Consider the following 111,250-nt stretch of genomic DNA (forward strand, 5'->3'; position numbering starts at 1 on the left):
TGGTCCTACGCTCTTTTTGATGTGTTTTCTGAGTTCCTGGGGGTCGAATTACTCTAGAGATGGTCATACAAATCGATTCCGGAACAAAAGATTTTTCGGCCAAAAAAAATCCAAGGCTAACCCCTTTGCATTTTTGGTGAAAATTTCGACGACTTTGAAAAGTGCTGCAATTAATTCTTTAGGGCACTATTCCGACGTAATTTTGCGAGAGGAATCGATTGATCGCAGTCCCAATGCGCTGCGAGCAACACCTGTAAAGTTACAGCCGAAAAACTGCAGATTTTCATCGTCATTTCTCTGCTGATGGTCCTACGCTCTTTTTGATGTGTTTTCTGAGTTCCTGGGGGTCGAATTACTCTAGAGATGGTCATACAAATCGATTCCGGAACAAAAGATTTTTCGGCCAAAAAAAATCCAAGGCTAACCCCTTTGCATTTTTGGTGAAAATTTCGACGACTTTGAAAAGTGCTGCAATTAATTCTTTAGGGCACTATTCCGACGTAATTTTGCGAGAGGAATCGATTGATCGCAGTCCCAATGCGCTGCGAGCAACACCTGTAAAGTTACAGCCGAAAAACTGCAGATTTTCATCGTCATTTCTCTGCTGATGGTCCTACGCTCTTTTTGATGTGTTTTCTGAGTTCCTGGGGGTCGAATTACTCTAGAGATGGTCATACAAATCGATTCCGGAACAAAAGATTTTTCGGCCAAAAAAAATCCAAGGCTAACCCCTTTGCATTTTTGGTGAAAATTTCGACGACTTTGAAAAGTGCTGCAAATAATTCTTTAGGGCACTATTCCGACGTAATTTTGCGAGAGGAATCGATTGATCGCAGTCCCAATGCGCTGCGAGCAACACCTGTAAAGTTACAGCCGAAAAACTGCAGATTTTCATCGTCATTTCTCTGCTGATGGTCCTACGCTCTTTTTGATGTGTTTTCTGAGTTCCTGGGGGTCGAATTACTCTAGAGATGGTCATACAAATCGATTCCGGAACAAAAGATTTTTCGGCCAAAAAAAATCCAAGGCTAACCCCTTTGCATTTTTGGTGAAAATTTCGAGGACTTTGAAAAGTGCTGCAATTAATTCTTTAGGGCACTATTCCGACGTAATTTTGCGAGAGGAATCGATTGATCGCAGTCCCAATGCGCTGCGAGCAACACCTGTAAAGTTACAGCCGAAAAACTGCAGATTTTCATCGTCATTTCTCTGCTGATGGTCCTACGCTCTTTTTGATGTGTTTTCTGAGTTCCTGGGGGTCGAATTACTCTAGAGATGGTCATACAAATCGATTCCGGAACAAAAGATTTTTCGGCCAAAAAAAATCCAAGGCTAACCCCTTTGCATTTTTGGTGAAAATTTCGACGACTTTGAAAAGTGCTGCAATTAATTCTTTAGGGCACTATTCCGACGTAATTTTGCGAGAGGAATCGATTGATCGCAGTCCCAATGCGCTGCGAGCAACACCTGTAAAGTTACAGCCGAAAAACTGCAGATTTTCATCGTCATTTCTCTGCTGATGGTCCTACGCTCTTTTTGATGTGTTTTCTGAGTTCCTGGGGGTCGAATTACTCTAGAGATGGTCATACAAATCGATTCCGGAACAAAAGATTTTTCGGCCCAAAAAAATCCAAGGCTAACCCCTTTGCATTTTTGGTGAAAATTTCGACGACTTTGAAAAGTGCTGCAATTAATTCTTTAGGGCACTATTCCGACGTAATTTTGCGAGAGGAATCGATTGATCGCAGTCCCAATGCGCTGCGAGCAACACCTGTAAAGTTACAGCCGAAAAACTGCAGATTTTCATCGTCATTTCTCTGCTGATGGTCCTACGCTCTTTTTGATGTGTTTTCTGAGTTCCTGGGGGTCGAATTACTCTAGAGATGGTCATACAAATCGATTCCGGAACAAAAGATTTTTCGGCCCAAAAAAATCCAAGGCTAACCCCTTTGCATTTTTGGTGAAAATTTCGACGACTTTGAAAAGTGCTGCAATTAATTCTTTAGGGCACTATTCCGACGTAATTTTGCGAGAGGAATCGATTGATCGCAGTCCCAATGCGCTGCGAGCAACACCTGTAAAGTTACAGCCGAAAAACTGCAGATTTTCATCGTCATTTCTCTGCTGATGGTCCTACGCTCTTTTTGATGTGTTTTCTGAGTTCCTGGGGGTCGAATTACTCTAGAGATGGTCATACAAATCGATTCCGGAACAAAAGATTTTTCGGCCCAAAAAAATCCAAGGCTAACCCCTTTGCATTTTTGGTGAAAATTTCGACGACTTTGAAAAGTGCTGCAATTAATTCTTTAGGGCACTATTCCGACGTAATTTTGCGAGAGGAATCGATTGATCGCAGTCCCAATGCGCTGCGAGCAACACCTGTAAAGTTACAGCCGAAAAACTGCAGATTTTCATCGTCATTTCTCTGCTGATGGTCCTACGCTCTTTTTGATGTGTTTTCTGAGTTCCTGGGGGTCGAATTACTCTGGAGATGGTCATACAAATCGATTCCGGAACAAAAGATTTTTCGGCCAAAAAAAATCCAAGGCTAACCCCTTTGCATTTTTGGTGAAAATTTCGACGACTTTGAAAAGTGCTGCAATTAATTCTTTAGGGCACTATTCCGACGTAATTTTGCGAGAGGAATCGATTGATCGCAGTCCCAATGCGCTGCGAGCAACACCTGTAAAGTTACAGCCGAAAAACTGCAGATTTTCATCGTCATTTCTCTGCTGATGGTCCTACGCTCTTTTTGATGTGTTTTCTGAGTTCCTGGGGGTCAAATTACTCTAGAGATGGTCATACAAATCGATTCCGGAACAAAAGATTTTTCGGCCAAAAAAAATCCAAGGCTAACCCCTTTGCATTTCTGGTGAAAATTTCGACGACTTTGAAAAGTGCTGCAAATAATTCTTTAGGGCACTATTCCGACGTAATTTTGCGAGAGGAATCGATTGATCGCAGTCCCAATGCGCTGCGAGCAACACCTGTAAAGTTACAGCCGAAAAACTGCAGATTTTCATCGTCATTTCTCTGCTGATGGTCCTACGCTCTTTTTGATGTGTTTTCTGAGTTCCTGGGGGTCGAATTACTCTAGAGATGGTCATACAAATCGATTCCGGAACAAAAGATTTTTCGGCCAAAAAAAATCCAAGGCTAACCCCTTTGCATTTTTGGTGAAAATTTCGACGACTTTGAAAAGTGCTGCAATTAATTCTTTAGGGCACTATTCCGACGTAATTTTGCGAGAGGAATCGATTGATCGCAGTCCCAATGCGCTGCGAGCAACACCTGTAAAGTTACAGCCGAAAAACTGCAGATTTTCATCGTCATTTCTCTGCTGATGGTCCTACGCTCTTTTTGATGTGTTTTCTGAGTTCCTGGGGGTCGAATTACTCTAGTGATGGTCATACAAATTGATTCCGGAACAAAAGATTTTTCGGCCAAAAAAAATCCAAGGCTAACCCCTTTGCATTTTTGGCGAAAATTTCGACGACTTTGAAAAGTGCTGCAATTAATTCTTTAGGGCACTATTCCGACGTAATTTTGCGAGAGGAATCGATTGATCGCAGTCCCAATGCGCTGCGAGCAACACCTGTAAAGTTACAGCCGAAAAACTGCAGATTTTCATCGTCATTTCTCTGCTGATGGTCCTACGCTCTTTTTGATGTGTTTTCTGAGTTCCTGGGGGTCGAATTACTCTAGAGATGGTCATACAAATCGATTCCGGAACAAAAGATTCTTCGGCCAAAAAAAATCCAAGGCTAACCCCTTTGCATTTTTGGTGAAAATTTCGACGACTTTGAAAAGTGCTGCAATTAATTCTTTAGGGCACTATTCCGACGTAATTTTGCGAGAGGAATCGATTGATCGCAGTCCCAATGCGCTGCGAGCAACACCTGTAAAGTTACAGCCGAAAAACTGCAGATTTTCATCGTCATTTCTCTGCTGATGGTCCTACGCTCTTTTTGATGTGTTTTCTGAGTTCCTGGGGGTCGAATTACTCTAGAGATGGTCATACAAATCGATTCCGGAACAAAAGATTTTTCGGCCAAAAAAAATCCAAGGCTAACCCCTTTGCATTTTTGGTGAAAATTTCGACGACTTTGAAAAGTGCTGCAATTAATTCTTTAGGGCACTATTCCGACGTAATTTTGCGAGAGGAATCGATTGATCGCAGTCCCAATGCGCTGCGAGCAACACCTGTAAAGTTACAGCCGAAAAACTGCAGATTTTCATCGTCATTTCTCTGCTGATGGTCCTACGCTCTTTTTGATGTGTTTTCTGAGTTCCTGGGGGTCGAATTACTCTAGAGATGGTCATACAAATCGATTCCGGAACAAAAGATTTTTCGGCCAAAAAAAATCCAAGGCTAACCCCTTTGCATTTTTAGTGAAAATTTCGACGACTTTGAAAAGTGCTGCAAATAATTCTTTGGGGCACTATTCCGACGTAATTTTGCGAGAGGAATCGATTGATCGCAGTCCCAATGCGCTGCGAGCAACACCTGTAAAGTTACAGCCGAAAAACTGCAGATTTTCATCGTCATTTCTCTGCTGATGGTCCTACGCTCTTTTTGATGTGTTTTCTGAGTTCCTGGGGGTCGAATTACTCTAGAGATGGTCATACAAATCGATTCCGGAACAAAAGATTTTTCGGCCAAAAAAAATCCAAGGCTAACCCCTTTGCATTTTTGGTGAAAATTTCGACGACTTTGAAAAGTGCTGCAATTAATTCTTTAGGGCACTATTCCGACGTAATTTTGCGAGAGGAATCGATTGATCGCAGTCCCAATGCGCTGCGAGCAACACCTGTAAAGTTACAGCCGAAAAACTGCAGATTTTCATCGTCATTTCTCTGCTGATGGTCCTACGCTCTTTTTGATGTGTTTTCTGAGTTCCTGGGGGTCGAATTACTCTAGAGATGGTCATACAAATCGATTCCGGAACAAAAGATTTTTCGGCCAAAAAAAATCCAAGGCTAACCCCTTTGCATTTTTGGTGAAAATTTCGACGACTTTGAAAAGTGCTGCAATTAATTCTTTAGGGCACTATTCCGACGTAATTTTGCGAGAGGAATCGATTGATCGCAGTCCCAATGCGCTGCGAGCAACACCTGTAAAGTTACAGCCGAAAAACTGCAGATTTTCATCGTCATTTCTCTGCTGATGGTCCTACGCTCTTTTTGATGTGTTTTCTGAGTTCCTGGGGGTCGAATTACTCTAGAGATGGTCATACAAATCGATTCCGGAACAAAAGATTTTTCGGCCAAAAAAAATCCAAGGCTAACCCCTTTGCATTTTTGGTGAAAATTTCGACGACTTTGAAAAGTGCTGCAATTAATTCTTTAGGGCACTATTCCGACGTAATTTTGCGAGAGGAATCGATTGATCGCAGTCCCGATGCGCTGCGAGCAACACCTGTAAAGTTACAGCCGAAAAACTGCAGATTTTCATCGTCATTTCTCTGCTGATGGTCCTACGCTCTTTTTGATGTGTTTTCTGAGTTCCTGGGGGTCGAATTACTCTAGAGATGGTCATACAAATCGATTCCGGAACAAAAGATTTTTCGGCCAAAAAAAATCCAAGGCTAACCCCTTTGCATTTTTGGTGAAAATTTCGACGACTTTGAAAAGTGCTGCAATTAATTCTTTAGGGCACTATTCCGACGTAATTTTGCGAGAGGAATCGATTGATCGCAGTCCCGATGCGCTGCGAGCAACACCTGTAAAGTTACAGCCGAAAAACTGCAGATTTTCATCGTCATTTCTCTGCTGATGAACCTACGCTCTTTTTGATGTGTTTTCTGAGTTCCTGGGGGTCGAATTACTCTAGAGATGGTCATACAAATCGATTCCGGAACAAAAGATTTTTCGGCCAAAAAAAATCCAAGGCTAACCCCTTTGCATTTTTGGTGAAAATTTCGACGACTTTGAAAAGTGCTGCAAATAATTCTTTAGGGCACTATTCCGACGTAATTTTGCGAGAGGAATCGATTGATCGCAGTCCCAATGCGCTGCGAGCAACACCTGTAAAGTTACAGCCGAAAAACTGCAGATTTTCATCGTCATTTCTCTGCTGATGGTCCTACGCTCTTTTTGATGTGTTTTCTGAGTTCCTGGGGGTCGAATTACTCTAGAGATGGTCATACAAATCGATTCCGGAACAAAAGATTTTTCGGCCAAAAAAAATCCAAGGCTAACCCCTTTGCATTTTTGGTGAAAATTTCGACGACTTTGAAAAGTGCTGCAAATAATTCTTTAGGGCACTATTCCGACGTAATTTTGCGAGAGGAATCGATTGATCGCAGTCCCAATGCGCTGCGAGCAACACCTGTAAAGTTACAGCCGAAAAACTGCAGATTTTCATCGTCATTTCTCTGCTGATGGTCCTACGCTCTTTTTGATGTGTTTTCTGAGTTCCTGGGGGTCGAATTACTCTAGAGATGGTCATACAAATCGATTCCGGAACAAAAGATTTTTCGGCCAAAAAAAATCCAAGGCTAACCCCTTTGCATTTTTGGTGAAAATTTCGACGACTTTGAAAAGTGCTGCAATTAATTCTTTAGGGCACTATTCCGACGTAATTTTGCGAGAGGAATCGATTGATCGCAGTCCCAATGCGCTGCGAGCAACACCTGTAAAGTTACAGCCGAAAAACTGCAGATTTTCATCGTCATTTCTCTGCTGATGGTCCTACGCTCTTTTTGATGTGTTTTCTGAGTTCCTGGGGGTCGAATTACTCTAGAGATGGTCATACAAATCGATTCCGGAACAAAAGATTTTTCGGCCAAAAAAAATCCAAGGCTAACCCCTTTGCATTTTTGGTGAAAATTTCGACGACTTTGAAAAGTGCTGCAATTAATTCTTTAGGGCACTATTCCGACGTAATTTTGCGAGAGAAATCGATTGATCGCAGTCCCAATGCGCTGCGAGCAACACCTGTAAAGTTACAGCCGAAAAACTGCAGATTTTCATCGTCATTTCTCTGCTGATGGTCCTACGCTCTTTTTGATGTGTTTTCTGAGTTCCTGGGGGTCAAATTACTCTAGAGATGGTCATACAAATCGATTCCGGAACAAAAGATTTTTCGGCCAAAAAAAATCCAAGGCTAACCCCTTTGCATTTTTGGTGAAAATTTCGACGACTTTGAAAAGTGCTGCAAATAATTCTTTAGGGCACTATTCCGACGTAATTTTGCGAGAGGAATCGATTGATCGCAGTCCCAATGCGCTGCGAGCAACACCTGTAAAGTTACAGCCGAAAAACTGCAGATTTTCATCGTCATTTCTCTGCTGATGGTCCTACGCTCTTTTTGATGTGTTTTCTGAGTTCCTGGGGGTCGAATTACTCTAGAGATGGTCATACAAATCGATTCCGGAACAAAAGATTTTTCGGCCAAAAAAAATCCAAGGCTAACCCCTTTGCATTTTTGGTGAAAATTTCGACGACTTTGAAAAGTGCTGCAATTAATTCTTCAGGGCACTATTCCGACGTAATTTTGCGAGAGGAATCGATTGATCGCAGTCCCAATGCGCTGCGAGCAACACCTGTAAAGTTACAGCCGAAAAACTGCAGATTTTCATCGTCATTTCTCTGCTGATGGTCCTACGCTCTTTTTGATGTGTTTTCTGAGTTCCTGAGGGTCGAATTACTCTAGAGATGGTCATACAAATCGATTCCGGAACAAAAGATTTTTCGGCCAAAAAAAATCCAAGGCTAACCCCTTTGCATTTTTGGTGAAAATTTCGACGACTTTGAAAAGTGCTGCAATTAATTCTTTAGGGCACTATTCCGACGTAATTTTGCGAGAGGAATCGATTGATCGCAGTCCCAATGCGCTGCGAGCAACACCTGTAAAGTTACAGCCGAAAAACTGCAGATTTTCATCGTCATTTCTCTGCTGATGGTCCTACGCTCTTCTTGATGTGTTTTCTGAGTTCCTGGGGGTCGAATTACTCTAGAGATGGTCATACAAATCGATTCCGGAACAAAAGATTTTTCGGCCAAAAAAAATCCAAGGCTAACCCCTTTGCATTTTTGGTGAAAATTTCGACGACTTTGAAAAGTGCTGCAATTAATTCTTTAGGGCACTATTCCGACGTAATTTTGCGAGAGGAATCGATTGATCGCAGTCCCAATGCGCTGCGAGCAACACCTGTAAAGTTACAGCCGAAAAACTGCAGATTTTCATCGTCATTTCTCTGCTGATGGTCCTACGCTCTTTTTGATGTGTTTTCTGAGTTCCTGGGGGTCGAATTACTCTAGAGATGGTCATACAAATCGATTCCGGAACAAAAGATTTTTCGGCCAAAAAAAATCCAAGGCTAACCCCTTTGCATTTTTGGTGAAAATTTCGACGACTTTGAAAAGTGCTGCAATTAATTCTTTAGGGCACTATTCCGACGTAATTTTGCGAGAGAAATCGATTGATCGCAGTCCCAATGCGCTGCGAGCAACACCTGTAAAGTTACAGCCGAAAAACTGCAGATTTTCATCGTCATTTCTCTGCTGATGGTCCTACGCTCTTTTTGATGTGTTTTCTGAGTTCCTGGGGGTCAAATTACTCTAGAGATGGTCATACAAATCGATTCCGGAACAAAAGATTTTTCGGCCAAAAAAAATCCAAGGCTAACCCCTTTGCATTTTTGGTGAAAATTTCGACGACTTTGAAAAGTGCTGCAAATAATTCTTTAGGGCACTATTCCGACGTAATTTTGCGAGAGGAATCGATTGATCGCAGTCCCAATGCGCTGCGAGCAACACCTGTAAAGTTACAGCCGAAAAACTGCAGATTTTCATCGTCATTTCTCTGCTGATGGTCCTACGCTCTTTTTGATGTGTTTTCTGAGTTCCTGGGGGTCGAATTACTCTAGAGATGGTCATACAAATCGATTCCGGAACAAAAGATTTTTCGGCCAAAAAAAATCCAAGGCTAACCCCTTTGCATTTTTGGTGAAAATTTTGACGACTTTGAAAAGTGCTGCAAATAATTCTTTAGGGCACTATTCCGACGTAATTTTGCGAGAGGAATCGATTGATCGCAGTCCCAATGCGCTGCGAGCAACACCTGTAAAGTTACAGCCGAAAAACTGCAGATTTTCATCGTCATTTCTCTGCTGATGGTCCTACGCTCTTTTTGATGTGTTTTCTGAGTTCCTGGGGGTCGAATTACTCTAGAGATGGTCATACAAATCGATTCCGGAACAAAAGATTTTTCGGCCAAAAAAAATCCAAGGCTAACCCCTTTGCATTTTTGGTGAAAATTTCGACGACTTTGAAAAGTGCTGCAATTAATTCTTTAGGGCACTATTCCGACGTAATTTTGCGAGAGGAATCGATTGATCGCAGTCCCAATGCGCTGCGAGCAACACCTGTAAAGTTACAGCCGAAAAACTGCAGATTTTCATCGTCATTTCTCTGCTGATGGTCCTACGCTCTTTTTGATGTGTTTTCTGAGTTCCTGGGGGTCGAATTACTCTAGAGATGGTCATACAAATCGATTCCGGAACAAAAGATTTTTCGGCCAAAAAAAATCCAAGGCTAACCCCTTTGCATTTTTGGTGAAAATTTCGACGACTTTGAAAAGTGCTGCAATTAATTCTTTAGGGCACTATTCCGACGTAATTTTGCGAGAGGAATCGATTGATCGCAGTCCCAATGCGCTGCGAGCAACACCTGTAAAGTTACAGCCGAAAAACTGCAGATTTTCATCGTCATTTCTCTGCTGATGGTCCTACGCTCTTTTTGATGTGTTTTCTGAGTTCCTGGGGGTCGAATTACTCTAGAGATGGTCATACAAATCGATTCCGGAACAAAAGATTTTTCGGCCAAAAAAAATCCAAGGCTAACCCCTTTGCATTTTTGGTGAAAATTTCGACGACTTTGAAAAGTGCTGCAAATAATTCTTTAGGGCACTATTCCGACGTAATTTTGCGAGAGGAATCGATTGATCGCAGTCCCAATGCGCTGCGAGCAACACCTGTAAAGTTACAGCCGAAAAACTGCAGATTTTCATCGTCATTTCTCTGCTGATGGTCCTACGCTCTTTTTGATGTGTTTTCTGAGTTCCTGGGGGTCGAATTACTCTAGAGATGGTCATACAAATCGATTCCGGAACAAAAGATTTTTCGGCCAAAAAAAATCCAAGGCTAACCCCTTTGCATTTTTGGTGAAAATTTCGACGACTTTGAAAAGTGCTGCAATTAATTCTTTAGGGCACTATTCCGACGTAATTTTGCGAGAGGAATCGATTGATCGCAGTCCCAATGCGCTGCGAGCAACACCTGTAAAGTTACAGCCGAAAAGCTGCAGAGTTTCATTGTCATTTCTCTGCTGCTGGTCCTACGCTCTTTTAGCTGTGTTTTTTGAATTTTTGGGCATCCAACTAATTCAGAATGGGTCATACGAATTGATTCTGGGACGGAAAATTTTTGGCTTTAAAAAAGACGAAACAGTCAGGCTAACCTCTGCGGATTTATGGTGAACATTTCAACCACCTTGTCAAGTTCTGGAAGAAATCTCTTGATTCATCATATCGACGTTAATTTGCCAGAGGAATTGATTGCGTAAATTTTGAATACACCGCAAGCAACCGATACAGAGTTCTTACCAACAATCGAAAGTATTTTCCCGTATCTTTTCAATAGCTTCTTCAGCGGGCTTTAGGGTCCCATCAGTTTAGAAACCCATTCAAAGCTATTCACAGACAAGAGAATCCTTGCTTACAGATAATTGGTTATACAGCCAACAAACCATGTATCGATAATCAAAATTCAGACCACCAAAAGCCTCCACGGGCACAATGCAGAAGGACCAGAATCCTGAACCAACAACTTACGGAATTCCTGAAATACCGAATTTTCCGAGAATTTTGAACCCTCGAATTTCGTCAACCTACTGCTAGGTTTATCACGATAATCTCATTGTATTAGGAAATCGCATATGTCATTCAAGAAAAAAAGACTGAAGGACCAAGCAACATTTTATCTTTTTAATCATCATCTTTATCAGTTGTATCTAAAATATACGTCAAAATGCTGTGTTTCACGGAGGTATATGCAACATCTCTTTGTTAAAGGCAGTATGAGAAAATAGTTAAGATAAAATATGTACAAAAGCTTCAAAATAATGCATCCAAAAATACATAATAGAAAATAAGCTCAAGACTTAGATCCTGAATTAAGTAACTAAAGTAGATTCTATCACTTAGAGCAGCTGATAAGGGACAGTGGTGGAATCGTTCACCATCTATCTAAAGCTCGAAAACTTGCACTGATATTCAGTTTGAAGTCACTTAGTAATTTTATTCTTTTTAATAGTTTAATGGTTACTTTCAATGATTTCACTGCGTCCGGTTTACAATCGAAAATTTGTCAAGTTGTATATATTGCACTCATTTCAATCAGAGACTTATCAATAACATTCTCGAACAATATTCCTAATAATATTCAAACAGTTTTTTCCTTCCACGTACGTACAATTTATCCAGAACATTATGTGATTATCGTATCACTTCGCAAGCGTAACGCCATCCATTAGCTGCAACTGATTACTCTGGAAAGAATAAACGTGTTTACTACGTCTTGCAATCTTTCGGTATTTTGTCTATTTTGTCTCAGTGCATTTCGTAATTTTGATCTTTTGAGTCTGTGATCAGTAGTTATTGATAAATTCGGAACCGCAAATTTTCGAAAAATCTGACTTTTTTTGATTTTCCAGTCTTTTCGCAGTGCAATATTTTGCCCTCCGTAATCTCGCCCAGTTGCAAAAAAGAAAAAAAGAAAATCGGTATACATTCATTCACACATTTTTGCGTTCTCAATTTCCAATTTTCTACAAGACAATTTTACGTATTTTCAGTCTTTCTACGTCTCTCCCTGTCGATAATCTGACTTCCGAGATTTCGTTCCGTCAACTTTTTAGTCTTCCGCATTTTTGAACCCCGCGCGAAATTCGGAACGATATTAAGCTGAGTAATTGATTAAAAAGTAATGCAATTTCCGGAAAAATTGGCTTCATAAAGCATAAGTATCTCTGGTATTTTATCTGCTCTCCTTCCCGCCTTTTAGCCCCTCTCTCGTTTTTCCTGCCTCTTTAATCCTCCTAAAACCCGGGAAATATTCCGGAAGAACGCCTCTCAGAATTGACCATGAAAATGGCTTCACACTTTCACAAGGGGCGGAGTATAAGCGTCGATTTAAAAGATTTGACCCGTTCATTTTCACGTCCTACACTCGCAATCTGCAGAACCCTTCGTTTCTATCGCTGATTAATACTCGTGAAATTAATTGTTGATTTACAAAAATTACTTTTATTGCTTTCTGCAATTAATCATCCTAAAACAATTATTATCTCGAGGGGATGAAAGATCAACGGTGAAAATTCAATTGAAATTCATTCAAATCAGGCGAACTTACGATATTGATTATTATTATTCAGGCGTAATTCAATGCAAAGATCCAAAGCGTTACGATGCAGTCAAAATACCTCCGGCTTTTCCCTAAGCCTCAATATCTCGTCTTTCTCAGTCTATTACGAATTTCCCGCAATTATGCCGATTACCCAGAATCCCGGTATTCCCCAAAAGGGAATGGGACTGAGCGAATGAAACACGGTTGTGAAGAAGAGAGCGAGAGTTGAAGAAAGTAAACTAAATTCCTCCCGAAATTTCCTGACTGAAGAAGAAAATCACTCGATTTTATTTCTTCCAGTTTCTCCTCTTCCGTTCAGTTTGACAGTTTTGTACAAATGTTGATTAATTATTAAATTGAATTGAATTTCCCGTCGGAAGTCGTGAGCAAGTAAAACTTTCAAACTATAGAAATCTTGTAGCTTCGACAGGTTGATCTCCAATGTAAGCGTAAAACTTGTATTAGTTTAGTCGACAGATTTAAAATTTTCTTTTATAGTTATTTTTCTATTGTACTATTTAGCTCTTCTGTCACATTTTTGATTGAAAAATTTAGACCGAATCAAATTATTCGTTTGGTATCTGACGACACGTTGAGTTAATTTGATAAACCTGGAACAGGATCAAGTAGTCACAGCAAGTGTCTGCAATACTGAGTCATCCGTGTCCCACGAATTTTGTTTGTGGGTTCCCAAGTCTGAATCTAGAAAGATTATTTATCAATTTTTATTCTGTATCAACTTAAATCGTTTTAATCAGAGCGAGAGACCAGCCAAATAGACAGTTTCTGTCCTAAGTTGCGTTAGCGACACAAAACCCTATACAATAATAGCTTTCATCGTGTTTGGTTATGAACCCGCCTGCGCCATTATCGTTGTGTTATTTTACTAATGTTATTGTTGCATCAAAGCTTGAATGGGGAAAACGGGACGTAACCGCAACGCAACTAGAAATAATGCAATTAATAACGTTATTCGGAAAACCGGACCCTGATTGAATGGCGATTTAATTATCCTCCCTCCATCCACCCTCTTCTTTGCGTATCATCGCGTCACGTTCCTCGAGCTTTTCCCCCCTCTCTCTATCTCTCTCTCTCTCTCTCTTTCACGAGTCTCTGTTGACGATTATTAACCGTTGATAGCCGGCGAGGCCGAAGGGCGAAGGGTAAATTCATTTCCACCCTCCTTCCTTGCCGCGTAACGCGAGTTGAATTTCACCGTCCAGAAACACCCGGCGGCCTGCACGTAAGGTGACCTATAAACCAGCCTTAACGTGGGCTTAGGCGAGCTGCGGAGCTTTATAGGTTTACACGTTTTACCGCGGTCGCGTTTCGACTCACCGAGAGATTCGCGATAGGATGCGACGCCGCCTTCTTCTTGTCCTCGAGGTATAACGTGCCTGCAGCAACGACGTCGAGACGTCCTTTGTCCTGTCAACGCGAAAAACCTACATTATGCAGTTCGATGCATAATCTGCGCCGCTATTTCCCTCCGCGATTCCTGCATCCGACGGAAACGGATATCTGGACCACTGTCGTGTCGCCTTTTCCATCCCCGTGTATTTCCAATTCCTTCCTTCCTTCCTTATTTCCTTGATCCTGAAACTCGCAGTTCACGGTAAACTCGATTTCATTTCACTTTTGACAGTTCTTGCATTTGCTCTATTCGTTTACCCTACATTTCTTTTTTCTAATTTTAGTCAATATTTAAACAATCATTGGTTCGTTTCTCCGTTAACCGAAGTTGTTTTCGCTTCTGTAACGACTAAGCGATCATATTTATAAACACTGGAAAAATAATTTCCATGAAATTTTTTTTCATAGAAATGTAAAATCAATTGGCAAATTTTGTCATTGTAAAATAAAATCAAACTTACCAGTAACTGTCTTATTTGTTTATTTATTTAAGGAAAAAATACCCAACAGGCGAACCCAGCAAGAGCGACAGCGATTACATCGAGTCCAATCTTAATATAGTAAAATATATATACACAAAGTATAAACAGTTTAAAGCAATAAAAGTAATTTAAAAAAAACCTACTACAAAATAAAACAAAACTAAATCAAGATAAACGAGAATAAACTGAAAGTACACATAAAAGAATACAAGTCAAGCCTGAAAAAACACACGTGCCAAACTCACATGATTACATATCCAAGAAAGTAATTTCGTTCTTACAAAAAAGCTAAAACAAACCTTTTTATATTTTCCTCATGAAAATTCTAGTGAATCATTATAAACGCTGTCAAATCATTTATTGTCAAACGTGCCTTCATTTATACAGATTTTAACTGATTCTACGTTGATCTCTATACAGATTTGCTCGATGATTTGGCAAAGTTGAAACCTCAACAACGTTTCCTATTATTATTAAATTCATAAAATTATAATAAATAAAAATATAAAATACTTTTCTCAGCGTGCATATTACTTAGCGAGGAGAGTGCGAGTATATCCGGTTCGACAGTATACACCTGGAGTACCCATAGAGCATCGCGGCTACACTGGCTGTTCTCGGAGATTTCGAGCGTTGCGGGCATTTGTATCGACTTGCGGATCAGATAGAAGCCGGAGATTGTTGTTTGTTTGACGCTGGGCAAAGTTTATCGGATCTTGGATGATGCCTTCTAAAGTTGGACCCAAGTCTCGGCAAACAGCGGCAGCCCGCCCCGTCAACCCCTCGGGGGTTGCCACCCCCGATCCGAGACGCCGGCTAGCCTCAGCTCTCGCTCTCTGATCCTCGGAATTCCTTTGGAAACTTTCCGATATTCATATCTGCTTGCTGTTACATCAAAAATTCCAACCTCGCCTCGCCTCAACCCCCAATCCGCGTCCAACCCACCCCCCGATCCTCTTGAGGGCCGCGCGCGGCGTCTCAGTTATAAAGGATTCGCAGCCACTTACAATATCAGTGGCTTCCATCCCCTCCTCACCCCCATCGCATCCTTACGAAGACCCTGTTATATAACATTCCTGCATCGCCCAGGATTACGATATTGCCCGGAAATAGGGGATGGGACGAGAGGCTGCTCCGCCTATACCCAAAGCTTCTGTATTACGTTTCGGTGCCTTTAACCACCCCAATACGAACCCCCAAATAGCGTTGACCACAGCGATGCGTCTGCGGCTTTGCCTCGTATTTCGGGGTAATCGTTCTTTGACAAGTTAAAAAATGTTCACTCTTCTTGTCGTTTTATTTTTCTCTTTGTTTTCGATTTTTTTTTTCAACCTCCACCCCCGTTTTCGTTCGGAAAAAGAAACAACGCGAGAACCGAAATTTCTGCCCTCGGAATATCTGGTGACATTCTATTGTTTTTACCTTTCCTTTTTTTACTTTTTGTTTCGTTTCAGGCCTGATCATTGCTACGAGCTAATCTTACCCTCTTTTTATCCCTCCTCATCCTCTTCGCCGATCTGGCGCTCCTTCACTGATCGCTTCGAGATTCGACGGTCCATTCTTCTCCGGATTCGTTCTTTTCGCCTTGCTTTTACCTTGACGGGTCTCTTTGATCGCTTTGACGATGATGACGCGTTCTTTCTGTCTTACCCCTCTTTTTACTTTACCACTATCATCTTTTTCAACCTCGTACTTCTCCCCTCCCCCCTCCCACCCACCCTCTTCTCACTCTCTGGATAGTGTGTCGTTGTAACTTCTCTTCGATACGGAGATAAATATGCGATGTAAAATGAGAAAGGAAAAAAATTAATTAGGAAACGATATGAAAATCGATGTCGGCCGATTGAGCAGAGAGAAAACTTTGAATAACGAAAAATTTGCTAAATATAATACTAAAGAAATTCTGCAAACTGTTGTATAAAACTCAATTAATTATAATCGAGACAAATGACGAGTCGAAAGGCTCCAACGACTCATTGAATGGAACGATCGTCCCGATTTTGAGCCTCATGCTGAACGACTTGACTCGATGGAATAGGTGGGGGGGATGTAATTACTTCGTTACGTATACTCAGCTCTGAATTCTGATTGAATGATCATCAAATCATTTGCCGTTTATAACAAGGAGTATATAATTATGAGGGGAGGCTTGCCGAGGGAATGATGAAATGACATAAAACCACCATTAGAATTACATTGATCATTGTATTTATTCAACTAAATGGTTTTCCTTTCGTTTCTTCTTAATTCTAGATATGCGTTTACGTGATGTGTGTCTGTGTGTGTGTGTTTGTTTCTTTTTCATTTACATGGTGGTTTCCTTCCATCGTCGTAAATCCATTATACCATAAAATTATAGTATCATGTGTGTAAATAGATACAGTATCGATTAAACGTGTGTCATATTCATTTATGCGATGATTATTACACGGGACATTATTTCTTACAGTTACAGTTACAGTTACATGATGACATGGTTATTGTACAGTGCGCGCGAATTGTTAATCATTTCGGTACATTTGTTTATACGTTATAAACTCAAAGTGTATAAATATAACGTAATTCATGACGGAGGCAATTTTGCTCTTCGCATACAACAAATAAATGGGTTCGATACCCTTTGATTCATCCCCCATAAATCCTCTCCGTTTTTGATTTTGTTATTACTCATTCCCCTTATTCTAAATAAAATATTATTCGCTGGCTTATGTATATCGCCATGACCAAGTTTGATATAAATTAATTTGTTAATTAGCATTCAACGAGGCGAGCCAGATGGCGGTTCCTCACTTTCCCCTCATTTGGCGTGAAACTGTTTTAAATTCAAATAGGGCAGGTGCCTCTATAATAATGCTCAGCTACGGCAAAATTTCTGGAACGTTGTATACCTTCACCACTTCTATCAAGACGTACCATAACTCCGTTTTTCAATATTTCAAATTATACTTTTTTCGACTTTTTTCACCTTTTTTTCGAAAAACAAAACAAAAAAATTGGTGAACAAAAAAGTGCGATCAATATACACTGAATAATTAATATACGTTACTTAGTCCTCCTTCTCACCACTCTGCAAAAAAAAAGAAAAGACTTTTCGTTATTTATACCTGTAAAATTCATCCCACTCCAAGTTTTATCGTGTCGTTTAAATATATTATAATCCGTATCCCATCGACAAACGGGGTTTTCAATTGTTTCCTGTGTTTACTTTTAATTTTCCCACCCCTACTGTTGCTGTTGCTGACGAGTTATCTAATAAAGCTACGTCGACCTCTCGCGCAAAGCTTTACCCTCTTTCGTTAAACAAGAAACAGTTTTTCCTACTTGAAACTTATTTTTAATTTTATACATAAAACTTTTCGTTTTCATTGATTTTTTTTTTCTTTTTTTTTTTTTTTTTTTGTTTTATTTATTGATATTTTCTTCTTCTTCTTCTTACCTTTTCTCTTTACTTCCACCTTTCTTTCTCAAGCGGATAACATTTTTTGACTTGTGTTTTTCTTTTTGATTCTATTTCTGCAACGCCCGTTCACGTTACACATATTTCAACAGGGGATTTGATATTTTCTTCACGTCGTGAAAGAAAAAGAAAAACTAAACTATTTCGAAGGGTGAAAAATGATTGAAATCATTTCAACTTAAATATTGTATCGTCTTATCGAATATCGTAACAATGTTTAAAATGTTGATACAGCTGCATATGTCAGTATATATATATATATATATATATATATATATATATATATATATATATATATATGTATGTATAAATTTGTCCGAAAAAAATCATATGCATGACGTATAATATATTAATTATATTCCTAAAGTTGTTCTACAGCACAAAATATTCAATATATAAACACTTCCATCGCTTATCTCATACGTATATGTATATACATATACATATATGTATATAATATACGCATATGAATAACTGTATTGTATTTATAAAATTCATATGACAGGTTTTCAACCATCGTAAACACCTACATTAACAACTTCATAACTTCAATAATATTGTTATTAAATTCTATTTAATATGTAAGTATATATAATATATATGTATATATATATATTTGTCAATTTTATTTTTTCATATGTCCGTTCATGCAATATATATTTATATTCACATTGTACACAGAGTTTTGCAGAATTATAACTATTCATTTACGTGCTTACCTGTGTATATATATATATATATGGTACTGCAGGATTCGGATCAGTCATCGTCCCCGAAATGAAAACTCAAAATTGTATTTCTTCTATGAGTTTGAATATCGATGAAACATCGCCAGGTCAAAAAAAAAAACGTATTAAAGATGAATTTTTTAATAAGAATTTTGCATTAACTCTGAAAGACTCTGCATAATGTGCAATATGTAATAATGCATAAAACTCAGTTGTCTCGAGTTTTTATTAATTTCTATTTAATTCTATTCGTCACAAAATAAAATTTTGGCGATATGTTTATTAGTGTTTTTGCGAAAAATAAAATTCACATTTTTTTTTAACGTTTGTAAGTGTATCAGAGTAGATACAAAAAAAAAATAACAAAAAATCGATTCAACGAAAAATATATGAATACCTATATTGTGAATATAAATTGGTGAGAAATGTATTTGATCATCGTAATACGTAATAATATGACGATAAATGATTCTCTCACCATTTTTAATACATACCTATATATTTTATTACTTTATATATAATATCTATAATTATAAGTTATCAGTTTAGTTTATATGTACAATTTGAGGGTTGACTAAGATTCCCTCTTTTTTTTTTTTCTCTTTTGTATCGTACTCGCCGTATTATACCTGGTGGTATTATCAGTTTTCTCATACATTGAAGAAAACTCTTTCTTTCTCTTTCTTTTCCGTTTTCTATGTCAACAGAAAATATAAATAATAATAATAATGATAATAATCGTGACAATAAAAAGTAAAAGAATTTTAGAATCAACACTGAAAATTGCGGGTATACTGTAGAAAAAAAGAGGTAAAACAAAACGAAATAACTTTGAAACGAGATCTGAGCGCCTCCCTCACTCTGGAATGTTTTGTGTTTAAAATGTTTTTGCTTCTCATCTTTTTTCGAATTTTTTTTCTCATCTTTGGCACGACAATATGTGCAGGAACGTTAATTATTTCAACACAGGCGTTGCAGTAACTTTTGAGTTATTTTTTGCTAGAGGTAAATATATATGTTATATATATTTATATATACAGCAAACAGTTTATAAAAAAAAAGGGGAGGAATCGCATCGAATAACGAAATGGATTACGATTATTGTTTATATTGGAATGAGACTAGATTTCAATCAAGATAACTCGAATTAACGCTGAGTTAAGGAGAACCCAGAAAAGTTGGCGAAGTAAATGAAAGTTATAAATGAATGTAAAATTCAGTCGAACATTTGTCCCAAGCTTTCATTGTACAATCTCTGAAACATACTGTTGATAATTGAATTTACAACACCTGTGCAAATATGAAGTTTAATTTTGAATAAGAATGAAATTTTGATTCAATATTACGTAGATATGAATATAGGTACTTTACTAATTCGTTAAGACGCTTGTCACGTGTTGTCGAATAATCATCTTTTTAACTTCCCGTTTGATTTCATTCTGGACTGATTAAAAAAAAAAACACTTGTGCGTGCTCCGCGGCGTTTTCGCGGTTCTTCTGGACTTTTTCAGAACGCCTTTACAGAATGGTTGGGGTGAAATAAAGTGGAGAAAAGTAAAAGTCCACCTTCTGCGCAACCTTTTCGCCATACTCTCATCCCCGTTTTCCGTTTTCTCTCCTGTTGCGATAGGCACACTCCAAACCCCAACGGTCCGGCCGCCATTATATTCTTCCGCGTCTCTAACTATATCCACTTTCGCCTTAGCTTCCATTGTCAACCATCGCGCCCCTTCCCTTTCATCCCTTCTATTGCCCTCTTGTGCTTTTCATCATCGCACGTTTTGGGTACTCGTTATAGGCATATCTACGTGGATCGCACGCACTCGCATGAGATGTTACGATTTTTTACCTCTCTTCTATTATTTTCAGATACCAAGAAAAGATGCTGGAAGTTGAAGAGGCTAAAAATCAAAGTGGAGCAAAGACGAGAAGACACAAAAGAAAGAAAAGAAACGTCAGGAGAGAATAAAAATCGGTAATTTTCTTTCGGAAAAGAGAGAAAGAAAGAAGTGATCGTTCGCTTCTCTTGCTATAATTTTCTGCAATCCAATAAAGTCGGACCCTTATTGCCGTAAAAATGTGTATAAATGAAAAATTGCCGCATTAAAAATAACCGAAGGACACTGACACCCAATTTTCTAATCCTTATTCGCATACATACATTATTACATCACGCAAGCGCGCCTCGGGAATAACATTATTATTATTATTATTATTATTATTACTATTCTTGTTGTTCTTGTTATTATTAAATATTTACAGTATTTTAAGCGGAAGCAACAGTTACTAGTTATTAGGCTTACGAGCCTCGTAGAATCATTCAATTCATTTTCTAGCCTCAGTACGATCACATTCTATGAATGAGTACCAAAGAAAAAACAAAAAACAAAACATACACACACAACAAAAAACGAAAAAAAAAAAACAACAACAACAACGAACAAGCAATATTTTCGCACGTAGGTATCTATACATAACAAACAACACAGTAATTAATCGTTATAAATTTGATATCTGATAAACCGTTAAAAAGAAATAATTTTTCTCGCTGTCTCTCTCCTTCGCGAATTCACTTATTAACCATCGATTATACTTAGACAGTAATATACCGATAGAAACTAAATTCAACGAGTGAAAAAAGATTGCTTTGCTATATCGATTAGACCCGCTGGCACATCAGGATCGAGGATAGTAACGAGGACACTAATAAAATGCTGACGATTACTGGAGGTCCTAGCCTTTCTCTCACGGCTCCTGCCCCCGTCGTGTAATCCTCGTCCTCGGGCGACTCCATCGTCGAGCCAGTTTCCCTCAACGAACCCTGGAAGACGTGATTCAGTCTGTGATCCCGCTCGTTGCTGAGGTCCGAGGCGTCCTCCATTTCTCCCCGGTCTCCGTGCTTTTTAGGGTGCTTCGGCAGCTCCATGTCTGGAATATTTTTAACAGGTCGAAGAGGAACGAAAAATACCTAAAGTTGTCTAAAGAAGTTCGTCATTTTCGCAAGGCTACGTAACGCGTGAAGACTTTGTGACGGGGTGGAGGAGACAAAAACAGAGAAAAATACATCGCCGAGGGTGGAAGAAGGGAGAGAGAAAAATTCTTATAACTTTTTGGGGGAAGAAGAGCAAGCGCGTCACGTGGCCGAGCACCCTGTGCACGCCCGGCTCGCAGAACTAGCAGTTTAGCGCTGATAACACTTGGCGGACTTTTATCGATCATGTCTGGCAACATATGGCTCACCCAATTCTCGGCTTTTTGGCGTTTTGTCCGGAGGTTCGGGCCGGCTACGCTTGATAAACGATAACTAATACCCTGGGATAACGGAGGGGGTGGGGGGGTGAAAAGAGGGTGAGGGAAGGGGGTCAGGAGATATTGTTTCGCCTCTTCTCGGACCTCGGGGAAGGTGAGCCACGTAGGAAAATACTCGGGAATCCATCTTGCGTCTGATCGATATATCCTTGGTATATGGCTTCAGATTTTTGATGTCTAGTCAAGGGTTCTTTTTTTTTTTTTTTTTTTTTTTTTTTCTTTTACACTGCCTTGGAATCTCCTATTTTACCCACTCGTTCTAGATCACTCAGCCATTTATATTCCCCACCGTGATGATGTGCGATTATAATCGATTAATCGATTTATCAACGAATTTCGGTTCAACATTTTTTCGATTAATTGATTAATCAAATCTCTGAACGACGTATAGAAAAGCTGATTGATATTATACAGAATCGGAAAAAGGATTAATCGAAAAACTCATTAGCATTAATATAAGTGGTGGGCGTGGTTGTGAACGCCGAGATACGATGCGAAGACGAGAACCGGACGTCGGGGGTGAAAATATTGTAATGAAAAGCGCTACTCACCGTAGAGACGAATACTGTTTTCTGCATCCCCTATAGAATTTTTTGAGATGCATTTGTAACCGCCTAAATCCTGCTTGTTCAGATTTCTTATCACAAGACTCATCCGCACGCTGTAAACCGACGTTGAACTCTCCGTCATCGTGTATTTACTGTTGCTGATTATCATCTCGCCTGAAACAACCGGTGGCACAAAAAACGGTGTCAAGTGTTTATTAGAGCGATTCACTTTTTACCTTTTTTTTTAAGGTGCCACTCGAAAAATTTGTGACAAACGCTGAAAAAAAAAATTATCGTAAAACCTGGAGGAGATAGAAAAATATTTAGAACTCGCTACCAATTACTGAAATATTTATTATTAATTTTTATGTGTACACTTTACGGACTTACATATTTATATGTATATATTAGTTCATTTTTTTCGTATCGTGGTCCGTAAGGTGTACACATAAAAATAAATAAAAACTACTACAATAATTAATAGCGACATCTAAATATTTTCCTACCTCCTCCAGGTTTTACGACAATTTTTTTTTTTCATAATTTGTCAAAAATTTTCAAGGTGGCACTTGGCAAGAAATAAAAAAAATTAAATAAACCAGCCTAGTGTTTATCGATTTCGAGACTTAAAATCCTCGAATTGCCCATTTTATCGATGAAATTCATTCGATTCTTAATCTTACGAGATCGGATCAATTTGAAAACCACATTTTTTTGTTACTGACTTCGTAACTTGTAGGAGAATTTATAATTAACTATTGTAACTAATTTTGCAGCTGAATTTTTTCCAGTTTTAACAAATACCATAGTTCTTGGTCCTGTTAACGTATAGGACGGTATTTTTAGAGACTCACTTTTGATTTCATTTTTCACATCATTATTGTTCACGTGAAAGAGGTCAAAAGATTTTGCGAATATTAGCACAGGGTCGTAAATAACGCGGTTGAAATTCGGAGGAAATGGTGAATTTTTGCAACTCGGGATAATTCACCTGTTACAACTAACTCCTAGAATCATCCATCCGGTTTTCATTCTTACCGCTTTCTCTTGTCCAGTAGTTTATCGCCTTCGGCGAGGCTTCGACTTGACACAAGAGGGTGACATCAGTTCCTGGCGGAGCCCCGACCAATTGATTTGGGACTTGGACCATCGGATGAACTGAAATGCAGAATAAAAACGGATGACTTTCTGCGGAAAAAAAATACACCGTTCGACAATGTGATTGGTGGGAGTACAGTGATCGGGTAGAGGTGATCGAGCGAAAAAATAACAGTAAAAAAAAAATATCATCCATGCAATTAAAACTTTCACCGTTTGTGATGTTCGGAATCGAAATTGCAAAGGGGGACGTTAATCGACCGGCTCTCATCCTCAACGTGTTTATTTTTATGTAATCTGTAAACAGGGATGGAAGGGAAAACAAAAACGAGGCAACAACACTTGGCCTTAATTTTATAATATCAGTCCCGAAAACGAGCAGCGCAGAATTAGTTTTTTTTCACGGAAGTCGAGATTCCGGAAGGTGATTGGTTCGGAAGAACCTTCTCGTGTGCTGGATTCCTCGCGGAATGCCTGAAGGATTCAGCATCTGAACAAGACGAGTCATTGACTCTGACAAGACCGAGAAGTAAAAGCGGGGTGAGAGAAAAGAGGATGTAGGTACAGAAGCCGTGGCTAATAGCCTGGGATTCCGTTGAGTTGATGCGATTGCGGTGTGAAATAAGCCCCGGAGGGCCAAAATTCGTCGACATCGTCTCCTTGTGGTTGGAGGAATAACCGAGGGAGGTCAACCGCCAAACGAAAGGATTCAGCTGCGGCTTCAAGATAACGCGTGAACTTCGATTCACCCGGTGCAAAATGACCAGCCTAGTGAGAAGGAAACTGGCATTGGCTTCTTCCTACACCGAAGAAATAGTAATGAAATTGGACGAATTGGTGAAAACAGGGATAATGTTTTTAGGGTTTGAATTTCGGGAGATCGAATGAAGCTACTGTATCGTTATTTGGCGACTAAATTTGGCGAATGATGAAATTTTTACGTAAGTTATTGCCACTGATCTTGGTTCCTAAGGATACACTAGGTGGTGATTAGACTTGTATGAATTGATTCTGAAATGCATAGATTTTGAAATTGAAATTGAAAATGAATTGAAATTTGTTGGTAAGATTTTGATAAAATTTGAAAAACACCGGCATCGATGTGCCGGAAGCAAAAATTACTCTCGAAAAACGATAAATTTTAGTATATTTTCTTCGTTATCTTCAGCTTTTGGTTATACGACATTTTAGGATTTAGAATAATTGACATGCGATTTGACGAGGAATTTTACTGCTGAAATTGTCTCCTCAATGCAGCTGATCGTTACGCGTTGCAATACAATTGTAACATGCATTGCAAGAGACCATTTTCGATATCACTTGTTAGAATATTATATACGCAGTTAATATAGTTTGAATAGCAAATATGAAACAGCTGCAACGACACTATGCGAGCTGACAATTGTAGTTACAACATTCTTATCGTTGACTTAAATGTTGCAGAAAATCTTTACGATCCTACACATTGAGACAGTCTGCAATTACCATATTCTGATGATGCAATATAACGACATATGTATAGCAGAGTAATTCGTTGTATGAAAAGATAAATATTTAGCTCTACAATGTACACCTGTTTTTGACTAAAAAAACATTGCAAATACTGGACACCACAATACAGAGTGGTCCGGAGCTTTCACTGAACTGAGAAAAGTGATGCTGCGTCAGTCAAAGCAGCGTTTCAAAGGCGGTAAGTCCAAAGTGTGAATATCGGGAACCCGGGTGAAAAGCAGCTCCACAGGAGAGGTATAGATTTTTTTAAACAGTGGTGGAAAATAATGAAAAATCAACAAATCACTAACAATGACGTCGTGCAGCATCTTAAGACTGAATGTGCAGAGGAGAACGAGGAGACCGTGAGTGGCAGTCCGTTCAAAGTCCGGGTTTTCAAAAGACGGTGGCTTCAGCTTTTCTTATTTGTTTTATGCGGCATATGCAGCAGCTATCAATCGCCTCAATTCACGATCATCAGCCATATTATAAGTCGGTAAGATGATTGTTAAACACGAGTAACTGTATTCTTGTTCTTGGTACAAATATTGATGAACCTTCGAAATTCTAAACGAGAGCAAAATCAGTACCCAAGACCTTGACTCGTGCTGCTTGTACAGAAAAAATGATTCCTCAGGTACTACGACGTCTCGGTCTTAGCAGTCGCATCGACCAACATCATGTTGATGGTGGGCTACTCAGTTTTCCTCTTCCCTGGCTTGTTTTTAATGGAACGGATAGGCATGAAATGGACAGTCGTCATAGGAGCCGCACTCACGTGTCTTGGAGCTTGGATTAAGGTTTTGGCAACAGCACCAGATCGGTTTCCGGTTCTTCTGACAGGCCAGGCGATAGTTGCGGTCAGTCAGGTTTTCATTTCTCCAGTTCCGGGAAAATTGGCAGCATTCTGGTTCGGAAAAAACGAACTTGCCCTTGCTACCGCCATCGGCTGCTACGCGGTTCAGATCGGCGTGTTAACCTGCTGCTTGTCCGTTCCAATTTTCGTCAAAAACCACGATGACGTCGAAAAAATTGGGCAGGAATTGTCCGCTATTTACTGGATACTCGCGATTGCATGTTCAGTCGTGACGGTGGGCGTATTTTTTCGTGAGTCTTCGCAATTCTCCGCCTACGAAGACGACGAATATGTTCCTCAACCGATCCTCTTTTTCCAAAAGTTTTTCAGGATGAACCTTCCATTCCACCGAGCGAGTCACGTGCGCTTCAAAAATCCACGCACGAGAATTTTGGTGAAGGGGTTTTGGTGTCCTTAAAAAAAATAGTAATAGAGAACAAAAACTTCGTCATTCTTTGGAACTCTTATGGTTTGATTGTTGGCATGTTTCTCTCAATGGGGATAGCTTCTAATCCGTTGTTCTTAACTCGCTTCAAGGTAATGCTACTGCGCACTCTGTATCTTCTTGCGATCCCCGTAATTGTGTTCAACCCTCTTTCAGGACAGCGAAGTTGATCTAGGAATAATAGGGGTGTTGATGTTCTCTCTGGGTACCATAGGTTCGGTAATCATCGCATCAATTCTCGACAAAACGAAGAAATTCAGGTCAGTTGACCAAGGCTGTGACGTATAACGACTTTAACGGTTGTAACTATAGCGTTCAACAATTGCAGAGTCATCAGCATCGCCGTGACCAGTTCCTCCGTACTTTGTCAAATACTTTTCGCCGTTACCTTGATCATGGAAATTAAATGGACGGTGTTTCTGTCAGCTTCGCTTTTCGGGTAAATATATGACTGGATCGTTGAACTACAGTTTCATCGATCATTGAAGTTATACTCACATTTCTCAATGTGACTACATTAAACCCTTTCTATTTCAGCATTTCTCTCATCAGTTACAGCGCGATTGGATTTGAATTATGTGCCGAAGCGACTTACCCCGAGTCTCAGGCACTGTCATCGGGGATTTTGAGCATCGCAGGACAATTGTATGGCGCTATCCTAACTCCACTTACCCTCAAGGTGATAGGCGTGTACGGAGACATAGCTGGACACGTGGTCATTGCCGTCATTCTTATCCTAGGAACTTTTTTGACGATAACGAATAAAATTGATCTGCGTAGGCAAAGAGCTGAAGAACATGCTGCACAATATAATGCGCTGAGTCAAGGAGCGTCACATCAAATTGACAAGTGATATTGATTTTGTTAGTCCTTGTCCACGATTTCAGTTTACTCTCGTTAATAATATATAACAACCCACAAAAGTAATTGTTTAAAATGTCTCGCCGAAAATATATTATTTTTACCGACCGCAGTTTAGTCAGTAAGAATGGAACGTCGTAGAGATCAACCTTGAGGCTGAGAGAAACTAAAGATTAGCCAGCAAAGTAAGAATCAACTGGACCTTGTAAAAACTAGGTCCTGGTTTAGAAGCACTTAAATAAGATAGTATCAGCTTATCAGTGATAACCGTTGAACGCACTGTACCCCGTTACAATGAATCAATCGAACGAAGATAGTGTGTCGATGAGAAATAGCTAATTTGACTCCTCAGACTCGCGAACGATACACGAGCTGCTTTCGATCCGGTTGTTGCTCTTTCAAAATCTGATCGAGAACTGAACAGAGCGAGAGGAACGTCTTAAATATACTCGAAGCAGAGTCTCCGCCGGTGTGGATCGGTAACAGAGATAAAGCAGTCGGTAAAACAGAGAATAATCTAGGAAAGGGAAAACTGAAGACTGCTTATAAGTATGAGAAACAATCGCACATAGTTTGGAGTCTTTTTTTCATTTCCTCAGTAATTTGAAACGTTTCAACAATCTTTTCAGTATTCCTTGAAATAAATTCTGCCTCAAAAACATCGTCCAAATGAATTTTGAGACGAAAAGTTTCTTGCTCTAAAAAAAAACGAAATCGGGAAGGCTGACTCGTCAAAATTTCTTTTTTTTTTTGCCCATTTCTGGTATGTTTAAAAAAATGCTGGAATCATCTTACCTACAATCTATATCGACGCACTGTTGCAAGAGAAAATGAATCAGCTGCACCGTCCCAAATCGCTACGATCAACTGTTCAAATCTCACAGCAGAAAAATGTCTCAATGAGTGATTCCTCTGACGTTGAGACAGAAAACAAACGTCAGGCGCATATCGTTTTAGGACAGAGTCGCAAACGCGACCTAACGCTGAAAGGCGAGGGGTGGTTTTCTAAGAGTAAGTCGGTTCAGGGAACTCGTCAAGTCTTCGACCCAACCTCACTTCGCATCGAGGTATATCGTCTCAAGTGTAATTTTATTATCTCGCGTTTCAACGCTTTCTCCGTTCCGCTCTCTACTGCGTCCCCCCCTCCTCCAACCGTACCGTTATTTAAGCAGTATTTCAGTTTAATTTTTTCCGTTCCCTCTCTTTTCGCCCGACGCAACTTCTCTCCGCGTTCCACCCCCGATGTCCCATCCTTGCCATCCCTTCCCGCAATATTCCCTTCCTTTTCTCTACCTTATTTTGTCGATCGTCCTTCTCCATCGCTCTTCTGCACGCCCGCAAGCTTAGTTACACCCTCAAAGCTTCTGTGCGCCTCATCCCCTTTCTTCTTTTTCTCTTCACCTTCTCTCACAACGACCGCAAAATTATGCAGAGGAAGGAAGGAAGGAAGGAAGGAAGGAAGGAAGCCTTCTCTATGTAGGTAGAGATATACGTACTACATGGTATACTATATTCATCCGAACTATTTTTTTCCCGATCCCGATACATCGCCTCGCAATTGCTGGATTTCTTCGATCCGGGTTTTCCGGTCCAGCCCAAGAGGCCTCAAAGATCGTACAAGATTTGAAATTGATAAATTGATAAATCGCGGGTGTAACGGAGCTCGAAGCAAGTCGCTTTGAGTCGCTTTTCCAGCCCAACGAATGGCCGTTTCCACTTCGTCGTGGCGACGGCAAAAAGGTCCCCAATTTCCGGCTTCGGCTTTTCATCAGGAACTTGACGAAGGTCGAACTTCACGATTATCACGGCATCAGAATTGCAAAATACGAAGTGCAGGGACGTAGATAAGAGAATAAAGAGCAGTGAGAACAAAGAAATTTATGCAGGAACAGAGAAAGAGAGAGAGAGAGAGAGAGCATCCACAAGTCTTCTTTTTCTCCTCCTTATTCTTTTCCCTCTATCTCTACCCTAGTTAAATATCCTCTCGTTGTATACGCGGTTACGACTTGCAGTCGTCCCCAAAGGCTGCATGCAGACTACGTTGTGGCAACGAGTCGAGTGCCGCTCGTTTCCCCCCTCTTTTTCACCCCACCCACCCCCACCACTACTTCTACTACTCAAGTTTCATGAAAATTTAATATACAGAAAAGAGAAGTTTTTCTTTTCCTACCCCTGCTGACTACCCCGCCGGAGAATAGCGGTATTTTCTCTTTTCTTTCTCTCTTTCCTTTCTGTCCGTACTTTCGTATCTCGTTTTCGTGTACCTACCTCCACTCTCTCCTATTTTTAATTTCAATTCCACGTTTGTTTCGCTATCTTTTCTTTTTCACCTTAATTTGCAGCAAACCTGACTCTCTCTGTTTCTTTCTGTTCCGTTCTATATTTTATTACCTACTTCTTTTTCATTACAATTTGTATTCTATGTAATAAAACTCTTAACTATACGTTAATTCGATCCTGACAATTTTTTTTCACTCTTGATAGTAAATGAAGAATAGAGTAAGAGAAAAAGGGAAAATTCAGGTTGAGAATTTGGCCAATATACATATATTAACTGTATTACTACGTAAAATAGAATTTCAAATCAGCTTTTACGAAAAGGGAGGGGAATAAAGTGGCCAATTGTTTTCCACACCTCCCTTCTCTCTTTCTCTCTTCCACCGTAGGATGAGTATGGCGCGCTAATTTCGCTCGCCGTTATCGCGACATGTTTTATTTATTTATTTATTTATTTTCTTTTTTTCTGCTTTTTCTACAGACGTTATTATTTCACCTCACCGTCTCTCTTTTCTCTTAAAACTGTTTGCCATCCGCGTCTGTTAATGTCGGTGCGACATTTTGTTGATTTTAAGATATTAACAAGAGACTATAAAAACCGCCGCCAAGCGTGGATTAATTAAATAAAAATAAAACTACGAGGTTCCACGTTTCAACGATAAACTCAAATTATAATAAATTAACGGCAGACTTTCCGCTGTTCTCTCTTCTCTGCGAATTTCCACTACCATCAGGAATAAAGTACCTACTCTGTCGTACGGCAGAGAAGGATTCAAAGTTTAAATAACTAAACAAATAAAAATTGTACACAGCTGGCAACGATTTCTTTTCAAATGAATACCGTTCACCGTCTACCCCTCGTGATTACAATAATTATTGCAGAAGTATTAAATATGTGAAACCAAAAAACTCGGCATTTGTCAACAAAAAATTAGTCCAATAAATAAAAAGCTGTAAAAGAAGGGTTACAGGGTTAACTTCTAAGGATTATTAGTACGTATCAATAGTTTACCTACAATGAACGTGCAGCATGATGCGTTTGCTGACGGAGGGTGGAACCCCGTTTGCAGCTATGCAGAGATAAGCGCCCATTTCACTCCGAGTCACCTTGGTCAGGGTGAGGACTTCGCCTTCGGCCGATTGCACTGTAAACAGTAGTAAAAAAAGGATGTGAATAAGTAGAAAGAAACGGTAGAAGAACCTGTTCCACCTCCGAAGGTTAGTTTCGAAAATGAAACGTCATTTCCACTCTTCCGCATCATCGGAACGATTCTCACTTCTCGTTTTCCCCGACGCACCACTCCTCGTTATAATCTCAGTCTCGTCCTCCCGTTTCCAGGTGATTTTGGGCTTCGGGTAACCCCGAGCCTTGCATATCAGTTTAGCCGATCCACCCTCGGGCACCATCAGGTCGCCGCTTGTCTCCTCGTAGACGATGTCCGGCGGAATGACGACCTCGAGGTAGGCGCTCTGATGGAACGGAAGTCCAAGGAAAGAATGAGAAAAAAGGGGAAATCAGATGACCTTCGAGGTGAAAGAGAGGGGTGGAGAAGGATAAACTAAACTCCGGAAGACAAAGACACTTGCCTGACTCTTCATTGGGTTCGTGTTGACCTGACACATGTAGACGCCTCTGTCCTCTCTTCGAGCACCTCGGATGTTCAGGGTCCAGGTGTTGTAGTCGTTGTGGGTCACCGAGAGTCTCGCGTTGTTCGTTATAACGTGTTCGTGAATGGCCAGGATCGCCTTGGTGTCGGCCTTTATCCACGCCACCTGACCTCACAGACCCTTTACTTAGTAAACCAAGCACCTCGAGGTCTTCCTTCAGCTCGTAGCAGAGCAACACGTGCACGATTCTTTCTATCCGCGTAGGAACCAACCGATATGGTTCCGTAACGAAGAACGAACCACCCCTTTTCCAATTTTGATTTTACGAAGTACGTTCTCTCGTTCCTGGATCTCGCGATCCATTTTTTTTTTTTTTTTTTTTTTTTTTTGCTTTTCCTTTTCCATTTCCACCGAGGGATGGTTCGCTCCACGTGGTTATGTACATCGTATCTTATTGGCATCGAATTGAACCTTTGCCTTGTCGAATATTTGACCTTTTGTCAGGACTGAGAGGAGGGTATCTATCAACTAACAAAGAGGTCGCGGTGTGCGCGGGGCTCTATATGGGCGGTTCTTATCGATATCTCGAAAGCGGCAAGAGCGCGTAGAATACGATCAACGACGACGGTGAAGCTGCTGCCGCTTTACCTCCCCTAGCTGCCATGATCGCCAAAAGGGAGAAGAGGGCCGAATGGCTTTGGATCCTACACCCCGATTCGGAAGATCGTGTGTGTTTGGTACTGACGGCCCCACGAGTGCTTCCACTTATAATACATTACGGGATCCCGTAACCCCTTCTCCATTTCCACCCCTGCTTAGCCAGCTATCCCTCGCGACCCGAACTCAACCCCCACGTCTCTGAGTAACAGGGGTGAGCGTCCGGCGAAGAATCGAATGAATGAAAAGCTCGATTTTTTTATACAAGCAATTATACAAGAAGACCGGCGACACCTTTTTATTTCTGCTGCACTGATAGAAAAATTTTACTCGTTATGGTAAATGGAAAATTATTGTTAAACGGGTATTGTTACTGTAACGTGGTTTATATGTCTTGTTGAAACTACGCGAAAATCTGGTACAAATAATAATATTTAGTCTATAAATCGAGTTTTTAATACTAAAGAATAGTCACGTATACTCGCTTTTCTAGTTACAGCTACAAAACTTGTTTTCTCTTTGTATCGGTTATCGTAAATAATGAAAATAGTTAAGGACTTTGCAGTAACTATAACTAGAAAATTTTCTCTCGACGTACTTTTGTTCACTACGAAAAATCTCTACGAAAGGGTGATCCACCACTTTTCAAAAAACCGACTACAAAGTATAAACCATTCTACAAAACTGTTCTATAATTTGAATTCCATTACAATATTTAATTCTCTGCAATGCAAAATTTTTCGCTATACAATTTAATTGAAACGATTTTCGATTCAATAACTCTCTCTCTCTCTCTCTCTGACAGTTAAGAAGAAAAATGGATAAATTTATAAACCTTTTGCGAAATTTTTGACCTCAAAGAAAAATCAGACGGATCGATTTTTCTTTTCTCTTTATCCTTCGACGGCTTAAAATTTGAAAAATGTACGTTCTTAGCCAAGATCCGAAGATGTGGTTCCTCGGAGATACAACGCTCCAGACACCCTACGCGTATCTCTAGCTGCTTCATTCGCGACCTCTTTCATATGCAAACCATCTCGACCGCGCTATTGTGGTGCATTGTGGGATCTCCATGTTGAAAATCGCGATACTGGATCAGCGCGCGAGGCTCTCAGTCTTTTCCTGCATCGTATCGCGGCGTTTTATACACCTACCTTTCGTCTACTTTGCATAGGACGCGGGCAAATTTTTCTACCACACCTCTCAGGTTAATTCAAAGATTGATAAATAAGTACCGACGATGGTAGAAATCTTGCGAAAACTCGGCTTGAGTGTCTGTAATTGAAATTCCATTCCGTAATACTCTCGAGGCATTTTACTACCCACGATTATATTCCCTGATCTCCGTCCATTCACACAACCAGATTCAACATCTTCTCTGTTATTATTATTATAGTATGCATATTCAGAAGTAGACGCGATTAACTGACAATGGCGTGTGAATTATACGTCTACGTTTATATGCGAACGAATTAGCAAGGTTTATACTATATAAAGTATATGCATTTGAATTAATACAAGGATCAATATTGAACTCGCGATTTTCCGCCCTCAGAGAGAGAGAGAGAGAGAAATAGAAAAAAAAGAATAATTATTTCTCCCTTTATTTCTACTTGTTATACCAATCAAACGATAGCAGCGGAACGTTTCCTGTCTGTGTTATTTCACGGTATTTTTAATTACTACTTTCCGGCTCGCGTGTACGGTGATAATAATCGCAGGAAACTTGCTAGCTCGACGTTTTTTCATAGACAAGTAACTCAGAGGGATTAATCGCGGCGTAGAAACGTGGCCAAAGTTTTTTACCCGTCACCGACAGTAAAGTTAAGATGATAGCGTGAATAATACGAGAACAGATTTACAAATACCGTTACACTTTTTTATTCTCTCTCTCTCTCTCTCTCTCTCTCTCTCTCTCGCTCTCTCATGTATCGTTAAATTTTTTATCGTTGCGATAAAGGTTTTATTAATATTTCATATTGTGTGTGCAAGGCGCGTATGTATATAGTTTCTAGTTCGAGATTATATTTTCCTGTATTACATATAGGTATGTAATACTGCATGTATGCATATAGTACGTACATAATGCAAGAAGTTACAGGTGGTGGTAAGTTATACTTACGTACAAACATGCTCATGCAATCTTCATAATTTCATCAATCATTTATGTATGTATATAATACATATTCATGCTTGATTGGCATGCCTATAGACGGGGTTTTCAAGACTCCATTATCGATTAGTGTGCAGTCTCCATTTCCGTTTTTCAAATTTTTCTAATTTTTCTTCCCATTTCTTCCATTTCTCCCTTGATTCTCCGCTCGAGCGATCCAAACGCCGGAGCTTCGTTATCGCACTTATTCGTCATTTTCATTTGGCAAAATTTTCATCGGGACACCACCCAAATGTATTTCAAATCGTTAGAAAAAAATCTGTGTAAAGTTTCAAGCCTCTACGTCAACTGGAACACCTGCCTCGAAGCTTCGAAAGTCTTAAATGTAAAGTACATGGATTTTTTATAATCAGTTAGGTATTTCGTTTCACATGACTTTGGTATAAATCGAGGAACCGATTTGAAACTTGGCAGAGATGTTGCTTATAATGATAGGAACAAACGGTGAAAATTTCAAAATTTTATCATAATTTTATAACGTATTTCTTTTTTTATATAAGCTCAATAGCATCACTTTTTATCAGGCTTATAATAAGGAAACAATAATTATAAAGTTTTTAAATTTTCGGGGTCTGTCTCTATCATCACAAGTAACAACTCTGCTAAGTTTCAAATCGTTCCCTTGATTTATACCAAAGTCATGCAAAACGAAGCAACTGATCATAAAAACTGCACGTTCTTTACATTTAAGACTTTCAGAGCTTAGAAGCACATGTTCCAGTTGACGTAGAGGCTTGAAACTTTACACAGATTTTTTTCTAACGATTTGAAACACATCTGGGGGAGGGGGGTCTCAATGAAAATTTTTCGACCCCCAAATAAGGGCCACCTTAAGGTATACATGTATGTCCCCTCTTATCATATAAGTTACAGTCGCATTCATAGTACTGCATGCCCTAATTCGTTTAATCCTCAATTCCATACAAGCCAATTGAACGATCGCTCTCGATCGTCGATCTGCATACACGCAATTGTGCACTTCTTACTTTTTATATAATATATAAACACTCTGCAACTACTGGGGATGAAATACTATAGTAGGTAGGTATAATTCAACTCTATCATAGCGTAGGTATCGAGTTTCCTCGTCAAAGCTTCAAAGGCGTTTACGATCCCCTCTCGCTATATGGCCGCTGTTCCCACGTTAGTATTACGACTTCGAAAAAATTTCTTGACTCTAAATTTCTCGCTCGAATAACCGGCGGATCGCGTTTCCAATACTCCTCCACCCCTATAACCCGCTTTATAACGAGAGGCGATGTGATTTCTATTTATAATCGGATAATCAGCACTCGGGTTATGAAATTACGAGAAACAGGAGTAAGTGCGTCCCCCCCCCCCCCCCCCTAGATTTACCATTTTTTCGTACCACTACCAATATTCCAGGCATTATTCCCAAGTGCTCAACGATCGAAACCGCCGAGCGTGAAATCCTCCGAGCGCGGTCTTTGAGTTTACGGTTGTGTTTAGAGCGACGGGTTATAGTAGGCGGCAATACCGGCTATGAATAAGGTATTTAGAAGCTATAACATCGTAAGTCTGGCCATTAACTCGACCAGATGTGTTCAAAACCCGTATAACAGGCATTGAGACCGCGTCTCTTTCGGTATTGGAAACCAACCAATTAGCCCGAGAGGTATATATATATATATATATATGTGTGTATATATATGTATGTATGTGTGTATGTATGTATATCACATATATATATATTCTAGTCTATTCTATATCAATCCCCCAGCAGATGCTGCAGCAGGCATTTCACTCGCATACTTAACTTGCATTTATTTATTTTATTATTAACGTGCACGTCTCAAAGCGTTTCGAAGCTTGCAAAATAGAGCCTTTATTTTTTGCTAAATTTTTTTTTTTTTTAATTTTTAGACGAGTATTTCAAATTTCTCTATTTCATATTTACGTAGAAATAGGAATAAAAAAAAAACGCGTGTTTTGTACGACGATGTTTATAAAAAACCGCTTTTAAATATAATTTTGTAATGAAATAAAATAGGAAAGGAGAAAAATAAAATACAAGAAAGCAAGAGTAAGTACTAAAGTTGAAAACGTTCATCGAAATGTTCCGGTTCGTATCGGTCAGTGTACGATAGTACAAAGAAAAAAGTGTGAAATTTTTTTGCTACCGAAAAAATTCGCGTTCGCCTTTCTGGCGCGGTATATTTTACAGGGCAGCCAACCACCTGCGTCCACATTTTATCATGATGAAGATTTACAATAGCGGCTGGCTAAACATTTATTATATGTATACATACGTACATAACGTATGATATTATAATATACAGGGTCGTATAAAATGTGCATAGCATGGAAGGCATAAACGCGTCAAGAATTGGTCATAAGTATCAATTAATATTTGTGTATAATATAATATGTACGCGCGAGCACTAAACGAGAGGAGAAATAACGAGCCAAGTGGAAAACGTGTGTAAAACGTATCACTGCTGAGGCGGGTGGGAGTGGGAATCCCGGAAGGCCGAAAAGTCGATTGATCGAAAAGCCGCGACTTTCGAGATGCGGATTTTAAAGTAAGGAATGATCAGTGTATCGAAATTGGGATTTTCGATAGATCACTCGGTGGAATAACTGTTTTCCCGAAAGATCATTTAACCGAACGCTCTTTTATGAGAACAAGGATTTTCAGAATAGTCGGTATTCCGAATGAACAAAGCACGGAATGTGAAGGTATAGAAAAACGAAAGTTACGAAATTGAAAATTGAGAGCGGCTGGTACTTCGAACAGCCAAAAAATGAAAAAAATTATTTGTCGAATATCAAAGTTCAGAAGGAACGGAATATCAATTCGCAAAATGCAGAAAGACCGGAATACCGAATCTCCTGAGAGTTGGGAATTTGTGAAATTGGTCAACTCGATGCTAGCTTTATCAAAATGATCTTAATGTTTGAGACAATCGTCCGTGTCGTCAAAGAAATAAGAACGTGAAGGAATAGGCAAGATATTTTTAATAACATTTAAACGTTACATCTTTTCTCCCGTACGTTCAATTCATTCGAGACATTCTTGCATTAAATCGTCTTCCAGATTCACGTCAGCGCCCTCGTGTCACTTCAAAAGCGTAACGCCATCTACTAGCCGCATCTGGTCACGTTGGAAAGAATAAACGTGTTTCCGACGTCTTGCAACCTTCCGGTATTTTGTCTATTTTGTCTCAGTGGGTTTCGGGATTTTGACCTTTCGAGTCTTTGGTCAGTCGTTATCGATAAATTCGAAATCGTAAATATTCGAAAAACACACGAGACCGACATTTGAAAAGTGGATTGTTTGAGTGTTCGGTATCTTTGCAAATCAATATTTTGCGATTCGTAATCTTGCCCATTCAAAAAAAAAAAAAAAAAAAAAAAAAAAAAACAGAATTTCGGTACGAATTTATTTATACACTTTCGCATTCTCAACTTTTATTTCTCTACAGGATAACTTTTCGTATTCACGATCTTTCTACGTTTTTAACTCCGGTTAATTTGACTTTTGGGATTTCGTACCGTCGAATTTCCGGTCCTTCGTTTTTTTGAATCCCACCCGCTGCAGCAACGTAGCTGCATTTTCTACGTGCAGCAAGGACCCCACTGTATCGGTCGTAATTGCAGTCACCGCATCGCGAAAACTCTAGGTAGGTAAAAGTCCGCGAAGCGACGCGGTAAGTAACGATTAAGCCGCTTTTGCCCGAAGCCAGCATCAGACGAAGCTCGACTATATAACACCTACTATAGACTTATACATATACACTATTCTCTGAGGAACTTACCGCGACAGTGTAAAACTTTGTTCCGCGAGGTAGGTAAAGTGGATTTTTTTTTTTATTCTTTCTTTCTATCTTGAGAAAAAATGAAAAATAAAAACAGAGCAGAGAATCGATCAAAGTTAGAACCCGCGATTTCCCGCCTTAACATTTTTATGACCCCCGTCACTTCTTCGATCGTTTTTTTCTTACACACGATAATTATTCACCCTCGTATCGTTCACGATGAAAAATTATAAGCGGTCTTTGCTTTTAAATATTTTTACATATAGGTATGTGCTTATTGTTAGTTGCAGGTTACTTATACAGTAATATATATGTGTAATCAAATTCGACTAAGTCCGGGTGCGTGCAATCATACGGTATGTGCAGTGCTTCGATTCGAGGATATAATACATTACTTGTGTCAAACACGCCGATACGCGACAATTGTCAGTATAGCTGCCTGTCAAAAGTTCCCACCTCGTGAAATTAGAAAAAAAGAAACAAGATTTCCCCGAAGATTAAGCTTCCGGTAAGCAAAGTCTGAATATTGTGAAAAAAGTTGAATATAAGATAAGAGAAAAAGAAAACTAATATCCAGCGATAAAGTAGCAATTATTGTATTTTAAAAAACACTTGACCTGATTTATCAAGACTCTGGAGATTTTATGAAACCGGAAACCAATTTTCACTCTAGAACCATTCAAACAGTTTCGTAAAATTTTTATTAGTCGAGAACGGAAGTTTGCAAGCCATCTATAAAGTCAATTTCGTAATTTATTTTAACGAGATAAAATGAGGCGGGAACTTTCGTCGATGCTTATAAAATTATACGGATTACGAATGAATGTATTATTTTGAGAAATTTGTCTCTATCTCGAACAATTAATCGTTTTACATAATTATTAATTCATAACAATTATGTCTACTAAAGACATCGCGAAATATCGGCGAGGTTTGATGATTTTCTTGCGCTCGAAGAATACAAGTGCGAGGTTCAGATAGGAGGACATGAATGAAGACAGGAATCGGCAAACTGATCGCGAGATACACGCAAGTATATTTGGGGGGGGGGGGGGGGGGGGGGCAAAGCGGGGTACTTAAGGAAATACTTAGTTTTCGAGTACTGAAATACACTGAATTTTTTTTTGTCAATTGAAACCAAAGAAAATAAAATTAATTTCAGATCTAGGAGGGAAAATTTTTTTTTTAAATTCTAAATAATGCTCAATAATGTTTATAGAAATGATTTTTGACTATTTGAAAAACATATCGAAGAAATTTTTTTTTTTTTATAACGTTTAAGGGTACCCCATTCCCCCCCCCCCCCTGCTCTGTTTTGCCCACCCATCCTATATATATAAATAATGAAATTCTTATTTTTCTACGAAAAAGGAAATATTATATGCATATACGAGTATCTCGCGATCATGCGACGTGATAATCCTACGTAATTAACAGTAGCGTCGATACATCAGTCGATAGTTCAAAAAGTATAAAGACCATGCTCAGTTCGGAGCGGGCTGCGATGATGATGGTGCTGTTTTTATAAATATATTTTTTGCAATATATATATATATATATATATTATAATTTTTTTTTCTTTGGTTTGGTCTGGTTTGGTTTTCAAATGCAGTGCTGAAGATGCAGGCGGGCGCGCGTAGAATGCAGTGAGTAGAGAAGTGCAGGTGGATGTTGGAGTCCTTAGTGGACGTTATTTGGTAAGATATTTACCCGGGCCTTGGCGCCTGCACCGTGATCGCCACCCGCAGAAGCGGAAGAACTCACCCGGTTTCCACCCAGGTTATTAACCACACAGGTGAAGGTCGCGTCCCGTCCCTGCGAGATCGTCACGTTCTCCAAGGGGTGAAGAAAGTCCGGCACGAACCCCGTGGCTGAAACATTTCGACATAAACGTTTCTCTTATTATTTACTTCGTCGTTATATGTAGGTACAGATAAGAGTTTGTAGAACTAATTTTTAACCTTATCGATTATAATGGCAATTTGTTTGTTCTTTGACCTAAGACTCGTTCAAATTTCCCGCCGAATTTCAGTAACACTTTAATCATTTACACAGTCGCACAAATTATTCAAGTAACTCGTGCCACCCTTAAAATACTTCTATGTGCTTGGAATTAGCGATTCTAGCATCTTTGGATGTTTTACTTTCTGTTACGCAGACGACTTTTCTAATTGGTTAGAGCTCCCGTGACGCGATGGACGAGGCGGGAAATTCAAACGTAAAAAGAAGGAAAAGTTGTAAATTCTTTACGCTGCGAATCTCCGAAAGATCCAAATGTTCAAGAAAATTCCAACGAAATTGGTAATTCTCGTAAAAACTTTATCTCTTAGCTGAGTTTTTCTATGTTTCTTCATTCCTTCTGTCTCCCCGAGACGAGGGACCGAGGATCTCGCCAGTGTCTTTTTGGCAGACGACAATGAGATTGACGTTTTGATACCGTCCATGGCACGTGTCATTCGGAAAGACGTTTGTATATAGCTACTATTCCTCTGGGTATATTCCTCTGCCGGTGGTCTGGACTGTCTGTTTCAGAAGAAGTGGAAAGAAGAGAAATAGAGAGAGAGAGAAAGAGAGAGAAAGACGTGGAAAAAGAGAGAGATAAATACATTCTTCGTTCGCCTTGTGGACTCGGGTAAAACACGCGTATATCGCCAGGAATTCCGTGATAAAAAGAGAAAAGGATAGAAGAAGAAAAAAAAAACGGTGTGGAAAGAAGGTAAGAAAAAATGGCGATAAGGTTTCGCATTGCAAAGAAACAAAAGAAGGGACTCGGTAACCGCAACTGTGAATTATAATTGGAAACAAGAAACAGGTGAGAAAAGTTTTCTGCTTTTAAATTCAGGAGTGAAAAATTTGAAATTAATACCCGGCAAGAGGCGACGAGCAAGAAAACTAGAAAAATGGCTGAGAATCTGGTTTCGAATATCACGCGAAGTGATGGGCATGGAAAATTGTTTGTTTACGCATTGAGATCAGGGAAAATCGGGGCGTATATCGGATTGAATTTACATCGTTTGGCGGATCGCTTCGCGGATATCTTGGATGGCGGTTTCAGGATTCTCCTGGAGGCGCGAGCGACGGCGACGCCTGCGTCGCGCGTCGCGTCGGCTGAATTTTACGAGGGTATTTGCACGGTGGCAATATTTTACGCGCCACTTAATGCCGGGTCACGTTTCGGCTCGCCCAACAGCCATCTATGAATCAAACTACATTCTAAAGATTTCCGTTCCCCTCCTCTTCTGCGCCCCGCGAGATAAAGAGCGTAGTCCTCGCAAATCGTCGCGCGCGTGAAGTAGGCTACGCATTATAAATATAAGAGATAATTTATAAAAAAAAATGAACAAATTTTTGTCTCCCGTATTTTAAAATCTTCAGACGCTTTAAAATTTTCGATATTTCTCAAAAGAGTGGATGTTTACCACGAGCAGGGTAAAAGTTTTTTCTTCGAAACCCTCTTTCACGCGGTCCACGTAGTGCAAACTGGGAACGGATTTCGGTAGGTGGTTATAAGAGTTTTTCGGATCCGTAAAGTCGTCGATAACTATAGGTATAAGTACCAGAAGCCAGAGGAGGTCGCCTAAAGTAGGCTTAGCGTTGGCCGTCTGCCGACATCAAGCGAACAAATTCAATTTCCCCGCCTTGCCTCATCCCCTTTTCCACCACCACTTACGAATTTCTTATCTTTTGCCAAGGGGGTTGCGTTGGTGTTGGTGTTGGTGTTGGTGTGTGAGTTATAGATGCTGCGCCGCATCTGCAGCTGCGGCAAGTTATTAAAGTCTGGTAATGCAGGAGACGTGTATGACGTGTGTGTATCGAAGATGCTGGATAATGTACTCCGCGTATCGTGCCTATGCTAATTTCCGCGACTGTCATATCCAGCCCTTAAAAATCTCTTCTCTTTTCGATAATTCAATTTCCGCTGTTGGCTAATCGATGCTGTCGAAAACGTTGCTCATTCTTTTCATCAGATTTCAAATAATCCCGCCTTTTTCTCAAAGATACTTTAAGGCAAATGTGTCTCTCTACGTTAAAAACAATTGTTAAACATTTATGAAAACGCATTGCATATATATAATTTTGAAAAAATAAGTCATTTTCAACCTGTTGAGAAAATTCTGAATATTAGATAATCGTAGTAACGATGAAGAAATAAATGTCCCGATGAAAAATATGAGTCCTCAGTTTCACAATAAACATTTGTATATAAATAAACAGAGTAAATTGCTAACGACTAAATAATTTAATGAGCATACGCTAAAATTTCAGATCAAGGAGCAATTGTTTTGTCAGGGCTACCAACGTTTTTGAGGTTATATACATATGCGGCGGCTTGTCATCTAAATCTACGAATGTTGGTAGCCCTGACAAAACAATTGCTCCTTGCTCTGGAATCTTAGCGTATGCGCATTAAATTATTTAGTCGTTACAAAGTTCACTCTGTACATTTTTTACCTAGGTTTTTTACGTTTTGTAAAATACATATTTTCTCGAATTCTCCTCCTAATTACCTAATCATTTTGTCACGATTTCATCCAAGTTAAAAAAAAAAAAAAAAGAAATCCATACATTTCGTTACACGCTAAAATTCGTTCGGTATTTTCAAACAGAAGAACAGCGATGTAATTCCTCGATGTCAAGATTCCCGAGCAGCAGCAATCCCCCCTCGATTCCGCCCTTTTGTTTTTCGTTTTTCCCATACCTACCTACTTTCCTGTCGGATTAACTTTGGTATCAAGCGTGACAGGCGGAGTGATATCAGGGTCGAGTATCGCAGCACGGACTCGGTGGTATCGCGTTTGGTGGCCGATGGACGTTTTTCCCCCCGTTCAATTTGCGGCGATATTCCGTTGCGGCGGATGCACGAGTTCTTGGAAAAGTGCCTCGCACAGTTTCGGAGTTTGTTTTAGTCGCGAGAGGCGAGAGACGAGCTGATCGACGCCGGTTTCTCCTCCTCTTCCTCCCACCTCGAGGTTCGCAACCCCCGGGGTCTCTGGGGGTGGCGGCGGGAATCAGAGAGAGAAAAAGAGCCGATGGCGGGGGACTCTCGCATCCCGTGGGAGACGTCAGATAGCGCGTTATACCTTCGCGCCGACGACCCTCTTGACCCAGCCTGACCCCCGTCACCCCCGACGCAACCCGACGCCCTCGACTAGTCGGTCACGGATATCAGCGACGGACTCGAACCGCCCTGGAGTTTGTCCTGGAGGGAGAGAATCCTTCGTTTGGGAAGAGTGGCCGAAAATAATCGATTACTTTTTATTACTCGTGATCGGTTTTTGGTTATTTACTCCCACGAACGACGAAATGCAATTTTAATTTATGTGATTAAATTATCAATTATTATCGTCGTCTTACTCACTAAATACCTAAGTGAAAGATAAATGAATATTTTCACCTGAAATTAAAAAATATTTTCAATAAAACTATAAATTGTAAAAAAAAAATTTCAGCTATTAAGACTACATGCTAAAATTTAAATGAAATTTTGGTTTTATATGCATCGTTTAAAAAAAAAATATGAAATAATCGATTATATTCTACCGATTCAATCAAGTCGTGTCCGATTATTTTTTTATGCATTGATTGTTTTCGGCTTCGTGGCCATGGCTATGACGTTTAGGGTGAAAGTAAAAATGTAGAAGGGTCAGAGAATGAGAGGATCGTAGTATAAGAATTCACAGAAATTATGGGAAATTCTGTTTTAGGAAATTTTCAACATTTCAAAAGGTAGAATGTAAAATCATCGGAATGAATGAGTACACAGCAGAATTCTGCCATTTGATTCTTCAAGTCTGACACCCTCTTCAGTGGAAGAGAAATGCTTTTCCTACTTCGTCAACCGCGAATTATTTCTCAGGGTGAAAAACTGGGAAAAATTATGTTGAATAATTTGGTTTTGCAATTTTTGTTAACAAAAAAAGGTTATTCTACACGTTGCGCGATTGTTAATTTTTCAGAAATCAAACTACATCAACATTGTCAAAATTTCATGAAAACTGATCAACACTTCAAGCAACAACAATTTGAAAGTTGAGGAAAATGAGACGAAAAAAATTACCCCAAATCTGACAAACAGACGTTTTGATAATGTGCCGTTTTTTTTTTTGTTTTTTTTTCTTGAGTAAAACCGTAACCGATGTTCGTATATTTCTTCTCTAATCTACGCGATGAAAAAAGTCAGAGTTTTTACTCAAAGACGTAGCGACGTCTTGTCGCTTCTTGACTCATGCCGAGGGAGAATTTGAAAAACAAGAAGAAAGAAAATAAAGAAAGAGGGGAAAAGAAAGAAAGAAAGAAAAAAGCAAAAAGTGGGCGAGTCTTGGAGGGGTGACTTGTTCGATTTTGATCTTTTACTACGAGCGGGGCATATTTTCGTTTCGTTTTTCTATACACCGCGGGGTGGATGTCTCCGCGTCTGACAGGTGCGACAGTCATCCCCCAGATCCCAATGTAATCGCACAAATACCTCGGTGATCTCTGGAACAGACGTCACGCACTGCAGACGCCCCTCCGCCCCTTCTGCCTTCCCTTCTTCTTTCTCCTTTTCCTTTTCCTCAATCTCTTCGTCGCTCATCCTCAACCCGATCAACCCCCGGTATGCCCGACAATTTTCTCGCCACGCTTTTCTTCTCTTCTCTTCTCTTCTCTTTCGGCTCGGTGAAACTTTTCGTTCAGCAAATCGAGTTAAGAGTTCTACTCAACGAGGAATTAAGGCAGGGCCTTTGAACACCTTGGCTAATTCCATTTCATTAAACCGTAACGATTAAACGTTCGGCACCTCTCGTGCTCTCCGGCTGCTATAGAATATAACACACCCAACCATCCCAACCCAATCCTCGAGGCGCGAGAAAATAATAACAATAACAGTTACAGTTTTAGTTAAGAACAGCAACAATAATTCTCGTCGATACACTCGACTAGATACTCCTTAAGTATTGTATACATATATGTATGTATGTACATACAGAGTAGCTAACAGTCGAATGGTTTAACGCGCATGCGCTAAAATTCTAGAGGAAAAGCAGTTGTTTTATCAGGTTTACCAATAGTCGTGAAGGGTAGAAAGGTAGAAAGAAAAATTAGTCTTATTTTTCAATCCCTGAAAAAAAATATTTACGGCATCGGTATTGACGGTTAAGACATTTTGACAAATTGCAAACGTTTTTAGTCGTGGAAATTATTAATCGGGGAATCGGGACCGAAGTTGAGCACAACTGCCACTGACAGATGTCAAAATTTTTGAGGTTACATACATCGCGGTGACCGCCTGTCGTCTGAACTTATGACGGTTGTCCAACCTGACAAACTGACAACTGAGGGCGGGGTCGAAGTTCGGAAAGCGCCTAATTCCGAGTTATTTGATGGCGAAGCTTGAAGTAAAGAAATCAAAGTTTTATAGAGCAAAATTCGGAAAAATAAAGTTTCAATGGAGTAAAATTTGGAAAATTAAAATACACTCACACGGCGTAGTTTACTCAACGAGTGGGAGTAAAAAATGAGAAAAAAGCTAAAATCAGAATGACCATGATTTCGAACATAAAAATATGGAAAATCAAAAACAGAGAAAGATCAAAGTGGTGAAATTTCACCGAGCCAAAAATTCTGAGAACTGAAAGTCTTGGGTCATTCGGAATTTTTATGTTTCAGATTTTTTAATTTTCTCACTTTTGCACTTTCGAAACTTTGACTTTTCGAATTATTCTCTACTTTGATGTTTCGTCGAACTTTAATTCCTTCACTTCAAGTTTCGCCACCAAATAATTCGACAACAAGAATTAGACGCTTTCGAAACTTTCCAAATTCGGAATTTCAACCTCGCATTTCTTGCAGAATTTTAGCGTTAAACCATTCGACCGTTAGATACTGACTCTGTATATACTGCACACAAAATGCAGCGTAAGTCGAGTAACAATCTTTCACTCTGATAGGTACTATCATCAACAACTTGCCTAATTTCATCATACTTATAATTATTTACTCATAGATACTACAACAGTCTTGGTCGGATGAGAACTTCTCCCAAAGTTTCTCCCGCTGTGCTGTAACCTCCACTGTCTACCCACTAACGTCGGCACAAAGTGGTAATTTTACCTACACTGAAAACTTAAAGCTTCTTCAGCGAATATTAAGTTCAGCGGAGGCTCTAAACATAATCGCCCGCTACTTTATACTTTTCAAAAATTCACCACATCTACAATTAGGATACTTAAAATTGTGATTTTGATATCGTAAAAACGGTAAATAAAAATTTGAAAAATCAAACAAATGGTCACATCTGCTAAAGCAAAAAATGGAAACAAATCGCTATAATAATCGCTGATATCTGACCCATCCACAAGTATTCTCCCTACAAGAACGGAATCAAAGACCTTCTGATCCTTAAAGTTTAGCAGTAAAGGGCAAGAGGAACCCTCGTGGCTCTTTTGAAGGAGAAAGTAGACTATGGAGAGAGTACATAACTGATACACGAGGTTGCCTTGTACACAAAGTACTCACCCACACCCACACACAACAAAAAACAGACGTCGAAACAGGGAGAACCAGTTTGGCCCGCGGGGGAATCAGTCGGCAGGACAGCGGAAATTTCGTTGAAAACAAACCCTTCTGATCCTTCAGCCTGCCGAGCATCGTGCGAAATTTTCAATCGATTCCTATCGCAGCTGATTTTCAGCTGCAGTAAAAGAGATCGAAAGGTTGAAAAGCAAAAAATCTCGAGTCCAGTGAGTCCCAGATTATCGGGGCCCACCCCTTTGATTGGACACGAGTAAACACTGGTCTTCGCTGTGATCCTGCCGGGACATTAACTCCTGACCTAAATCCTCCTCTCGGAAATCCTGGTTGTCTCAGTACCGGTTTTACTTCCGCTCTGGAGATTTTCCTTAATTTTATTTGATTTTTTTTCTATTTTATGCAATGATTTTACATTTTTTTCTTTACAAAAAAAAAAAAAAAAAACTTGCCTGCATTACAAATCGTTTAAAAGAAACGAGTGAATATTATTCTTCGATAAAACATTCGCACGGTGTAAAAAGTAAGAAAAGAAGAAGAAGAAGAAGAAGAAAGAAAAAGGAAAAAAAAACACCGTTTTAAATGCAATTTAAATACATCCTTCCCCCCCCCCCCAGAGTTCGTCGCGTTGTTAGTTGTCAGCAGGTACTATTTTTTTTTTTTTTTTTTTTTGTTTTTCTCCTTTCTTCTTTTCCTTTTCCTCTGATTATATGTACCTACATATATGTATACGCGTTTAGTTACACAAGTGCGAACTCACGTATAGACAGTGGAAAAACTCTCGTCAAACTTTATATGAACACACAAACACGCGCCCACAAATGTAACTACAACGATTGTTTATTGTTCGGATAAGTTATACCTACCGATATAATATCCCCTGAAGGAGGGGGGGGGGGAGGTTTTCAGTCCGTGTATCCAAGTCTTGTTCCCAGCGTCTTACATACGTATCTTATCCGTCATCATCTATACAATTGTACCAAGTTCTTATACACCAACGTATTTTCCAGCTCCATCGGTATATTGTATAGAAGAAACTTCTCCACCGATAATAAACGACCGTCTTTCTTTGTTCCAGCGATTTTCTCTACGTCACGATTGTCACGTACAGCATTACAAGTTTCGTCTTTGATAAGATAGAATCTCTTTATGGAAAAACGATTATCACTTTTTTATCAGGCCACAATCAAAACGGTCACAAAAAAACATTATAACACGACCCAGAATCATAACTTGATTGGAGTGAAAATGAAAAAAAAGAGGTCACTCCACGTTTTTTAAAACGTCAGAAATCGTCAAAAATCGATTTTTTTTTTTTCAATTTATTTTCTCGTTACGGTATAATTTTATAGACAAAAAAGAAATAAGTTTCCGAAAGTTTCAGTTCAAAATTTAAATTTTGAAAGGTTGCTCATAATTTTTTTTCAATTTTTTGGTGCTTTTCTTTACATTTTTTCGAGCGACCTTTTTTCTTTAATTTAGTAAGAAAGAATCGATAACAATACACCACGACATAAATTAAAAATCAAACAAAATACTGAAAATACAATTTTTTTAATTTAATTTCTTGACGATTTTTGACATTTTTTTAAATTCGGAGCGACCTCCAAATTTTTTTTTCGAGCTGTCCTTTCGAGTGGGCTCTTAAAACATCAAAAACTAACATTTTGTCACACGAGACTCAAAAAAAAAAATAGTCGGTTTTTCAGTGCCACCCTAATATATATATATACATATATGAAATTTCTCTATAAATAGTCATATTATCATAGTTCAAAGGGTTGGTAAATCAGGCGTAGATTGGCAGGCGGATACGCACCTGCGCGTTGCGTTATACCTATCTACTATAGGCATATATGTATAACAAGTTTTCTCGCTGACGTTGCTGTAGTGGGTTTATTATAGGCGAAATGGTCGCAACGCACGCGTGAAAGTAGCCTCACCGATATCCGAGAAGTCGCGTTGCTCTCGTGTGCGTAGCTATCAGGGCAGCCGTGTTCGGTTGCGATAACAGTAAAATTGTCCGGACTTACCGTAGAATCCGACAAAATTTCCCACCGCGTGCACCCCCCGATCCGTTATACCTATTATACAGCTATACCCATGCAATCGGCGTGACGAGGGGCGAAGGGGATGAAATAGGCCTTCGAAAGGCGAACGCAAATGCAAAAACGTGAATTTTTATCGAAAAATAATAGTAATAATAATAATAATAATGTCTATAGGATATAAGAGTGATTCGAAATTTCCCGACTTCTTTATTTCGTGAAAAATATTAGCCAGATGTAAGAAGTGTTGATTAATTACGTTTTTCAAGGGTAAACTGCAGGGTGGCCAGAAATTTTTGAGAAAAAATTTTCCTGACATTTTCCCAGTTCTAGTAAAGTTGCTAAAACCTGAATCGTTCAACTTATTAACTCTATATTCGGTTAAAATTCAATTCGAATTAAGGAAGAATGTAATATAGAAAAAAGTCAGTTTAAACCAATTACTCTTCCCGACAAAAAAAAGGTAAACTTGTTACCTCAAAAAATGATTTCTAATTCCCATGACAGGAAACTGATATCCCCAGTTTAAATAAAAATCCCCTGACAATTCGAGGTTTTCCAGATTTTCCAGGTGTATGGCCACCCTGTAAAGGAGGTGCGACAAGATTTGTTTATTCGGAATTCGAAGAGGAAAATGGAAGTAAGATAATATGAAAATTTCATGCACCGAAACGAATTCTAGGAACATCGTTAAACCCATTCGAACTGGGAAGATCAGCCTTTGCTGAATATTGGCAGGCACGCGAATGTGAGCGATGATACATGCAGCAAAAGACGTCGAGGGTGCGCTCATGCACACACCGAGATAATATAAAGTAACGTGAAACAGGTCTACATTATTCACAGCATGAATTATTGATGAGCATCTCGTAAAATATGAACGGCGCTGGTCGTTATCAACGGAACGCAGGTTCTCCCGTTCCGTTCTGTTCCGTTCCGTTCCGTCCCGTTCCGTCGCGACGCTGACGACAGACGACACTCCGCATATTGCATTACGTACGTCATTTCCTCCTCGCCCCAAGCCCTGGACCCGAATGCCACATTACTCTCATCTCACCGACACCAACGGTCACTCAAAGAGGCATTCCGGAACTTCTGCTGCTCCCTGACGTCCTCGGCTTACACCTTATTATCAACCGTCCACGTGCCGAGGGTATAAGACGTATCGTCTTTGGCCAACGCGTGAAAAATGGGACAAGTCGATTATCAGAAATTGCACCTCTTTCCGGTAAACCAGCGAGTTCATGAATGGAATATATGCATCGATGGAATCGATCACAGCTTCCTGTCTAACCCTTAACTGACGTTTACTGTTCGAAAATTGAAAACCACATTTTACGTAACTGTTTCATGGACAGGACAAAGTTCCATTTTTCAGCAAAACCAATTTCTTGTCGTAGAGCATTGAAGGTACTGCACCGTTAATTGAATCTCACTTCGTAAGGCATTGACCTCTTCAAAGCTGACATGCCACTTCCGCTTGAATCGAGGGATTCTCTTTCTCTTCTTCCAGTTCAACCAAAAATCCAGTTATCCTCTAGAAAGAATTTCCATAAAACCCAGCTAACGTAAGATTAGCTGAAGATATACGGTATCGCAGAGTCTGCGTAGGTATTCCATGGATCGTGAAATCTTATAATAGCACTATCGACATTAAGGGTGCACTTTGGTGCGCCACAGTAGTAGTAGGAACCGTACGTACCTACCTGCGTAGGTACGTGCACTGCTCGACAAAAGTTGATGCGAGACATTGGGGCAAAAGGGAACCTGGAGTAGTCAAAGTTAGCCCGGACTGCAGACGGGAGCTTAGCTTCTAACGCAGACTCGAATTCAAAGCCGTCTGACTGAGTCAAAGCCAAAGCGGAAACCACCGCACCATCACTCTTCTCCGGTAAACACACGGCGTGCGTTCCACATGTGCAGGCATAGCTACAAAACAATCTCTATGCAGAGCTGAGTGTCGAGAGGCAACACGGTTCCATTGATCCTCTTTTGGATTTCGGGGGTGGCTTCCTGAGTAGAGTAGTAAGAAGAGTTTTACAGATCCCGATACCGACGTCTTACCGACATTTTACCCGCATCACAGCTCAGACACAAACCCTTTTTGCCGATGATCGATAAAGTCGACCACGGTTGGGATTACATTCACCCGAAAAAAGGGTTTGTTTCTGAGCTATGATGCGGGTAAAATGTCGGTAAGACGCCGGTATCGGGATCTGTAACTTTCCCAATTTGCTCTCCCTTACCTTCCTCCAAAATTTTTTCCCGTAAATCTTGTAACTGTTCTCTCTTCGAGGCTTGTTTATAAAACTCCTGCTGGTGTCACGCTGCATGGCAGACATCTCGCGCATTGCCTTCGGGAACAACAAGCATGATTGTATAAGCTCTGCTGTCTGCCGCAGGTTCGCGCGCTTCTCTCCAGCTGTATCTACTCCCAGCAGATCTATCTTGGGTGTATATTTTTACGAGAGTAAGGGGTTCGAACGTCGCTTGAAACTTTCCTGGCTGATTCAGGTAGCGGGTGAAGTTCGAACGAGCGAGTTGTTCGTGCGGGACATGATTTCCCGCTTTCCTACTTCACTTTACCTTTCGCATCCTTTGCTATTTGCAAACCGATATCGTCCCTGGTAGTCGAGGAATACTGTAGATATAGACGATATACCTATAGTGACTCTGTTCGCTACTATCCTTCCGGTTCCAAGCTCTCGCCTATAATAAGTAAGTAAGTCTCACCCTGCGGAGTAAATACCACCCCCGTTAAAACCGCGGCACAACCACCCCCGTCCGCACCTTCGTTCCTCGGCTTTTGCGAGCCAAGCTCCCCCGTTTCGTTTCGTTTCGTTTTATTCCGAAGCGAGAACGAACCGCCCGCATCAACCATCCGCGAACTCGGTTTTAATGCACATTGCACCCCGCTAGTTGATAAATTCTCAACGCTGTTCTACCGCAACTGAAGAATAGATTAGATTTGTTTTCTTGAATAAAGAAATAAAGAGAATACATTTTTTTTTGTTTTTTTTTCTGATTTTATAAATCACCGCATCACTTCAGAATTACACTGTAGCTTGCGGCGTCGACTTCTTGATTGAAAAGTAAACTAGCTCAAGTAAACGGTGTTTCTTCTTTCTGTACCCTGAGGCTTTTCCCGAAATCTTTTTGTTTATTTTCACGTGTTGTCAAAAGTAAACCAAAGTAATTCAGAAAAATTTTCAACATAATTTGCCGTGTTACGTTACGGGATAGATAAAAAGTGACTCAATTTTTTTTGTATAAAGTAGCAAATACTGCGAGGAGGATGAATTCCGTTCATGAATATCAAAGTCTGGCGTTGAAGTATCTCCAGTAAATTAATCTTGTACCGTATTCTCGCCCCTAACCAAATCCACGAAATTACCTAATGAGTGATTAGTATCAATCACCGTTTGGATACCTTCTGCAGAAGCTACGATGTTAACTGATAACAATAATAATAATGATCCCGAAAAACATTTACTCGGGCTTGTTATCTTCTCTTAAAGCAATACGCATCGGAAAAGGAATGATTGTTTTGACTAGAGAAGAGTTGATCGAGTGTTTCATCGTCTTACGCATTTACTGGCTTAACGATGATCAATTAAATTCATGTAGCAATAGGTAAACAAAACAAGACATCCGGTGTAACAAAAGTTAAACAAAGACTTATAAACAAGGAGGATTGATTAAAGCCTCGAGGTATATTTCCAAGTATTTCCGTTTCCCCTTATTTTCCATTTGACATCAGTCCCGCCGTCTCAAGTTTTAATTAACCTAACGAAGCACGACAGGTATTTATACACTTATATACATACATACACGTGTAAGCGCAGTATGCCTGTTTAATTACACGCAATTACTCTAATTAGCGTATCACCGTCTACGTGTCACCCAGCATGTATGCATACATTTACCTAGACGGGAATCGGGCCTCTGGGTGCACTTGACAAATCGATCTCTACCGCGAAAATTGATATATATATATATATATATATACGGGGTGGTGGACGACGCGTGTGTACGCGACACATTGCGTATATCCATGGCAGTATGCCTCGGGTTGTTCCTTGATGAGGCGCCAGGTGCCCTCGAGGGCTAATGCACCCCATTGCCAGTCAAAGTAAGCCGAAGGTTGACGACTGACGCGTGATATGCAAGCTGCGATCCGATCAAAGGATTGGAGAACTTAACGGAATTATGAGGTACCCGGAAGGTCCTCCGTACGAGTCCTTTTTGATTTTCAAACAAAAAGAAGAAGAACTCAACCAGACGCCCCGCAGGATCCAAGAGCGGAAAGTTCGTCCTCGCTCTTTCTGTATCCAGTAATTTTATGTAAATTGAATATATATACATGCACCGTGGAAAAAATGTGGATATAAAAAATAGGGGGTAAGGGAAGGGGAACGTGGAGGCGAAATAACAACAGAAGAGGAAAATACGTGTACAGGAGAGTTGATTAAGAGGAAAATGAAACAATGTTAGGTACATTGTGTATGAATTGAGACACACCTATCCGATGAACAAAGGAACGGACGGAATTCATAAACAGACCAAAGATAAAATGAAAAAAAAAAAAAAAGAAAAGAAATAAGAGGAAAACGAGAAAGTGAAGAAATTCTGGGAAGAAACAATAATAATAATAATAATAAGTGTATAAGAATAAAAATAATGAAAAAGGAACGATAGCCAAGGGAAAAGATTGAGGTTCCGCATCACCGTTGTGGGATTTTATCCGATTATTACCTTGTCTTACCATTGAAGAAAGTTAGGTACAAATCCGCGAAGAAGTCAAGTAAATTATCGCATTTTCCGCAGCGTATATAAATGTGTGTGTGTGTGTGTGTGTGTGTGTGTGGGTGTATACATGTATAAATGTATAGGTAGAAGAATGAAGGAAGATGTGGCGATGAAGAAAACTAAGAGAGTCGCGAAAAGCGGCGAATAACTGGTAACAATTAGCCCGGAAACTCCCGTTGTGTTCAAGATAAGATTAGGAAAGAATCGTGTCAAACTGTGTATACAGGTACAGATGATGATATCAGGTCCCATCTTTCTTCGTCCTGTAACAATTGTTACCTCGAAAATACACGGACGCGACGGCATGGCATAGCGTATCTACATCGTATCTCTGTGGAAGAAATGCCGAAATCCATAATCCCGTGACGATAGAATTGCCGAGGATAATTTCTGCCGCTTTCTTCGGACTCAGAGCTTCAGGTTTCGAGATCTGGGTGGCGGAAGCAGCGAGTGACTTGAAAAAGATCGAAAAACCATGCATCGCCAATTTACGATCTTTAGAGAAGGAGAACCTTGCAGTCCTCGTTGAGGTCGTTGATTAAATCTCTTCATGAAAAGGAGACGAAAGTCTCTCATCCTCCAAAAAAAAAACCAATCAATATGAGTCAAAATTACCCTTCCTGTTACCTCTTTGTGTCCTCAAACAGAACTGGCATCAGATTGACACCAATTATCCACATCAAACACGTCACGAATTGGAAACTTTGTAAATTTTACACTGAATTTGGAGATTCGTTAAGCATCTAAACATCAAGAACCAATTGTGCTAATATAAATGTTAAAATATCTGTGAATTATAACCATTAATTGGTACAACGTGGTCTTAAATTTCTGAAAAACCAGTAAGCTCGACACACTTGCACAAGCAAATGAGAGAAGAACATCTTCGTCGTAACAGTTTGGCGGACTATACAACGTCGGTGAAACAGATAAGAGGGTGAGTTTCTGTTCACCCTAAGAGTCATCAACCCACCGATGAATGCACTGGCTCGAGCGAGCGGATAAACATCGGATGCAGAAGTTGGTCAGGCCTGTCGAGACGTAGGCATTTGGCATGTTTCGCCGAAGCCAAGTGTCTGCCGATGACATCGTGATATCGGATGTAGGTATGTATCCACACCGTGGATGAGAATGGACCCGCGAACTTAAACGCGCGAGAGTCGATGCTGAAGACTGGATCTGGGAGCTCCCGCTTCTTCATGGTTGCACGTCAAACTTCGGCTAAGCCGGGCGGGATAATTGATGGACGGGATAATGCTTACCAATGGGCGCGTACAGAACGTGGAGAAGAAATACAGCTGCGAGTCGGTTAGGCATCGTGGGCCCCTTAACCATTGAGCTCTTCTATCTGCTCGGCAGCCTCATCTTCCTTGAGTGTCTCGTCGTCTGATGGCTGTAAAATAAACGAGAAAACGGCGTGTACACTTTGAGGGATGCTTTTGGTGTGTATGGTAGACGCTACATACATATACATATACACAAGTATAATACCCTGCAACGTTTTCCTGACAAATGTCGAGGGTAACGGAGGGTGTCGATTATTATTCCTATCTTTTGTTTCACGTCAGGGCTGACAAAAAGCTGGCTAAAAGTTATATTGTATACCATTACCCGAAGCAGTCCTCACTCCGAACTGACAAACACTCAAAACCAATAAACACGCTTCGTTGTCAGATGGAAGAAGTATGTGCGTACCTCCCCCTCCACCCCATAAGTAGGTACAGGCGTCGCCTTGACTCTTGAGTCAAGTTTGTCACTTTTTCCTTTGTCTCTTTCGTCTCTTTTCTCTTCACGGAAAAGTTTCTTCTTCCGGTGAGTTTTTTCACTCCCCCCCCCCCCTTCTCTCCCTGGCCGTTACCTTTGTCTTAAAAAAAAAGTTTGGTGTAACCTTTGGTGTAAAGTGAATTCATCCACACTGACTGGTATTTCGTTTGAAAAAAGTCCCGGTTCGAAGTAAAATATGTGAAGGGAGGAAAAAAAAGTTATCGTTTTCTTTCTACGATTTGATTAACAGCGAAAAACTCTTGATATTGGTATTTCAGTCGATACCACAGACACCTGATTTATTCTTTCATGTGAATAAAAATGACACGGGTCATACGACCGTTGGGAAATCTGAATTCCTGATTATTGGATCGGATAAAGTTTAGTAAAAATTCCAATTTTCGATCGATCAAAAATGTGACCCAGATTCGTTTTAAATGACTGACGAAGTCATGTTAACAATAAGTTTTAAGACGTGATACTTGTATTCGGTTGTTTAGTTTTTTATAACGTGAAAACTGTACCGTATATATCTAATATCAACAAATCACAACTCTTTATTGTTTGCAAAAATAAATTGTACAATTCCCCTGAAGTCGAATAATTTTCTACCAAACTTTTTAACATCAACTTGTCAAAAATCCAGGTCAAATATGGTATCTATGAAGTGGATCGTCGTTCGTTGATGATGAAAATGAGTGACTATTGATTAAAATTATCTCTACGATGATTATCAGAGTATCAACGACTCGACAAGATTAATCATAACTCGAATCAATTTTTCTCCACTTTTTCACCATAACGCGTTTCGAACCTCACCATAAACTCGAGGGATCTTCGGAACGCATCGGTATTCAACTATCGAGTACAATGCAGTTCGAACGGGGCGCGAAGAGGGCAGAACCAAGTGTAGGTACATAACCGCGCCTTTAAACCGCGAAGCAAAAGCGATCCATCCCTCTCCGAGCCCGGACAGGAGAACAAAAAGAGGCTGATGGGGTTAACTGTAATTTGCATTCGCGTATCCGTTATCTGCCCCATCCCCGCAGCCTGCCAACCAACCACCCTACCCACCTACCTGCCTACCGAACTCGAGACCACCTCCAGGTCGCTCCGTTCGCCACCCATTTGCCACCCGTTCGCAGAATGCAAAACAGATAGTCGAGCGTCAGCAGAGACTCACCCTCCTCCATTCGAGCGCACACACACACACCAGCCACTTGCCACCCTGCATATCGTATATTGTAGGTATAAATAGCTAGTTACGTAGAAACAGGGGAGATATAGGCTCGAGAATATACCGACCCCAGCCTTTATTCCATCTCTCGTTTGTTGTCTTCTCTTTTCCTCCATCTCATCTTTTCCCCCTGATGGTTACCCCCTTCCACTACCCCTCCTAGGCTAGTTGGACGAGGGGGGAAATTCATTGGGATCGAACTGCTGGCAGTGATAGGATTTCTTTCTTTCTTTCTTTCTTTCTTTCTTTCTTTCTTTCTTTCTTTCTTACCCCTCCACCGATCAACGATGGGACGACGACCATAGACGGTGGGTTCGATTATATACACGTATACGTATATATAGTAATACCAACGATCCGGAGAATCGAAGGAGATGGTAATGGTTTTATCCTGCAAGCGTTTGATTTTGTGGCACGCGTTAAACTCGATCGACCTCCGCTCACCCCGAGAAGGACTACTGCGGGATCGAAAATCGAGGTTAGGATGGGGACCTGAAGAGAAACTGCAAGACGTAACTGATGGATTTGCCTATTTATACCAACGTATCTACCGTCAATGACGTATCAAATTCTCTGACGATTCCCGGTTTTTCAAAGAAAATAGACGGTTTCAGGACTCGTTTCAACCTAACTCCGCTAACTCGATCACTTTTTTCAAAATTTTCTCCCACCTTGTTTAGCGGCGAGAATTACATATAGATATAATACATTCCGATACCCGGCCAATGATCGAGTCTCTATATTTCCAACTAAGACGGCAATAATTTATTCCTCAAGAAGACTACATCATCGAAGTAATATTGCTCTCGCAATATTGTCGAAGCACTGAAGAGTAGAGATCTGATGCATGAGAGTGGATGGTGGTGGTAGAGAGTAACATCGTTACTATTACTTTCTTGTTACGGCAAAAGATTCAATAAACTCTGAACATCGTCGTCATCGACGAAGTGGTTTTCACCTTCAACAAAAAAACACCAAGAGCCATCGTGCCTTGGCGAAAAATTGTATTAAAAAATACGGGACGGTTATAATATAGAAAAAGCTGTCGCGGAGAAAAAAAAAGCAAGTAAAAAGAAGAAGAAAAAAAAATAATAAGTTGAAGAAGAAGTGATGCGAGGAGGATGAGAACAGGAGGAGGGAGTTCTTCGGATACGGTGGGACATTTTTCTGACGTCTGAAAAGAGCAAACTAGATTATTGGTGTACATAATGTAGGCTCACCCATATAACTTTGCACCTATACAATATTATACATATATATATATATGTATATATATATATATATATAAGGCGAGGCCGGTGTCGTCAGAGAAGACGGCGATGGTTACGGAGAGGAATCTCCACTTCTCGAAGAAGGGCACATGGGTAGGTAGGTAAGGTAGGTACCTACATATACTTGGTGAGTCGAGCTGTCGATACCGTGACGTGACGTTCAACTTTTTACAGCTTCTCCATTAACATCTCATTATGAACGGTTCGACGAGCCAGGACCCGTCCCCACCTTCGTCCCTGGCTTGACGAACGCGCCCAACAAAATATCTCAAGTTCAAACTTCCATTAAAATATCTGCTCTCCATCGTCCTCGTCGTCGTTTCAACGTTTAATTCCAAACTCTTGACTCGCGATATAATTGTCTGCTAATAAGAAAAGGCATTCTGCATAATCTCACCATTCTATCCCGAATAAGTAGGAAATACACTTTTTTCACCATAACTATTTTTGAAGCCCCGTGAAAATAGGCAAAACTCTGTCGTGGTATGTCCGAAAAACTTTAGCGATGATCTCGAAAATGACTGAGAGTGAATAATTTAAACTTGCAGAACTTGACGGTCAAGTGAAAGAGTTTTTACGGATAAATTGGAAGAAACAAATTTCTGAAAGACAGTAAATGTAACGAATCGAGTTAAATTTCCAACCTAAAATAATCAGTATTCGCGACACACGGGTTCCCTCGAACCGCTGACAAGGCAAAGAAAACAGAGTATCCCAATAAATTTTCCAGGGAATGATAACAAGCCGCGAATTACAATCAGTCGAAACCTCGAAAATATGTACATACTGAGGGTAACTCGATACATCCGCGTTAATTAGCATCGCAGGGATGGAGAAGGGAGAGGGGGTGGAAATGGTCAGACAACAAGGCGGGCTAAAATTGAGGGAAACGAATCGAGCGCTCGATCAAGTACGCGGACGAATTCAAACACTCCAAAATTTCATCAGGCCGCCGGTTTATCAATTGAAAACCCTGTGGAGTCCGCGTGTATGTATGAGAGATTCGTCGAAATGATCGGTTGGCCGGTAGACATTACTGTAACACTTCCGTGAATAAATTTATTCCACAAACGGGATGAATTATCTATGTATGTATAGTTATGACGTTTGAAAGAAAAAAAGTGATAGAGAAAGACAGAGAGAAGGGGCGGGGGAGGGGCTTATAGAATGCAGGAAATGATCAAACGATCTGTACTCCATGCATAACGCGAACTGAAGCTTGAAGCTTTTTCGAAAGGAATTGGGTATGTATAAAAGTATGAAAATGAGGAGAGATTTTTGAAGAGAAATTTAAAATCTGAGTGAGCAGGTACGTGAGAGTCAGGTTACGTTTTTTGGGATGAGATACTCGCTCTGGGACCGAAGGTAAAGACACCCTCGATTCTAAGGTTCCTGCCTGCCTGCCTGCCTGCCGCAGTGTCGTGGAAAATAACGTTTTACGGCCGAGTCGCAGTAGAGGAGCCGGCGAATCGAGGACTGTGACTAAACAGGATCGATATAATAAAAGGAAAATTACGTCGCCGTTTGGGAAATGGCTCTTTTAAATATTGAGGTTGCGACAAGAACACCTGCGCAAATTGAATGCCTTCTCCCTCGGCCCTCCGTCGCGTTGTCCCATTTCTACGGTAGAACGGGACGCGTTTCCCTTGGATTCCATCCGCATCCCGTTCTTTCTACGTACGTCTCTCATTCCCAGTTAGCCGAATTTCTTTTCCGATATCTTGTCTTGCACGACACGCGCGTGTTCATACATACGGTCAACGAGGGCGAGTTCGGGGACGTTCGAAAATACGAAAGACCAAAATGTCGACGGGATGAAATTCCGGAAGTCAAATTACAAGGAGTTAAGAACGTAGGAAAATCGTAAATACGAAAAGTTATCCTGTAGAGAGATAAAAGTTGAGAATGCAAAAGTGTATAAATAAATTCGTACCGAAGTTCTTTTTTTTTTTTTTGAGAATGGGCAAAATTACGAAGCGCAAAATATTGATTTGCAAAAATACCAAATTTACGATTCCGAATTCATCAATAACGACTGACCAAAGACTCGAAAGGTCAAAATCCCGAAACCCACTGAGACAAAATAGACAAAATACCGGAAGGTTGCAAGACGTCGGAAACACGTTTATTCTTTCCAACGTGACCAGATGCGGCTAGTAGATGGCGTTACGCTTTTGAAGTGACACGAGGGCGCTGACGTGAATCTGGAAGACGATTTAATGCAAGAATGTCTCGAATGAATTGAACGTACGGGAGAAAAGATGTAACGTTTAAATGTTATTAAAAATATCTCGCCTATTCCTTCACGTTCTTTTTTCTTTGACGACACGGACGATTGTCTGAAACATTAAGATAATTTTGATAAAGCTAGCATCGAGTTGACCAATTTCACAAATTCCCAATTCTCAGGAGATTCGGTATTCCGGTCCTTCTGCATTTTGCGAATTGATATTTCGTTCCTTCTGAACTTTGATTTTCGACAAATAATTTTTTTCATTTTTTGGCTGTTCGAAGTACCAGCCGCTCTCAATTTTCAATTTCGTAACTTTCGTTTTTCTATATCTTTACACCCCGTGCTTTGTTCATTCGGAACGCCGACTGTTCTGAAAATACTTTTTCGGGTAAAAGAGCGTTCGGTTAAACAAACTTTCAGGAAAACAGTTACTCTTCTGGGTGATTTATCAAAAATCCTAATGTCGGGTTTTCGACCCGAGGCTACTTTTTGGTCTTTCGGGAATTTGAACCTCACTCGGCGAATTTTTTTTTTTTTTTACCCATGTTCAGCCAGCGATCCACAGACTAATTAATCCCGAATTAACGCAGCCTCGAGTGCACAACCACCCTACACTTCTATTTGGAATTCACCCTAGACGTAGAAACACTAACGAAGGCCTTCGGGCATCTTTTCCCACTAAATTACGTACCTCTTACTCCCTGCACCTTGAGGCTGTCGACGTGTTCTGACCACAGGTATACAAAATCAACCGGAAATGAAAGAGGATCTAGCAATAAGACATGGTTTCCTTTTCTGATGTTTGAAACTATCGCTGTGATGCAGTGAAAACTCGATTAATATTTACCAAAGACAAATAAGCAATGTATAAACAAAATTTGAATTTGCTTTTTCAAATTCTTTTACTGAGAATGAATATCATAAATTCTTACAATTCGCAAGTCGAAAATAAATACTCACATCAGTGACATATACGTTTGAGGGAAAAGAAGCATCGCAAATAATTTTTAGGAAAGTATGGCGTGATGGAGAGAGATTGAAGAGAAAAACCGAGAACGAGAGAGTGCTCGATCGAAGGAGATGCTGCCTGCCTATTTCCATATACCATACTTGCCTGAAAATTGAATCTTACTTTATAGAATTGACTACACACATCAATATTGATTCAGCGAGTACCTAATATACTTATAATAACATAAAGGAAGAAGCAAGAGAAAGAAGTAGGCACGCAAAATACACACATACACACACGCAAAAGGACGAGATATAAAACGTCGAGTCTGAAATTCTGTGGCTTTTTTACGACTACATCTGAGAGGGCCGCGTTCTGTATCGCGGTTCTAAGTGCACGAAGGGGAAAATTGCGGAGAAAACTGGATTAGAAACACGCGGAATAATACAAAGGTAACGTGGAATCCCACCACGTACGGCAAACCCCGTTTAAACGTTGAGACTTGTTGTGTAAATCGGTTCTTTCTATAATCCAACGGCGAGCATTTAATTTCTGGTACATGGGTCGATGTGAATGAGGAAAAAGAAAAGGTTCAGCTTAACGTTAGTTTATTTTTCCTCTCTAGTTTCCGTTTTTTCCACGTTGATATAAATTTTTTACTTGTTCTTTTTTTTTTTCTTCTCGTGTTTTTTTCGTACGTCACCGTAAAGGAAAAAAGACAGCTGCCGCGGTACGAGGGAAAGGAAAAAATTCAACTCCGGAACAAAACGAACGAGAGGTGAGGAAAAAAAATTCTTTTTCACCTCTTTGTTATCGCAAAATACGCGAATAATGCTTCGGTCGGACTTTGTGCAGGATGTTTGTACCTGTTGAGCGAGGAAACGTTTAATTCCTGTATTCATGGGTGCCAGACTCGCAGTAGGCGTGTTTTCTGCTTCGGTCAATATACGTATATGTATACATTTACAGATATAGAGACGTGTACACACGTACGTGTATTCACGCTAATCCCAGATTAGGTTAATCGTCCGTTTAACACGTAGTCAAGATACTTTTTTTGTCCGTTCTTCTCTGGACGCGTTGCGTGCATTTTTGTAACGAAATTCAAACGTTCACAATCCGTTTCCGTGAGGAATTTTTTTCGAGCCAAAGCCGGCGCAGAATCGGTTTCTAAAAAATTTGATACTCGTAACGTGACTGGTTGGAATAATAAAGAGTGACAGATTTTTTTACTTTTATTTTCCTTAGCGGTTTGAACCTAATTTAAAGCTTTTTGCAGGTGATTTTAGAATTTTATACAGAATTTGAGATCAACGAATAAACATGCAATTGGTTTTGGAAAACTTTTGGAAAATACTTGAGACGGTGTTCAAATTCCGATTTATTTGGTGACGAGAGTTGGAGTGAGGAAATCAAACTTTGACGAAACATCAAAGTTTCGGATGGTCCGAAACCCGACGCTCAAAGTTCCGAAAGAGGGAAAATGAGAAAGTTTGAAAATTTGGAATTTTACTTTATCAGAACTTTGCTCTGTCGTAACTTGAGTTTGATTTCTTGACTTGAAGTTTCTCCACCAAATAATAATTCGGAATTTCAACCCCGCCCGAAATACTTAAGAATTTTTTTCAAATTCTGCATATTTCTGCAAAAGACCGACATAACAGCGAGGGAGGTTGAAAAACCAGGATTAGGATAGAAAGCGCGTCCTTGTATCTGCGCACTCGTGATAGGGGGTAGGTGCAGAAGAGAGAGAAAAGACACGAGTATAACGGATAAACCGTGAAGCCGAGAGTGTGTAAGAGAGTCGAACAAAGGGCGACGGGAAGAGCTCGTCGGCTTTTCCCTCCTTGCGGTAACTGCCTAGAGGCAACCCTTGTTATAAACCCGAGGAACGTAGCGACATGTTTATAAATTTCCACTCGAGGCTAAAAGTGGAGTTCCTTGGTAGGTGGCTGCTGGCTGTTGCACAAGGGTTTCTCATCGTAACGGCTCTTCGTTAACTACCGTAATATAACCTCGCGGTTCAAAATGTCTTATAGATCTCCGTCGGCACCAGATCGAGTCGTTAAGGATGTGGGTATCGGATGTACCCTCCATTCCAGAAGAAAGCAATCCCAATGCGAAAAAACTCAGGAACAGAGATTCAGAATCAATAATTGAATCAAGTTTTCCAAGATGAACCATTTCAAGAAAGAAAAAAAGATACATAATTATAAGTAAGTCTTAAAATTTTATATCAGCATACTAAGGGGACCTCATTTTGATCCATTCACCTTGATACATTTCTGATAATACCCTCGTTCGACATTGACTTGACGACTTTTTCGATTGGACATTGTCTTGACTGAACTGTACACTCGATAGACCCTTAAGCTCGAGACGGTGAAGCTTTTGCACCGTCGACATGCGGTAAAAAAAGGATCATTTACGGCTTGACCGAGTCTTGGCAGCGGGCTTAGCTGACCGCTGAGAGGCTTGACAGATACGACCGGGCGATGTGACAGAAATGATCCATCGCGACCTGTTGAGTCGAGGCTGGAAATCCTGGTCGAGGATGGTGTAAACGGCCCCTGTAGGTGTGTATTTTGCCCGATTCCGCCGTCGGGGTTTCAGGTGCCCGACGATAAGAGCCGGGGCCAAGCGGCGGCGTGATATCGGAGGAAAGTTATTCAGTCTCGAGAGTTATTTAACCCCCTTTGAGGATAAATGGTGGGATGAGAGAGCTTGCAGCGGAGCTCTCCAGGGGTGGTGATCCGGATTCCCCGAACGAGTTCCCGCTTAAGGTTAACGACGTCAGAGACTGGCAATAAGTAGCGAAACCGAGCGCTGCTCGTCAAATCAACATTATCGAGAGAGGAGGGGAGGGAGGGAGGGAAGGGGGGAGATCAATTCGTTCGATTCTCAAGACCCGTGCTTAGCTCCGAGCTTTGAGCTTTGAACCTCCTCCTCCTTGAGCACGAGAAGGGGAGAAGAAGAAGAGGAAGAAGAAGAAGAGGAAGAAGAAGAAGAGGAAGAAGGAGGTGTTGAGGGAGAAATTTGTAGGGGAGGATGGAGAGTAGCTTCTTGAGAGGGTTGGAAAAGCGTGCAGAGAGTCTGAGAGGCGAGAAGGCAGCTTTGTTCCCCCTGACGTTGTGATGGAATGTGTCCCGTAACTTCTGCCCAGGAAATTGGAGAAGTATTGTGATGCAGGATGGAGCCTGTCAGACCAAGACCCCTTTGCCAGGACACGCCGTCGCCGTCGACCTCCACTTCCACTTCGAAACCTCGCCATCATCCTCCCGACAGATCGCATCTTGCCAAGTTACTTCCAACGATTGACAGAAATGTCTCCACTCGACCATCGGACAGTCCAGAACTCGATCACCTCTACTTGAGTATCGCTTCCGGAAAGATGATTCATTCATCTACTATACACCGATAACATTGAAAGTTTTTTTGTTATTTTGTTTGTTTGTTTTCTAAATGGCACTGAAAAAACGTCAATCCAATGTCTGTTATTTAATTAAACATCCTGCAACATGAGCAAACAGGAAACATAGTTGACGCAAGGTTTCGGGATAAGGTAACTGACCAAATTATTGATCCTTTTACCACCTCACTCTCGAAGGAAAATTATCAACTTCTCGACGACTAGAACCAATTGCTAGAGGTTTGGACACTGCTAACCAAGAATCAAAAAGATACAAACACAATAATTGGGAGAGGTTTAAAAACTGGTACCTACACTTGCCTCAGTTAGTCTTCACATGTCGTGGAGAGGGTGCCGACCTCCGCGTTTAGGAGACTCCACCAGGACGGGTCGTGTAGGGTAACATTTGGAAGTAGCTAGTTCGGCAAAGCTAGTCTCTGTACGTCGAATCGGGGTATAAGGTACATAGCTACTCTCCTCTTAGCAGTATAGGAGGCTAGTATCCTACGTGCAGATACTCCAGATTAGAAGAGACCCGGAGAGTTCTCTTCCTTTTCTCCGGTGTAGGTAGGTACCCACCAACCCCCACCCATCCAACGCCGTTCGAGACCCCTCCTGCAAGTTCAGCACGTGTATTCATACGTATTCGCTATGTGAGGAACCACCGGCGTGGTTGTCTCTCGGGGGAGTGCAGATGACGTCAATACTGGTACATCACTGGTACGCGGGAGCCATACGGAAGACGGTGTTACACAGTGTCTGAAATCGGGCCGATCTCGTCGATCCCCGGGGTCATTTATCCTGTATTTTCATATCACGTCTTTTGTCCTCTTCCTCTTCCTCTTCTTCTTCTTCATCATAGTCGGACCGAGTTTTCACCGTCAGCGGAAAAGGGCGAGAATCTCGAGGGCCGGGACTCGAATTAATCGGATAAAACGTGACGAGCCTCTTTACTTCCTTCCCCCCTACAGGTGGTTTGTTGGTTGGTTGGCTGGTTCGTGAAGAGTAAAGGAGAAAGGAGAAAGCCACCGCGTTGTACACTCTCTTGCCTTTCCTGACGGCATGCGGCAGGCAGCGTTTCGAGCTAACGCAGTAACGCCTTACTGAATTGAATATTCAATCTCGTTGTTATTCAAGATGTCTGTCAGAGTCGACGTGCTACTTCAACGCGTGCATCCCCCATAACGCACCATCCTCGCCTTGCCATTGCTATATACCCTATACATGATATAATGTGACTCTCGTCTGCCAGGTGAGCCGATACATACCCGATTACCATCGGTGTTTATTTTGCCGTCCTCATTTTTTCTTCTTCCTCTTGTTTTCTTTCTTTTTTATTATTTTTTTTAAAACCCAGGACTTTTGTGTCCCGGTTTTTCGGTTTTCACCCTCCCCTTCTGAAACCCTTTGATAACGGTGACGTATTCGGGTTATACGTTGAATTACAGCCATTCACACATCCCCAGGGTATATTACATATACCTGGTACCCAGGTTTTTATCAAACATTACTCCAACCTCCACCATCACGTATCGCACGATTTTCAAACCGATAATTTGAACCGCGTTATTTACCGTTGTAACAAAACTTTTCAAACGATCTTTAACGTTGATCCGTTCTATATTTGCCACCGATGAAGAATGATGAGAGAATAATTATTTCTCTCAAATTGAACGATCGTTTTAAATCTATACCGAAATAGTTTGGACGAAAAAAAAAAAAAAAAAAAAATTGTTTAAGTCTAAAGATAACATATCAATGAACGATTTGCCGATCCGATTTTTTTTCCAAAGTCGTTGTCTTCATCCCGTCTCAAGTTTTCAGCTTCATCCTCTTGAATATATGAAAGTATAAAATCGTGAGACTGTATGGATAGGGGGTTAAAGCGGCGTGATATGAAGCAAAGTATGAGGTTGAAGTAAGTGGAGAAGGGGAAGAAAGGGGAGGGGGTTGGATCGACGGCGTGGATTTCTGTGGTTTTACTTTTAAATCGAGTTGAGCAAACACACGCGTCAGGAGTGAGAGACGTAAAAAGAGAGAAGGAAAACCTGACGTTATACATATAGCTGGGGGGGAGGGCGAAAAAAATTTTTATACCCCGTAGCAAAACGCGTCCCATCCGTCCTCAACAGCGATCAAAAAGTTCTCGTATACCTGCTTAGGAAGAAAATTTACGAGCTCTGCATACGGAGGCCTGAAGGAGGAGGAAAGAAGAGGAGTGCGGATATTTCGAATCAATATAGCGGCGAAGTTCAGATAGAGGTAGGATGAAAAACCGAAAAATTGGGGCTCCAACCCTTCTCCGCAGCTCCCTTTCACTCCCATTCACCTCCGCTCTCTCTCTCTCTCTCTCTCTCTCTGTCCCTTTGAAAGGCTCCTCCTTCATCCAGCATCCAGCGCCAAATTCACCTGCAGGATCGTTCTAGTTTCTGATCACGCGATGCTGCCGGTGTGCCTAGGCGATCCTGCAAGGCATCCGAGATCCGTTCGTGCGTCAAAAAAGTGAAATAAAGAATACAGAGAGAGGAGGAAGAAGAAGAAGAAAAAGAAAAAGATCAGGGAAAAAATCTCGAGAGTCAAGAGATGGATCGCCAAGGTATACCTACCTCTGGCTGCTCCACGTTCGTGCAGAAAAGAGGAATTCAGATGGAACTTTCTCTCTGCTAGAGACATACACGATATGTATAACAAAACCTTGACTATAAACTTACTTCCCATTCCGTTATAATGTACTATATATATGTATACATACTGCATACACGTGTATCTGCGAATAATTCTGTATGCATGTATCTGCGTTCCAAATTCTTGAGAAAAATAAATTTACCTTTCGTTCTCCCGGATCTAACGAAGTATGCACGTATCTTTAGGTTAAGGTAAGCACGTGTATCCAATGTTTAAGGTAAAAGGAAAAAACATACCAAAGAAGGTCGGTGGATCAGTTTACCGACGTCGAGCCTAGATATTTAATATTCAAAAGCGATATTTTGAAGAAAAACAAACTCTGATTCAACTGATTTTTGTCTTCTTTCTAACAATTGCCAATTTTATTTACTGTCCTTACCCTTTGCTCTCTCATTCAATTGTACGTAGGTTAAAAAAACAGAGAAAACGTAGTCCATGATGGAGATTTTATTGGTGAACTTGACATATTCATACCCCAAATTTGTCGCGAAATAAAATAAGAAAAAAAAGTTTCGTGTGTTTTTTATTTCATTTTCGAACATTCAAATTCATCAAAGCAACTCTGGGAAGTTTTTTTTTTCTCTTTTACAATATAACAATCTTCCGAGAAAGGTTAAATTCTCAAACAGGAGCGGAAAAAAATGGCTGAAAATCTAGAAATCCGCGAAACTTGGAAACGTTGAAAAAATTTGTAAGGTAGCTCGAAGGATTTGTGATGTTTTTTGACACAAAAATTATCAAAGTTAAAAATTCCGCGAACATTATTTCCATTGTATTTAAAAATCCGCAAATATTGTTAGTCGAAGTTTCAATGACAAGTAAAAAAACAAAAAAAGAAAGAAGAAGAAGAAAAAAAGGTGAAGTTTCGTTAGGCGAAAGAGCAGAAGAGATCCGCAAGAGAAAGTATATAACGTAGCATATTTCATTTCCTATCACGCAATCGCGAAGATTGTGCACATCGTAGAATTTCGGATCGTGATGATCTCTGCCACCCGAGGCAAAATAGCGGCGTGAAATAAGAAAGGTGTCAATATGAGCAGGTATATAACCGTACGAACGCTGACTACCGGCAGCCTCGACTATCGGGGTCTTTAGGTTGGGGTTGGGGTTGGGGTTGGGGTTGGGGGCAACAATTGCAAGGCTGGCCACGTAGCCGGGAGGGTGGGGGTGGGGGTGGCAGTGTCGGGTACGGGGCTGCAGTGGTCAGCAGAATCAAAATGCTTAGAACCCCATATAACGGCCACTCAACCTGGCTAAAACTACCCTGAACACCAAGCGCCTCTGAAGGGGAGGGAAAGAGAGCGAAGCAAAGCTTTGCAGGATCCGTCGTCTAGTCAATTTTTGTTTGATTTATTTTTTCAATTTAAATCTGCTTCTTCTTATTATTAATATTATTATTGTTATTATTATTATTACAATAGCCCGTGACTATTTTTATTATAGAATTAACTAGCGGGAATATTGCCGGAAAACGGGGTGAAAGTTGAATCACCCTTTTGTTACAAAACGTAATTAGGGGTGGCCACCCGCTGGCTAGTTTTGTTCGGTGATAAAACTGCGCCTACCCTCCGACGATAAATACTCGCAGATATATGTATATGTGGTTCGGCTAAATTCGTGTGTTGGATACCCAAACACTCGTACGCTCAAAATGAACATTTTCAAATTTATACCCAATTTTCTCCCGTGTTTCGGACACCGATATTCCAATGGGAAATTTACTTCGAGCAGCTGTAGTTCAACAAAATTCAAAATTAAGCCCCCAAGCTTTTTACTGCGGACAGTCGGGACTCAAGATTTATCCATTTTACAAATTTTCCTTGTGAACAATTAATAGCGATAGTTGCAAAACTTATTTCTGTTTCTTTTTTTCTTTATTCACTATTGGTCAAAGTTTTGGGAAAAACCAAAATGATATAGCTTCGGTATTTCTGCAATTTCTTTAGGAAATGTCTTTTTATATGTGTGTATGCCAAAAAACATTTCTTATTATTTTCATGAAAAAAAATTAAAAATCGATCAATGAATTCCTCCACTCATCACTCAGGTAACCAAATACATGATGCAAAATATTAAATATAAAAAATTTCTATTTTGTTCTCTCATTGTGTTCAATCCGTTCAAAGAACTATGAGATTTCAATTTACCACTTTTTCATCTAATCATCTTTCCACTTGTTAATTCGTTTCCTTTTATCCTGGAACGTATCCCGCTGCGAAACAGGCTGCAGTAGGTACCGCATAAGGGTGAAAAGGAGGCGTCGTCCGTTGGCCACATAGTTTTAAAATTAACGGCTGACTGGGTGAACGGAGAAGAATGTAATATACGATATATATATATATATATATATCTATCTATGTATATATGTATATATAGAGAGAGCATACGCCGGTCGGTGGCAGGAGCTCGGGAACTGGTGGCAGCGCGGTGGGATGCCGGAAGCCGTTGGCAAAGAGGGCAGCGTTCCGAAGGACGCGGCAGAGGACTGAGTGCAATTATAGCAGACATATAACCGAGCGCTCACTTTGATGTCGATGCATTAACCCTGGGTTTGGGGTAGGTGGCGCCCTTTGACCCCTTCGACGCATCAAGCGCCGTCAGTCCGGATCAGTCAGTCTGGTCCAGAGGCGGATGTTACGCACGTGACCGCAACCCCCGGCCTCCTAGGGGTGATTTTTGATTTGAGATTGAAAATACCAGCTGGGCTATTAGTTAGGAGCCACACAGAGTGCCCTCTGCATGGTATTAGCTTGATGCGTTGAAACGACGTCATTGTTTCTACTACACGTAACGTGCAAACTGTTTTAACAGTGTGTATATCAGGCGGGCTTTCGGGGTTAATGGAAGTTCGCTTCGTGGAGCCTGTAATACGGATCCACCAAGAGAAGCGGAGAAATTAACGTGAAACTTGCGATTTATCCACAGCTGAACAATTACCAAATAGGTAGATCCGAATCTCTCGTTGCAGAGAGTGCAGAGTATACGGAGTGATGTTTTCTTTTCTTTTTTTCTTCTTCTTCTTCTTTTTACCTTATTTCATTGTCGTCGTCACGTGAAGTCGATTTTTCAAACGTTGGAGTGAAAACCACTCGCAATTAATCGAAACAAAGCCACGAAGGTAAGTTGTTTCAAGAATTTTATTCAATTTCTGATTGAGAGAATTCTTGGATGCTGTTGGAAAACTTTCACCAAGAAAACTTGCCTCCTACTGACTTTGGTTAAGAGATACGTTTTCAACTTTTCCACCCGTGTCTGTACATGAAAGTATCTAATCCCTGAATGTGCCTGCAAAATACACGGATCAAATATCTTCATCTGTCTCAAATTGCAAGAAACAAGTGTTCAAAGATTATTCGTGTAAATAGTCAACGCGTGCTTGGAACAGATATCGATAATAATAGTTAGACTATTATCATTATACAATTAGACAAGGAAATAGTTTACAATAAATCAATACCGAGTCCTCGAGATTGAAACTTGGATAGTTGTCGTTGGTGGAAAGGTTTAAGGACATGCAAGAGGACCTTTACCATCATACGATGAAGAGTAAACGCAAACGCAAAGAGCAGGAGATGAATAGATAAGGATAGAGAGAGCGAGAGAGGAGAAACAGAGAGCAAAATAGCCGATGGTTTGATCCTTCGGAGTCCTTTGGGTCCACGGAGGTCGCTCTCAACTGTGACACGACATACCTGCGGCGTTCGTGTTCGCAGGCGAGCTTACACAGGGGCAATTTTGTGGTAACGTCAATCATTGTTTGAGGACCGAGTTGTTGGTAGAACGTTGCTGCGGAGAGAACGGAGGGAGAGAGAGAGAGAGGGAGAGAGAGAGAGACAGAATCATCCTCTATGTACACAAGCGATGGCGTACAGGGACGTGTGGTTGAAGGTAAAGGTGAAAGCAGCAAAGGTTTTGGAGGGTGCACGAGTCCAAAGAGAGCGAGAGAGAGAGAGAGAAGGGGGGGGGGGGGGGGGGGAGCACAGTGAAAATAGGGGGTGATATTTTGGCCACTGTTGAACGCTGTAGCGAGCGGTTAAGTGTCACCGGTTGTTCGATCGAACAATCAACCAATCAATCAATCAATCAATCAATCAATCAATTGGTCCGTCAACTGGTCCGGGTCGCGTGTCATCCCCGTGTCCAGGTCGGGTTCGAGGTCGAGGGAGTCCTGCTGACAGTCGGCCGAGAGCTTTACCGTTATTGAGGGCGAACGAGTGCGGCCAGCCAACAAACTCCTGCAACAGCCGACCTTTCAACCCTCTCGTTCTCTTCCTCTTTTCCGAATTTCCTCTCTCTTTCTGTCTTTCTCTCTTTATCTCTCTCTCTCTCTCTCTGAGCAAAAGCCAGACTCGACCGGCATGCTTCGCATAGTTTTACCCGCTTTACCAATCAACGTGGTGGCTACAGACGCGAAAAGCTTCTCTATATGCGAATTCTTGAACAGCTATGAACGTTGCTTCTCTGACCGAAATTAAAATCCGCGAAAGTCACAGAGATGCACGGACCTGCACGTTATCTACTTTGGTGCACTACCTTCTTTTTTTTTTCCTCTTTGTTTTGAATCACCAAATACATTCGAACCTACCGATCAATAAGTCAGATTAAATCGAAAACTATTTATAAAAACCATTGACGAATTCGAAAGAAATTGACGTTTCAAATCGTTTATTCGACATTGATATTGGAAAACTCGAAAATTCTCTCCATCAAAGCTTATCGCTCCGAGATTTCAACTGCGTTATATGCACTAGCTAAATTCTGGCAAAGCATATCCAGAAGAAAATCGAACAACACTAGCGCGTCAAGAGTGAGGAAAACGACGAGCGCGTGTTTGCTAGAATAAAAAGTGTCCAAATAACCAGCAGGATGAAAACCCTGTTGTAGAGATTGCGCAGGTTTCGCTCGAGGCTCTACCGAGGGGTAGGATGTAACAAATCTGCGAAAAACTGAAATTAATGGTTCTTGCCGGCTTCCACTTTTATCGTTCTCGAATAAACGTCGACCCGCGGTGATCGTGAGGACGTTTAAAAATGATTTAATGGTGGAACCGACGCAACGTCCGGGGCGTCAGGGGCTTGGCGACGAGGGCGACGGAGGTCGGGGACGGGCAGGCAGGCAGGCAGGCAGCGGGTGGTCGTTGGATAGAGGCAACTTGTTGCTTCTCGGTGACAGAGTAAGAGAGAGAGAGAGAGAGAGAGAGAGGGAGAGGGAGAGGGAGAGGGAGAGGGAGAGAGGGAAAAGGCTGCGCCCTTACGCCAAACTCCTGGAGAGTCGATGGCTCGAGTTGGCTTGAACCGACCGACAAGGGGAAGACGCCGAGGACCCGAGACCTCTGGGCTTATCGACATCAGCACCCCACCAAGCCTGGAACCATTCGGACAAGCGATTGACCGACTGACCAAATCGCGAGAACGGTTCGCGACTCCAATTGTTTTTGTTGAACGAAATGGTAAAAGTCTCGTGCGATTCGCTAATCCAATCTTTCTTTCAACAACGGTGGAAAATAACACCATGGAGAGACGATGCACGTGAGTAGTGGGTGTAAAAGTGTCGTCACATCGGACACGAATTACATTTAAGATACATTAAATTACACAAGTATTGTAGATTGAGTCAAGAGGAGATATCAAAGTAATAAAAGGTGATCCTGAAGCTGATTAACCCTTCTTCTTCTACTGCGAAGGGCTCTATCCCCATGAGTTTCGAAATTTTTTTTTTAATTTAGAACATCTGGTATCAATGATCTCGAAAACATCTAACCGTTGAAGAAAATTTTCCCAAATAAATCCTCCAAGTCCTTAAATACCAGCAGATGATCAGCCTCTGGTAAATATAAGTGAATGTGTTTCTTGTTAATTTCTTGAAGTCAAGTCAGGAATTTCCTTTCTCACTCGCTCCTTCGCTCCGAGTACTTGCTAAGCAGTCAAAGTTTGACTTTGCAAAGTAATCAAAGTACTTCCATACAGTGTAAGTTCCGTCAGCGCAACGAGTGATTCGTAGGTCGAAAGTATACGGGTAAAACTCAATAACAATGTAAAGGGGCAGTAGAGGAGGTGGATGTTGCACAAATACCAAACATAACGGAGGGTTCGGATTAGTCGTTCCCGCGGGATGATCCCGGATAAATTAATGCACGGGTTCTCTAAGTCACTCGATCGAGGGGTTAATCTGGCTCGGAGCTAATATTCCGGGGCATTGAGGTGTTAAAATTAACAGAGAATATGGTTGGGTTGATTGAAACTCAATGACATGGCAGGGGACAATGTAACCCGTTGACGAGAGAGGGCGAGATAAGGTATGTACGGACCTGTCCTCCCCGGAGCCGGAGCCAAAGGAACCCCTGTACGACACCCTGGGTGAACTTGGATGAGATGAGCTCTATATCTAAATCTTAGCTAATAGTTTTCGTCTTACAGAGCGAGAGAGAGAGAGAGAGAGAGAGGGGCAGAGGGTGGCAGCTACGGCAATTTAGCTTCATAGCCTCATCTAGAGTCCCGCCCGCGCTCCCGACTCGAACTACGGCTGGCACGACGCTCTCCAACCTCCTACACCTTCCTCAAGGAATGGGGACGACGGTGCGGCATCCCCGTCTTCCAAGGACTTGGAACGGCTGGAAGGCCGGGTGTGCCGTTTACACCGGCAATGTTCACTATATTAACACCTCCATCCAACCTTAATGAATCCCAGAGTCAGCACTGCTCAAGAGAGAGGATGAGACGTCTACGGCTGACACGGCCCGTTAAATACCGTCTTGGATCTCAATTGGAACGGGAGGGAGGGGTCGGGGAGGGGGTGGGGGAGGGGGAGGGGAAGGGGGCTCAACATCGTCAAGGTCTACTCAGAGCTCGCGACCACCGCAATGTTACTTATCAATTCGCGTCGATGAGGTGAACCTCTGATCATTCCGTAATCACAAGAGAGGTACTTTAGATCGATCTCTCCGATTTGATTTCTTTTGTAATATGTTATAGTAGACCAAAAACCAAGGGATGCGCATGTTTTTTTATCTGCCGTTAAACACTTTATGAGGGTGAAACCAGCCTCCAAAGTAAGGCATGTCAAAGAGTGATATAACAGTTTTTTCATTTCTCGTTATGAGAAAAATGTTCCAGTTGGATTGGTTAAAAAATGTTACTTTCTCGTGGGTGAAACTACCAAATCAGTCTTTGATATGCCTGACTTTGGAGGGTGGTTTCAGCCGCTTAAAGTGTTTAATGGAAGATAAAAAAAAATACATTTTGCTTAGTTTTCAGTCTACTGCATCATATTACAAAAAAAATAATGTATGGTCGATCGATTGATCGATCTGGGATACCTTCCTTGTGAGTTTCCCAGACTTGTACGAGCACAAATTAAGGTCTTCTTCTTCTTCTTCTTCTTCGTCTTTTTCGATTCGTTTTTTCAGATTTGCATCCTCAGCGAACCGTTTCAGCATTTCGGTAAAGTGGCGCGAGAGGATGACTGGAGTCGATCTATCCAGGGGTAGGGGAGCCACCGCGAATGCAGAGGGGTGGAACAGCAACCCCAGCCCATCTCGTACGCTTTAAAGGGACAAATTATTTCCCCATTTTATGGGCTGCTAAAATATAAATCAAGGTCTAAATTAAATTCCAAGCACTCTCTCTCTCTCCACCCCTCTTTCTCCCAACCCCTGCTTCTCTAGGGCGCGAAACTATAACGAACATTTTATATGACACGCGGATGTGTACAAAGTATAAATTATACATACATGCAGTACCACAGACGTCCAGCAGCATTATTCATCAAGGTAGTCACTGACGGTGAGTAATTTATTCGACTCGTCGTGTCATCATAATATCTCAAAATATTCCTGACCACGGAAATTATTCATTGGATGTAAAATACGAGGATCTTCACCAAGCGGGTATTAATTTTTCACTAATAACAAAACGGTGTTCGAAGCATCAATTACTCACAATCCAGTGTAAAGAGTAGCTAATGGATAGAAGAACGAACAAACAGATCAATTAATTGGATTAATTAGATGAAACACGAGATCCGTTCAAACTTTCGCTCTCTCGATAAACACCTCATAGCCCCGGCAAAATGGTTTCTTCGAAATTCGGGTCTCGTTTAACCAGCCACTGGTATTCTCAGAGACAATATAAAGTTCTGGAGAATAGCTCTGCCGACATTCGAAAAGTTATGTTACCTATACCAACCAATAACCGCAGACAATTTACCGTTCCCGAACGAAATGGCGATTGTTGGGTTGACTCTTCGGGGTTCATTAGACGCGTTATTGAGCCGATGTATCAGGGGTAGTTATCGTGAAACGCGTATACACGATGGCCTATAATTGACATTGACTCCGGTATTAAGCGAAGGAATTAATGCACCTTTAATGACCGAATTTCCTGAGAATAGAATTTCCGCTTTTCGAGACACGAGGTCTTCCGCCCAGGGGTACGAAAGAAGCAGAAGTCGATACGGGTCAGAGCCTTCCTCTTCCGACTAGTCTGGATGCGGACATCCTAAGGTGGCAATACGAGTCTGGCTAGTACGCCGGAATATTGCATGTTCCAGAGCTATTCGCGTGGCAATTTGAACCTGTGCGAAGTGCGCACAAAGGATTTTACTACTGCACAACGTCGACGAAGACGTCCGAAGTTTAAACGTAAAGGCGAACGTGCAGCTCGAGGAAACTGGATTCCTTATAACTGTTAATCTGCCTTTTTACTGGGAAGAAAAAAATAACCGTCAATGATTATAATCTATGTGTCTAGAAATTTCGGTGAAGGGTGAAATATGGAGGGAAGGGAGGGGGGTGGACCACCGCGATGCAGGAGCTAAGAAAAATAGGCAATGGGCGTCAAAAATTGCACAAGACCGAGTATAACTATGTAGATGATTTATCTAGGTATGGATTTATCGCGTTTTTTTCTTCTTCCTTCCTTTTTTTCACTCTCGTTTTATCCTTCCTTCCTTCCTTCCTTTCTTCGTTCTTTTTTCTGACCCTTACATCCTTGGTGTAATTAAAACTTGAGAGATAATTTGTACCGGGTTTATCACCGGGATTTCCGTTCCGGTAACGTTCTCCATTATTTAGGTTTAAAAAAGTAAAAGCGGGAAAAAAATGGAAGTTAGGTATTTAAATTCACGCGTTCCCGAGAAAATTTCACCCCACGTATATACCTACGCGAGGAAATTATTCGCTTGACGGCGTGACGGATGAACCAAGAGCGAGCGTGTATCTTTGGGCGATGAGGAAAGAATGCCGAACGAAAATTGTAACGTTTCGGAAAAAAATCGCCCTTCGCAAATCGGTAAACCTTAAGTTGAAAACAAAAAAAATCGTTTAATCGGTTGATTGAAAATAAAGCGATAAACAAAAACTGAAATTAAATCGAGTCATCGAACCGTAGGTACTCGGGGAATCCCGAAAGTCTTTGAACGTCTGGGCGAAGTTAGGTTAGGGGACGGTGTAGGAGAATCCGCGTTGAAACTACCCTCGTCTCGACGACGCTGACTCCACCCGCACCCCGAATAATTAAACGAAATTCATTTACATAGCTCGAGTAATACGAACTCACCGTCGTGCGTACGGATTCTTGGAGCGAGGAAACGTTGCGGTTTTACGAGCTCCGGAGTGTGAGGGAGAGCCGTTGCGCCAGACAATACCTACTCCTTTGGGACCCCCCCCCCCCCCCCTCCCTGCACCGTATAGCGACTACCGATCTTCACCAAGAGTCTATTTCTCGCCTCAGATTTTTATCACCAACGGGGTATAGTCTTAATCAGATGTTAAAAAAAATTTGTGATCGTTGATGATTTTCATCGTTTTAAACACTACAGCTTTGAATCGTGTGGAATAATTTCGAAGTTTTGGTGCGGTGAAGAGTTTTATAGATAAAAAAAAAAAAAAAAAAAATACACTCATACAGATCGTTTCGTAAAATATTATAGAAGCTTATCAAAATTGACTCATGAAAATGAAGCGCGAAAGGATGCAGAAGTCAACTTTTCCTAAGAATATCAATTTGCGAATTTGAGCGGTAAATTTCCTCCTCTAAGCTCGAAGCTCGCGGAAGGGCAGCTGCAGGTGAGAATAAGATACATGAGGAAAGGGGGCGCGGAATGAAGCTGACTGAGAGGTGGTTTTCTACCGGCCTCCAGGGCGCCGTAAAGTTTGATCTTCTTCTTACGACGTACTCTCGCGTTTACCCTTTCTCCTGACACGTCGCGCGACCTGATATAGGCTGCGCAGTTTCAGCCCCGGGGCAGAGAGCCAAGGGGGTGGTGGTGGTGGGGTCACTGCGGGGGCGGCGAGGGAGCGAGCGGGACGTCTCCTGGGGTCTGACCGTAAGTCTGGCAATTCCCGGCATTCCTCCGGGCTCATTTTTCTACCGGGCGGACTTCCTTCCAGATATTGCCTCTCCTCTACTCGAGGAGTTTGTCTCGGGACCCCGACGTTCCACCCCCGCCTTCCGCCTCGCGCCCCGATTTCACCCCGCCTGCCGCGGTTTATAAGCGTTGTAATTGGAAACCAGAAACCATTCAACTACTCCCGCAAACACAGGGTAATAGAGTCGCTCCACTACAGAAACGAGGATGACAATTAGCCCAAGATTAGGCTCGCATGGTTGTACGAACGGTGCGTTTGAATACAATGCCGAGAAATTTGTTTACGCGAAATGCGGAGAGACTTTCTTCTTCTACGATTTTGTACTCAGGTGTTTCATCGTGCAGGAAATTATATTACACTCGTTGAAAATTGCGTTGAAACGAAGAGAAAACAAGCAGACTTAGATATAATGGATACATTGTTAGAAATTTTTTTCCAACACATTGGATCACCATTTCGGTTTTCGCAATCTGACTACAGTTTCGTGATCAGCCATTCAACAAACCGACGAGTACCAATTTTCATCAAAATGCAAATGTTTTTAATTTTTTTTTTTTTTTGAGCTTATTGAATGTGCCAAATTTAAATTTTGCAAATCTGAGCTTAGATTCGTGATTATTGACCAAAATGATTGAAATCCGGTAATTCGTTCTCGAGATAACATCGGACAGAAAAAATTGATCATCCAGACTTCAAAATGTAGAGATCTAATAAAAACTCAACTTTTCATTTTCGAGGTGATTGCGATAACTTCCATTTTTTCTGTGAAAACAGAGAAACGAGAAGTGGAAAGAACGATCCTGGAAAAAACAGAGGCTAAGAACTGTTCGTTCGAAAGTGCAAAGCTCGCAGTCGGCGGTTGGCAGTATCTTGGCGTCGGCCGAGGTTCAAACGACCCATAGAAGTAGGTATAGCAAGCAGGTCCCGAAATTTCTGGATAACGATCCTCGGAACGACTTTGACTTGTACGTTAAATTCCGCTGTGGTTTTCTGGCCCGGCTATATACACGGGTCGTTGGGCGAAGAGAGCTGCAGGACCTAACAATAAGTCCGCGTCGAGGCTTTCCCGCATTCACAGGGTGCGTTTTCGTTTTTCTCTTATCATTATCATTATTTTTCTTTTTTTTTTCTCCAGTTAAAACCATTGCGAAGCCGGTGGTAATTAAGTGGATAGAAAAATTAAAGGATTAACGATGCACGAATTTTTTTTTATTATCCTGATTCGTCTCGAACAACTTTTCATTTCATTACACCTGCTATTGAATTTAAAGGTGGATAAAGACCAATCAATTAGCGGTGTTTATTCCTCCACACCCGGAAGTCGACTTTTTACCCATAGGGATACAAAAAAAAAGAAAAAGATAAGAAAGTGGAGCAGAAAGTAAACCGCAAAAACCTATAAAATTAGAATTGAAACAATAGGGTGTAAAATTTTTGCTCCACTTTTTTTCACATTTTATTTTGGGAGACTCAAAACTGTGAAAGCGACAAAACGCGATAACGACCATAACCTTCCATTTGCGAAAGTATCGATGCACTAGTCAAACCAGCTACCAAATCGTGATCACTGCTCGGCCGATCCGGAATGAAATGCAATTAATAATCAGACGAAGAGGAGGAGGAGGAGGATCGGGATGGGTTGTGTTATATAGATGTAGAACCAGGGTCGAGGGGAAACCCGTGGCTGACCCTGGACGAACAAACGCAACGGTTTCGGGCAGTCAGTAACGGGGGTTTAGATCCAGAAAGGCAGCGATTCGGGGCACGGAGATGCGCGGAGGAAATTACGGTATCTAACATTTCGTTGTGGTCGAGAATCCATCGGTCAAATTGATGCCGTTGCGGCTAGCTCGAATCCGCTACTTGGTCCGAGAATAGGAGAGACTAGAGCTACCGAGTCCTCCCCGACTCCTGTGGGAAGTGAAGCTTCTGGTCGACGACGTAGCGTATTCCGGACTGAAGACCTCCTCCTGGAGAGCAGATGAATATCGAGGTTCCGTTTTCCCGTCGTTTCACCGAGGTGAACGCGACTCGATACGCCGCGTCTTGTCCTCCAACTTTAAGAAGGATTGTACGAGATGCTGTTGTCGAGTTTCACCGAGAGAGACTCGAAAGATGAAGAGGAGACGCCGCGCACTTTGGTGAACAAGTCTTGCGGTCTATAGTGTAGTGAGAGAAGGCGTCGAACCAGAATTGACATTAACTACCTCAGAGTTAAAATCAAAAATAGTATGTTGGCACACCTGCTATACAATGTTTTATGAAACTATATGTTGCAATTTTTATCCGCAGACATTGTGAGAATTTAATAATATTTTTCCACACCCTTCTCTTTTTAGAATGTTGAAGGGCGGAAGGGAGGTCGAGAGGTGGAAATTAACCCTCGGGTCTGACGCGACGGGTAATTAAATGTCAAAAAGAGGAAGACGCCCGACAGTGTCGAGCAGACCAGCGAGAATCACTCATCCATCTCTTCACGTCCCTACACCCTTCCACTCTCTCTCTCTCTCTCTCTCTCTATCCCTCTCTCCGCAACGACGTAGGTTCGCACATGTTCGTTCACCGCGTCAACACCGCAGGATCAACTTTCGTGGAAATTTTTTTTTTTTTTTTGATGTAACTGAGTCACGGATACGCAGACCGATCGTCTTATGAATCTAACATTAAATTCTCGTCTCTGCAATTCGATATAAGAACTCAAGAATTCTTCAAGAAAAAAAATTCTCAATCTTACGAAGGCCTGACCAAAATTCGTATCAGCGTCAGTGATGGGTTGAATTTTCTCGACAAATTCGACTTTTAAATTACTTTGACGAGATTAGGGTAGCTGAAGATGCACCATTTGTGGCCTGCGTTAAATCTCTTCAACTAATCGATTCATGACTTTAAACAAGTATTGGTCAGAAGTTTTTAATACACTTAGCCGAAAAGCCTCAAACTCCATGTACCTAATAAATAGGCCTCAACTGTAGTACCAAGGTGCTGAAAACCGATACCTAAATTCACCTCCACGATTCTAATGAATTGCATAACTGAAAAAGGAAAACTGCAACTTTGTAGAGAAACGATTGTGAACGATTAACGAGCTAAGCACCGACTTTTGTTCGTCGTCTCTCGCTCAGGGGCGGATGAAGAGGGTGGATCACGAAGAGTCGGAGCTGGGGAGGGTGGAGGTGGTGTCGGGGTGACATGTGCGCCGGGTGAAAAAATTACGTAAATTAGTGTCAATTGCGGGCACAGGAGGCGGGTGGGGCTGAGAGATGACGTGGGCGTACTATGACTGGAGCGGGTGTCCCGGGTATCCTACGGGAGTGTGCGTGATTGATGAGGCGGTGATAGCGACGCTTCTGCACTCGACACCTCGCTACTACCCCACCAAAACAATGCATATTCATCGGGTATTCCGGCGTATAAATAATACCCGTTTAATACATAAATAAATATATATATATGTATATATATATATGTGTATATCGTATATATTCCCGAGGTTACACACGTACATAAGCCACGGTATATATATATATATATATATGCGGTGAGGGGGCCGAAGTGGTCGGATGATGGTATTTGGATACATACACAATAATATTATCATGCAATTCAACGAGAATTATTCACACTTCAGCTTCACTAAGGGTGAAATTCCCAGCCAAGTGAGGTTGTGCACTTTTTGTGTTGCGTATAGCAACAAGACCAATGAGAATCGAGCATGGCGTAGCATCCTTTGGACCAAAGTTTCGTTTATTACGTTATAACCGGGAGTTATGAGTAGAGGAGGGAAAATAAGGGATGAAGAATTAGAGCGCAACAAATTGGGAATTTTCTGCTGCGGTCAAGAGCCACCTTGACGAAGGACAATTGCGGCTGGAGAAGGTAACCGAGGGTCCTGCTGGCTATCCATGGACGAGCACCTTCCACCTCCGAGTCGGAGATAAGTTACGGTACGCCGGGGCGAGCAAGGCTCGGCAACATCTGGCACTCATAAGCAAACTCATACCCTGCGAGGGGAGGGGAGGACCTGGTCCACCACCCCCCGAAGGAAGACCAGGACTTTTTGCAATTATAGAGACGTTCTTGCGTCCAGCAGGTGGTGCTGCCACCCTTCCCGATGGCCACTGGCCATGCGATACTTACCGACCACCACCTCCCTTTCCTCTTCTTCTTCTTCTTCTTCTTCTTCTTCTTCTAACACTTCTTCTTCGTCTTCTAATGACTTTCTCCTCTCGGTATAGCAGAAGCGGCAGAAGAAGCAGCAGCCCAGGGAACCGCAATATGTGACAAAGTCTGGAAAGCACCAACGACCATCGGACCAACCACGTGCTAACTCTTCTTAGAAACGTTTCCACTTCTCACCTCTCGATTTGTATTGTGTTTTTTTCCCCTCACATTTACACCCTCAGTCGTCTGGCTGACCCCGAGAGTTTTTCCGTCTGGTTCCTTTTCTTCCCACCCTGCACCAGTCTCTGGTCACATTCGAAGGTCCGGAAGATCTCTGGGGGTTTATTTATAATGTGACGCGTGTCTCGGTGTTCGTACACATGCCTACTCTGATCGATCGATCCACCCTTAACGCCCGCACCCTCGATCGAAGACGACTCACCCGGGCGGGCAGGCGATCGCCTCTATCTCTCGCTAAAGTTTAATTGAAACGAACCGTGCGAAGTGGGCGCGATGACCGACCGACCGCAAACATTTGTTCAACCCATGGTACCTATAGACATGGCGTCCTTCCTATACGCAACCGCACATAACGCGGACAGGGTGCTCTTCAATTCCATGCCAAACAGTCACACTTCCATTTCCATTCCCTTTTTCCTTTTCGTTTTTTACAATCGGTAAAATTCACAGTCATAAACAACTCCAAAAAGACACGAGTCTCTAAAATATTGCCGTTTTAACTTCATCGCACTCTCGAAATTGGTCACATAATAACTCTACTGCACAGACCATATTTTTACTAGAACTTAAAGCGTCTGTTTGGTATAAAATTTTAAATCAACTGTAGAGATTCCCAAGAAATCAATCTAACGATTGGTTAATTAATGTAAATATTAGGCTGGCTGATTTTTCAACTTTTTTTTAAGCTGCTAAACAAGAAATTTGTAACAAATATTGAAAAAAAAATTTAGAAGTCGCTGCCGATTATTCAAATAATTTTTATTTTCTTTCAGAATTCATCAAAAAATTTTCGAGTAGCACGTTAAGAATGAAAAAAGAAAAAAGTTAAAAATGAGCCACCCTGAAAAACGTGTAAATAAGTTACATAAACAATAAACTAATCGTTGAATATAGTTTGAATTGACAAATGAACCGCGGTAGGTGAAATCGTAAGCAGTCCTCGATTTTCGACAATTGCTTAACATATTCGGTCCATTTCATGATGCACCGCACATGTTGAGATATTATACCTACGCGGAGCGTAGAACCAGAAGCAAGTGAACCCGCAGCAGCGTTTTGTGTGTACAGTATACGTATCAGAGTGAAGCAATAGCGGGAGTGCATTTCTGCTGGTTCTCGGTCGGTGGTAGTAGCAAATATAACAATAACTTTGCAGCGTTTGTAATTACAGGTGACACAATGTACACCAAATTACTCGGTTCTCTGCAATTTAACGGGAACAATTTGAGCGAAAGCGCAGTCAGCTCGAAGCCGTCTCTCTCTCTCTCTCTCTCTCTCCCCATCTCTCTTTCTCTCTACTCCGTTGTGCGGCAGAGGTTGAGTCCCACTCCGCAGAAATCCCCATAGCCAAGGGCTAAGGGGTCGCGAAAGAGGAGGAATGGAAGGGGACGGAAGAAGAGGGTAGTTTTCACGGCGGGACCTACGACGCGCAGCGGAGTTATGACGTGAGTAATGTCACTCCCGTCACACCCGGGTTATGGTCGCCTCTGGGACTTCCCGCGTCCAGCTTCAATTGCGCCCTGAAACGTGAACGTGCTTCCCCCTTTCCCCCTTTCCGCCTTCTTCCACCCCCGAAGCCGAGGAAAGGGGAACGAGATATCTTCTCTGCGTAAACTTCTCCGGTTTATTCGCAGATGAAAACTCTCTCTCCCCAACCCTCAACGTATAACGTAACCTTATATTTTCTTTTTCTATAAGGTAAGTACCCACATCGAGAGTAAAATCCAGTCTATCTACCTCGTATTATATTCTAAGAATAGATTGTTACTCAATTTTACCTCTATTTCGATATTCCATTATAATTTTGTTATTGTGAATCCTTATTATTTAAGGGATGAAAGTCACGCTGACTCAAAACTTCGCGAAACATGCTCCGTCACTCGCATACTCGTTTATTTATTTTCTCTGAGGGGAAAAAAAAATAAAAAAATTTTCAAACCGTGTCCAAAACTCCCGAAAAGTTTTACGGGAAAAAAAAAATATCACATATTCGTTGAAGACGCGTGTTCAGCTGTAAAACTTTTCCAACATTAACGATATCCTGTTGGAAAATTGCAGTTTCGGTGCTGGAAAAACTTGGGGGAAAAAAAAAACTTTGATCGTACAACCAAAGATTTTCCAACGCGCATCTTCTTTCACGAAATTCGATAGCTCGACCAATAATTTTTCCCCTAGGCTTTGTGTAAAACTGTCACAAACTGAAATAAAAAAAAAAAAAAAAACCACGTGTCAAGAGAAAAAAAAAATCGCCATCACCTCTAGAAACGATGAATCAAGTGATTAGAGACCACCGACTGATATCTTGTGCGAAACGTTGCGATGTAATCAATTTATCCCATGTTGTTAGGCTTATATATATCAGGGGTCGACTGGCGGGTGGGGGGGGGGGGGGGGGGGGGGTGAAAAGTGGGCGCAGGGTGAGAAACGGGGAAAAGCAGCAAGGAGTGCGGTGCAACCTGTGTTAACAATCTACTCGTCAATTAGGCCTCGCGTGTGTGACGATTGCCCGGCAGCAATGGAGAGAGGAAGTTGAGGCTAGTTACCCGGCAAACCTATACAGGGTGTCCGTGACGAATTCGTTCTCCTATTATCGCTAATAATTAACCCTTTGCAAAAATATCCGAATGAATTTCCCCCGCTTCGAATTTCCTCTCTTAACTTCCCGTTTTCCGGATAAAAACCATCACACATTTTGAAGCACAATTTTTCAACGAGAATTACCATCCCTGAGTGCCGAGTTTTTTTTTTGTTCAAAAATGTCTGTCACGCTGTATAACAAAAAAAAAAACAAAAAAAAAAACAAAGGGACGTGGAAACGTCAAATACAAGTTACCGATCAGAAGCAGCAAATAGGGGGAGGGAGGGGGTTAAAAGGTTGAAATTATCGTTCGTCACGGTGTGAACGATGAAAAGAGATGTAATTGTGATTTGGGGGTGTAATTAAAAACCGACACCCAGTAGGTGGGGGTGTATGAGTTGGTTCAAGTGGAGGAGTAACACGTCGGTATGACCGAGGAAAATATGTGTGGGTGCGTAAGGGTGGAAAGAGCTTCTATCCGTTCGGTGGCGTGCCGAGAACAGAATTACGAGTAGATCGCGTGCTAAACGATTCTGCCTCGCCTGAGCACCGCTCAGCAAAACACCACAAATCGGAGCCATTATGTGCTCTCTTGTACACCACCTCAGCATCGAACCCCCGCCATTGCAGCCCACCACCTTCAATTGTTTCACCTTAAACCGTCTGGCCAGTAGGTACACCATAACAGAACTGAGAAACCGATTATTTCCATAAAATTTCAGTTTTCCCGAATTTTTTTCCCCTTTGTTTCTACTCCCGGTACAATTTAATCCCTGTATCTATGAGGTGATTTTTGATTTGTTGGGCAATAATGGAAAATTTTTATTGATTTTCTTGACATTTAGGATTTATGAAATTTTTTCAAAAAAATATGAGAGTAAAAAACACTTCAATTTTTCGAAAGATTCATTTTTCTTTTCAGTAGTCATAATTTGCTCGATGTACAACTATCTCGTAATGAAGTTAATAAAAAGTATAAATTTTTGTCCAACCAACGTCCATAATTGAAAAAATGATTCTAAGTTTATTCGCGATAAAGTACAGATTTGATGATGTTCAAAAATTAATTCACAAAATACAAGATATTTTTAGAGACTGGAGAACAAAGTCAGGAATTTCAGTTTAATTTCATTGGTTATCCGAAATTAAAGCGCAAGAAAATTTACTATTTAGTAGGACTAAAATATCGAGGGAAGAGAAGATTTACTTAAGCAATGAAAAATATGTTAAACGTAAGAATTTCGTTTCTTTATACTACACGCGTGGTTTTATAAAATAATAGTAATATCAGAATAAATTTCCTCCCGAAGGCCACGTGACCGCTAATTTAAAGCATAAAAACGATGAATGTTTTGCTTTTTCTTTCTCTTTCTCTCTTTACATTGCACGTACATACATACATCGAGACCGTGCGATAATTTATCGTGAAAGCAAAGAGAGCCAGGAAGCGGAAATAAGGAGGCTCGGTGTCGTCGTATAACGAAATATTGTTTCCTGAATTTTTCAGCATAAAGTATACGTATATGTATATACATATAGACACAGTAGACACCCTGCCCGAGGTGGTAAGGACGGAGGTTCCCTCGTGGAAAATAAATAAAGGCAAACAACCCGGGACGAAGAATAAGAATAAGAAAAAGGTGAAACGGGTTCACCGGAATCTGTTACTCGCTCGTGTGTGTAGGCGAAGGTTATACGTACGAATGGGCAGGAGGTACAAGTCTGAAATTAGGAATGCGAGAGAAGGAGAAGGGCGCTGGAAGATACATTGAAGCGATTCTCAATTGCTTTCTTCCCGGTTATTTTGCCTCCTAGAATACGAGGAATACCACCCCCAGTAGCTGCTACCCCTCCTATTATTCAAGCACCGATTTCACCCTGTTTTACTATTTTATGGTAAAACAGTTACAGGGATAAAAATAAATACACATTTGCCGAGAATATTCAATTTCTTGTATTAAGAATGGGTATTGCATCCTCCCCCCCACCCACCCCCCACCCCTCTGCATAACATATCGCTTCCAAGATCTATTCGATTACTTTTATACCTACTTATACTCTGAGCGCAACATATTTTACGTGTACGATCGAGAGATCACTTTGCACTTGTGTACGTTGTATGGATATTCTATGTACGATCCAAGAACATGGGATAAAATTCTGTACGTTTATGGGGTTGGAGATGTTCTTGTTTTCCGATTGAAGAAAACAAGAGAGAGAAAAGATCAGACTTTGTCAGATCTCTGAGGAAATTTTCCTCCCGTTTATTTTGTTCGGATAATAAAAATCGCCGAAGTATATAAGGAGGGAAAAATTGACGCGGTTTTAAGTGATTTTCAAACGAAACATCAACGATCGATCAGCAGGTGTAATCGTTTCAGCCTACGTTACCACCCAGCAGAGAATCCCTCGTTTAATTTCAGATATTTTCACTTCAAAGTGATTGGCGTTTGCATTTCGGAACGGATTATAAATTTGCTTTAATTCAAACTCTCCCCGAGGCAGTTCACCCGTCATGGCGACCTCTTGAATTATTTATTCTGCATGAAAATCGTTTCGAAACAAACTTTATAAAAAGTTGTGAGGAAATTCTTATTTTCGGATCATAACGATGCGTCGAATATCAATCCTTACCTGCTCGGAGATATTTAATCACAGCATATCTGCCTCCGACATGAAAATCTCATCACTATATTCACACAAATTGATTATAATTGTTCGATTTGTTTATTTTAAATACTGAATTACACTTGAATAGAAAATTATAAGTTCAACTTTTACCGACCTTTTTAATTTCAGTTAAAAATTTCAATTTATCTTTCTTCGTTTGTAAACGGTTAACGAATTTCGGCAAAAACGTAATGTTTGTACGATGTTATCAAATTTTTAATAGGGATCCTTATAATACGCTGAAAAGGAATCAAGCTGGATTTACTTATTTTGTCAACGAATTTGAACGAACTTGAGATAGCAAATTGTGACTAATAAAAATTGACAAATTGAGTGTAACGAAATGCGCGGGAATGCAAAAAATCTCGTTATGGCAATTTTACACGTTTTTCATTCTGTTAAACTTTATCTTTGTCTTAACCATATACGCTGTATTAAACGTATACACAAAACTTTTTCTACGATTCTTTTAACATGAGTGTATATACGTATAATATTAAATTAAATTTCACGGCTGATAAAAATTTTCCACTCGTGGGTGTAAATTATTGTTCACGTATATGAAGCAGTACATAAAAATAAATTCTCTCACTAAAACGATCGTAAATAGATCATATAAAATTGTTTCACATGTGTGTAATAATCTACTTTGCTATAAAGTTAAAATTTCGACGGGAATTGACCGACTCGAAGCTTGTTAGCACATGTAACACAATTCAATTGAATAAAATCTGTAAAGAAATCGTTTCTCAAATTTATTGAAATATAAAAATGATCGAAAGTAAGAAGAAAAAAAAGAAAAGAAAAGCAATTCGAAAGAAAGAGAAAAGCTTTTTTTAAAACCTGTAATTAAACGAGTTTACTGTTAAACTGTAACGTAGAAAAATTGATTGACAAATCTATTATACAATTCGATGCAAGTGCATCATGTATATTATAATCGAGAAACATTCATACCGCACTTGAAAATTAATCCCGTTTACCTGACGCAGGTATCGTCGATCGATTAAATCATCCGCACGTGTGTAAGATCGTCAGATCATGGAATCACGCACGATTGTAAAAATGATCACAATAAACAACGCTGGAGTTAAGAAACAAAAAAAAAATAGAAAACAAATGTTGAGAAAAAAACCAAAAAACAAGCCAAAAATTTTCTCAATATCGAAGAACGTTTCACGTGGCAAATTGATCAGCAGGATTTCTCCACGAGGAGTAAAATCGAGCAGCAGAGCCGAGGGTCTCGCGGCGTTTAGACCGCGTGGTTACTGCACGGGGACACCGTCGGAAACTGCGTCCACCAGGAGTCCCCACCACCAGATACGAGGGCAGAACCTCTGCCTCTGCTTCTACCCCTACGGCAGCTCGTGCTCTCGACGCGCGACGAGGCTCCGCCTTCCGAAGGAAACAACCACCCCTGCAGCCGGTATCGCCGACGCGTTTTCGCGATCTTCGCAAATCGTCCCCGACGAGAGGGTGCAGTGGATGCACGTAATCCACCCTAAAACTTGGTGTGGATGTTACTTTGAAGAGATTTGGGGAAAAGGTCGGACGAAAAAAATTTATGCATTATTTTTTTCGCGAGAATTGAAGAAAGTATAAGCTGAAGGTCTATGAGAGACTAATTTGTTTAGTAAATGAAAATCGTGTGAAGATCTGATTTCAGATTCGTAATCACCGCGACCCCGAAAATCTCTGCATAGAGTTTTTTGGCTGGGTTTGATGAAACTTGAAATTTTCATCCACGATATTGAATTTGCCATCTTGAATTTTTTTTTTAAATCTGATTTCAGATTTGTAATCAGTGATCCCGAAAACTGTAGAATACTATCTTGTTATAAAAGTTCACTCAGCAGAATAATGTTTAAAACAAATAATAAAACTTGGCTGCTGCGAATTTAAAAAAAACCAAACTTCATTCAATTTTCATGTAAGGAATAGACGAATTAACTTGTGTAAATTCTGAACTTCGAGAGAACGAATATCTAAATATAAAAAAATCAAATCCGGTATCACTGATTAAAAAAAATTGTTCTGATCACTTTATTTCTAGAAAAAAATAACATTACCTTGAGAGAAAAAAAGAAAATATATGTAAAATCGTCAAATCCTTTCTCTCAGATTGTATTGTGAAATATTTTTCCTATATTCGAAAACTTTCATCAAAAACTCCAACAAACGAAGGTGAAGAAAGAAAAAAAGAAAAAAGAGTTAAAAAATTTTCTACCCCAGTTTCTAATTTTCCCCCTGTTTTCTCTCCACTTCCTTTTTCTTCACTTTTTCTCCTCTCTCTTCTGAGTAAGGATTAAAATTCAATATTTTTATTTTCTCTACACCCTCTATATCGTTTCCAATTATTCTACTACAGTAGGTTATAGTTGAGATTATACGTATACACAGAGGAACGATAAAAAAAAATGGTGTAAGAAGAGGAGTGAAGAAAAAAAACAAACCAAAAAAATCAAAAAAGCCGGAGAGAGAGATTGAGAAAGAAGGCAAAAAAAAGGAGAGGTAGGAGAGGCGGGGGGGGGTTTCCTGACACGAAAAGCATCGCGAGGGGTCGAGTGTTTTTATTCCATTACCAACGACGTCAACCTCTTAACCACTTACTTAACAGTGAAGCCTCCGTACTCCCTCTCACTGATCTTCCTTCACACTCGATGGCGTTTGACAAGTCAAATATTATCCAAGGCCTGATCCCTGAGACGAACACCGGATCATCTCGATGTAGTAACTTTATACTTGGGAAGTTATATACATATATATATATATATATAATATTACATATCCTATACATATGTATACACGTATATTATATATATATATATATTATTGAATACCTGCATCCTTTTCCAAAAACTTTTCACCCCCGCCCAAACATTATCCATATACATCGGATCCAGGGTTATAATACGGAAATGATTTGATAAATTTTTTAACTTCATCACTGTTTTTTGTTTAATTATAACACAGCCTTGAAATAATTCTATACACACAAGAGTTCGTACGGAGGAAGGCGGAATCGCATTATTTTAATTAATTAAGCCACCTGTTTTCTTTCTACTTCCTCATCTTTAATTTTCTCTCTCTCTCTTCCCCTTTTCTTCTTTCTTTCTTCATTCGTGTTTTTATTTTTATTTTTTACCCCGACTTAAGTAAACGAGGAGCTTCAAAATTTTAAACAAGCTTGTTTTTCATCAACTGCAGCAGTTCGTATTAGCACACCGAACGTACGGTGAAGGGATGGGTAAATTTATTCAGAGCATGCCAAGTTATCACCCCCCCCCCCCCCCCCCCCCCTTCATCTCTCACTCTCTCTATCTCGCTCTTTCTTTCCTTCTCTCATCTTCGTTAATAAAAAAATTAACATCGCCAGGTAATCTCTTATTTTTCGAATCATTGCAGGATTATAACATACGTATACGAATAACTCTTATCACCATGATATGGTGATTTTTTTTTTATAGGAATGGTTTCTGATCTTCTGGGAGGAAAAAGAGTCCGCACCTCGCGCCTCGGTGGAATTGATCTAGGATTTAAGCCTTCTAGTGATCCACCTTTTTTTACGTCCGCTTCTTGTATACTCAGAGAACTTTTCAACGTATTTCTTTGAGGTTTTAGTAACATGAATTTTAAGTTTTTAGGGTCACTGAATACGAATCTGAAATCGGGTTTTCAAAATTCGAGATGACCCATACAATATGGTGGACGAAAATTTCAAATTCGATCAAATCCGAAAAGAAAAAATTCTGTCCAGGAGTTTTCTTGGGTCGCTGATTACAAATCTGAAATCAAATTTTGAAAATTCAATACGGCCAGTCCAATCAGTGGCCTCCAAAAACCTCTGCGCAGTTTTTTTTGACCAAATTTGATCAACTTTGAAAGTTTTCTCCACCATATTAAATCCACCAGCTTGAATTTCGAAAATCTGATTTCAGATTCGTAATCAGTGACTCCGAAACTCGTAGAATACCATCTTGTTAAAAAAGTCGACTGAGTACAATAATGTGTGAGCAAAAGGGTTAGAAATCCAGACGCCCTCCAACCCCTCCCAAGCCTTATACACACACGCGATTTCCAAAATTCAGTCCCACGCAAACTTTAAATTCTTCACGATGAACGAGAAGTAATTATATAATTAACGCATTCAAATTGATCATCTATATCGGGTGTACACGAAATACGTACGCACGCTGCGTAAACACTGCGAGTAATATTATTTCAAAGAGTACACGAATTTCGTTATCCTGTCACGTTTCGCTTCGAATCGATGAGAAATGTAAATTCCGTAACGGAGAATGAAAAAAAAAAAAAAATTCGTCAACATAAAAAAAAAATCCAGGGAATCAGTAGCGATAACTTATTATTCAAAAAACTGGTCATTTTCCTCGATCTCTCAAGAATGTTTGAATAATTTATTAACGAATATATCAAGTACCTGATTGTAATTTGAAAAGGAGTGAAAAACGACGACAAAATAAAAGCAAAGAAGAAGAAGAAGAAGACAAAAATAAAATAAAAATTTAGAAAATTAAATAAAATAAAATAAAAAAACTTCCAACACTTCCGGGTTAATTTCATTTTCAACACGATGCGTGTCGAGATGTACGTACATACATATATATGTAATATACATAAAGTGAAGAATTATCACCGGGATAAATTAGAAGGATCTTTGACGCGTTTTCAGCTCGTAGATCTCCGGTCTGCGTTTATGTTAATGTAATTTTCTGCACCGTATGTATTATACCGTTTGAAATAACCCTTCGAAATGATTATGCGAGTCAGTGGTGGGCGTGCATGCACACAAACGCATGCATGTACATCCACACACACAGGCACGTAAATATACACGACGAAAAGCTGTGTGAACGGCTCGGCAAAAGATAAATCGTTCCCGAGTATGCATAACGGCCGGCGTATATATACGTACATACGTCCATACATATATGTATACATACATCATATACGTATACATATAGCATGAACGGGATCCCCTCGCGTTGTTGAAAGCTGCGTGAAACAATTTGACCGGTATTCCACCCCCACCCCCTCATCACCAGCCCTTAAACACACCACCGAACTGCGTCGTCCTCTCGTTATACACTCGTACGGAATATATTTCACTTTGAACAATTTCCGATTTCAGCGTGATCATCATCACGGGAGAGAAATATTATATATGGGTGTCCAGCCTGAACTTGAATCGTATGTTTAAAGCTCAACGATTTGTCACTTTTCGTACAATATTCAAAAGCTCGGTTTTACTGCGACTCGTCGATTTGAAAAGCATTCAATATCGTTTTAACATTCCTCGAATATATACTTCGAGGTAGCTGATTAATGTGATATTTCAAAATTTCCCGGAACATTGAGAATTTTTTTAGTTTCAAAAAACGATTTAATTTAACAATTGTATACAAAATTTTAAAAGTATCATGTTATTTAAACACTTCGCAGAACGGTATCGTTTTATTTTCTTAATCGTCTCGGTAGATTAACCACAAAAAAAAAACCACAATCAATTTACAAAAGGATTAAAAGAGTGAGAAGAAGAAAATTCTCGCAAATCAAGAAAAAATTTCACCATCCTGCAATTAATCTTCTAATCAACGATAGCTGTTAATTAATCAAACGTTTACCTCTCTTCTCGCGTTTTTAATTAGTGAACAGAATTTTGATCTCCCATTTTTTTTTTTTTTTTTTTTTTTTTTTTTTTTTTTTTTTTTTTTTTTTTTTTTTTTTTTTTTTTTTATAAATAAAAAAACAATTTCTATCAATCGCAAAATTTTTCAATCGCATACATGTATCTGAAATTTTTTTTCTCATTTATATTTTTCGTTTTGTCTTTCATATAAACATCGTCGAGCTGATTGCCCAGGGAGTTGAAACGCGGGAGTGTAAAGGGGGGGGGGGGGAGATGAGGGGGTTGTGGCGCACAGGCAATGAACCGCAGAAAGGAAGTTGTTCGTTAGGTGAAATACACGGGATATGTCTCATCCGGTAATTCGCTGCCTTCCCACACACATCGCCGGTTTATGAACGGTATGGACTCACCGACACATAAAAATATCGCTATATTCCCCCCTCACGGGAAGAAGCCTCATGTTTATATGGATTTGTTACACTGAAACTTTCCCCGCTATGATACTGCGACCCCCCCCCCCCCCACCCCCGACACCTCCCCCTGAAAACCACCCCTTCATCATCACGGTATAATCGATCATCGATCATCAATCTAAAATTTTTCCTGTTTCGTGAACAAGAGGAAAAAACAAAAAAACAAGCCGAAAAAACCGTTTTTTCGCGATACTTTTCATCGCGGGAGTTTTTAGGGACGGTAAAAATTTTTTTTTCAAACAATTAATTAAACTTAGAAAAACGTGATTGTTCGTTTAGAAAAAGAAGTATAGGTTTGTGAGGTTAAACATTGAGAATCGATTTATTTCCGGTAGAACCGGAAGTTAAAATTAAACGGGACGTGAAAATTTTTTATGCCCATTATTTGATCGTAAAATCTTGTTGGTTTCAAATTTTTTCATACACCAGTTTTATCCAGATCGTCGCTGGGAGTTTTTTCGGACAAACCGACATTTTTCTGAAAACTTGTATTTTCGTATTCCAGAGTTTTGCTAACGTAAAGATTCGTTGAAATGAGAAAAAGTGAATTACGACCAAAACTCCAAAACACCTTTTTTTACATCACCAAACAAATGTGATGAAAAGTAAAAACAGATTCAAACGATCTCGTTGTTTTTTTACTTCCGTCGTAATTTTCGATTTACACCGATTATCCCAATTAGTTTCTAATACATTTCTCGCGTATATGTATAGCGAAAAAAATATTTCGCGGGAGATATTTCGATCCCGCGAAAAGAGAATCGGATGAGATAAGGAGGAGAGAAAAAAAGGGGGTAGGGGGAGGGGGGGCGGGGGTGGATTTTTCAATTACAGAGCGAAACCGGTTCATAATCTAATCTAGCCCAAGGTGGATGTCTAGTCGTTCAGGGTGTAAGCGGGTGTTGGTTTATTTGGGAAAACACACTGGGGAAAAGTTCCGTTCGAGGATTCACGTGGGTGTGAGCCAATATCGGGAACGAGTGAAGGATGCCCAACACGCTTTGTCGTCCTCGTCGATTCTTGGCTCTTACCTCATCTTGAACGGAATACGAAGGTCTCGTGGCCTCCGTTTCCGTGTGTATACATATATATATATATATATATATATATGCCTGCAATATACGTATACGTACACCCGGTACGTAGGTAGGTACTTAACTTTACCGCACGGAGGGTTCAAACGTCACGTAACTTTCTCGCACTTGACGCAATTTCACATCGAGTGATCGTTTTACGTTTCTTAAATAGAATTCTCTCATCCTCCTCCTCCTCCTCCTCTTCCTCCTCCTCGACGTCAAGTGCGGGTTGAAATCGATACTTTTTTATCAATTTTATTACGATAAAATAGCCGTACGTTAAGTATATTCTGCAAATTGTTTATTCTTGAATTACGAATATATCATCGACGGTATAATAATGATTTTAAATTGTTTCAAAGTTTTTTTTTTTAAATCTAGTAGATTTCTTCGATTTCACCCCCTTCAATGGCATGTTTTAATAATTTTTCATACCATTTTTCTGCACACTTTTTTATAACTTTAAACAATACAAAATTTTGAAATTAAATATCAATGTAAACATATTATTACCTCAATATTTAATACCCAGGTGTCAAAAATTTCATAAACTCAACGTATCTCGCATGATCTAACGATCAAATTCATTCACACGATCTATTAAGTGAATACCAAAAATTGATGGTTTCCGATAGTTTACGTTAAAAACTTATTTCTTGTTAAGTAATCAGAAATTTCGGGAAAATTTGAATGTTTCAGTAAAGAAGATAACATGAACTTTAAGAAATAATATATTTTTTTCATTTTTCAACCATTATTTCATAGTGAAAATAAAAAATGATTCGTGAAATTTGACATAACTAATTTTCGATCTTAAATAACTTTTGAACCAGTAGATTTACGAAAAAATCTCACTAGACTTTTTCGTAGATCTTTCAATTTTTCTTTGTTACGATACGCCAACCCATTCTTGAGTAATAAAATTCCAAAATAAAAAGAAAAAAATTTTCTGTGTCATTTAAACGAGAAATTAAAAAATTTCAAACAGACATCTCTTAATATTAATAAGAAGAGCCCAAACCTTTACGGAATTTTCTTTTCGTCATTTTGAACAATATTTTCATTGTGATTAACGAAAAAAAAAATAGTAATTTTTTTTCTTTTTGCCCACCCTAATATACATATATACACAAAATATATATATATATATATATATGTGCGTATAAAATATGTGAATGTGTATCACGTATATACACTCTTTGTATAATAATAAATGTTAGGGGCCAGCGATTGACTTACGAAATGTCAAACTTCCAGCCCCCCATTGTCTTGACACTCAACAAAGCATCCTGTATGACCTTTATCGTCAGACAAGGTAGACTCGAACTTGCGAGTCGCCTAATCTAAAAGCTATAGGAGTATACATATATACATAAACAAATACACACACCTAAGATCGGTTAACCAAGCGTATAAATCGTGCTCCGTATAACACATCACTGTTAGACAATAAGGACAACATATTATATCCTTTGTATAAGAATCCAAAAATATTTCGGGTTCTTCTAATTTTTCGAATCAGGATTTTTTTCATTGTTGATTTTTTTTTTTTTTTTTTTTTTTTACGTCGAGATGACGATCAATATCTGGCTACCGCAGCTTCAAGGGGATCGAAAAATTCAGATCACTTCTTTGATACCTGATCAAACTTTGGCTCGCTCGATCACTCGCACAAGAGAAACTTAGAAGCTAGGAAAACTCGTCGAATCGTACGACCGGAGTTTTCCTTACGATTTTTCCCTTATAACCGCCTAGGGCATCGTTAATTTTATTCCCGTATGTTACCGACTTTTATCCAAGTTTTACAGTTTTAGGTTCGTACCGTCCCCCTCCCTCTCACCCTCACCCTTTTTCCTACCCTCACCTTTCTTCGTCGTGTTCGTCATGCCCCTTTATATACGTGCTAATTCACCCCCGATGTACATGCTGAAGATTTTTTTTCTACCTCGCTTCCCTTAATTTCACCCTGCAAACGCCAAAGTCTTCGTTTTTGCACGCTGATCAAGTCGGGGATTGAAAAAGAAGCTTAAGGATCCAATGGAATTGAGGCCAGCCATTTAGTGTAAAACATACATTCTATATAATGTGATATTTATAATAAATGAAATAACGTAATATTGTGATGTATAAAATTCTCTGCTGATATCTCAAGACAATATTTTCACGAAAACAAATTTGGAAAATAGGTTTACACAATACTTTTTATAGAATTATATTAAATATTTGAAGGAATCTAATATCAGAAGTTTAATAAAGTAAACAAGGGTGGTGAAAAAAATTTTACGAGATTATTAAAAATCTCATATAATTTCAACCAAGATAATTTGCATCGATCGTTAAAATCTTGTACGAAAAAAAATTTATATAGAAAAAAATTTTCCACTAAACTACTTATATAAAATCGTTTCGGATTGAATGTAATGAAAAAAAAAAGGTCTGTGAAAACAAAGCCCAACAAAAAATGACAAAACAAAAACAGATACATCAATGTTATATTTCGACCCAACATAAAATTGGCTTATCCATGATTGTGGTACGAAATTCAACGTTTCAAATTGATATTCGTAAATCAGGGAACTGAGAAGATCAGAAAAGAAGTACAATGTATAAGAATAATAGGGTGCAGAGTAATAGTGCAAACGGCGGGGCGGAGGGGGGGGGGGGAGGAGGTTTAGGGGTTAGGGGTTAGACATTCGCGAGAAGAGAGTCAGAGATTCTTGGAGTGTTTTTATAGGACCAAAAGTTGGGTGAAAGATGTGCGCGCGATGAAATCGAATACGCAGTTACGTATCCACTTTGAATAAGGAACGAGGAGGGTGCAGGGTGGTAGGAGTTAACCAATCCCTTCGCGTCCCCGGATCTCCACGCGATCCATCGGGTTGTACGACCAACGGATAACTTCTTCGGCGGACTTTGTGATTTGTCTCGGCATGGGCGCACAGAATTTCAACCCCCCCATACCACCCACCCCTGGCTCAAACGTCTAGTGAAAATCGTTCCTCTCCCTGGGGAAACGCCGGGAAATAAGAATAAGAATAAGAATAAGAATAAGAATAAGAGAAAAGGAAGACGAGAGGGAGTACCTGAAACTTTTTTCACGCCTTACCTTCGACTCCGACGTCGACGTTCCGCATCGTGCTGGGGTAAGAAATCGCTGGTTCGGCTTGAAAATATTCGGCATGCCGGTCACCTCGCATCTGAATTCATTACCAGGTCCGATTCAGCATTGACTTCATCCCCATAGACTCGGTGTCTGCAGACTTTGATCCTACATCACGGAGGGTTGATAACCGTGTATAGAGTCCTGGAAAAAGGAAAAGATGGAGGATTGAAAAAGGGGTGGAAGAGTAACCGCTGCAAGTTTGAGCATCGTTTTTACACCCCTCGGAAGAGGGAGGGAGGGAGGTGGGGTTAAAAACCGTGAGGGTAATTATGCGGGGATTTTTTGTTTCGCGAAAGCTCGCCGTTCGCTTAAATCATACACGCAGAAGGAGAAAATGAAAGAAGAAATAAAGAAGGGAAAGAGAGAGAAAGGGACGTCGCGTCGGGGGTTCCGAGGGAAGAAACTGGCTGAATTGAGGTGCGTACGTGCCGAGTATATATTTCGAGTATAAAACGCGAGAAGCAATTGGCTACGCTTGCAGGCTTCGGAATGGAGGGATGGAGGAAAGGAAGGAAGGAAGGAAGGAAGGAAGGAAGGAAGGAAGGAAGGGTTGAGGGTTGTCGCGGAGCGCGAAATGGGTTAGGTATTAAAATCGATGCAGCAAGCAACAGATGTGCAAGGATAGCTTTATTGCCCCGGTACGAGCCAATAACGAAAATCATTAAATTAGCTTAACCACTGCACCGGTGCTCTGTGTGTCCTGCCGCCCCGTTAACGCGACCCTCCTGCAGCCTTTCCGCCCCATCGCTAGTAATTTGGGCGTCAAACGTTTGCGTGAAAAAGCGATAGAAAAAAAACGAAAGGTAGAAACAGAAAATTGAATGATAAAATTTGAGTGAAAATGCGCCGCGACGATTTCTTGCGATTCGATTACAAAAACTTTCTCTCACAATCAAAACTACAAGGTCGTCGTCGACTCGGTATTATTCGTCCAAAGTATGAAAATCGACTTGGCAAATTTCTCTCTAACTCTCCACGTCTGTATATATTTATAACATAAATTTGTTGCTATTAGATTGAAATCCGAACTGCCAGTAGGAGTGAAATAATTTTGAAACGACGATAATACCGTCAGTTATACCTGACGTTGGGCTAAAAGTGACACCGCAATTGAAATTTCCATCTCAAACTGTCAGTCTTCGTTGAATAATTTCGCCAATTATTGATTTATATATATGGAATATTCCACGCCAACTCGACCAGTGTTAAACCCCGACGATCTCAAAATCATTTCATGTTTTTTTTTTTTTTTTTTTTTTTTTTTCTCTGTCAAGTTGGCGTGGAATACCCCATATATATATATTATATATATATACCCAATACAAAGTTATGTATAATAATAACAATAATTAATCGGATTACAAGAAAATCAGAGCTCAGATTTTTATCAATCAACTTTGTTTCGCTCTCACGATCTTTATGCATCTGATTAATAATGTATAGATAATATTATTTAATTAAAAAATTATTACGTCGTTCGGAGGTGGAATTTCAAATTTTACGTAACGCTCTGTGTAAAAAATGGTTTCAAAATTCAAACGGAAACGTACGTATTTTTCTTCTTCTTTTTTTTATTTCCTCATTTTCTTTGTCTTCTCTTAAAAATTCAGTGTACCATTGATTTACCCTCGACTTATTTAAACAAACCCGTAACTCGCGGCCACGACTAACAAGCGGGATTATCGCTGGGCGTTGATTACTCGACTGTACGTATATACTATATATATATGTATACACGCAATTATACCGTTGCGGAATTAATTGCCCGATGTTTAATGCGACGGTTAATTTATAACAAACCGGCGTGGTATACATCAATCGAAAAATATTCCAGAAAAAAAAAGCCGCCCCTCTATCTTTTTTCTCTCTCTCTCTCTCACCCGCTCAAGAGTTAAGGAATTTCAATTAAACAAATACTCTTTCCCCTCCCCCTCGTATAATCCAACTCTATAAGTAGGTACGTTGATACGTGGTGTATAAGGAAGAAGAAAAAGCAAAAAAATAAAAAGGAACTTTCGTAAATTCCTCAAAGATAATCTTAACGCTGAAGAACATACCTAATATTATTATCGCTATCGTCAATTATTATCTTTAAATTCTATGATAATCGCGAGAGAAATAAAAATCTTTTATCCAAATTTTTAAGAGGTTTATAATAAGTACTTTCGACAAAATTTCGCCTCTCGTTAGAGATTCCATTTGTCAATTAATCAATTTATCGATCAAGATAACAGAGTATAGATGAGACAGAGAGAATAAAACGTAAAGAAGAAAGTTTTACACTGTAAGAGGATAAAAAAAAATTAGGGCCATCATTTACCACGTACTTAATATTCCTCAATTCCTTTTAAGCTTCGATGTAATACACTTAAGGAAAATATATCTATATATACAAGTGGAAAGTAATTTTATCTCCCGTCGGATACGCTGTGAAAATTGTAACGACACGCGAGAAGAGAAGAGAAGAGAAGAGAAGAGAAGAGAAGAGGAAGATAAAGACGAACGAATAACCACGAAATCAATAAAAATTTGCGAATTTAAATTGTTAAACCGACAAAGTCTCAGGGGAGGGGTGAGGGGGGCGGGGGAGGTGTGCAGACATCTGCTGGGATTCAGGAATCTCGGTGGAGAGGAAGAGGGAGAGGGCGAGACTTGTGTAGCTAGGGTTTTCACGGTGAAACCCTATTTGATTCGGTAATCCATTTCGACTAGCTCCGTTGACTCACGCCTTACGACACAGAGGATAGCGATGCGGGAAGAAACCCGTGGCGATCCTGCTTCCCGAGACATCAGTCTAGAGGCTTGCTCTCTGTCTTTCGGGCTTGTCGTCGACAGATTCCCCGAGACGAAATTCCGCGCCTGATCCACGCTCCCAATACAAATGCCCTTTTTATTCCCGAGCAAGCTGGCTGGCTGGCTGGCTTTACAGAGAACGGAATCTCTGCCGTCTTCTCGATCGGTGGTAAATTAAATATATATATATATATATATATGGATGTATTATGTCCTGTAGTACATGGCGTCATCTGTAGTACATGCAGGATATACACTAGGGTAGTCCCTTTTTAACTTAATTCTTTTTATTTTTTGTTTTAAGGTGTTGCTCGAAATTTGTTTTTAACAAATATTGAGAAAATTTTCTTTCGCAAAACTTGGAGGGAGGTGGAAAAATATTTAGAGCTCGCTGCCGATTGTTGTAATGTTTTTTTTTTTTTTTTTTATGTGTACACCTTACGGACTTATAATATTAGTTTACTTTTTTTCGTATCGTAGTCCAATTAATCCTTCGCCAATCAACAGCAAACTGCGCCTAACAATTCCTCTTGGAGAAATTTGGATAACAGTTTTTTTTTTTTTTTTTTTTTTTTTTTTTTTACAGGAGTAGGAGCATCACGTCACCTTAATGTCCTTATTTCGTTTTCACAACTGATTTTTATGAACAATGATTAATTGAATCATAATATGAAAAAAATAAACTAATATATATATATATACATATATGTATAAATCAGTAAGGTATAAACATAAAAATAGGAAAGATAATTCTTTTTCAGTATATGTCACAAATTTTCCGAGTGGCAGCTTAAAAAAAAAAAAAGAAAAGAAAAGTAAGCTAAGAAAACGGACATATTTCTTATCAGGAACTTCACCATCGTCGATTACCGATGATCGACAGCTGATCGTACTGTCAAAAATAAGGGATGCAACCCCTGATGGTAAGAAAACACCGCGCGTATGATCGCGGTAAGTGATAAGTGTTTTGAGGAAGAATCGAACCGATATCCACCCTCTCCATCTGTCCCGAACTTCTCACCGTCCTTTCCCAAATTTGATTTAAGGTACCTACATACCTATTCGCACAGTGCATAACTTCACGAATAAACCCTAAGGAAATAAAAGGATAATCTAAGAAACCGATATCAATCAATTATACTTCGCACGTACGCAGTAGCGTGAAAACGGTTTGCCTTCGTGCCCCCAGCAAAAGACATGGTCTCTCAACGTCCGACGTCCCGGAGGTCAGGTGGCGTCCGAATTGTGCTTGGCAAACCTGAGCCAGATTCGACGTTTTCGTTCGCCCTTCGCGAGGGCTCTTCGCGGTCGGTTCTATGTGGGTTGAAACAGAAGTGGTGACGGTCCCGGCGGCTGGCCCGGTGGTCCAAGCTGTTGGTGAAGTGGTCCGCGGGACAGTAATTTGCATGGCTCGAGTGGTTGGCTGGCTGGGTGGTTGGTTGGTTGGTTGGTTGGTTGGTTGGTTGGTTGCTGACGGTTCTCTTGCCTCGGTTGTACTTGCACCGAGGATCCAGGACGAATGGTAGCTGGTAGAGGGGTGGAGGAGGGGCGGAAGGGTGGAAGGGGGACGTGGGGGGTGGTTGGGGAGGGTGAAGGTGAAGGGGAACGAGGCACTCCGACTCGCATTCCAAGCAGACTTGGTGAACCGGGTTCATTATTTTCTCGTTATAAGTTTCTACAACTCCGGCTTGTTGTCGTAACGTTGTTAACAGGACGCGCTGTGAATTGTTAAACGACTCTACGTTTCTGACGCCATCGCCATCGCCATCGCCATCGCCATCGCCATCGCCATCGCCGTTGTAGCTAATACACCACAAGAAGCCGAAGAGACCCTGCGGCTTCACACTCAACCCCCCACCAGCAAGATATATCTACACTCTCCTTTAATCCTCTTCCGAGTTTTCAGCTTCCTTCCACAGTTGTCTTCGCTCTCCGGCCGGCCAATTGCTTTCATCTTATTCTGTAATCTTATTTCTTGTTTTTCGCTTCGCCAGCACCGATAATTCCAAGTCTGATATGGCATCTGCATGAGATCTGTTGATGTGGTTGTCTCGGTTTACGGTTACTGTTTCTTGCGTCTTTTTTTTCTCAATATTCACATCTTTTGCAAAATAACACTTATATACACCCCAGATGTTATCGGATTGATAAATTTCACCGGTTTTGTTGAAAGCCTGAGGTAAAATAAATTGTTGCCGAACGTTGGCTCTGACTGTGTGTAGCGAGTCAGTCAAGCAATTCAGGCAGGATGTTGAAATACACGGACGGAAGGTATTCAAGTCGAAATCCCCAAATCGGGCAGATATCTCGACTTTGGTTAGGGTACGTGTGAATATATAGGTATATATAGGCATGTGCCTACTTAGGCTTCGGCATCGTTTAGTCCAAGATTGCGTTTGTATCGGCGTAGACACGCGACTGAATCACCTGACTTCTCGATGTTAATCACCGCAACACGCCGCAAGTGGAATCAAATCTAAATCAAGAATAAGAGATTTCTGACTGTGCCTGTATATAAATCCGTACCTACGATCTACATTTTCAAACTTTCACGGCGAAGCTTTCGTTTCGATAAAATTAACCGGTGGAAAATAGAAGCTTGAAAAGAATTTCGATAAAGCGAAGAAAGATTATGCAGCGTGAATGACGATAGTTAAAAGTATTTGTAAAAATTCTGAACCATGAGTGAATTTGAAAATGAAAGAAGAATACGAAGAAGGAAATGGAAAAGGAAAAACTAAATCAATTTCTAATTTAAAAGGAGATTCTGTCTACCGAAAAAGAAAAAGACGAAGGAAAAAAGGCTAACAAACTGTCGACGACCTCCGTCTATCCCGACACTTTCAAACTGCCACTTCCTATCCGACGTGCAATCTGAAAAGTTTTTAGTTTCAGAGAAGGGGGTGAGAAAGAGGAGAGGAAACGACTCGATGAACGTTCGCTCGATCGGGAAACCACCCCCGCAGAGACTGGCTCAGCTCTCGACTGGTTTTCATTTTTGACAACAAGATCCGAAGTTAATTGAAAGTCAACCCGCCCACAGATCCGGGATCATCCGGAAAGATGATATTTTACACAAATCAGTACACGTAAAGCAACTCGACGACGAAACCGCGCTGAAAACATTCGTTGATTAACAAGATTGCTTTTAATTTTTTCAAATATTATCCAGTTTGTCTAACCCATGGATAATGATTCGGAATTCACTATTGCGGTGCAGAAGCGAACCAATCAATCTAGTATCGAAAGCTCTGAACGATCAAACGTCATTTGCGGCTTGATACCAGGTTGAATAATTAAACAAGCGTCACGTCGTCTGCAAGTGACGCTTGTTCAGTTAGCATAAACGGACATAGACAGAGAGGAGGGATAAACGATATTATATCCGTCATTGACGAGTTTCAATCTGAGCAAAACGTTCCAAACGAGATTCAATATCCATGTCTAATCGAATTGAACATTGCACCGAATGGTATATATAAAACTATAAACTCCTCTCATTCTCACGAACAACCTTTAGGTATATACATATTTTAAAAACGGTATATAAAAATAGTCGACTCGTCGTTTTCCGAATAAAGACGCAATCCCACCGCTGACACCAGTTCGTCGAACCGAAGACTCGAGGTTTATTTAGATGATTTACGAAAGCGGTGCTCAACAACTCATACCAAACCGGCTATTCGACGTTTATACCGTTTCAGAGATTTGGTCCTAGCTTAAGGTGTAAAGTATTTCCAAAACCGCTTGTAAATTACCGGCTCCGACAGACGCGGGGTGTGGGAATTCCAAAGTTTAAACCAAGCCCCGCAGCTTTCCAAGGAGCATACCAACAACGTCAGGAAGACCATCCAAGAGATACTAATGTCCATCGTATCTCTTATACCGTGATACAAATATCGTTCCAAGCCGTTCTGGCCTCTCGTACCATCCTCGACACTTTACCAAGGGGTGAGTGTGTGTGTTAGTGAAAGGCACGCCGCTCATCCCCCTCACCGTCACTGTCACTTTCTCAATCCTTAACGTTCTCTCTCTGTCTCTCTCTCATTCTCGCTCACTCTCCAGTATCCAATACGCGAGCCAGCAGGAGGGACGAATGAGCAAGTTAACTTTCGATGTGGAGCAATTTAAGTTTGTAACAAGCGTGGTATGCGGCCCACTGCTCCCCTATATCCCTGCACCCAGCGTCGTCGGCGGGGAAGCGCGAGCCAAAGCCAAGGGAGTAAAAGAGGAGGATGAGAAGAGAATGAGGCTAGAGAGTGGAGGAGGAGGAGAAGGAGGAGGATGAGGGAGGGGAGAACCGTGCAGACTGGGTCCGGGGCAACTTCGGTCATGAATTAATTTCACGATGGAATCGTTTATACTACATTAACTTTTAATTTGCTAAACGCTTTAGTCTTTACGGTGTATTTATATTAACTTTCTTCCTTCCATTATAATGGAGTGCCGGAGGCAGGGAGTTGTCCCTGACGGGAGGCTTATTGCCTTCTTTCCAGCTCCTCTCCTACTCCTCTTCTTCCCCGAATCCGAACCCGAACCCGAACCCACCGACCCAGAATCCCCCCTCAACCATCTACCAATACAACTGATCCTTCGACAAATTGCAGGGAAACTTATTCGCACTATTTTTGGTATGTCTGATCGGAAGTGATAGAGGTTTTTCAATGACAAGTCTCGCACTTCGTTCTGCTTGTAATTTCAAATATTTTTTCCTCGACTTAGTGAATATTCCAAATGCGCTAAAAATTAAACTATTCGTATTAACAACCAGAATCACTTGGACAGTTGAGCAATAATCCTTTTTAAGCCAGCTGCAACTCTCGCACACGTGAAACTTTTTCGATTGTTCCGTTCTCTGGACTTTCTATCTTTGCGATCGACGCAAACGTATTATAGAATCTACAATAATTTCGTTATTAAAAAAAAAAAAAAAGGAACCTGTCACTGACTTTTAATCCATAAAAAATCAAATCCTTCGCCTTATTCTCCTAATCATCAAAACCATGATGTACGAACAGTAAAAGCGTCACTGATTATCTCTCGGTGTTCTCGTTCATATCGGACATTAATTTTACCCTGAAACGGAATGACGGAGCAAAGTTTTTTCGTTTTTTCCTCCCCTTTCCTGCCCCTCAAAGTTAGCAAAAATGTACGTCGGCGCAAAAGGGAACAAAACCTCGACTACGATTTAGTTATGGTATACCAAAATCCTGAGGATTCGACGGTGTGGAATTCGTTGAAACTCTGCGTTGATCTAATTGATCGCGATTCCCTTGTTCGCTCATTTTCTATATACTTTGCTCCTCCTCCCTCGCCTCAGGTTTCCTCCCTCCAATCCTTGGCGAGTCGCGGGGTCGGGACAAGGGGGGAGGGTAAATCGTAGCGGCTAATTAAAACCTCCCTGAATATCTTGGACAGGCGAAAGTTCATTACGTCCGGATGTCGTCGGCAGGAAATCCCCGTGCCGTTCGACGTCTGGAGCTCACCACCACCACCACCACCATCACCACCACCACCACCGTCAGCGTCACCCCTTGAACCGTGCGATTGCCTCCTCGTCCTACTGAAACGCCTCGATATCTCGTTGATGGGAAACAGGGCAGGGGAATGGCAGGCAGGCAGGCTGACAAGGAAGAACGAACTGCGAGGAGAAGAGATAGAGAGAGGAGGAGAAGTAGAATCGGAGGAAAGAAGCTCAGCGCGAGACCCATCTCCGTAATAAAATCACTTGTTGGATTTCCGGCAATCATGTAGTCGAACCTCTGATTTACGTTTTCGACCCTCGGTGGAACGAGAACGAAGGTGAAGAAGGCGCCGCGATGTCTCCTCCAAAGCTCTCACCCAATCGGAATCGATTTTATTCCCATGGCTTCTCATTTTTTACCGAACCCATTCATTTTGCTGCCTCTCACTCTCCCCCCCCCCCCCCCTGCTCTCACTCAACATAAACCAAGAGAAAACGCTCCCTGGGGGTGGCGAAAAGTCAACTTGTTGTTATTACACCAAACGCTGAACCATCGTCGATGTACGTACACTCTAGATCGTATCGTTGATTGAAAACCGATTCTCGCAACGTTCGTCAAAAGAATATTGAAAATTATCCAAAAACGCGATCAACCCTCCACGCTTAAATAAATTTTAATGTCAAAACAACGTGTCTATCCACTAATTGGTACGCGACATCTTAGCTTAATAATATTTTTCCCCAAAAGCTCCTCTCCGAGAGCACATTTCGCTCCATTCACACGCTAAGCTCCATAAAACGTAGATGCTGGGGACCTTTGGTTAGGTATAAGGAGGCGAAGGTACAAGGTACAAGGAAGACGAAGGGAGTTAGTTCTGCGACTGAGTATAGGGTCGCTTAACGTGTAATATAACCTGGAACAACAGCATAACCATGATATATCTGTACAATTTGGAGTAATTTCGTTAAAATAGAATAATGTGAGCAAGGTTTGCCGGCGTGTACGTACAGCGATGTGGGTAAGCTGTTGGCAGAAGGGGGCTGAGAGGGAGGTACACACCCACACAAATGTAAGCGTAATACACGAGATGCTGTTTGCACAGTGATACCGCCGTCGAGCACCCGGCCCCCAGGGCAAAGCGCCAAATCAACCTCTCTGAACCAGAAGGGCAGCTTTGACTGGACAAAAAGGCTCCCTTGTTCAGTTTTCTGAATTTTCCATCAGGCTGAAAACTCGGGACACTTTTTCTTCGTCAGTCTTGGTCCTCATCATAACCGGTAATCCAAAGCACCACTTGATAATTACTTACCAATCACGGTAAGTCAATGAATTCGATGGTGCTCTTGGAGAGCTGAAGTCCAGGTTACTGTACGGTTATAAAAAAACATGACGTCATGTTTGGGGTTAAATTTTTCGAAGGGTGTAGATGGCAATGGGTAAACCGTATAAAGGAAGAAGTTGTAAACGTCTCGCTGCATCGTTTCTAGGTCTGTGCAAGAGGTTATAACCACAAACCGCACGAGCGTGGAGTTGGGTCGTTCTGACACGGGGTGATGAAACTGATTAGTGGCCGTGTTTATACTCATTATACGCACCGAGCCGAGGAGCATTACTCAAGCGTCTAGCGCGCCTTCTTCATTTACAGAAGCATTCGAGCCCAGCATCCAACGCCTCTCTCCTTCTTCTCTCACAAGCTCAACTCTCTCTCCGCTTACCCTGAACACACCATTCTGCGTCCCACTCGCTCCCTCTCACGTCCTCTCCTTCACCGGCTCAAGGCATTATTACGGATACTTGCCACGTCGTGGAGGTGAAGGTGAAGGTGGAGGTGGAGGAGTCGAGGGGTGCGGACAGATGTACTGCCTAGCGATGTATACCTACGAGGAAGCACCGTGGTACCAACGCCGGAATAAGAAGAACACGAGGAAGTGGAGGAGGAGGAGGATAAGAATCGAAAAGAAAGCCAAACACTTGCTCTTCTCTAATCTTGTTCTTCCTCAAGATTCCATCGTCTTGATTCATTCGTTCACCCTTTACTCTCCAATTAGCTTTGGTGCACCAAGGATCGCAATTACTAATTCAAAAGGAACGAAACAGGGATTAAAAAACTGCCCACTTCTTACACTGTTCTACAATTGTTCAACTCCTTGTACCAGGTGGTATCCATTACCCACGAAAGTTTCAATACAATCGACGTTAGCGTGAAATAATGTCCCTCAAGGAAAGAACCTTGCACCAAATCCTATTTGTACAATATTGTAATCCACACTACTTAATATGAAACTTGAAGTCATATTGTATCCCAAATTACAGCACGTGTTGAATATCTTCTTTACTTCAAAGTGTCACTCGAAATGATAATGTTGAAGGTGTCCGGTACACTCTTGGGTGTTTTCGTTTTCTTGCGTCCAGAGTGCCTCCTCGTGGTTGATGTCCACCTAACGTTTAACGCCCCCTATGAAGAGTCCGATTCTGACGAACTTTGATCAACTAGGTACATCTTATAACGCCCTCACGTTCATAAGTTAAAACATTTTTGTTGTTTTCACTCGACTAGTACCGTACACTGCTACGTGCTACATAAACGATTTTTGTACACCAGAGACTCACTTTGATGCAAGCTTCTTTATCCTCGCAGATTTTTCCGCCACCATCCCCTGACCGATCTATAAAGAATATAGTATACACAGAAGTATGAGTCGGTGAATTGACTCGGTTGTAAATGGGTTGATGGCTTAGGATATACACAAGTTTCTTCCCCAACACGTCGTCGGCGTAACTTGAAAACAAACAACCGACACCGTCACCGCGTCAACCGAAGAGAAGACCAGCCGGAAGTTAGCCAGGCGATCCCGCAAAGACGTCGAGTATGGGAAAGGGTTCCGAAGGTGGACGCTGCAGGGTGGCAAGGCGTCGACAAGAAGAGAGAGAGGGACGAGGATCGTAGTCGTAGTCGTAGTCGTAGTCGTAGTCGTAGTCAAGGGGGATGTATCCGGCAAAGTAGGCAGCTCGGTTGCTAGCTACGACGCCGTCTCCCCGGCACGCTGTAATAATACGTAATATCTTTACTGTTTTAGGCAGCCGCGCGCATTATTCGGATGCCAAGCGTGCCTTGGAAATTTAATTTCGAATCGTATTATATCCGCGCCCCGCGTTCGCGGAACACACAGAGAGATGGCGAGGAGTAAGAGGATGGGGTCCAGGACTGGCAGTCCTCCTCTCTCCTCTCACCCTCGCTTCCCACCGTCTTCCTCACCCGCCGTCAAGGCAAGCCAAGGCAAGACCGTTGCAAACGGCGTGACTATACGATGAGCCGAGAACAGCGAGAGGGGATGCATGGCCGAGAAACCGGGGGAATAAGGGGGTTGCAAACAGAAGAGAAAGAGGGGAGAGTGAGAGACGGACGAGGACGAGGGGATGGGGGGTTGGTTTGCACAGAGAAGCCGCAGCTCAGGGGTTCTCAGTTTTCAATTCACTCTGCGAACCGGCAGCCGCGGTAATAGAAACAGTCATTTTAACCACCGCGGGTGTTGGGGGTTGAACTCGAAACGTCCTGGACCAAGGATCGCTAGTGGATTAGGAAAACCTATAAGAGATTTCTCATCATCACACGCACGTGATACACGCGGAAGAGAAGGGAAGAGAAGGGGGAAGGGAAGGGGGAAAAACTCACTTTTATAACAATTTACCTTCCATCGCCACCGCTTTAACCCCCGAGACTTACATTAAGCCCAAGAGATTTTGAACGTTCCGTGGTTTTCGGCATCCACCACACTGCTCCCCACCGTATCACCTGACAAATTGTCGTGGGATGTAGGGAAACCGAAAGGGAGGAAAGGGAAAAAGGAAAGGAAAAGTTAGCGGGGGAAAAAGAGACTCGGGAAGAAGCAAAAGAATTCAAAACTTTTACACAACTTGACTGTCTTCTCTCTGTGTTTAGGGATACCGCAAAACTTTCTCAAAACTGCAGGTATTGCAACGATACCATAACTGACAGTATTGTTATTAATTTTTCTATTCATGAGAAAATAATCCGAGAAGTGCATCTCCGATTTTCTTCATTCGATGATATGTTGTTGTACAAGACATAAAACACGTATTTTTTGATCTGCCGATTCAGGTGTTTTAAGAGTAAAAACCACCCCTAAAAGCCTACCCAGAAAAAACAAACAATCAAACCCCTTTGAATAAAAACACTGCGCATATTGTCGTCCGTGTTTATAGAGAACAACCTCCAATAAGTTTTGTAAAAAAAATTCACATCATTATCCAGAAATTCCAGAAAATCGATTTACGAGGGACAACTTCAAAAGTTGCGTTTACCCTGCACACAGCTCAATTGGCACCCGAAAAAATACGTGCTCATTTTTTTTTTTACGCACAATACAACGTGTCACAAAATGAAGAAAATCGGCGAGGCACACCTCGGACACTTTCCTTGTCGTCGTTGCAGCAAAGCCCTCATCACGAGTGTAAAACCTTCCGAATACCTTTAAGCGCTTGTTGAGATGTTAACATTTTATTAACCCTTATACCGCTAATTGTCGGCACGACTGCCATTAAATCTCAAGGGTCTTGTATCCCCCTCTGTCTTCCCACCAAACATTCAAAGCTGACAAATGCTTTTGAGAGACTCGGAATACCGTAGTTGGTACTCGGGTACTTCTTTTACAATTGTAAAAACCGATTCAGCGTCGAATCGACTTTCCAGCTAAATCAACTCACACAGAATATTATCAAATTTTTAAACCGAATCCTTGGACTATTCTTACTTCGTCAAAGCATTAAATTCGCGATCTCCTTCCCGGAGAAGAACCGAATTTTCGTTCAAACCAGGCTCGATATTATCGTCAATCTGGTTTCAATTAGCAGCGTCCCAATCTGGTTAAATTTCCTTCCTGCCTCACTTCAACCCAGGAAACGACGACCAACCTCCGCTACCACACTATCTTCCGGAGTGACTCGATGGATTCGAATTGATTAATTTCAGCAAACAGCGGTGTGGCTACTGCATCTACAGACAGTGAATTCAATACCTTCACCGATAATTTCAATCCATGCTCGATAGATTTACTCAAGAGAAATCCACGTGTGCCTTAATAGGATGCTTAATTTTTAACATGTTTTTTATTTATTTTTTTTTTTTATTAAGTACCACTCGAAAAATTTATGACAAATGCTGAACAAAAAAATTTTCATAAAACCTGGTGGAGCAAGTAAAATATTTAGCTTTACCTGCCTTCTCCAGATTTTGCGACAACATTTTTTCCAATGTTTGTCAAAAAAAATTTCGAGTGGCACCCTAAAAAAAAAAGAAAAAAAAAGTTCAAACACGAACCACCCTTGTACCTGCCGATATATTTGTACCTCGAGTAAAAGGATCTGCAAAGAGATCGCCGTTTAGTTTAATTTTTCTTTCCCCGACGAACAGCGGGTGGCAGGCTCACTTAAGCTGCTCGATGAGTGCTCGTAGAGCGTGTCTTTTTAGTTAGAACACCGTGACGTAGAGATTCATGTTAGTTTAACACGAGACGGGGTCTCGGCAGAGGCGCCGGCGTCGTCGGCGTCGTCGTCTATATACTCGGCAGGGTTCGCCGGAAGTTGGGTAAGTGTAGTTTCCTGAGCCATTACCGGGCTCATCTCAAGTACCGTAACTCTTTCGTGCCTCTGGCACACTTTATGGCTTATACATATAATACACGTACGCAGAGAGGTGCATACGTATAGAGTGCAGAGACACACATGTCCCAAATCCCATCCCTTCTTTCATCATACAGACATGAGACACATACCTACGCCATGCGTGTGTCTTGTGCGATAAAAATCTCCGATTCTCTCCTGAATTCCTTAACCTTACATTCGTGCAGAGGGAATACCTTCAATTCCAGCTTTTTTATACTTTTACTTTCCCCCACGCGAAGCTTTTCGCAAACGTTGACGAATTTCAAGTCAGATATAATTCAATTGTAAATGTTTCACTCACTATCGACAGAAAATTAAGTCAACTAATGAAAGGAGTCTGTTTGAAGCCAACGGTTGACTGGATGTCAACCGGTAGTTCAACAGCCACAGTCAACAACAGTGCACAAATTGACTGTGAATCGACTTGG

The 111,250-nt window shown here is 40.9% G+C and overlaps 2 protein-coding genes across 3 annotated transcripts; one reads left to right on the forward strand and one right to left on the reverse strand.

Annotated features, from left to right (window-relative positions):
* Window positions 1-21,046: 21,046 nt before the first annotated feature.
* LOC124414757 (lachesin-like) lies at window positions 21,047-96,938 on the reverse strand. 2 transcript variants are annotated; one of them, XM_046895817.1, is made up of 9 exons: window positions 96,826-96,938; window positions 54,220-54,350; window positions 39,303-39,463; window positions 30,963-31,148; window positions 30,653-30,845; window positions 30,392-30,520; window positions 23,386-23,505; window positions 22,351-22,521; window positions 21,047-21,418 (listed from the first exon to the last, which is right to left on the reverse strand). In XM_046895817.1, exons 2-9 carry the CDS (start codon window positions 54,290-54,292, stop codon window positions 21,150-21,152), a joined length of 1,302 nt encoding a protein of 433 aa, XP_046751773.1. In that variant the 5' UTR covers window positions 54,293-54,350; window positions 96,826-96,938; the 3' UTR covers window positions 21,047-21,149. The 2 variants fall into 2 exon arrangements, with proteins under 2 accessions (XP_046751773.1, XP_046751775.1); XM_046895819.1 differs by lacking the exon at window positions 96,826-96,938 and adding an exon at window positions 86,488-86,543.
* LOC124414755 (feline leukemia virus subgroup C receptor-related protein 2-like) lies at window positions 25,196-27,147 on the forward strand. Its single transcript, XM_046895815.1, has 6 exons — window positions 25,196-25,432; window positions 25,574-26,043; window positions 26,115-26,329; window positions 26,394-26,497; window positions 26,566-26,676; window positions 26,775-27,147. The coding sequence occupies exons 1-6, from the start codon at window positions 25,224-25,226 to the stop codon at window positions 27,088-27,090; spliced, it is 1,425 nt and encodes a 474-aa protein (XP_046751771.1). The 5' UTR covers window positions 25,196-25,223; the 3' UTR covers window positions 27,091-27,147.
* Window positions 96,939-111,250: the final 14,312 nt, after the last annotated feature.

This window comes from Diprion similis, chromosome 14, assembly GCF_021155765.1.
Source record: "Diprion similis isolate iyDipSimi1 chromosome 14, iyDipSimi1.1, whole genome shotgun sequence".
NCBI lineage: Eukaryota > Metazoa > Arthropoda > Insecta > Hymenoptera > Diprionidae > Diprion > Diprion similis.

Coding starts and splice junctions, on each gene's coding strand:
- LOC124414755 (XM_046895815.1), top strand. CDS start 25,224: ATGAAAAATCAACAAATCACTAACAATGACGTCGTGCAGCATCTTAAG. Junction 25,433..25,573: donor ATCAGCCATATTATAAGTCG/GTAAGATGATTG, acceptor ATGATTCCTCAG/GTACTACGACGTCTCGGTCT. Junction 26,330..26,393: donor TGTTCTTAACTCGCTTCAAG/GTAATGCTACTG, acceptor ACCCTCTTTCAG/GACAGCGAAGTTGATCTAGG.
- LOC124414757 (XM_046895817.1), bottom strand. CDS start 54,292: ATGGTTAAGGGGCCCACGATGCCTAACCGACTCGCAGCTGTATTTCTT. Junction 30,521..30,652: donor TGCGTCGGGGAAAACGAGAA/GTGAGAATCGTT, acceptor TACTGTTTACAG/TGCAATCGGCCGAAGGCGAA. Junction 22,522..23,385: donor CTACTGGACAAGAGAAAGCG/GTAAGAATGAAA, acceptor CGGTTGTTTCAG/GCGAGATGATAATCAGCAAC.